The following is a 107,673-nucleotide window of genomic DNA, read 5'->3' as shown; positions in this document are numbered from 1 at the left end:
TCACATTCTTTCTCCTGAATTTCACATCCAAGTTGTGTATTAATTTTCTTATACATTCAGTTGTTTTATTTGTATCCTCACTGTAATAATGGATGTTTCATTTCTAATTATTTTAAATTTTATTTATATAATAGTAGTTATTCTTCCCACAGCTCCAGAGAAGCTAGGAAACAAGGAGGATCCTAAGAGGGACACATGGATCACCTTGAGAAGGGGAAATAAATGAGTTCTCCATGTGTAAACTGGTGATGGTGGGCAATATGGGGAGGGGATGGGAGATGAAAACATGTGGGAACAGGATAGTCAAGGGGGGGATGGATGGAGTGGGAGAGCAATGAAAGAGATATTTTGATAGAGAGAGAAATAATGGGGTGAAGGAGAAACCTGGTGCTAGGGAAATTCCCAGGAATCCACAAAGACAACCCCAGATTAGACTACCAGAAATAGTCGAGAGGATGCCTGAACTACCCTACCTGGGTAATCAGATTAGTGAATAGCATAACTGTCATCATTATGATGGAAGCAGATGCAGAGATCCATAGCCAAGCACCAGGCCAATCTCAGGGAGTCCAATCCAAGAGAGGGAGGAGGGATTCTATGAGCAAGAGGGTCAAGATCATGATGGGGAAATATACAGAGACTACTGAACCAAGCTCATAGGAACTCACAAACTTTAGACAGCTTTGGAACCCCACATGGGACTGGACTAGGCCCTCTGCACACCGGAGACAGTTGTGTAGCTGGGTCTACTTGAAGGGACCCTAGCAATGGGACCAGGATCTATCCCTGGTACATGAGCTGGCTTTAGGAGCCTATTACCAATGGTGGGACACCTTGCTCAGCCATGATGCAAGGGGGAGGGCCTTGGTCCTGCCTCAACTGAATGTAGCAGGCTCTGCTGACTCCCCATGGGAGGCCTTACTCTTTGAGAGGAGGGGATGGGGGTTGGGTCAGGGGGAGGAAGGCTGTGGGGGAGTGGAAGGAGGGGTGAGAGGAGGTCACTGTCACTGGTGTGTAAAATGAATAAAAAATTCTTAAATTAAAAAAATTAAATTTCTCAAATTGCTCAACATCCTTAGCCATCGGGTAAATGCAAATCAAACTGATTCTGAGATATCATCTTATACCTGTTAGAATGGCTAAGATCAAAAACACTGAAGACAGCGTATGTTTGAGAGAATGTAGAGCAAGGTGAACACTCCTCCACTGCTGGTAGGAGTGCAAACTTATACAGCCACTTTGGAAATCAATATGGTGGTGTTTCAGAAAATTAGGAGTCAATTTTCCTCAAGACCCAGCTCTACCACTCTATGGCATATACTCACGGAATGTTCAATCACACCACAAGACACATGCTCAACTATGTTCATAGCATCATTATTCGTAATAGGCAGAACCTGGAAACAACCTAGATGCCCCTCAACAGAAAAATGGATTAAGAAAATGTGGTACATATACACAATGGAGTACTACTCAGCAGTGAAAAACAATGACATCATGAAATTTTCAGACAAATGGATAGAACTAGAAAATATCATCCTGAGTGTGGTAACCCAGACTCAGAAGGACAAACATGGTATATACTCACTCAAACATGGTATGTACTTGCGCAGACTACAACCCACAGCTCCAGAGAAGCTAGCTAACAAGGAGTACCCAAAGAGGGACACATGGATTGCCCTGGGAAGGGGAAAGAGATGATCTCCATGAGTAAACTGGGGATGAGGGGTAGGCAATGGAGGTTAGGGGGTAGGGGATGGATGAGAACATAAGGGAACTGGAATGGATGGAGTGGGAAAGCAGTGAAAGAGATACCATGATAAAGGGAGATATCATGGGTATAGAGAGAAAACTAGTGCTAGAGAAGTTGCCAGGAGTCCCCAAGGATGACCCCAGCTTAGACTAGTAGCAATAGTGGAGAGGGTGCCTGAACTGGCTTACCCTGGTAATCAGATCGGTGAATACCCTAACTGTCATCATAGAGCCTTTCTCCAGTAATTGATGGAAGCAGATGCAAAGATCCACAACCATGCATCAGGCCAAGCTCCAGGAGTCCAGTCAAAGAGAGAGAAGAGGGATTGTATGAGCAAGGGGCATCAAGATCATGATTGGGAAACCTGCAGAGATGACCAAACCAAACTAGTGGGAACTCATGCAATTTGGATCAATAGCTGTGGAGCCTGCATGGGACTGGACTAGGCCCTCTTCATCGTGAGACAGTTGTGTAGCTTGATCTGCTTAAGTGGCCCCCTGGCAGTAGGATCAGAATTCATCCCTGGTGCATGAGAAGGCTTTTTGGAGAGCACTACCTATGATGGGACACCTTGCATAGCCTTGGTTCAGGGGGTGGGGCTTGGACCTGCCTGTACTAAATGTACCTCCCCATGGGAGCCCTTACCTTCTTGTAGGAGGGAATGAAGGGTGGGTTGGGAAGGGGAAGCTGGAGGGGCAGAGGGAGGGAAGAAGGGATCTTTGATTGGTATGTAAAATGAATAAAAAACTCTAAAGAAAAAAATAAAAGAAAATACAAATATATGAAAAAATAAATTTCTCTGTCTCTGTCTCTCTGTGTAATTCTATATGTTATGTGTGTGAAGGTGCTTGAGGTGGCTAGAATAAAGTGTTGTATTCCCTGTAGTTGAAGTAACAGGCAGTTGTGCCCACTTGAACTGCATTCTAAGAACTAAACTTGAGTTCTAATGCAGAGTAAGAAACACTTTAAGCACTACAGAATATCTCCAATTCTGGTTTTTTAATTCCATATTATATTTTGATTAACATATAAATATATCACTTTACCTTTTTCTTTCCCTCCTTGATCTCTTCCAATGTTTTCACCTTCCAAATTATTCTGTTTTTCCATTACCTCTTAAACTGATAGCCTCTTTTTAAAATTATTACTGTTTTATATACAGAGAGAGAGAGAGAGAGAGAGAGAGAGAGAGAGAGAGAGAGAGAAAGAATATAACGTGCTGAGTCCACTTCATGTTGCTTTTGTGTATATGTACCACATTTTCATTATCCATCTATCAGTTGAACTACATTAAGATTTTTTTCATTTCCTAGCTATTGTTAAAAGAGCAAGAATGGACATGATTGAAAAGGCATGGATGAGCAGAGGGTATGTACATGAAGGTCATGGGAAACTCACTGAGCAAGAGCCTTAGGTTCCTTCCTAAGTTGGAGGTCTGGCTATTTAGAGTGTGTGATTAAATACTGTTGCATGACCACTAGGGGACTTATCCCTGGAAAAGACTAATTTTCCCTCTTTCAGTAGTGGTTAGCTGTCTATTGTTCCTTTTAAAAATTACTTTTTTAATGTTTAAAATGTTTATTTTTTAGATCCATATTTTTTAACAATTACAAGATTACTGGTTTTCAAAATTTCATGCAAGATATTTTGATCAAGCTTTCCATTCCCCCAACTCATGCAAGATCCTCCCTTCCACATTATGAACCGAAGCTTTTGTCTCCTCTTTTCTTTTTCTTTTGCAATAATACCACAAAACAAATATAAAAACAAAAATGAGAAAACACAAATTCCCCCTGACACATACACAAAAAAACCTGGAATTCATTTTTGTTGGCCAACTACTCTTGGCCATGGGATTTTGTACACACAGAGTCACTCCATTATAGAAAACAGGTTTTCCCTTTCTGGTAGGTATACATTTCAGATACCTTCTTTGTTAGGGATAGGAACCCTATTTCATTTTTCACCCTCCTCAATGCTGGAACTCCATGTAGTTGAACCTGTGCAAGTTTTTTGTGTTCTGCCACAGTCTTTATGAATTCACTTGTGCATCAGATCCATTGTGTCTAGAAGACATCATGTCCATGGTGTTTTTTTTTTCATTTCATGACAGAAACTTATGTTAAAATTTTCTCATGAATGAATATATTCTTTTTATGTACCAAGATTCTGTATTCTCATTTTAGGATATATAACACATGAGCATGATCTAGGTAAATTTTCACCCTGGAGAAATAGTTACCACATTGGATAATGCAGTTACATGATAGAGAAGAAAACAAAACACTGTTGTTTTCCAAAACAAAAGTTTATGAATGGTGCATTCTTTACAATTAATGAAGAAGCTGTGTGAAAAGTATACACTATCACATTTTTAAATCTTATAGCACTATGGACAAGAAGAATGTTAGAATTTTTTGAAATTGGTTACATAAAAGGTTGGAAGACACCACGTTCATCCAATATTTGATAATTGAAATGTAGTCTATGAGGCATGATTAACACAGAATGAGTAGATTCTATTTTGTGAGCACATCTTTACAACTGTACAATATTGAGTTACTTGCAAACTTATGCAAAACAAGTAGGAGAACATTTAAATTATGTAGCTGGATAAGAATGTGGCTAATTTCTCCAATCCACAATGAAAGTTTTGTCGATTGCTGTGGAATGGTCTTTCCGAACCCTGCGAATAGGTGTTGCTCTTATGGGATGATGAATGAAGCTCTTTTGCCTATATGGCAAGGCAGCTTAGAGCCAGGTGAAAAATCCAAGGAGAGATACGGGGAGAAGAAAGATTGAGTTAGGGATGACAATGCATGCCTCTAGAGGAGCAAGATGTAATAGAACACAGGTAAAGCCACGAAACACATGGCAATACATAAATTAATAGAAATGGGCTAATCTAAGAGGTAAGAGCTAGCTAGCAATAAGCCTGAGCCATACACGAAACAGTTTGTAATTGATAATAAACCTCCAACTCATTATTTGGGAATAGGCAGGTGGGAGAGATTCATGTGTCTATAGTCAATATTTCTTCTATATAACACAGGTCCCATTTTATAAGCCCACATTTCCTCCAGCTCATTATAGGAATGTAAGTGTTATGGAAAATATCTTTGGCATTACTCCTATTACAATATACAGAAGGAAGAAAATAAGAACTGTCCATTTAATTTGAAAAATTATATTTGAGGATATTTCATCTGGAATAAAGAAATCTATCTTTCAAGAACATACTCTCCTTACATGATTATCAATCAAATGCATTGCTCTGGAAGAATAGAGATGATTACTAAACAGAAGGTGTAAAGATGTGGCATTCTTTCAGGCCATGAGAGAACTCCTATGATGAATACCTTATAAGGATTCTATTTCAGAGGAAGACATTTTCTCTGGTCATTATAGGTCTATATCATTTTATTATAAATACCTTATTAGAGAACTTGTGAAATACAGTTCTAACCAGGGTGCATGAGAATGTACATTCTGTCCCATTCCTTTAGACAAGCATTTATATAATGCATCACTAACCTATGAGAAATGGCTTCCTCTTATGAGTGCATGGACCCTGTAGCTTTTTAGACTATTTGGATTAGTGGGAAGAAGAATATGTTTCTCAAATCCAGTAACAGAGAGTAAAGGAATTAGAGTAGAACTTTTTATATCGTACAAGAAATTTTATGATTTGCCCTGAGGAAGATGGGAATGGGGGGTGGGTTGGGGGGAAGGTGGGGTTTGGGGGGGCGGGAGGGGAAAGGACAAGGAAATCCGTGGCTGATGTGTAAAATTAAATTATTAAATAAAAGAAAACAAAAAAAACATAAAAAAAGAAATTTTATGATTAATCTTTCACCTAGAAAAATAAAAATCCATCTTAAATGCACATATAATGGATAGCTCTTTATAGGTCTGTACACACTGGTATAAGGTTCTAGTTAGAGTATTCATAAATTACATCTGTATTTACATATTTACAAAACTCAGGCTGAAATATCTACACCACAACTCTTACATCTCCAGGTCAAGGAACATCACTGAAAAAGAGGTGGAAAGATAAGAGTTGGAGTATTAATATATCTGTTAAAAGATTGTGTCTTCCAGCTATGGCAGGGAAGCTATACCTATGAAATCTCAATAATATGGCTGCTTAAATGAGATCTGAAAAATGAAACCATCAGTTGAAATGCTAATTTGGATAAGGAAAATCTCATGAGAGCTCATCACTAGATGGTCTGTAAGAAATATTTAATGACCTCTGACAGAGAAAGAATTATTCTTTTCCAGAGATGTGTACCAGGACAGATTATCCAGTCCCATGTATTTAGACCTAAAACATATACATATAAGAAATACTGAATGTACAGAACAAGTATATATTTTCAAGTCTAAGTTGATCTCTTCAAAACTTGAGACTTGTTCTGCTGTAAATGTATGCTCCTGAGACCTCAGCCTCCAGGTAGCCTGGATTGTAGATATGGCACAGCACTGAGTTTGAGATTTGATTTTTCTTACATTTTAATTAAGCTAAAGATAAATGTCATTTATAATTCATAATGTACAACAATGATTGTCAACACTTAAAACCAATTCTTCATACATATCATTGTGCCATGCATGATATACCTACTAAGTGAAATGTGGTATGTAATGTGCTATACACACATCATTATTAGTCTTTATACTGTTTTTAACATAGTTATGAAGTATACTATTGATAAAAACTGAAATGTGTCAAGAGCAAAATCTAAATGCACAGCAAAATTGGCTTTGATTTTTAAGGAACTTTAATTCAAAGGAAGTCAGTATGGAACTTCAATTCAAATACATAAGAATGGCCATTTTTGACAATAGTTATATTCACAGCATACATATGAATTAGATGCATGCTATGCCTAACATCAGTATCTAATATCAATTTCATGAGGGGGATTTAGGACATTTTGGGTCACCTCAATTAAACCCAAAATTGGGAAAGCAAGTTAGTTTGTTGATTTGTAAATTATGAAATTCACAGCAAGCTTCAATCACCTCTATCAAGAGTAAGTTAAGATGTCAGAAGTAACTTTCAGAGAACTTGGAGTTTGTCAGCACATTGTGTTATTAAAATTGTGGCTGATCAAGGCCGCACTGAATAAACTTTCAGAAATATACGAAGTAATGAGTAAAGAAACCCAAGAGAAATTTACGGAGATGGGAGAGTGATATCCCCAGGAAACTAGTGAGAAACAACAAGAAAATGAAAGAGCACAGGAAGAGGAACACACAACCATCTATCAAACTTTGATTATTTCTATTATTTTCAGTGAGGAATATAAATGTTAGTGCACACAAATAAAAGATTCATATTGAATGTTTTTGAGTGATTTTTGGTGGGAGGAAATCATTATGAGGAACACTACTTGACCTCTGTAGTTTCTACAGTTTATACAACTATGGTGATGTTTTTATTTGTACTGAAATATGATTTTAATTGTATGTTAATAAATAAAGTTGCCCTGGGGTCAGAGCTATTAGAGCCATAGCAAGAGCATGGTGGTTAGAAGAGCTAGGTAGATTACTGTGTGTTCAGGGATACAGTCAGTATTGGAGACATATGCCTTAAGACTCGGAGGGCAGTACTTACAGGCAGTGATGAGGCAGTCATGTGGTTGGGTTTACATCCAATGAGAAGGCAGAACAGAAAGACAATTTATAGACAGACAAACAGGAAGAAGCTCTCTCTCGGGGAAGCTAGGAGTACTGCATGCAGGAGTTAAGATTTTAGGTCTGAGCTCTGACCTCTCGGCTTTCTCTTTTACATTGGCTCTGTGTTTCTTATTTTAATAAGACGATTGGTTACATCTACATCTGGCGCCCAACGTGACAAGAATCCATTAAAAACTGCTTGGGGTCGGCTCCCTAGTCCAAGCAGCCAGCTCCCTAGCCCCCGCCCAGGTCTGCTTGGCCTCAGGCCGGACTAACTGGGAACTGCTTGCTTATAGCCAGTGCTACAAACAACTCAGGCCTGCCCTGCTAAACAGGGCCCCTGCCTGTAAAGCCAAGCATTGACTCTGCTCAAGAGGGAACAAGTGGCTGGATTTAAGCTTTAGCCGGCTACGCCTTTGCTTTCACTTTCACTTTTGCTCTCTCTCTCTCTCTCTCTCTCTCTCTCTCTCTCTCTCTCTCTCTCTCTGGATTCACACCTAGGACACTTGGTGGCTGTTTTGAAATTCGCTCGGATTTCTACTGTTCTACACAGATTTGGTAAGTCATAAAGGAAACTATTTAAAAAACAAAGTTTTTCCACATTTAAAAAATGGGTTTTATGTGTACATTGGAAGAAAATTGGGTTTTGTTTGAAATTTTAGGCAGTCTGACAATGGAACAACTATATGAGAAGATTAGTATTATTGGAATTATGCAGTTTATCACTATGCTTATCCTCATTTTACTATTTAAAAAGATAGTCGATTTAAGTGACAGGATGACAGCTTTAGAAAAACTTGTTAAACCTGTAAAAATTCAGACAGAAGAAATTAACAGTGAAGTTCTTTCAAGTTTGGATCATAAGGTTGATCCAAAGAAAGCCTGTTTTCACACAATCACCGTTAATTTATCCTGTAACCGTACAGCAGTTGCCTGATCAAATGATTACACAAAATATTTGGGCTCCAATTGAACTGTTGGATTTTAAAAGGTTTAATAGTATCTTATGGCATGCATTCCCAATATGTAAAGCAAATGTTAATCTCTTGGTCAACATATAATAGGATTGTACCACAGGACTGGCAGGAGCTGGCACAAGCTGTTCTGGAACCCAGTCAGAGACTTCAATTTCTAACATGGTTTAAGGATGAAGCTAAAAACATAGAAAAACAATGGAGGGATAAAGGAATACAAGTTTGTCAGGATCAGCTTATTGGAAAAGGCCAATATGCTTCAGTACAAACACAATGTTTATATGATGTCCAAACCCTAATTTTATGTCGAACGGCAGCCTTGAATGCATGGGACAGAGTTGAAGAACCAGGAAAAAAAACCTGAATCATTTACAAAGGATATGCAAGGCCCAAAAGAATCTTTCACAGATTTTTTACAAAGACTGCTTCAGCAGTAGAGAGAATGGTCTCAGAATCAGAAGCTAGTAAGGCAATAATTGAAGCTTTGGCATTTGAGAATGTAAATGCAGCATGCAAAAGAATATTCAGGCTGTTAAAGGCAAGATCTGCACCTTTGGAAGATTGGATTAGAGACACAGTTAATGTTGAGGCTCATGAGCATGATGATATGTGGGTAGGAGAAGCAATTTCAAAAGGTTTGAGGAGTTTTAAATGTTTTGGATGTGGAAAGCAAGGTCATTTGAAAAGGGACTGTAAACAGGTCATTCCTAGAAACATTGATTCTTCAAGGAACAATGGCAACAGAATGCCTCTTCCTTCTAGAGTATGCAGAAGGTATGGTAAGGGAAAACACTGGACCAACAAATGTAGATCAACACAGGACAGACAGGGTAATCCTTTGCCTCAGTTTTCGGGAAACTCCCGGAGGGGCCTCATGCAGGCCCCCATAGCAAATCCAATTCAAATCTTTCCTGCAGCCATAGAGGAAACCCCTGCTCATAGCGATTAAACAACCAAATGCCTATTGGAATAAATCATGCTGGTCAGGATGATGAAACAGAGAGAATAGAAAATTCAGGAGAAAACATAAACAAAATGTTTGGGTAAACATCTATTAATGAACAGACACCAAAATTAACGATAAAAATAAATGGTGTTTTGTTGTCTGGTCTGGTAGACACAAGTGCGGACGTTACCATAATTACACCAGAATTTTGGCATCCAGCTTGGCCTCTTCAGGAGGTAAACGTTCAACTGTTAGGAATTGGGACATTATCTCAGGTGAAACAGAGTGCAAGATGGCTGGAATGTATAGGTCCAGAAGGACAGAGAGGAAAATTAAAACCATATATGGCTAACATAGCTATGAACCTGTGGGGTCAAGACTTGTTGCAACAATGGAATACTCAGATTAACATCCCTCCAATCTCAGAAACAAATAATAAACTAGCACATGTTTCTGAGAGAAATGTTAGAAGGCATTATTTTGAGTGGTCACAGCCATCCATATTATACAAGAACAGGGCACAACAATTGATAATCTTCCAAAGATACCAACAGCTCTATCTTTAAAATGGTTAACAGACAAGCCTGTATGGGTTCAGCAATGGCCTTTAACAGCAGCGAAACTCCAGGCTTTAGAAGAGCTGGTAGGAGAACAGTTAAATGCTCAGCATATTGAAGAATCAACCAGCCCTTGGAATTCTCCTGTATTTGTTATTAAAAAGAAATCTGGTAAATGGAGAATGGTAACAGACCTTAGAGCAATTAACAAAGTAATTCATTCAGCCAAAGGGCTCCCTACAATCTGGAATTCCTTTACCTACCAAATTCCTATCTTACCAAAAGGATGGCCTCTCATAGTTATTGATTTAAAAGACTATTTCTTTTCAATACGCTTTCAATAAAAAGACAGAGAAAGATTTGCTTTCACAGTGCCTACTTATAATAATTCTCAACCGGTTAAAAGATTTGAATGGAGGGTCCTCCCACAGGGAATGTTGAATAGCCCAAATCTGTGCCAATATTTTGTACAACAGCCATTGGAAGTGACACATAAAAAATTTCCTAAATCTATAATTTATCATTATATGGATGATATTTTACTAGCTGACTCAAATGCAGATACTTTAGAAAGAATGTTTGAAGAAGTAAAGAAAATTTTGCCTTGCTGGGCATTACAAATTGCTCCTGAAAAGATACAAAGAAGAGATTCTATTAATTATTTAGGATATAAAATAGAGCTACAAAAATTAGACCCCAAAAGTTGCAAATTAGGAGAGATAGACTACAGACTCTTAATGACTTTCAAAGATTATTTGTAGATATTTCTCATCTATGAACTATTGTTGAGGTGAAAAATGATGAACTGACTAATTTGTTCAAAACCTTAGAAGGTGACAAGGACTTAAATAGTCCAAGAAAATTATCACCTGAAGCTGAGAAAGAATTGGCCTTGGTAGAAAAGAAAGTACATGAAGTGTACGTAGATCATATTGATCCAAAGCTGCATTGCATTTTGGTTATTTTACCTTCTAGGCATTCTCCTACTGGAATATTAATGCAGAGGGAAGATATTATATTGGAATGGATATTTTTACCAAATAAACCAAATAAAAAATTAAAAACTTATGGGGAAAAACCTCTGTCTTGATTTGGAAAGGAAAATTAAGACTTCGTCAATTAGCAGGAATAGACCCAGCAGAAATTGTCGTACCTTTAACTGAGGAGGACATTGAAAAATTATGGACAGAAAGTGAACCTTGGCAAAGAGCTTGCAGTAATTTTTTTGGAGAAATTAACATCAAATATCCCAAAAGTGATAGAATTGATCTTATAAAGAGAGCGATTGGATCTTGCCTCAAATTGTACGGCAAAATCCCATATCTGGAGTTCATACATTTTATACAGATGCCAACAAACAAGGAAAGACAGGTTACAAATCAGAAAATTTAAGTAAAGTGGTTCAAAGTCCTTATAATTCAGTTCAAAAATCAGAATTGTATGCTATTCTGTTGGTATTAATGGATTTTTCAGAACCTCTCAACATAGTAACTGACTCTCAGTATGCTGAAAGAGTGGTATTAAATATTGAGACTGCAGAATTTATTCCTGATGCTTCAGAATTAACTGAATTATTTATTCAATTACAAGATACAATCAGGAAAAGGAATCATCCTTTATATATAACTCACATCCAATCTCATACTGGTCTGCCAGGCCCTTTAGCACAAAGCAATGATGACATTGATAAATTATTGATAGGAAATGTGCTGGAGGCCTTAGAATTTCATAAAAAACATCATGTCAATAGTAAAGGTTTAAAAAAGGATTTTTCCATAATCTGGCAACAAGCCAAAGAAATAGTAAAGAAATGTTCTACTTGTTCCTTCTACAATCAAACGCCATTACCAGCAGGATGTAACCCAAAGGGTACTCAGAGGAATGAAATCATGCAGATGGATGTGTTTCACTTTGCAGAATTTGGAAAATTGAAATATGTACATCACACCATCAATACTTATTCAGGATTTCAATGGGCAACTGCTTTGAGTTCTGAAAAAGCTGATTCTGTAATCACTCATTTGCTAGAAGTTATGGCCATCATGGGTATACCTGCACAAATCAAAACTGACAATGCTCCATCATATGTTGCTGTTAAAACGAAACAGTTTTTTGCTTATTACAAAATAAAGCATATTACAGGTATACCACATAATCCTACAGGTCAAGCAGTTATAGAAAGATCAAACAAAACTCTAAAGGATATGCTAAATAAACAGAAAGGAGTAACAATAACCCCCAGAAATAGACTGCTTAATGCTCTATTAACTTTGAATTTTCTCAATGCCAATGAGAAAGGAACAACGGCTGCAGAGAGACATTGCATAATAGAAAAAACTATAGAATTAAATCAGCCTATATACTTTAAGGTTGTGCTGACCTCAGAATGGAAACCAGGGTATGTATTACGTTGGGGACAGGGTTTTGCTTTTGTTTCTACAGGAGAAGATAAGCTGTGGGTACTATCAAAATTGATAAAGGTTCGATTTGAACAAGAGAAACCTCTTAATTAGAGGAGGTGATAGTTCATCAACCAGCATGAACATCCAATTTAAACTAACTTGTACCAGTAACACATGCCTTTTCATTTATTCAGATAATAACTTGCCAAAAAGGAACATCCCCAAAATTAGTCTTGGAGAAAGGTTTTTGTTTTTGTCTTTTAGGAGAATGAAGGTTAAGGAATCTGAAGAACACAAGACAAATGAGACAACTGAAGAAAGGGGACAAATCATCTATCCCAGGAAACAGAGTGAAACGGTGTATAGGTATATATTATCTAAAAAATTTTATGTCTTCCTAAATGTTTGTTTCTGCTTTTCTCTAAAGATTTAACACTATTGGTCTTCTAATAGTCTCAGTTCAATTAAAATTTAAAGCCGACTTTGGAGATGGAGAATGGCTCTCTCCTTCTTTAAACACAAGCATGTTGTTAAAAGGAAAATGCAAACTTCCTGTATCATGCCAGAATAAAAGAGTCATTTTCTGCTATGGGACAGGAAAAAAGCCAAATTAATTAAGGGGCTATTCTATTACTAATCTCAACTCTTTGATTCTATTCTGATTCTTTGAACTTTTCTTAAAGTATAAATTTTATATCAAAATTTACAAGGTTATTATGTATATATATATACATTTTAAACTTTGTTAAGATATGAATGGTCATATAGAGTACTAATTCTAGAAAAAAGGTTTCAATTAGCTGCATATATATGTCTTTGTGCTCAAGTCTCTTATCAGGTTTCAGCAGGAAATCACGGCCAGGCCTAACATCAACTGAAGTCTCCAGGAAGAAGATGGGGCCCCACAACAACAACAATTCCACGTGGACAATAATAATATCACTAAGCTGACAAACATCATCTACAGATCAGCTTTGAACTACAAGGTACTCAGAGCAATTTTGAGATGACTAGCTGAGATGAACCAGTCTGAAGGACTACTTGAATAAGGACTTGAGGTAAACCTTGAACTTTGGCATTATACACAGACGGGATAATAATGAAGGATATAGTTACCTTTCCTAGAATTTGACAATTAACCTAAAATTTTTCTTTCAGGATAAAGATAACTTCGCCCATACCCAGAAGGAAGCAGTTTTAAGAATACGACACCCACATTCCCAAAGAGGTGGTGTGGGGCAGGTGGTTTTTTGGTTTTTTTAATGGGTTTGGCGTCTGGGATAATTTTCATTATTTAGGGGGTTTGGTTACAAGTTGTTGTCAAGGGTTAGGAAAAAGGCTACGCAAAGGAGATTAGATTTAAGGTTCTTGTTTAAAAAAAAAGAAAGAAAAGAAAAGAAAAAGACAATTACTAGTTTTAAATACTTTACATTATTACCAACTATTAGGATATAAAGAAATGAAAGTTAATAGTTAGACATTACAATAGAACTTGTAGTCATATTAGATATGTTTTAAAAATTGAGCAGATATATTTTAGACAGGTCATCGTCAAACCCTTCAGAGATCTACCAAATATGGCATTTAAAATGTTTTAATAACTTAGAAATTTTTCTTTTTTGAGACATGTTGGCTCCTGGCAGTACCAATCTACTTCAGAGAAAATATGGGCATTGAAGAAACTGCATATGGAGTTAATTTTCATTGTGGCAAAAGTTAGCCACTGGACAACAAAGTATGCTCGAATCAACAGGACAAAATGGACAGACAAGACACGAAACAAAGGACTACCGATTCCTGCCAAAACAAGTGTGATTATGGCTTTATCAAAAGGCATCTTCTGAGGCCAGGACAATGTGGCACCATCCCTGAAGTGGCCTTCGCAATCCAGAAAAGGTACAGTGTCATTTTCTATGAAGGCAGCTGAACAGACAGTGGGCCAATGGCTTCTGTTGTGCAATGGAACAGCAACTGAAAGCTCACGCCTCTCAATAGTAGACTGGCATTTAATAGAGGGATGTGGAGAAGAAGGCGATGCTGAGATGAAGCCATATATACACAGCCAAGAAGAATGGACAGCTGAATTCAAAAACCATCAACAATTTCCAGAATTTAAAAACCTGAATTATGACATGACACTAGTGGAATTCAGGTGTTTCTGGTACATGGATTTCTCTCACCCAATGTGAGGTTGAACTGTTGACCTTGTGTACAACCTACTTCACAAATGAGTCTGTCAGATACACTAAGCCTATAGGCTGAAGATGATGCCCCAACACTGTGGAGAAACCTCAGGTGACTGTCCAGGCAGCTGGCTGTTTCTGTCAACTCACAAAATTTTTGGAAGTTGCTTGCGTGCACTTCCTGTTTTTATTTTTGTTAGCTAATATTATTTCCTTCTTGGGTCTCTGAGGGAGTTGAAGTTTAGTTAGTTATAGTTGAAGATTAATTAGGATAGAAAGTGAATTAGATACATTTTGGACTTACTAAAATAGGATAGATAAGGGAATTATTTTCTCTGATTTGTCAAATACAAATGGACTAGACATCGTTTAGGTATTTGTTACTTGTATATATTGTATATAGTTATTGTACTTTTGTATATAGTTTTTCTTTTGTTAGTTATAACATTTTGCCTTTTTTCTTTTTATTAAAATAGAAAAGGGGAAATATGGTGGTATTTTATTTGTACTGTAATATGATTTTAATTGTATGTTAATAAATAAAGTTGCCCTGGGGTCAGAGCTATTAGAGCCATAGCAAGAGAGTGGTGGTTAGAAGAGCTAGGTATATTTCTGTGTGTTCAGTGATACAGCCAGTGTTGGAGACATACGTCTTTAAGACCTGGAGGGCGGTACTTACAGGCAGTGATGAGGCAGTCATGTGGTTGGGTTTACAACCAATGAGAAGGCAGAACAGAAAGACTAAAGACAGGCAAACAGGAAGAAGCTCTCTCTCCGGGAAGCTAGGAGCACTGCAGGAAGTAAGATTTTAGCTCTGAGCTCTGACCTCTTGGTTTTCTCTTTTACATTGGCCCTGTGTTTCTTATTTTAATAAGACGATTGGTTACATCTACACACAACATTGTGTTTATTAGGTACATTGAAATTAAATCCCATTTCCTTATAGTTTGTTAGATGATTCCATTGTGTATTCAATGCTCCATAAGAAAATGCTCCATAGGGGGATTGCGGGGTGACAGTAAACCTGCTGGAGCTTTTGGTCTATGGTTCTCCTGCTCCAGAAGAAGATCTGGACACTGGACCTCTGTGTGATCACGGGTACCAAGGAGACTGTAGTCCAGAAAGCATAGTTGGTCTCTCCTCACCCCTGGTGCCCTCAACAGAGCTAGTCAAGGTAGGCTTCTCCCATCACCCGATTTCCTCAAGGCCCCTCATCATTAGCTTCCAAGTGTTCTTACCGTTTCCCTTCATCCTCATCATTCACATGAAAATTCTTCTTCATGAGGAGACGCAGCACCACTTTGAGCTTTCCCATGCATACTGCTTCATGAAATTCATTTTCAGGGTCATAAGGCTGGCAGTACCTGTCTTCAGTTCCACAGTAAAAGCAGGACAAGTATCCCGTTGCCCTGCTTGGGCCATCACAAAACCCCAAGGGAGTTTTCGGCTCCTTCTTAAAGCATAAGAGCTTCCTCGGGGTGGACAACATAGCTGCGACCACCTTTCTATCAACTCAACACTAAGTAATTTTAGGAAATGATGGACTTTTAACCACTGACCGTCTAACAACCAGAGCCTAACCCTGTGACTCCCACAAGTTTGAGGCTATGGTTTGACCAGTCAAACCGAAGCATCCAGTTATAGAACAGTCGTTGCTAAGCAACACTGGTAAACAAAAGCATGCTCGTTCTTCCTCAGGCATAAGTGACAGTTCATGGAGCAAATAGTGCTCACTGCGCATGTGCAATGTAAATGTGGCGGTCTCCTGGGCTTTAGTTTGTGTATATCCTGCAAGGTCTCAATCTCTTCCTCAGGTTTGGTGGATCCCTTTCTTCCCCACTGTAATCTTGCTTGGTGCTTCTTTTCTTTGGGGACTGCAATTATTCATTATAAAATTTCTTCTTGGTTTGTGGCTTTTTTTATTTTCGTTTTTTACTAAGAGGTCATGGATGGATTCCCTTCGTAGGGACATGGAATTTCCTGAATCTTCTCTCTGGTGTTTTTGGTTCTGTGTTTTTGGAATTTTCAGTGAGGTGAAAAGCTGTAAAATAACGATTTTTGTTTGCTTGGGAGTGATGGTACACACCCTAATCCCAGTCCTTGGCAGGAGGCAAAGACAAATCGATTTCTGTGAGTTCGAGTTCAGCCTGGTCTAGTGAGCCAGGGCGGCATAGTGAGAACCTCCTCAAAAATGGCCTTTTCTTTCTTTCTTTCTTTCTTTCTTCCTTCCTTCCTTCCTTCCTTCCTTCCTTCCTTCCTTCCTTCCTTCCTTTCTTTCTTTCTTTCTTTCTTTCTTTCTTTCTTTCTTTCTGTCTCTCTCTCTCTCCCTTCCTTCCTTCCTTTCTTCTTTCTTTCTTTTCTCTCTCTCTCCTTCCTTCCTTCCTTCCTTCCTTCCTTCCTTCCTTCCTTCCTTCCTCCCTCCCTCCCTCCCTCCCTCGCTCCCTCCCTCCCTCCCTCCCTCCCTCTTTCTTTCTTTCTCTCTTTCTTTCTTTCTTTCTTTCTTTCTTTCTTTCTTTCTTTCTTTCATTAAGAGATTTTTCTATTCATTTTACATAATCACCAAGGAATCCCCTGCCCTCCCTCCTCCCTCTCCCACAGTCTTCCCTCACAACCCACTCTCCCATTCCCACATCCTCCAAAGCAAAGTCTCCCCTGGGGAGTCAGTAGAGCCTGGTATGTCCAGATGAGGCAGGTCCAAGCCCCTCCTCCCTGCTTAACGTCTTAACAATACAATGTGGAGAAGTTATTATCCAGCCATGGCTGTTGTGGTTCTAAATGTCTTCTGTAGAGTTGGTTCATAAATTTCCTTAGATATGAGGAAATTTATGCTATTGTTTCATAGAACATGATTTTTATGCTATGATTATTTCCACTCTATCTGCAATACCAGATATTTATATTTAGTCTCTGAGGTGTTTTTGAATGAGAATGTCCCCCACAGGTTTAGATAATTGAACACTTGGTCCCAGAGGGTGGTACTAATTGGGGAGGATGTAGAACATCTGGGAGATGGAGCCTTGATAAATGACATCTGTCGCTGGAGACAGGCTTTGAATGGTCAAAGTCTCTGCCCATTGTATTTGGTCTCTGCTTCCTGAGTGTGGTTGAGATGGAACCTCTAAGCTTCTTTTTCCTGCTCCCAGGTTGGCCATTTGTGCTAAGTCTCCCCACCATGATAGACTCCTATGCTTCTGGATCTGCAAGCCCAAATACACTCTTCCTTCTGTAAGATGCTTCTGGTCATGATGTTTTATCACAGAAACAGAAAATTAACAAGTACAATATCTGAACAGCAGTATCCTAGAGATCTTGAATGATGTGGCCATTACATTTAATTTATTAATGCCTTAATATAATAATATGCCCACCTTTATTCACAGCCCTGATGTTCTTCTGCTTGATTCTCTCTATTACTGATGCATTCTAAAGTTTCTATACTTATTGTATAGAGACATCCATGTAGAGAGTGAAGTCATTTTCACATTCTTTTGCCTGAGTTTCACATACACAATCTGTGTTCTTTTTCTTATATATTCAGCTGTTTATGATCTTGTTGTGTTCTGTAAGCACATCTTCACTACTGTACAATATTGACATACTTGTAAAGTTATGTAAAATACATATCAGAGCATTTAAATTATGTAGCTGGGTAGAAAAGTGGCTAATTCCTCCAATCCACAATGAAAGTTTATATCATTAACATTTCTTCTACAACAAGCAAATTCTATTTTACAAGTTCATATGGCCTCTGACTCAGTATAGTTATGTAAATGTTATGGACAAGATATTAGGTTCTCTTCTGTTTTTCCATTATATAAAAGAAAGTAAGGAAGAACTGTACATTCAATTTGAGAAAATTATATTTGAATATTGCTTATCCAGAACAAAGAGATCTTTTTTCAAGCACATATTACCCATACATGATTATCAACCAAGTTCCTTTCTGCAAGAAGACTTAGAGATAATTACTTAACAGAAGTTGTAAGGATTTGTCAATCTTTCAGTACATGAGAGAAAGTCTATAATGAATAATTCAGCAGTATTCTATTTTATAAGTAGTTATTTCTATTGCTCATTATAGCTCTATGTGTATTTTATTAAAAAATACTTTAGTTTAGAATTTATAAAATGCAGTTATTATACAGGTCGGTAAGAATGTGCATGGTGCCCCATTCCATTAGACAACAATTCGTATTATGCATTACTAACCTAGGAGAAACAGATTCCCCTTATGTGCATACATTCTCTATATCTACTTGTGAAGACTTGATTTGGTGGAAAGGAGAATATGTTTTTCAAGTCCAATAACATAGATGAAACAAATTAGAAACTTTCTATTTTGTGGGAGAAACTTTATGATGAATATTTCACCCAGAGAAAGAAAGTTGTACTTAATGTATAATAAATAGCTCCTTATAGGTCGGTACACACTGATGTATAAGGAGATAGAATATTCATAAATTGCTGCCTCATTTACATGTTTACTAAACCCCACTTGAAACATCTACAACACAACTCCTACACTTGCATTTCAGTGAACATAGCTGGAAAAGAGGTGGAAAGATAAGGGTTGCAGTATCCAGAAATCTGCTAAAAGATTATGTCTTCCAGCTATGACAGGGAAGCTATGTCCATGAAGTCTTAGCACTATGGCTTCTTAAACAAGACCTGAGCAATGAAACATCATTGATGTGCTATTTTTGTTGAGGAAAATCTCATGCAGAATCATCGCTACATGATGTATAAGAAATGTTTCATGACTAATGAGAAAAAATTAGTTTTTCCAGAGATGTGCACCCTGATAGTTTATCCAATACCATGTATTTAGACCTAAAACATGTACATATAAGCAATATATAACGGACACAGTGTTGGTTAAGTGACGACGCTCATGCGAGACTGACGAAGAAGAGTGCTGGATGTATCAGTGGTAGAAGAGTACGAGCCATATTACATTTCTAGAGCTTTATTGGGGGAGACAGGGTGTGTGTGTGTATGTGAGAGAGAGAGAGAGAGAGAGAGAGAGAGAGAGAGAGAGAGAGAGAGACCACACGGAGGGGGAATATGGAAGGAGAGAGTGCAGAAAGAGAGGGCACAGAGGGAATGCCCACTTTTTAGGCTGAGATGTCGTTGTCACAGGTTGGTGATGAAATTAAGTATATAATCCTTACACACAGCAAGTTGCATCTATATATTTTCCATATATATGTAAGAATAGTTAAATCAAATGTAATCAAAACATTTAAAATATAGTATAATGAAAAAATATTAAAAGCTGCAAGGGAAAAAACAAGTATCATATAAAGGAAGACCCATTAGAATATAAACCTGGCTTCTTAATGGAAACTCTTAAGTCAGAAGAGCTGAGTACAAGTGCTACAGAGTATAAGAGACCACAGATGCCAGCCCAGACTACTATATCCACAAAAGCTTTAGTCATTAGCTTCTGCTCTGAGTTCATGCCCTGATTTCCAAGAAAACGGACTACACTACATAGGATGAAATAAACACTTTGTCCTCTGCGGAGTAAAGTGCTCTACCAACTGGGAAGGCATCCGACGTACTCCTTGGTAGACTTGACATGGTGAGGATTGTCTGAGAAAATAAATACTTCTAAACCACAGTAGAACCAGATGTGATTATCAGGAAAGGGAACAGAATATTCAAGAACTGTGGGCAACTGAACAGTGTGCAGTTTTCATGTAATCCGAATATCAGAAGAGAAAAAAGAACCCAAAAGAAAGGAAGTATTTAAAGCTGGTTTGCTTCAGGCAACAAACCATCAATCCCAGAAGTTGGGAGAGTGGGTGACAACTGGAGACTTATAAGGAAATCCTGGGCATATAGTAAGGAAAAAAATCATATTCTAGAAATTAAAATATAAAAGAGGAAACATCCAGCAATAACCCTGAGGAAACAAGAATGCCTCACATACGAAAGAACAAGGAAAAGAATTTTCTCCAAAATCTCCTTATAAACACAGAAGAAAGACAGGAAGGAGGGTATACAACGTGAGCCAATTCGCCAGCCAGACTGTCCCTCCTAATGAGGTAGGGCTTTCTCAGACCCCAAACAAGCAAATGAAAACAACAACAACGAAAACAAACCCTGAAAGTTTGTTTCCAGTAGCCTGCCACGTAAGAAGCGTTCATCAAATTGTTTAGAGAGCCATCCCTAGTTGTGGAGTTCTCAGCAGGTGATGGCTGCCCAGGGAGGGAGAGTCATTTCTCCACCAGTTCTCTTGCCCAGTGGATAGCCCGATGACCATGCCCATATGTCAGCACTGAGTGGTCCTTGCAGGCTGTCTTAGTTAAGGTTTCTATTGCCATGGAGAGACACCGTGACCACAGAAGGCAACTCTTTAATTGAGGCTGGCTTACAGTTCAGAGGTTCAGTCCATTGCCATCATGGCCAGAAGCATGGTGGTGTGCAGGCAGACATGGTGCTGGAGAAGGAGCCAAGAGTTCTATATCTGGATTGGCAAGCAGCAGGAAGAGAGAGTGAGCCACTTGACATGGATTGAGCTTCTGAAACCTCAAAGTCCATCCTCAGTGACACACTTCCTCCAACAAGGCCACATCTACTCCAAGATCATACCTCCTAATAGTGCTACTCACTATGGACCTATGGGGGTCATTTTATGTAAGCCACCACAGAGGCTGCTACTAAAATAAATATAAAAAGTGGTCAGGCAGTTTAGAAGGAGACAGGTTGGTGGGTCCAAGAGAGGGCTAGGAATTAGGGAAGAAATGAAGGGAGTAACATTAAGATATATTATGTATGTGTATGAAGTGTTCCAAGATTAAATTGAAAACTTTATTTAAAAATTTGTTAGGAAAAAACAAAAAGGATGTAGGTCAGAAATGCAGATTGTCATGCTGCAAAGATGGCTTTGTGGTTAGGGGCACCAGCTGTCCTTGGTGAGGACTAGAGTTTAAATCCAAACACCCACATGGTGGCTCACAACCACTTTGACCCCAGCTCCAGTGGATCTGATGTTCTCTTCTGGCCTCCTCAACGCTGTACACATGTGCACCTACACAGGACAGAAATGTAGATTGCATGAAGGTAAAATAAGTACTTGTTTTTATTCTTAGCTATGATATATGTTTATGCACAATAATAAAAGGAATGACATTTTTATCTATGTAAGTATGCATGCACATATGCTTAGGTCTATACTTAAAATTGATCAAGGAAATGGCTGCATCATAATACAAAAGGACTAGGAAGATTTTTATATGAAAAAATTATGCTCTCAAGAAAACATCCTGGTGCTATTTGAAAGTAGATTTGCATTATTTATAGTAAATACTGTAAACTCTAGAATAAAACATGGAACACATGCAAGGAGAGAAGATGGAAACATGTACGTACTCAGTTGAAATGCTAAGAGACACAGAAAATTTAAGACTAAGTAGGAACAGCAAACAGGGACAGCCAGACAACAGCACAAAAACACAGCGGGTCCTGTTTGTCAAACTTTGTTACCATTGTTGTTTGGTTTCTTTTCTTGATATGTTAAAGGTTCATTTTTATATTGTGTATGTTTGCGCATTTGCCTGCATGTCTGTATGTGCACCATGTGCATGCCCAGTGCCCAAAGAAGCCAGGAGTGGGCATTGATTCTCAAGGAACTAGAGTTAGAGAAGGTTGTAAGACTCCATGTGGCTGCTGGGAACTGAAGCCTGGTCCCCTGCAAGAGCAACCGGTGCTCTTAACCATGGAGCCATGTCTCCAACCCTCTTGGTTTTGTTTTTGTTGTTGTTGTTGTTGTTTTGTTTTGTAGACAGGCTTTCTCTAGGTAGCCCTGCCTGGCCTGGAACTCTCCTTGTAGACCAGGCTGGCTTTGAACTCTGAGAGCTCTGCCTGTCTCTGCTTCCTGAGTGCTGGGGTTAAAGGTGTAGCCAGCAGGTGTAGATGTAACCAACTGTCTTATTAAATAAGAAACACAGAACCAATGTAAAAGAGAAAGCCGAGAGGTCAGAGCTCAGAGATAAAATCTTACCCTTCCTCCTGCGGTGCACCTAGCTCCCCGAAAGAGAGCCACTTCCTGTGTGTATGTCTTTAAATAGTCTTTCTGTTCTGCCTTCTCATTGGTTGTAAACCCAAATGCATGACTGCCTCATCACTGTAAGTACTGTCCTCCAGGTCTTAAAGGCGTATGTCTCCAACACCGGCTGTATCCCTGAACACACAGAGATCTACCTAGCTCTTCTTCCAAGTGATGGGATTAAAGCCGTGTGCTGCCACCGCAGCTGTCACCACCATGCTCTTGCTATGGCTCTAATAGCTCTGACCTCCGGGCAACTTTATTTATTAACATACAATGAAAATCACATTCCACTACAAATAAAATACTACCATATTTCCCCTTTTCTAATTTAATAAAAAGAAAAAAGGAAAAGGTTATAACAGACAAAAGAAAAACTATATACAAAAGTACAATAACTATATACAATATATACAAGTAACAAATACCTAAACGATGTCTAGTTCATTTGTATTTGACAAATCAGAGAAAATAATTCCCTTATCTATCCTATTTTGGTAATTTAAAAATGTATCTAATTCACTTTCTATCCTAATTAATCTTCAAATATAACTAATTAATCTTCACCTATAACTAACTAATCAACTTCCTCAGAGACCCAAGAAGGAAATAATATTAGCTAACAAAAATAAAAACAGGAAGTGCATGCAAGCAACTTCTAAAAAATTTGTAAGTTGACAGAAACAGCCAGCTGCCTGGACAGTCACCTGAGGTTTCTCCACAGTGTTGGGGCATCATCTTCAGCCTATAGGCTTAGCATCTCTGACAGACTCATTTGTGAAGTAGGATGTACACAAGGTCAACAGTTCAACCTCACATTGAGTGAGAGCAGTCCATGTACCAGAAATACCTGAATTCCACTAGTGTCATGTCATGATTCAGGATTTTAAATTCTGGAAATTGTTGATGGTTTTTGAATTCAGCTGTCCATTCTTCTTGGCTGTGTATATATGGCTTCATCTCAGCATCACCTTCTTCTCCACATCCCTCTATTAAATGCCAGTCTACTATTGAGAGGCATGAGCTTTCAGCTGCTGTTCCATTGCACAACAGAAGCCATCGGCCCACTGCCTGTTCAGCTGCCTTTGAAGAAAAAGGCACTGTACCTTTTCCGGATTGTGAAGGCTACTTCAGGGATAGTGCCATATTGTCCTGGCCTCAGAAGATTCCTTTTGATAAAGCCATAAGCACACTTGTTTTGGAAACAATCAGTAGTCATTTCTTTCATGTCCTGTCTGTCAATATTGTCCTGTTGATTCGAGGATATTTTGTTATCCAGTAGCTAACTTTTGCCACAATGAATGTTAACTCCATATGCAGTTTCTTCAATGCCCATATTTTCTCTGAAGTAGATTGGTATTGCCAGGAGCCAACATGTCTCAAAAAAGAAAAATTTCTAAGTTATTAAAACATTTTAAATGCCATATTCGGTAGATCTCTGAAGGGTTTGAAGATGACCTGTCTAAAATATATCTGCTCAATTTTTAAAACATATCTAATATGACTACAAGTCTATTGTAATGTCTAATTGCTAACTTTCTTTATATCCTAATAGTTGGTAATAATAACATTCAAAGATCAGAAAATTGCATTACATTGTTAAATGAACGGTATAAATACAATTAGAAATATAAATATAGCATTTTATAAAAATATCAGAATCAAATATGTATATAATATAAAACAATCCAATCCAATGTAAAGTATTTAAAACTAGTAATTGTCTTTTTCTTTTCTTTTCTTTTTTTTGTTAAACAAGAACCTTAAATCTAATCTCCTTTGCTTAGCCTTTTTCCTAACCCTTGACAACAACTTATAACCAACCCCCCTAAACAATGAAATTATCCCAGACCCAAAACCCATTAAAAGGACCAAGAAACCACCCGCCCCATAACACCTCTTTGGGAATGTGGGCATTGTATTCTCAAAATTGCTTCCTGCTGCGTATGGGTGAAGTTATCTTTATCCTGAAAGAAAAATTTTAGGTTAATTGTCAAATTCTAGGAAAGGTAACTATATCCTTCATCAGCCAGTCCTTGTATAATGCCAAAGTTCAGGGTTTATCTCAAGTCCTTATTCAAGTAGTCTTTGAGACTGGATCATCTAAGCTAGTCATCTCAAAATTGCTCTGAGCACCTTGTACTTCAAAGCTGATCTGTGGATGATGTTTGTCAGCTTAATGATATTATTATTGTCCATGTGGAATTGTTGTTGTTGTGGGGCCCCATCTTCCTCCTGGAGACTTCATTTGATGTTAGGCCTGGCCATGATTTCCTGCAGAAAACTGATAAGAGACTCGAACACAAAGACATATATATGCAGCTTATTGAAGCCTTTTTTCTAGAATTAGTTAGTATTCTATATGACCATATCGTAACAAAGTTATATATATATATATATATATATATATACATATATATATATAAATTATATATAATATAAATTAATATATATTATATATATAATATATAAATTAATCTTGTAAATTTTGATATAAAATTAATACTTTAAGAAAAGTTTAAAGAATCAGAATAGATTCAAAGAGTTGAGATTAGTAATAGAATAGTCCCTTAATTAATTTGGCTTTTGTCCTGTCCCATGGCAGAAGATGGCTCTTTTATTCTGGCATGATACAGGGAGTTTACATTTTCCTTTTAACAACATGCTTGAGTTTAAAGAAGGAGAGAGCCATTCTCCAAATCCAAAGTCAGCTTTAAATTTTATTTGAACTGGGACTATTAGAAGACCAATAGTGTTAAATCTTTAGAGAAAAGCAGAAACAAACATGTAGGAAGACATAAAATTTTTTAGATAATATGCCGTTTCACTCTGTTTCCTGGGATAGATGATTTGTCCCTTTTCTTCAGTTGTCTCATTTGTCCTGTGTTCTTCAGATTCCTTAACCTTCATTCTCCTAAAAGACAAAAACAAAAACCTTTCCCCAAGACTAATTTTGGGGATGTTCCTTTTTGGCAAGTTATTATCTGATTAAATGAAAAGGCACGTGTTACTGGTACAAGTTAGTTTAAATTGAATGTTCATGCTGGTTGATGAACTATCACCTCCTCTAATTAAGAGGTTTCTCTTGTTCAAATCGAACCTTTATCAATTTTGATGGTACCCACAGCTTATCTTCTCCTGTAGAAACAAAAGCAAAACCTCGTCCCAATGTAATACATACCCTGGTTTCCATTCAGTGGTCAGCACGTCCTTAAAGTATATAGGCTGATTTAATTCTGTAGTTTTTTCTATTATCCAATGTCTCTCTGCAGCCGTTGTTCCTTTCTCATTGGCATTGAGAAAATTCAAAGTTAATAGAGCATTATGCAGTCTATTTCTGGGGGTTTTGTTACCCCTTTCTGTTTATTTAACATATCCTTTAGAGTATTGTTTGATCTTTCTATAACTGCTTGACCTGTAGGATTATGTGGTATACCTGTAATATGCTTTAAATTATAATAAGCAAAAAAAAACTGTTTCATTTTAACAGTGACATATGATGGAGCATTGTCAGTTTTGATTTGTGCAGGTATACACATGATGGCCATAACTTCTAGCAAATGAGTGATTACAGAATCAGCTTTTTCAGAACTCAAAGCAATTGCCCATTGAAATCCTGAATAAGTATGGATGGTGTGGTGTACATATTTCAATTTTCCAAGTTCTGCAAAGTGAAACATGTCCATCTGCAAGATTTCACTCCTCTGAGTACCTTTTGGGTTACATACTGCTCGTAATAATGTTTGATTGTAGAAGGAACAAGTAGGACATTTGTTTACTATTTCTTTGGCTTGTTGCCAGGTTATAGAAAAATCCTTTTTTAAACCTTTACTATTGACATGATGTTTTTTTTATGAAATTCTGAGGCCTCCAGCACATTTCCTATCAATAATTTATCAATCTCATCATTGCCTTGTGCTAGAGGGCCTGGCAGACCAGTATGGGATCGGATGTGAGTTATATATAAAGGATGATTCCTTTTCCTGATTGTACCTTGTAATTGAATAAATAGTGAAGTTAAGTCTGAAGCATCAGGAATAAATTCTGCAGTCTCAATATGTAATACTACTCTTTCAGCATACTGAGAGTCAGTTACTATGTTGAGAGGTTCTGAAAAATCCATTAATACCAACAGAATAGCATACAATTCTGATTTTTGCACCGAATTATAAGGACTTTGAACCACTTTACTTAAATTTTCTGATTTGTAACCTGTCTTTCCTTGTTTGTTGGCATCTGTATAAAATGTACGAACTCCAGATATGGGATTTTGCCGTACAATTCGAGGCAAGATCCAATCAGCTCTCTTTATAAGATCAATTCTATGACTTTGGGGATATTGGCTGTTAATTTCCCCCAAAAAATTACTGCAAACTCTTTGCCAATGTTCACTTTCTGTCCACAATTTTTCAATGTCCTCCCTAGTTAAAGGTATTACAATTTCTGCTGGGTCTATTCCTGCTAATTGACGAAGGCTCAATTTTCCTTTCCAAATCAAGTCAGAGATTTTTTCCCCATAAGTTTTAATTTTTTACTTGGTTTATTTGGTAAAAATATCCATTCCAATATAATATATTCCCTCTGCATTAATATTCCAGTAGGAGAATGCCTAGAAGGTAAAATAACCAAAATGCAATCCAGCTTTGGATCAATGCGATCCACGTACACTTCATGTACTTTCTTTTCTACCAAGGCCAATTCTTTCTCAGCTTCAGGTGATAATTCTCTTGGACTATTTAAGTCCTTGTCACCTTCTAAGGTTTTGAACAAATTAGTCAGTTCATCATTTTTTACCCCAACAATAGTTCATAGATGAGAAATATCTCCAAATAATCTTTGAAAGTCATTAAGAGTCTGTAGTCTATCTCTCCTAATTTGCACCTTTTGGGGTCTAATTTTTTGTAGCTCTATTTTATATTCTAAATAATTAATAGAATCTCCTCTTTGTATCTTTTCAGGAGCAATTTGTAATCCCCAGCAAGGCAAAATTTTCTTTACTTCTTCAAACATTCTTTCTAAAGTATCTGCATTTGAGTCAGCTAGTAAAATATCATCCATATAATGATAAATTATAGATTTAGAAATTTTTTTACGTATCACTTCCAATGGCTGTTGTACAAAATATTGGCACAGATTTGGGCTATTCAACATTCCCTGTGGGAGGACCCTCCATTCAAATCTTTTAACTGGTTGAGAATTATTATAAGTAGGTACTGTGAAAGCAAATCTTTCTCTGTCTTTTTATTGAAAGGGTATTAAAAAGAAACAGTCTTTTAAATCAATAACTATGAGAGGCCATCCTATTGGTAACAGAGTAGGCAAAGGCATGCCAGATTGTAGAGAGCCCATTGGCTGAATTACTTTGTTAATTGCTCTAAGGTCTGTTACCATTCTCCATTTACCAGATTTCTTTTTAATAACAAATACAGGAGAATTCCAAGGGCTGGTTGATTCTTCAATATGCTGAGCATTTAACTATTCTTCTACCAGCTCTTCTAAAGCCTGGAGTTTCTCTGCTGTTAAAGGCCATTGCTGGACCCATACAGGCTTGTCTGTTAACCATTTCAAAGGTAGAGCTGTTTGTGTCTTTGGAAGATCATCAGTTGTTGTGCCCTGTTCTTATATAATATGGATGGCTGGTGACCACTCAAAATAATGCCTTCTAATATTTCTCTCAGAAACATGTGCTAGTTTATGATTTGTTTCTGAAATTGGAGGGATATTAATCTGAGTATTCCATTGTTGCAACAAGTCTCGACCCCACAGGTTCATAACTATATTAGCCACATATGGTTTTAATTTTCCTCTCTGTCCTTCTGGACCTATACATTCCAGCTATCTTGCACTCTGTTTCACCTGAGATAATGTCCCAATTCCTAATAGTTGAATGTTTATCTCCTGAAGAGGCCAAGTTGGAAGCAAAAATTCTGGTGGTGTAATTATGGTAACATCCGCACCTGTGTCTACCAGACCAGACTACACAATACCATTTATTTTTATCGTTAATTTTGGTCTCTGTTTCTTAATAGATGTTTGTCAAAAAATTTTCTTTATGTTTTCTCCTGAATTTTCTATTCTCTCTGTTTCATCATCCTGACCAGCATGATTTATTCCAATAGGCATTTGGTTATTTAATCGCTCAGGGCAGAGGTTTCCTCTATGGCTGCAGGAAAGATTTGAATTGGATTTGCTATGGGGTCCTGCATGATGCCCCTCTGGGAGTTTCCCGAAGACTGAGGCAAAGGATTACCCTGTCTGTCCTTTGTTGATCTACATTCGTTGGTCCAGTGTTTTCCCTTACCACACCTTCTGCACACTCCAGAAGGAAGGGGCATTCTGTTGCCATTGTTCCTTGAAGAAACATTGTTTCTAGGAATGACCTGTTTACAGTCCCTTTTCAAATGTCCTTGCTTTCCACATCCAAAACATCTAACATTCCTCAAACCTTTTGAAATTGCTTCTCCTACCCACATATCATCATGGTCATGAGCCTCAACATTAACCGTGTCTCTAATCCAATCTTCCAAAGGAGCAGATCTTGCCTTTAATGGCCTGATTATTCTTTTGCATGCTGCATTCGCATTCTCAAAGGCCAAAGATTCAATTATTATCTTACTAGCTTCTGAATCCTAGACCATTCTCTTTACTGCTGAAGTCAGTCACTGTAAAAAATCTGTGAAAGATTCTTTTGGGCCTTGCATAACCTTTGTAAATGACTAAGTTTTTTTTTCCTGGTTCCTAAACTCTGTCCTATGCATTCAAGGCTGCCGTTCGACATAAAATTAGGGTTTGGACGTCATACAAACATTGTGTTTTTACTGAAGCATATTGGCCTTCTCCAATAAGCTGATCCTGGCAAACTTGTATTCCTTTATCCCTCCATTGTTTTTCTATGTTTTTAGCTTCATCCTTGAACCAAGTTAAAAATTGAAGCCTCTGGCTGGGATCAAGAACAGTTTGTGCCAGCTCCTGCCAGTCTTGTGGTACAATCCTACTATATGTTGACCAAGAGATTAACATTTGCTTTACATATTGGGAATGCATGCCATAAGATACTATTGCCTCCTTCAACCTTTTTAAATCCAACATTTCAATTGGAGCCCAAATATTTTGTATAGTCATTTGATCAGGCACCTGCTGTATGCTTACAGGATAAATTAAGTGTGACTGTGTGAAAACAGGCTTTCTTTCTGATCCAAACTTGAAAGAACTTCACTGTTAATTTCTTCTGTCTGAATTTTTACAGGTTTAACAAGTTTTTCTAAAGCTGTCATCCTGGCACTTAAATTGACTATCTTTTTAAATTGTGAAATGAGGATAAGCATAGTGATAAACTGCATAATTCCAACAATACTAATCTTCTCATATAGTTGTTTCATTGTCAGACTGCCTAAAATTTCAAACAAAGCCCATTCTTCCAATGTACACATAAACCCATATTTTTAATGTGGAAAAAATTTTCTCTTTTAAATAGTTTCCTTTAAAATATCTGATATGTTATGACTTACCAAATCTGCGTAGAACAGTAGAAATATGAGGAAATTTCAAAACAGCCACCTAGTGTCCTAGGTGTGAATCAAGAGAGAGAGAGAGAGAGAGAGAGAGAGAGAGAGAGAGAGAGAGAGAGAGAGAAGCTGGCTAAAGCTTAAATCTAGCCATGTGTTCACTCTTGAGCTGAGTCAAGGCTTGGCTCTGGCTTCTTTAAGCTCTGACCATGTGTGTTGGCTTTACAGGCAAGGGCCCTGTTCAGCAGGGCAGGCCTGAGTTGTTTTTATCACCGGCTTTAAGCAAGCAGCTCACGCTTAGTCCGGCCTGAGGCCAAGCAGTCCTGGGCCCAGGCTAGAGAGCCAGCCACTCGGACTAGGAAGCCAGCCACCCAGGTTAGCAACCAGCCACCCTTGCGGGAAACCAGACCTGCTGCCAAGCCAAGCCATTTTTAATGGATTCTTGTCACTTTGGGCACCAGATGTAGATGTAACCAACCGTCTTATTAAATAAGAAACACAGAACCAATGTAAAAGAGAAAGCCGAGAGGTCAGAGCTCAGAGATAAAATCTTACCCTTCCTCCTGCGGTGCTCCTAGCTTCCCCGAGAGAGAGCTACTTCCTATGTGTATGTCTTTAAATAGTCTTTCTGTTCTGCTTTCTCATTGGTTGTAAACCCAAACACATGACTGCCTCGTCACTGCCTGTAAGTACAGCCCTCCAGGTCTTAAAGGCATATGTCTCTAATGCTGGCTGTATTCCTGAACACACAGAGATCTACCTAGCTCTTCTACCAAGTGCTGGGATTAAAGGCGTGTACCACCACCACCATGCTCTTGCTATGGCTCTAATAGCTCTGACCACTGGGCAACTTTATTTATTAACATACAATGAAAATCACATTTCAGTACAAATATAATACCTCCATAACCAGGCTTACTGTTTGCTGGTCTTTCACTGATAACATTTGCATCTGAATCCATTGGGGACATGACCCTGTAGTTTTCATACTTTGTGTCCTTGTTTGGACTTGGCCGGGGTAATATGGGTTTCATAGAACGTTTTTCATAAATTTTCTTCACTCTTAGTTCTGTGGTGCAGCCTTAGAAAAACTGTCATTAGCTCTTTAAGAGTTTGATATCAACACCTGTGAAGTCGTCTGGACTGCACCTTTTCTAGGGAGACTCTTCACTATTTCTTCAATCTGTTTATCCATTACTGATCTATTTATGTCCTGATAATTCAATTTTGGTAGGCCAAACACATTCTAAAATTCTTTCCTTTTTATTTCAGACTTTCTAATTTGTGTGTGTGTGTGCACATATGCAGATGTGTGTGGGCGAACATTTGCAGTGTTCATGTGTGGTGTGTATGTGCAGAGGAAGTCAGAGACCAGGCTTGGTGTCATTCCTTAGGTAATATCCACCTTTGAAATAATTAGTTTTGAACACAATGTTCACTGGCCTGGGCCTCACCAAGGGGCTGGGCTGTACGGTCAATGAGCCCCAGGAATCTGTTTGATTCCACATCCCTACAGCTAGACTGTGAATGAACACCACCATGGCCTGTCTAAGGATTGAACTCAGATCAGTGTGGCAAGTACTTCACACACCGATCTGTCTTCCTAAGCCGGTTCTCCTCATTTGTTATCATATAATTGCTGTAATGACAACCATAACATTTGTGGTTCTGTGACAGTGTCTCCATTCCCGTCTTTAGTTGTATTGGTTTGCATTTGTCCTTTCAGTCTTTATTGGTCTACTAAAAGTGTGTCCCTTTTCTTTATCTTTTTGAAAAGCCGACTTTATTTTCTTATTCTTTTCACACACATCGAAGGCTCTGCTCACTCTGTCCCCTGTTTGATCTGTCCTATCTCTTCCCGCCTGCTGATTTTGGATTCGGTTCTTGCTTTTCCGAATTCCTTGAAATGCACCAGCAAACCACTCACTGGGTCCGTTTTTGTTTCTACTTCCTCACTGTAGACACAGGCGCTGGTCCCTCGGCACCGCTGCTTCTGCACCTACACCTTTGGTATGCTTTGCTTCCCTTTTCCTCTTGGTGTTCTGAGAACATTCGAAATCTCCCCTGACTTCACAGTGTGTAGTCTCAGTCCCAATGTTGTGTGATTCATAAAATACCTTTCATTGTTGACTTCCCATTCTATTTTATTACGATCAGAAAAGATACAGGGCATGATTTCAAGTTTCAAAGTTTATTAAGATTTGTGGGCGGGGCTGGAGAAATGGCTCAGAGGTTAAGAGCATGGCTGCTCTTCCACAGGTCCTGAGTTCAATTCCCAGCAACCACATGGTGGCTCACAGCCATCTACAATGAGATCTGGTGCCCCCTTCTGGCCTGCAGGCATACATGCAGTCAGAACACTGTATACATAATAAATAAATAAATCTTTAAAAAAAAAAGATTTGTGGGCTTACATTTGACTCTCTCTAGAGATGTCTCTCAGCTGGCACACAGATTGTCCTGTAGATGTCTGACAAGCCTGTGGTAATTTGAGGTTGATATTTCCTTATTACTCTTCACTTGGATGACCTGTCTATTGGTGAAAATAGGTAATGAACAGCACACCATGATGATGTCCAAGTCCACTCCTCCCTTTAGCCTAATGGTGTTGGTCCTGTAAAACTCCTATAGCAGTGTGAGACACAGATACTCTCATTCATATCTTCGTGGTTAACTGATGCCTTGGCCTCTAGAGGAAAGCTCTCTTTTTCTTGCAGTTTTTGTCTTCCATTTGTCCTTGTGACCATAGCAGTTCCTGGTTACCTTGGGGTTCCTGTCAATCAGAACCTGATATCCACTCTTTGTTTCCAGCCTGTGTGCATTTTTATTGGTGAGGCAGGCAGTGTATTATTAGGCCATGCTTAGTAACTCATCAACATAATCTATATTGTTTAATTGGAGAATTTATTCCATTTATTGCTGTGGGAGGGACTCTAGGCCTATAGGCCGAAAATGGATGCCCCAACATTGCAGAGGAACTTTGGGTGACTGTCCAGGCAACCAGATACCTCTTGTTATTTCCAGAATTTTGGAAGTTGCTTATAATGTACTTCCTGTTTACTCAGGTAATCTTATATCCTTCTGGGGTCTTGGATGGAGCTGAAGACTAGATAGTTATAACTATACTTTTTCTTAGTTATGGTAAAAGGTAAATTAGATATGAAATTTCAGACTCACAAATATAGAATAGATGATAAAATATTTTATTTAATTTTGCCAAATAAAAATAGACTAGATATTGTAACTGTATTTCTTGCTTGATAACTATTTTGTTACATATTATTTTACTATATTAAAATGGAAACCTTCCTTTTTGATCAGACAGAAAAGGTAAAGCACTGTGGGATGTCTTTCTGTTTACTGTGAATATGTGTTGCTCCCATTGGCTAATAAATAAAGCTATATTGGCCTTTGCTATCTTTTGTATTCCTTTACATTTAATGGCTTACTGTATTTTAGTTACTGTTGTATTGATGTAAAAAGACACCACTACCAAGGCAACTCTTATAAAAGAAAGTAATTAAGTGGAGGCTTGCTTACAGTTTTAGAGGGTTAGTCCATTATCATCATGGCAGGAAGTAGACAGGCATGGTGCTAAATCAGTAGCTGAGAGCTTTACCATCCTGATCCACAGGCAGCAGGCAGAGAATGGGCAGAGGCAGAGAGAGATAAAGAGAGGCAGAGAGACAGGAAGAGATAAGAGACAGAGACATTGGGCCTGATGTGGGCTTTTGAAACCTCAGAACCCACCCCCTGGTGACATAGTTCCTCTAACAAAGCCACACCTCTTTATCCTTCCCAAACAATTTTCCTCTCTGATGGCTAAGCATTCAAATCTACCAGCCTACAGGGCTGCCTCAACACTCTACTATCTTAATTTTCACAGTGTGTTCTCTGTGTAGCTGCCTTCATCTTAGAATCCATGCTTTCATGACACTGGTTCCCTGTCTCTCACTTCTGGATACAGACTCCCACAAGTGTTAATTTTCAAGCTTGTTTGGTGGCCCATATTTCCTTCTGTTCTTGTTTCTCTTGAGAAGTTCCATTTTTTTTAATGGAGCTTCGTAATTCATAAAGCTCTGAAGATTCATTCTTTTTTGCATATTCATGGTTTGACTGCAGCATCTTTTCCTGGCTTAGAAAAAAAATTGCTATTATGACATCTAACATATATACCTGGCCTTTCCTTCCAACATTTTCCCCCTTCTCCTTTGGGCATTCCATGACTTCGTATGATTGTTGTTGACTATATCCTTAAGCCCTTAGATATTCTCTCTCTCTCTCTCTCTCTCTCTCTCTCTCTCTCTCTCTCTCTCTCTCTCTTTTTAAAGATATATTTATTTATTATTTATACAGTGTTCTGCCTGCATGTATGTCTGCAGGCCAGAAGAGGGCACCCGATCTCTTTATAGATGGTTGGGAGTCACCATGTGGGTGCTGGGAATCAATCTCAGCATCTTTGGAAGAGCAGCCAGTGCTCTTAATCCCTGAGCCATATTTCCAGCTCCCCCACCCTCCACACACATTCTCTTGAAGGTAAGTTTTCTTTTTTTTATTATATTTCTTTTCTCTTTTATTTTTCTTTTTTCTTTCTTTTAAATGGGCTGAAGCCAATTGCCAAACAGTTTTTGTTTTAGTTTGATTTGTTGAAATCTTTATTTCCAGGATTTCTACTTGATTCATTATCAAAATCCCCCCCCCTGTCTCTCTCTGTCTCTTTGTCTCTTTCTCTCTCCCTGGTGCCATGAGTATGAAGGGCAATGTCCTTGGGTCCCTATAGTGTGGGATACACAGCAGGCTTGGATTAGGTTTTCTTATGAGTTTATGAACAGGGCAGAAGAAGGGGTTAATATGCTCTGCTATTGAGAAATTACTGCTTCCAACCAAAATCACAGCTCATTTTCTTCTCAAAATGCATGTTTGCTGCTTTTAATCACAGACTTGGTGATGAAGGATGCAGTGAAAAGAAGGGGGGCCAAGAAGCACTTCCAATAAACAAAGAATTAAGACACGTTAGGTTCAGTAAGACAAGAGCTCTCTGGACTGTTCTGGAGAAGTCCTTCAGCTAATACACTCTTTCCTGTACAAAGGCTGAACACCATGAGCTCTTAGAAATGGTTCAGCCCTGGGAATGACCTCTCCCAACACACCAAGCTCTGAGCTTTTTTATTTTTATTTTTTATTTCAATGCGTTGTGCTAAATACTTGGATGCATATGAACTATTATTATTCTTTACTAAAGAGAATCATGTCTTGATCAAGCACTATCATTTAGGATTGATTTTTATGAATTATGCTTGTCACACAGCACCCTCGGACCTCTTTCAGTGGAAGGAGGATACAGTGTTATGGAAGGACATAGAAGGTTCTGCTATGGGACAGACGATTCTCCTCCCCAAAGAAATAAAAATGGAATCATTCTTAAATGCCTGGTTGTATAAACCTCTCCTTTATCTGGTTCTGTGAGCCCAAATCATCCAGGTGAGGAACTGAAGTCCCGCTGGGCTTAGGAAAGTAACGTGACTCATGAACACAAGGCACCAGGGTCGCTGACAGCAGACGCAAGCTGGGCCCTAAGCAGGGTGGTCCAGCATCCACAGCTCTGCCAAGTGGCAGAGGGAGATGGCTTATGGCTTCTCATGCAATTTTCCTGACAAATCCATGTGAGTGGCTGTAAGTAGAACTATTCACAAAGAGGCACGGGGGTGAGAGTGTCGGAAAACAATGTCTAGAAATGCAAGACGTGAACCGATGGCAAATGTCAAGCCACAGTAACCCACCACAGTGCTTTGAACTTACAAACAGACTTTCTGAAGCCCTCCTCCTAGCCATCTGGAAGCATCCCTGAACAGTGGTGACTTTGAAAGACACTGCTTTAAATTGGAGGGTGGAAGTCTTGGTTTCACTTATCTTTTCTAGCCAGGCTTTGTAAAACTTTAGCTCTCCTGGAAGGAAGGGAGACTTTTACTCAATACTATCTGAATTCCAAGCATCGTGTTAGATATGGAGAAAACAGAATTGTCTCTTTCCTGTGGTGTGGTACCAACTAGTGCCGCTCATTTAAGACAAGCAGGGAAAAAGAAACCAACCAAACAAAAACAACCCAACAACCTATAATTATAGTTTTCTGTGTCCTCCTTCAGCCTCTGGGTAGCAGCAAACTGAATTACAAATTTAGAAGAATTGTATATTTAACACATATATTTAACAGCAGTAGCAAAATAACCAAGAATGTATCTTTGAGACCCCAATTGCTTCCATTGGTGAACACCACAAATAATTCATGAGAGAATAAAATATAAATAATATAACCATGAAGCCACCTCTTTTGTCTCTTTAGATAGCTCAGGAGTTAAGAAAGCTACCCGCTAATGCATTTGGTTCTCTTTCTGAGAAAGCTGTGATACACGTCAGTTTCTATTGTACATAGATATATATTATTTTACAAAACCTCTAAGCAAGCAGTAATAAATTGGAATTTATTTCAATCATTGAGTGATTTCGTTTTTTAATAATTGAGTGATTTTGATATATGCATTCTTTAAAAGAAACTTCTTTATTTTGGCTAAACAAACCGAGAAGTGGTCTGTTTTTTGTTCTCTGCTGTGTCTCCATGTCTTTTTCAAACACCCAAATACACAGTGACTTTGAAGCACCAGTCTTAGGAGCATGAATGAGGATGCCTCAGCATCATCTGCAACAACAAGGGAGCCTAGACATTTCTTTAATGAGCATAAAAGTAACAAGTTATGATTTCTGGCCCTTTCATGTAATGAGACGCTGCTCAGTGGGGAACCATTTATGCTGAATTATTGTTACAACCAGGAACACTTACTTCAGTGAAAACCCAAAACAGGTTATCTTGCAGTAGCTCCCATCCTACCTTAATTTAAAATGGGACGCCAGCTGTGGGCGGTGGGCAAGGACTCTGCATCCTCTCAGATGAACCCTCGGTGGTGGACAGGGTTTCTCCGCCCTCTCAGATGGACTCTCGGTAGTGGACAGGGGCTCTCCACTCTCTCGGATGGACTCTCCTACTGGGTTCTCCCAGTTGCCCATTCTCATGTTGATAAAGTCTCAGTAATATTTTTCTACATTTCTGACATGCCCACATGTTCAGCTGATCACATCACTTACCTGTTATCACAAACACTCACAGTGAATTAATTACACGTAAATATTCTCTAGCCCAGTAACATATCCACTGTGCTGTGCATCCTAATGTTCGTGCTAGAAGACACAGGCTTGTTAACCATCACATGCATTAATTATTTGAGATTGAAGATAGGTAGGAGGCGTCTAGATAATAAAGACAAAAACATGACCAGCTTTTGACATATGTTTCAACAAAATGGTGGAATTTTCCAAACAATTGTTGAACTGAGAAGTTTCTCCACATCCTGGGCAGTAATGACTAGCTTGTGGTGACCGCCACAACACTCAGAGAAGGAGGCTCACATTCAGTGTAAGGAATTTCCACTGCAGTGGGTTTGCTCACGCCGTCGCTCATATGGTATTAGGAAGAATTTTGAAGCAAACCCTTCATTTGGTTTTTCCCATAAGTGTGACATTAAAAAATAAGATTCTAGTTTCCATCATGTAGTTTTATATTTATTTACAGAAAATGAAAGCTCCATGTAGTCTTTTTAAATTAAATGCTAGCTTGACTAAGAGGGGTACACATACATAACATTGCTTATTGTTTATATAGGCAAAGGCACAAATAAGTGTGTGTGTGTGTGTGTGTGTGTGTGTGTGTGTGTGTTACAAACATGATTATGTATATATACATGAAGATGATAATAGATAATACAAGTGAAAAACTAAAAACAAGAGGTTTGTATAAAAGATGAGAAAGGATGGATATCTTAGGGGAGTGAAAACAGCTTAAAATTAAGCTTTCAGGGGCTGAACAGATGGCTCAGTGGTCAAGGCTCATGCTGAGACCTACATTAGGTTCCCAGCAAAACTGTGGAGCACAACAGTGTGCAACTCCAGTTCCAGGGGATCGGATGCCCTCTTCTGGCCTTCCTGGGCACTACATTCACATGGTACACATAATACACATACATACATGTAGGCAAACATTTCATAAAAATTACAAAAAAATCTTTATTTTAAATTAAGCTTACAAAAGACATGCAGCTGCACTTCTGGGTAGGATTCTCTGCAAGGAACTTTTTGTGTCCTGAAGCAAGAGCTAGCAAGGGATAATGTATGGCCAGATTGGCTCCTTCTTCTTGTCTTTATAAATAAAGTTTTATCAAAGCATGATCATAATCAATTGGTCACATTTTTTTTGTTGCACTATGAAAGCAACAATAATCAGTATAATCAAATTTTAAATTCCAAAATATTAATATCTTGTTGCTTATATAAAAATATTATGTTTAATCTTAGACTATAGCCTGACCATGGGCCTCTGCTCAACACAAATTAAAGAAGCAGCTTAACTCTGACTCATCTGACAAACTTACTAGAATCTTAAGAAAAATAACACTTTATAAAAAGCAAGATTAATAACATGGGCCACAGAAAGAATGAATCTCAACTTGGCAAACAAGAATGTATGTGTGCTGAGATGGGTACCAGTGGGCAGGTTGATTTGATATATAGACATCAGAAAAGACAAAAACAAAATTCATGTACAAAGTTATATAGTTGAAACCTTTGTTACTGTCTTAGGTAGAGTTACTGTTGCTGTGACGAAACACCATGCCTAAAGCAACTAAGGGAGGAAATGATGCATTTGCTTTATACTTCCACATCCCTGTTCATCACTGAAGGAAGTCAGGGCAGGAACTCAAACAGGGCTGGATCCCGGAGGCAGGAGCTAATGCAGAGGCCATGGATGGGTGCTGCTTACTGGCTTGCTCCTCATGGCTTGCTCAACCTGTTTTCTTATAGAACCCACAGCCACCAGTCCAGGTATGGCCCCACCAACAATGTGCTTGACTCTCCCCTGTCACTCACTGATTAAGAAAATGCTCAAAAGCTTACGGAAGTGTTTTCTCACTTGAGGTCCCCTCCTCTCAGATGACTTTAGCTTGTGTCAAGTTGATGTAAAAGTAGCCAGGACAGTTATGAAAAAAATGAGTTAAAATGAAACATTAGTCAGTGTTTAGCTGGATATTCCTCAGGAATGAGCTAGCTGCCTGAGCAAAGGAATTAAGGGATTTTCCCTAAGACAGAGGAAATTTTCCCAAAGACAGAGGGAATGCTAGACAGCTGTGGATGACAGATCAATACCAAAGGGTACAGTCATCCCTGAACAAAAGAAAGTCAGAAAAAGGAAAGGATTTGAAGAAACAATAGTGATAGCCCTTCCTGGCCAGGAACACATCGAGCTGTTATTTTGTCACTTAACTAAAATTACAGTTTTATAATATTTCTTAAAAGATCGAAGAGCTGGCTCCATACCGGGATTTACTGTATGAAGTCTGGAAAAGAATGAGGCCTCAGAAAGGTAAGCTGAGTTCCAAAGTAGCCCTGCAGGGATGCTTTCTGTTCAACTGGCAAACCTGGTCCTCCCTTCAAGGTGCCTTTGGTTGTGAGAGCGAAGAGCTCCACATAGGAATGGACCCTGGTAGGAAAGGAAAGGTGTCTTTCTACCACAGCCCAGCCCTAAGTCCTTAGATAACTAGACACACCAACTTACTCACCCTGCCTTTTCCACTGGGAGTAACAGACGGTCATGCCAGGATTAGCCTGGGAGAGGTGTGTGTGTGTGTGTGTGTGTGTGTGTGTGTGTGTGTGTGTGTGTGTGTGTGGCTGGGGGGGGACAGCAGTGAACAGTTGAAGCCACAAATGGTTCTGAAGACCACATTACTAGGATGGTGAGGTAGAAATAAAAGCAGATTCAAGTCACAAATTACCATGTTTTTGGCTTTTTTTATTAAATAAAAATCACTTTTTGGTAAAGACTCATTTACTTTTGACTCAACTTGCTAATAATGTTTATAGTCTGGATATATATTATATTTGCTGAACATCACATGTCCCTTATGACTCAGTAATAACAGAAAAATGATTATCAGATAAACAGTGTCAGTGTGTTAGAGAAAAGCAGGAAACCTGGTGGGATGTTTTGTGATAAGAAAATCGAACTAACCTGGTTTACAGTTTTCTTTCTGTAAATAAATAAGAATAACACTAATTTAAATGACAGTTTAAAAGGTTTTAAAATAAAATTTAAATGGAAGAAAATTAGATTTTGCTCTGTTCTGCTCCCACCCACCTACCTCCCAGTGTCTCATGTAGCCCAGGCTGGCTACAAACTCTCCATCTTCCTGCCTGCCCATTTTTTTTTTTTACAGATCCTCTTGTGTCTGAGGTTGGCCTTGTACTCTTGATTGTCCTGTCTCAACTTACCAAGTGCTGGGGTTAGAGGCATGAACTACGAGGTCAGCATGAGAATAAGTATGTCTGTAGTTTTTTGTAATTATATAGCATTTCATAAGTCCTGTTTTATCATGGTGAATATTTCAGTTTCAAGGAAAAAATTGGTTTCAGATAAAATGATAACCCAACAGGATGGTTGTATTTAATTTTCAACTTGATACAGCCTAGAATAACCTGGAAAGAGAGTCTCAGTGAGGGATTGTCTAGACCAGGTATCCTGTGGGCCTGTTTATGAAGGGTTATCTTGATTAGGTTCACTGAGGTCGGAAAACGCACCTACTGTGGGTGCCACAATTCCCTAGGCAGGAGATCCTGAACTGTGTAAGTGGAGAGAGCAAGCTGGACAAGCCAAGCAGGCATTCATTCTCTCTGTTCCTGGCTATGGTTGTGGTGTGGTCAGCTGCTACCCTTACTTCTCTATAGTGATGAGCTGTGACTTGGAACTGTAAGCAAAAACAAATCCTTTGCTTTTGTCAGGGTATTTTTTTTAAACAAAAAAACAGAAAACAAAGCTAAGACAACCAGTGACACCTAATCAAAGAATTATGAGATTTTCTTCACAAAAGCAAGAAAATTCCAGTACTCAAAAATCAACCACTAAAGGTTTTAAATGAAAGTGAGCATCTCTGTCCCAGCAAGACTGGCTATATGAATGACCAAATAACCTATGATAAAATAGTATTGGGAAAGCAGAAAAAGCTAAATATTTCCATGTTGACATTGTCAGGCACAATGTCAAAACTATGTTTAGTTTGTTCAAAAAAGTAGCAAACAATCCTGCCAGTGTTGTTAGAGTCCAGGCATCTGTGAAACAGCAGAGCAGAGTATTCACGTGGAAACAGTAACCAATTTAACCAAAAACTAAGTGGACATATTTAGAAGTACATTAGACACAGCCGAAGAGAGGGTTTTTAATCTGGAAGATGAGTCAAAAATATTCAGAATTAAACAGAGAAAAAATAAAATTAAAATTATTAAGATGATACCATGAGACATAGTAAAATGAGCATCAGGATACATACCACTTTTTAAAATAAAAAATTGTACATTTGTGTGCCTATGGTGTGTGTGTTGGGGGAGCACACATGTGCCACGTGGAGGTAAGACGGAAACCTGTGGAAGCTGCGTGTCTCCTCCCACCATGCTCCTCTCAGGAATCAAACTCAGATCCTTGGGTTAGGTGGCAAGTTCACTTATTCACTGAGCCATCCCACCAGGTCTCAAATATGTTATTACATTTTTATTTACTCTGTGGTGTGTGTGTGTGTGTGTGTGTGTGTGTGTGTGTGTGTGTGTATTCTCACATGCCCTTATGTGCATGTCAGAGAACTGTTTTCAGAAGTTGGTGTGATCCTTCCAACTTGTGGGTCCTTCGTGGATCAAATTCAGATCCTCAGGTTTGGCAGCAAATGCCCTACTACTGAGCAATCTTGTCAGATGCAATGCAAAACTTCTGAAAAAATAAAGTAAATAAACTAAAACAGAAGAACTAGAACCGTGAAGGACACATGGCGGTATGAATGAAAACTACTCAAAGGTTCATGTATTTGAACACTTGAGCCCCAGCTTATGGTGCAGTTTGGGGAGGGTGTGGAGCCTTTAGGAGGTGTTGCTGTGCTGACAGAAGTATGTCACAGAAGGTGGGCTTTGTGAGTTTATAACTGGCTCCACTTCTTGTTGTCAGCTTCCCACGTGTAGTTAAAGAAGTGATCAGCTGGCTGCCTGCTTCTGACGTCATGCCTCCTTGCCATTATAGACTCTCTCAGAAGCTACAAGTCAAAATAGACTACTTTCTAAGTTTCCTTGATCATGGTATTTATCCCAGAGGCAGAAAAGCATCATACATAGTATACAAATACAAACGTAATTGACCATACTACATAGGAACAGACTGAAAGTTCTAGGTAAATATAATTATTTTTTTAAACAGTTGAAAAATCGAACAAACAAAAGCAAATGATAACATCATGACAAACAGAATCTTAAATTGTCAGGATGCAGAAAATAAGATGGGGGAAAAAGACAGGAGAAAACTCCACTCCACCACAGTGGATTCAAGAAGACTGGCTTTGTGTGTCAGAGCAGATTTCTAGGACAAACACACTGTTTGGGAACAAGAGAGTCTTAAAAAGGCTTTGTATATCCTTATAAACCAGATATGGAAGTGAATGGGGACTGCAGAATAAGGTGTCATAGGAAGGGACTCCTCAACAATGCAGGAAGCTCACAGCTAACTAAGAGGCTTGCTAGGTAAGAGCTGTGTTGGTGGGAAATGAGATTTTTGGGGGAGACCCTTTCAGAAGTAGGAGTAGCTTTGCTAACTTCTGCCTAGGGAATTTAAGTTTCACAGAATTGAATTTAGTAGAACTTGAACTAGACTTTGATCTAGAAGATATTTAAACTCCTCTAATAATTAGTTCTTAGTCGTATCTATGCAGGTGGACAAGATTTTTGTCTTCAGCTGTGTTTCTTTGTTCTCATTTGCATAAAGTACTTGTCTAATTATGGGTAGGCCAATGCAGCACCTTGAGGAAAATGAATAGCTTTCAATGTGCATATGAGAAAATGTAAAAAAAAAATCAGGAAAAACTGAACTAAACATTGAGAACATAACAAAAAGGAAACAAACAGAAAAAAAAAATGCAGAGTTCTTTGTGATGCTAGGGACCTGGAGGTGAGCTGTTGTCTGACTGTACAATGGGGTGGCGTGGCCACTGTAGGTACAGACAGAGCAAAGTGCCAAAGTCAGAGCAGCAGTGAAGGGATGAATAGAAAGGTGGGGGTGTGGTACAACAGGCAGCAGGGGGAACTGCATGCAGAGCACAATGTCACGTGCCTCAGCTAAAACTGCAGCACAGCTAAAGTGGACTTTCACAAGACCACTCAGGAACAGTCTTCGACTGAGGCGGCTGCCTCTGGGGAGTGAGGTGTGGTGAGCATGAGCGATAAGGAGGAGTGCAGAGTGAATGGGCAGAGTAAGGAATGCAGTGGCCAGTGTGGAGGGAAGGGGAGAGAGGGCACGGTGGGCCTGGAGGTTGGGAGCGGACGGGCAGTCCGTGTGTTGGTTACTTTTCATGTTGCTGTGACCAAATGCTTTTCAAGGAGTAACTTGAGGTGATTTTCAATGAAGGTGGGAAGGTATGATGGTAGGAGCCAGAGACTGGCTGCATCCATGCTCAGGAAGCTGAGAGGGAATATGTGCAGGAGGTTACAAAGCCCCATGGACCGCCTCTAGTGACCCACTTCATCCATCAAGACTCCACTTCCTACATTTCCACATCCTTCTCAAACAGAGGGAGCACCACATGCTCGAACACTTGGGCACATTGGACATTTAAACCAGAATAGAAAAGAACAAAAATCAGAAGAGAGAAAAAGAAGAAATGATGGGGGGGGGGCTTCATCTTAGTCACTTATCTTGTTGCTGTGGGAAACTGGCTTGTTGCTGTGGGATGATGCTGTTTAAGGGAGAGTTTAATTTGGCTCCCAGTCTGAGGACCAGACTCATCACAGCCACAGGAGTAGGAGGCAGCAGGTCACGCCACATCTGCAGCCAGACAGCAGAGCAGCGAGGGATGATGTTCAGCTGAGTTCTTCACTCTATTTGGTCCAGAAGCCCAGCTCATGAGATGGTGCCCCCCACACTCAGGGTGAGTTTTCCCACCTCAGTTAAACCAGAAATTCCTCCCAGACATGCTCAGAGGTTTCTCTCACCAATAATTCTAGATCCAGCCTTGTTGACGGTCTTCACTAGAGGAAGACTGGATTCAGAGAGGAAATCTAAAAGAAGGGATGAGAAGAGGAGAAAGATAATTGGAGGAAGGTAGGAAGAGATTTAGCCCCAGCTGCAGATGCATTAGAAACTGAGGAGTGTGGTCCAACTAATTGTTGTCACTTCTGTCCAAAAACCATAGAAAATCATTTTGGATACCAAATTAAATGGTTGCAAGAGTGTGTTCAGAGCATAACAGAGCACCACAAGATCACTTGTCTCAATATAGCTATGAAGTTCAATGACTTGTATTCTCTGATGCCTCGCATGCTTGGGCACAAATGTGTGTCCTTATTACCCACTGACATTGGCGAATGACCTCTCCCCGAGAACCACATGTTCTAGTCACTTATTCCGATGAAGCACAGACCAAAACTGAATCTGGGAGAAAAGTGTTTATTTGGTTTACACATCCCCATCACAGTCCATCACCGGTGCAGGTTGGGGCAGAAACCTAAACAGGACCATGGATGGGAATCAGTGGGGAATATTGCTGACCTGCTTGTTCCCACAGCTTGCTCAGCCTGCTTTCTTACATAGCCCAGGACCACCTGCCCAGGGGTGGCTCAACTTATGCATCAAATATTTATCGAGAAACTGACCCACAGACAGGACACAGACCCACTCGAAGGAGGCAACTCCCTCCTTCCTCAGCAACTCAAGCTTGTGTCCAGTTGACAAGAGCTAACCAGCATGCTTCCTAGTTGGCTTCTAATTTCATTTTTGTTAAAAACTCTGACTTTAACACCATTTTCATAAATAATTAAGATAGGAAAAATAATTTAGATGGGTATACAAAATAAACTGTATTTTGTTTAGGTTTGCTGGAAGACAAGAGAAAATGTACAGCTAGAAATGTCCCTTATATCTTCCTTCTCTGGCTGCATTACATTTGACAGCTACTTATGAGTGTGTTTCATGGTTTTAAAATATATTTCCTGTATACAATGACCTTGTGTCTTTCACTTTTACAAGAAGAATAATGTTTCTTTTGTCTGTATGTTAGAGCGATGTGCTTGTGTGCGCTTGTGTATGGATGCAGGAGGTCATAGGACATGTGGGTGCCTGCCCACTCTTCCCACCTTGGGAGGTCAGAGGACGTCTTGGGGTGCCTGCCCACTCTTCCCACCTTGGGAGGTCAGAGGACGTCCTGGGGTGCCTGCCCACTCTTCCCACCTTGGGAGGTCAGAGGACGTCCTGGGGTGGCTGCCTACTCTTCCCACCTTGGGAGGTCTGGGAATATAATCCTGGGGTGCCTGTCCACTCTTCCCACCTTGCTCCTGCCTGCTTCTTTTAAACACTGCATCCTTCAAGGTGCTTGGCCTGATTTCCACGGATTCTCCTGTGTATGCCTCCTATCTCCCGCTAGGGGTCGCCAGGGTTACAGACAATTGTGCTGCTCTGCCTGGCTTTTAAATGGGTTCTGGGGGTAGAACCAAGGTGGTCAAGTATCCCTGGCAATGCCTTTACCCAGTGAGCGAGCCATCTTCCTACCAGGAGGAATAAAAATTGTACACATATATTTATGATAGTGTACTATGTTAACACAGCTCTAGAAATCTAAGGGAGACAATGAAAATAAAACGTAACAAAAGCTTCATTTCATGTTTTATACTAGACATTCTCTATATTTCTTTTTAAATTACATACTAAGCATACAAAATTGTAGTTTTGTATAGAATTATCTACAAATGAGTAGATTATATCATTATGCAAAGTTAGTTTAACTAACCATATCGTTGCTTAAATAATTTGTGGAAATCTTCTCTCGGAATTTTCCAAACAAATATTTGGGGTCTGAATATGACCCATTTTTTGTATTGCTTTATTTCGTAAAATGAAGACTATATACTTATTTCACAGAGTAAACAGTTCATTTCACAGAATGAATTAAATTACCTGTTTTCCCAAACTAAATTCACCGGCAAAAGATGTTAATTCCATCCTGTCCAGCTGTGAAGGCATCTCACATGTTCTCCAAACAGACGCCAGGCAAACCAGCAAAACCCTACCATCTCCCGTAAATATATCCGAGTGATTTCTTCCTGTTCTTATGTGTCCGAGTATTGAACCGCGCAGGATTAGGAAAAAAAAGACTTCTACAATCTTCGCACTAACAGCCACGACTTATATTAACTTGTAGATCCAACTTTAATCTACAAATATTTCTTGGCTGAATTACAACAAAATAATGGCATTTAAGGGGTAAGTAGTTGGCAGTGATAAAATAATGTTGACGGGCGTTTTTTTTTTTTTTTTTTTTTTTTTTTTTTTTTTTTTTTTTTTTTTTTTTTTTTTTTTTTAGCGGGATGGGGAGGTTAATGATAGGCGTTCAATAGTTATGTAGTCTGAAAAATGCAGCAATAGAGATAACTAACTGTCTGGTCTGCGTCCAATTCACCCATCACGCTGTAGGTGTGGAAGAGACAGGAGCGAATGTTCTAACTAAACAAAGGAATTCGCGATGGTTTTAGAATCAGGCTCCATCCTTCCTCCGTTTAGGTTACAGGCGGTTTGCATTCAAGACTTGAGTGTGCTGTCTTCTCTATCGCTTTTGATTGTTTTCTGACCTCACACAAGGAAAGGCAGTAAGTAGGAGATCCTTGCAGATCCTTTTCTTTGCCCCCATCCCTTGGCAAGAAGGAGGAATTAGCTCTGTAACCAGATCCTCCCGGTCTGCATTTAATTTCAAGCACGAAACCAGCCACCGTCTCTGCAAGACTAGCTGTAACCAGCAGGGGGCAGTGTTGGCCCGCGCTTAAACAATCTTTGGGCGCAGAAAGTTTGAGGTTTGGAGGGATTCCTGTGGCAAAATTGTATGACATATGCCCTATATTTGCATTGTTTGGCTTCAATTCATATTTTGCAAGTTGGTTCCCTTAAAGGGGAAAATTATTGACCCGATTCCTAGTCACGTTTTATTTTTCTTTTAAAGAAACCTCGCACGCACCACACAAATAAGATGAGGCAGGGGAATCCTCTGAGCACAGTCGGTGATGTGTGACACTTAAAAAAAATTAAATTTAAACTTCATTTCATTTATTTCTATTTCCTTACAGCTATTCTCCCCGCTCCTCCCGCCCCCCAGACCAAAACCGAAACCAAACGTTATTAGATTTCCTTTGGCTAGAAAATGTTGGGCAGGGGGAGCCCACCGGGGGTCAAAATTCCAAACTTGGTTTGTAAGAGGAAACTGTCCCCGCAGAAGCTGCCATTGTTTCAGCCTAAGCCTCTGGACTGATCTGTAGACCGGATTCCAGCTGTGAGACTAACCAAGCTGCGGGTACAGGCGTGCCCCTCTCTTCCTTTGAGAAGTTGGAGGTCTGCAGGCACCGAGGCCTCGATGTCCCCTAGTCCCGAGAGAGAGCAGCTTTGGGACCCAGGTTCACGAGTAGGGAAGAGCTGGGGTTCTGCGGGGTCCAGTGGGCAGAAGCTCGCTGGGGCACTGCCCCTGTAAGGCACAAAATGGTTAAAGCTCAGCAGCGGCGCGCATTCCCAGACAGGCTTTGCCTAATCCTTCCTCCCGCATTAACAGACCCTCGCCCCCAGCCTTTCTTTCATTTCCCTCGACCCCCTCCACGGAGTTATTACCAGCCTAACAGCCTAATGGCACCCCCAGCTCCGGCCACTAAACTTATTTATTTCCAAACCTGACCCCACCCCCATCTATTCCGCCGCTGCCTCTTGCTGTGATTGCGCCGACACCGGCCAAGGTTTGACCAAAAGGGAAAATAAATAAATAGAAAGGAGTTGGGGGTGGTCGCCCCTTCTTTGCGCCTCTGCCGCGGGGCTCGCCCACCGCCCGCCCACAGCCTCGGAGGCCCCTGGTGACGAGCGTCGCCCCAGCCAGTGGCGGCTGGAGGCGAGGGCGGCGGGGACGCCGGGCGGGGCTGTGGCCAATGGGCTGTAGCGGGGCAGGGCCCGCGGGTGACAGGACCAGAACAGGGGAGTGGCGGCCACTGGAGTCCGGGAGCATCGAGGGGCGAGCAAAGTTTCTCAGTCCTGCTCGCGATCGCGGACAGCCCTCCCCCCTCCGTGTGTGCGCGCGTGTGTGTGAGTGCGTGTGTGCGCGCAGCGGGGAAGGGGCGGGGAGAGTGCGAGGGACCCGGAGAGGCAGCGGGGGACTCGCCGGGCTCCAGATCCGCCTTGGTGCCACCTCTGAGCCCTGGCTGTGGAGGAGCGCGCCCACCCGGCGCCCCGTGCAGCTGCACCGCACCTCCGAGTCCCCATCGTCCGCGGGGACCGCGAAGGAGGGACCCACCCCTCCCCAAACACAAAGCCTAGCGGATTACAAAGTGAAACTGACCCGGGACAATAAAAGCACAGATCCCAGGACAAGGGCGAGGCGATCCCGGCGGCGCTGGTGCCCGCTAACGCCCGGGGAAGAGCCCCTGGCATGGTGAGGGGAGGAGACTCGGGGAACCAGCGCTGCTGCTGCCGCCGCTGCTGCTGCCCGACCCCCGCGACGCGGAGGAGGAAGCGGAACCCGCGCTCTGTGGATGTACAATCGATGTCGGCGCGGAGGTGAAGGATGCAGAGCAGCGCCTGTGGCAGCTTGGGCTGGACTTCAGGCTCCAAGCAGCAGCTGGCGCAAAGGCAGCCTGGGTTAACCGCGAGGGGACGGAGCTGAGCGCTGTTGGAGACGCGGTGCCCCTGCTGCCTCTGCGAGGGTGCCCGATCCAGAGACGACCTCCCCAGCTCCCCCGGAGCGAAATCTGAGAAGAGTCTGCACCACCAGTTTCGGGTTCTCCCGGCGTCCCCGCTCTGTCTCCGGGGTGCAGGGGCTTTGCGGCCCTTGGCTCTGTCCTGTTTGGCGTCGCGCTCTGGGTAAGTTCTAAAGTTTTTGGAGAGACGTGCTTGCAGTGAGTGACTCCTCAGGTCCCTGAAATCCAGGCCGCCTCTCGCAACTCCTATTCGTGGTCAGGACGCTCAGACTCGGGATTCCAATCCAAGTGTCTGGAGGCCTGGAAACTTTCTCCGGAGAGCCCAGGGATGCCCCGCCCCTTGTCGCCTCATCCTCCCCTGCGCTGCGTTTCTCCCCAGCCACCAGGAGCCTTCTCCTGGGCAACTGCCCCTCGCTCCCTCTTCTAAACTGCAGAGATCTCCGGCCAAACTGGCTTTTTACTGGCGCCACTCAGAAGCTCTCCAGATCAGCCCGTTTCCTTCACCTTGTTTCTCTTCCTCTCGCGGTTCCTGGAAACCAGGACCATGAACTTGGCCGCAGACCCGGCTCCCGGCCGCAGGCGGCTCCTGCTACTCTCTCCATCCCTGTGCCAGCTGCTGCGAGTCTGGGGGTTGTTGTCTCTGCTCCCGGGCCCGGCCCGGGTCCAAGCGGCCGAACAGCGTCAGGCGTTCCAGGTGATGGAAGAGCAACCCCCAGGGACTCTGGTGGGCAACATCCCAACGCGCCCGGGCTTCACCTACCAGCTCAGCGAAAGCCACGCCCTGTTCGCTATTAACAGCAGCACTGGAGCACAGTACACCATAGCCACCATCGACCGCGAGAGCCTGCCCAGCGACGTGGTCAACCTGGTGGTCCTTTCCAGCGCGCCCACCTACCCTACCGAAGTGCGGGTGTTGGTGCGTGACCTCAACGACAATGCCCCAGTCTTCCCAGATCCCTCGATCGTGGTCACCTTCAAGGAGGACAGTGGCAGCGGGTGTCAGGTCATTCTGGACACCGCCACGGACTCTGACATCGGCTCCAACGGCGTGGACCACCGCTCCTACCGCATCGTCCGCGGCAACGAGGCGGGTCGCTTTCGCCTGGACATTACCTTGAACCCCAGTGGCGAGGGAGCGTTCCTGCACCTGGTCTCCAAGGGCGGGCTGGACCGCGAGGTCACGCCTCAGTACCAGCTCCTGGTGGAGGTGGAGGACAAGGGTGAGCCAAAGCGGCGGGGTTACCTTCAGGTCAGTGTGACTGTACAGGACATTAACGACAATCCCCCGGTGTTTGGCAGTTCCCATTACCAGGCGGGGGTGCCTGAGGACGCGGCTGTGGGCTCGAGTGTCCTGCAGGTGGCGGTGGCTGACGCAGACGAGGGCACCAATGCGGACATCCCTTACCGGCTGCAGGATGAGGGAACCCCCTTCCAGATGGACCCGGAGACGGGGCTCATCACCGTGCTAGAGCCGCTAGACTTTGAGGCCTGGCGACAGTATTCGCTGACAGTGCAGGCCACGGACCAGGGCGTGCCCTTGCTCACTGGGCGCGCAGAAGCGATCATCCAGCTGTTGGATGTCAATGACAACGACCCTGTAGTGAAGTTTCCTTACTTCCCCGCCACCTCGCGCTACGCTTCGGTGGATGAGAACGCTCAGGTGGGTACCGTGGTGGCTCTGCTCACCGTGACCGACGCGGACTCCCCGGCAGCCAATGGAAACATCTCAGTGCAGATTCTCGGGGGCAATGAGCAATGCCACTTTGAGGTACAGAGGAGCAAGGTGCCCAACTTGAGTCTCATCAAGGTGGCCAGCGCCCTGGACCGGGAGCGAATTCCTTCCTACAACCTCACGGTCTCCGTCTCGGATAACTCCGGGGCGCCCCCTACCGCCGAGGTTCAGGCGCGCTCCTCCGTGGCCAGCTTGGTGATTTTTGTCAATGACATCAATGATCACCCTCCGGTCTTTGCGCAGCAAGTGTACAGAGTGAACCTGAGCGAGGAGGCGCCTCCGGGGAGCTATGTGAGTGGGGTGTCTGCCACCGACATTGACTCTGGTCTCAATGCTAACCTGCGCTACAGCATCGTCTCTGGAAATGGGTTGGGCTGGTTCCACATTAGTGAGCACAGTGGTCTAGTGACCACCAGTGCTGCGGGGGGCCTTGACCGTGAACTTGCCTCCCAGATTGTACTGAATATCAGTGCCCGAGACCAGGGGGTCCACCCCAAGGTGTCCTATGCCCAGCTTGTGGTAACTGTCTTGGATGTCAATGATGAAAAGCCCGTGTTTAGCCAGCCTGAAGGCTATGAGGTGTCTGTAGTTGAGAACGCTCCAGCTGGGACTGAGCTGTTGATTCTAGGGGCAACCGATGGGGATCTGAGTGACAACGGGACAGTGTGCTTCTCCCTGCAAGAGGCTGAGAGTGACCAAAGGCTCTTCCGCCTGGATCCTGTATCTGGGAGGCTGAGTACTATCTCCTCCCTAGACAGAGAGGAACAAGCCTTCTACTGTCTATTGGTTCTAGCGACAGACTTGGGCTCCCCTCCCCAGTCATCCACGGCTCAGGTGAATGTCAGTCTTCTGGACATCAATGACAACAGTCCTGTGTTCTACCCAGTCCAATACTTTGCTCATATTCAGGAGAATGAGCCTGGAGGTAGCTATGTTACCACAGTGTCTGCTACTGACCCAGACATGGGTCCCAATGGAATTGTTCAGTACAGTATCTCAACTGGAGACAGGTCGAGGTTTCAGATTAATGCTAAGAGCGGGGTTATTTCTACAAGAATGGCCCTAGACAGAGAAGAGAAAACAGCCTACCAGCTGCAAATAGTGGCCACCGACGGGGGCAATTTACAGTCTCCTAACCAGGCCATAGTAACAGTCACGGTGTTAGATACACAAGACAACCCACCTGTATTCAGCCAGGCTGCTTACAGCTTCGTGGTCTTTGAGAACGTGGCCCTGGGGTACCACGTGGGCAGTGTTTCTGCCACCACCATGGACCTCAATGCCAACATTAGCTATCTCATCACTACCGGGGACCAGAGAGGTATGTTTGCTATGAATCCCGTCACAGGGCAGCTGACCACAGCAAGTGTGATTGATAGGGAAGAGCAGTCTTTTTATCAGCTGAGAGTTGTGGCCAGTGGGGGAGGAGTAACAGGAGACACCGTGGTTAACATCACAGTGAAAGACTTGAATGATAACGCTCCCCACTTCCTCCAGGCAGTAGAAAGCATAAACGCAGTGGAGAACTGGCAGGCAGGACATAGCATCTTCCAGGCCAAAGCCGTGGACCCTGATGAGGGTGTCAATGGCAGGGTGCTCTACAGCCTGAAGCAGAACCCCAAGAACCTGTTTGCTATCAATGAGCAGAATGGTAACATCAGTCTGCTGGCTCCACTGGATGTCCACGCTGGCTCATACCAGGTAGAGATCTTGGCCTCTGATATGGGTGTCCCCCAGCTCTCCTCCAGCATCATTCTGACAGTTTATGTCCATGACGTAAATGACAACCCACCAGTGTTTGACCAGATTTCCTATGAGGTCACACTTTCTGAGTCGGAGGCTGTGAATTCTCGATTCTTTAAAGTGCAAGCTTCTGATAAAGATTCTGGGGCAAATGGGGAAATAGCGTACACTATCACAGATGGGAATACTGGGGATGCCTTTGGCATATTCCCAGATGGCCAGTTGTACATCAAAAGTGAATTGGACCGTGAACTTCAGGAGAGATATGTGTTATTGGTTGTTGCCTCTGACCGGGCAGTGGAACCCCTAAGTGCTACTGTGAATGTCACTGTGATTTTAGAAGATGTGAATGACATTACACATTCTACTTCGAAGAGGAGCAGAGGGCTGGGTCATTCGTAGGCAAGGTCAGTGCGGTGGACAAAGACTTCGGGCCTAATGGGGAAGTAAGGTATGCTTTTGAGGTGGCACAGCCTGATTTTGAGTTGCATGCTGTCACTGGGGAACTCACCAACACTCACAAGTTTGACAGGGAGTCACTCATGAGGAGGCGGGGGACAGCAGTCTTCAGCTTCACAGTGATAGCCACAGATCAGGGCCTCTCTCAGCCTCTCAAGGACCAGGCCACCGTGCATGTCTACATGAAGGACATCAATGACAATGCCCCCAAGTTTCTAAAAGACTTTTACCAAGCTACCGTGTCAGAGACGGCGACCAATCTGACCCAGGTCTTACGGGTGTCTGCCTCCGACGTGGATGAAGGAAATAACGGCCTCATTCACTACTCTATCCTCAAAGGAAACGAAGAAAGACAGTTCACCGTAGACAAGTTCTCTGGTCAGGTGACTCTTGTAGGTAAGTTAGACTATGAGGCGACCCCGGCCTATTCCCTCCTCATCCAGGCAGTGGATTCAGGGGCCATCTCCCTCAACTCAACCTGTACTCTAAGTATTGACATTTTGGATGAAAATGACAACACACCCTCGTTCCCGAAGTCAACACTATTTGTGGATGTCTTGGAAAACATGAGGACTGGTGAACTGGTGTCCTCTGTTACTGCCACTGATTCTGACTCGGGTGTCAATGCAGACTTACACTACACCATCACAGGATCAAACAACCATGGGACCTTTAGTATTAGCCCAAACACTGGGAGTATCTTTCTTGCCAAGAAGTTGGACTTTGAGACACAGTCTCTATATAAATTAAACATCACAGCAAAAGACCAAGGGCGACCTCCTCGGTCATCCACAATGTCAGTGGTGATTCATGTGAGGGACTTCAATGACAACCCCCCAAGCTTTCCTCCGGGAGACATTTTTAAGTCTATAGTGGAGAACATCCCTCTTGGTACATCTGTCATTTCTGTGACAGCGCATGACCCAGATGCGGATATCAATGGGCAGCTGTCTTACGCCATCATTCAACAGATGCCCCGAGGCAACCACTTCAGCATAGATGAAGTCAAAGGAACCATCTACACCAGTGCTGAGATCGACCGGGAATTTGCCAATCTCTTTGAGTTAACAGTGAAAGCCAACGACCAAGCTGTGCCGATAGAAACTAGGAGGTATGCTTTGAAAAATGTGACCATTTTGGTGACAGACCTCAATGACAATGTCCCGATGTTTATATCACAAAACGCCCTGGCTGCAGACCCGTCAGCCATGATCGGTTCTGTCTTGACTACCATCATGGCTGCAGACCCTGATGAAGGCGCTAATGGTGAGGTGGAGTATGAAATAGTCAATGGAGACACAGAAACCTTCACTGTGGATCGCTACAGTGGAGACCTTCGTGTGGCTTCTGCATTAGTGCCTTCACAGCTCATCTACAACCTCATAGTATCAGCCACAGACCTGGGCCCAGAGAGGAGGAAGTCAACCACGGAATTGACCGTCATCCTCCAGGGCCTCGATGGGCCGGTTTTCACACAGAACAAATACATAACCATCTTGAAGGAAGGGGAGCCCATTGGTACCAATGTCATATCCATAGAAGCAGCTAGCCCCAGAGGGTCAGAAGCTCCAGTGGAATATTACATCGTTTCCGTTCACTGTGAAGAAAAGACTGTTGGACGTCTCTTTACCATTGGACGGCAGACTGGTGTCATTCAAACTGCAGCCATTTTGGACCGGGAGCAGGGAGCATGTCTCTACCTGGTGGATGTTTATGCCATAGAGAAGTCATCTGCCTTTCCCAGAACACAGAGAGCAGAGGTGAGAGCTTGGATTCCTTTATTATCTGCTCTGGGTGGGCTTTTTCTAAATGTCTTTGTCGTTGTGATTACTCTCTATGATTTAACTGTGTTTTCATGGCTGTGTTTATAAACAGGGACAACTTAGAAATCATTGTCACACACTGACAGTTTCAGAAAATTGCAGCTATAATCCAGGTTACAATAAATAATGAACTTTTTTAAAATAATGAATGTTCCTTAATTGCAACCATGAGTGTAAGGTTACTGACAGAGCACTTGCCATTTGCAGAAGTAATTAAAGCCCATTTGTGTGAGCAGAGGCACTGTACTCACATAGATCTCTCTCAGTAAGGAAATCCTGTTCTAAGGTGAAGAGTTTTGCTAGATCTCTGAGTGGGTTAGATTTCTGAGCTGGGTTGTGCTGGAGCCTGCGTGGCACTTTACATCAGGACGGCATTGACCTCCCCATCCTCAGCAAGCTTGGCAGATTCTTTATAGACAGTGAGTAATCTCAACGTGGTGAGCCAAGTTTGTGGAGATTCCTGATTTCTTCTGCCTGAGAAGCTTACAAACTACCTCCTGGCAAGGAGCAAATGCTTCTCTTTCTTCCTACACTGACTCAGGTAGCTGTGAACAGTTAGATCTGAAGTTCCACTCCGACTCTTGGGATGAAAGTGTGCTGTTATGCGATGATGCAGGCGCTTGTCCTGTCTCCGGGTGGGAAAGGCTACTCTGGGCACAAATCAGTCCCACGCCCATCCCCCAGAAGGCGCAGGCTGGATTGTGGCCTCCACCCATTTTACTATCCCTGATTGACATCTTCTCCGTTAGGCTCCTCCCTTTCTGGGCTGTGTGAAAGTCGCCAAGAACTGATTCGGCTATCTTCTAGAATGCTTGATGCATGTTTTCTGAGTCCTCCCTCCTGCTTCCCACTCCCCTCAGAGATGTCCTAGCTTCTGCCCCTCAGCCAAAAACTCAAAAGATCAAGTGTGGTTTCTGATGCCTGGCAGAGGTCCAAACACAACGCGGTGGTGAAATGGGGTCTGCTATGTTTATTTGCTTGCTTTCTCCTCGGGGAGACCAAGGATGCTTTCATTTTGAGGGCTTGTTTTTATTGTTATCTTTTGAAATTCTTTGTGATTATTTATTTTTTCTGATCGCTAGCTGTTGCATCCTATGGACGGGATCAGAGGGCATTAGTGCTCATTAGAAATATAATTCCCAATGGTGATGTCATTGTAAATGGATTTCAATTTTTCCTTGCACGCCTTTGCCCGAGAGGCTTCAGAGTTAAATTGTCTCCTTATGTCTGCTTACTTCTTCAGCGATCTCAACATCAGAGGTCTTTGGCTTAGATCTGGTCATGATTTATGACTAAATCATTATTTGATTTGAGCTTATTCCATCTTCCACTTTCTTCTCTGCAGTTATTTCTGAGATGAACAGCTTTGATTAGTTTGAACACCAAAATATTTACTGAAGGCTGGCAATTAAGTCTCTCTGGATAATGGCTGAATTTGTTAAGCAGATGACCTGATTAGGTGTTTATTTCACTCAACTGCTTTTATTAGAGGAGTGCAGAGCATTGGAAGGAATGCTCATGGGTGCCATTAGAAGATCTATTACGCCTGTGATTTATCCATTCAGTAGGGGAAGATTGGCTTGCCATAAATGTGCCGGACAGTGATGTCTCTGAAACAGGCATGAAGACTAAAAATAATTATTATTACAAATAACTTTTGTTAGGAAGGGGAGCAATATGCCCACTATGTCTTTACTCTAACCTCAGTTAATATCAGTATGAAACATATTCTTTCAGACCTCCAGGGTCCTCTGTATTGACAAACCAAGGGAGAATTGATCTGAAGACTTGTGTGTGTGTGTGTACCTGTATGACTGTACATGTTTCTCTCTCTCTTGTACACACACACACACACACACACACACACAGAGAGAGAGAGAGAGAGAGAGAGACAGAGACAGAGACAGAGACAGAGAGACAGAGAGAGACAGAGACAGAGATGGAGAGACAGAGACAGAGAGAGACACAGAGACAGAGAGAGAGAGAGAGAGAGAGCACACTCGCCCATGGATCAGGATACCCTCAGTATACTAAAGTGCAGAAATTGTAAACCAACTTTGAGTTCCCAAGTTACAGCCACTCCTGAAATTTAAAGCAAATATTTTATTTGTTATGCTCAAAGAATACTGAAAGTAGTAGTTTGGAGGTAAAATTTTATGTTATTCTTTGTTGTGTTTTTCCAATATGTAAAGTAAGCTAGTTTTTTTTTTTTTTTTAATTTTGCTCAGTTGGTTTACTATTATTCTGCTATGAGAAGACATAAAGCATCGACAGCAAAGGTGACTTGTACATTGTTCCATTCCAGGTTCAGACTTTTGAGTGTATTTGAAAGCATGCATTTGTCTGACCTGATAGGTGTCTGGGCTGCTTGCTCGGCACCCAGGCCAGTGTCACAACGTCAGGCATTCTGTTTGATGAGAGGGTTGGACGATTGGCCTGCATTCTTTTGGGATGCGCATGAGAGATGTACCTTTGGTATTGCTCACTCTGGACACTTGCCCAAAGGACACAGTCTCTCAATCTGCCTTCCAAAGCTAAAGCTTGACAGGGCAGGAATGACTCCAAAGGCTGTCTTCTGTAATATGGCAATTAATTAATGAATTCTAATTAAAATTTAGAAATCTGTTTTATTTGCACACTTGCAGTGTAGAGCCTCAGTTAGAACTCATGATGACCAGGGACTTGGTTATATTGATCCTTTTTACTTCAGAGTCTCATTTATTACCCAGCATGCAGTAGGTGCTGCAAACTTGTTACGCTGAGTAACATGGTAGACGAACCAAGATCAGAACACAGCTCCCCCTTCGAGGAGTGAGTCCAAGAAAACCCATCAGTTGAATAAGGACAGAGAGTACTAATTACTTCTGCTCTACAAATAAAATGAGGATTGTCAGAAACTGGAAAGAACAGAGGGAATAAAGGGTGGTCTGACACAGGGTGACTGTGTGAGTGGACCGGGGACTGCACCCGACCAGGGTCACATCTGCTGCTTTCCAGGACACTGGCCTCTGGATCCCCCTATGTTCCTCTGGAACTCCCCAAGGGCCTCCTGGGGTGTGCCTTAACTAGTTTTCTTTTTTAGTTGTGGTGACTTGCATGAGAAATGGCCCCCACAGGCTTCTGTACTTTGGAAATTTTAGGAGGTAGAGCTTTGGTAGAAGAGTCTTTGGGGAAGGCTTACAGAGTTTGTAGCCCTGACCCACTTCTAGTTTCCATCTCCACTTCCTGTTTGCAGTAGAGATGTAATCTCTCAGCTTGCTGCTCCTGTGGCTTGCTGCCATGCCTGTCCATCACAGTGCACTTTGATCCCTCTACTCCATAAGCCAAGGCAGATGCTTTTGTCTGTAAGTTGCTTTCAGTCTTGGTATTATATCTCAGGCACAGAGAAGTAACTGAGGTGCTAGTTTTACCAAAGCAACAGAAAAATAGAGGATACTGGCTTGTTAACATCACATGGGACATGATGTTCTTTTTTGTCTAAAGATGCTACATGTTCAAACTTGAAAATCTGAAGTAATGATATCTTGAATTTAAAAACTCTCTTTGGCTCATGACTTACAGAATACACTAGGCATCTCAAACCTTTTTTTTCCTGGTAGACTTCACAGTGGTGTTTTGTTTTGTTTTATTTTTCAGTTAAAATATCTGAGATTACTACATTCTCAAATGGGTAGGTTGAGTAGAGTACTGGAAAAGCATTTTGGTTTGGTCCTGACAGGTAATTATTGATTTTACCAACCCAGGAAGGACATTGCCTTGGGACTTACTCGCAACACATCAGGATATTGATCAGCAGATGTACCTGTGTAGTTATGTGAAAATCTATGGTCTGTGCTGCCTTCCAAGTGGGTCTTTGCCTATTTAAGATGTATCTGTCAGCTGTTTGTAATTCAGAAAATACTGGTATAAATGATGGAGATTCTCTCAGACAGGATTTTTTTTGGTAGTTGAAATTTCATAAATTTCAAATATGCTTGTTTTAAATGATGGATAAATGAAGGTTCTGAAGAATATGTTTGTATGTGTATGAGTGTGTTTATGTGTGTGTATGCATGTATGTGTATGTGCATAAGTGTGTTTATATGTGTGATAGTGTGTGATTTATGTATGTATGTATGTGTATGCATGTATGTATGCTTATGCATGTATGTATGTGTGTGCATGTATGTATATGTCTTTATATGTATGCATGCATTTATGTGTGTATGTATGTTTATTATGATGTAGTCAAACCTTGCTGCTCTGTCACTTTGTTAAGTAACACAATTATTTTGTTATGAGAGTCCATAGCTCACACCTCCTTTACATGTCTCACAAATACTCTGTATCATCAGCAGTTGTGGTTGCCTTGCAGTGTATTAAGTCTCTTGAAATATGTTCCTCTTAACGGCAGTGGTGTAGTTGTGACCCAAATCTGACCATCTCCCCTCCAAGTACACCAGATTGTGAATCCCACTGTACTCTTGTCTTACGCCATCAACTCTCAGGTCTGAGTGAGGCACACAGATCATTTGGCATCACCATGTGCTTGGTGAGTTCACTCAGCCGCACACCCTCAAGGCTCATCCTTGGACTGCAGATTTCAGGTCTCACTGTTCTGACAACCATGTAGTATCACTGTACATGTGTCATGTGCACCTTACCCACTTATCTCCTGATGCTCTTCTCTCTTTAATGTTAGTGCCATGGGTTACAGTAACCCATCACTAGATGTGTCCAGACAGAGGAAATGCAGACCTGGGAGAGACAAGTCCATGTCCTTGTTGACTGAGCACTGTATAGCAGCCAGGATACAAAGCCAATCAGACCCTGTGAGCATCCATTCTAATTGGAATGGAGTGTCATTGGAGTGGAGTATCATAGCCTGGGGTCATGATTGCCTGGAGCTCTTCGATGTTAAACTTTCTTTACAGACTCAGCCATCTATCTGTGCATCTTCTTCTGTAACTGTCAGGTCTTCTGCCCACAATTTAACTCTGTTGCTCAACTTGATGCTATTGATATGTTTCAATTCCTCTTATATTTTCATCACTAACCCCTGTCAGATCCATCCTTTGTGGCTGTTTTCTAACTGACATCTTTCTCTCACTGTGTTGGTTGTTTCTGTGATTCTGAAGCTTTCTTAGTCTGATTTGTATTTGCCTATTTTTTATTTTATTCCATTATCTGTATTGTTAAGCTTTTAATAAAAAAATGCGCAATCACTGGTTTGGAAAGAAGTGCACAAGTGCACCGGGGGAAGTGATTTATCCTAATGTTCATCTTGAGGTCTGGCCTTTCGTCTTCAGTCCATTTTAACAAGGAATGAAGGTCTCGTGTGATTCATACTGCATATGAACAAGGCTTCCCCCGGCACCATCCAGTGACGACTTGTCCTTCCCCATGGTGTGTTCTCGCAGATATTTGTTACTGCACGTCAGTCCACCAGCAGCCTGTGACTTTGTCTCTGCACTTGCTGTTCTCTTTCAGCGATATATGTGCATCTGTTTTTATGGTGACACATGACATTTGGCTTTCAGAAAACTCTTTCCATGTATTGACTCTCAACTCCCCGGGGATTATTAAAAATTATTCACAATTCAAAGTTTCACTTATTAGTTCAAATCTTACCACTAACATCGTCAGTTCTTTTGCCTGAAGTGCCAGGCTCCCTTCGTTCATTATACAAGTGAGCAGCTTCTTTCAGTGGCTCTTTGTGGTGGAAATGCGCTTCCCCAGACAGCGGCTTCTGAGGCTCATGGCACAGTCAGACAGTCCTTATCTGGGTGCAGAGCACCGAGTCTCTGTGCATGTGTAATCCCATGTAACACAGAACACTGATAAGACACTGAGACACAATTGATAATTGTACTGTATTCTAAAGAACATTTTTCAATTTTTAGTGAGACTAGCATTCAGGTTTACTGTGGGTACTGGTGTGAACCTGATGTTTACCTCTGACCCCACACAGGTGAGAATATCCAGATAAACATCTATGTACATGGTTGGACTGTGTTTAATTAAGACTAGAAGGAGCTTTAGCAATTGGATAATTTATTAATTTTCACAAGAAAGCCATACTGATTACCAAGAGAAGATGGAAATGCTGGGTGCTAGACAGTAAGTTAAAAAATGATTTTATTTCAGGCAGTTTAGAATTAGAGCTGGTTCGTGTTAGACGAGATGGCTGAATTTGCTGGGCATGGACCTGCCGAAGAACTAAGGCAGCTAGACAGTGTATTAATGGGGGAGGTGTAACAGTCCGGCTTTTCTGAATTTTAGTGACTGACAGATGTAGAATCCTAATTCAGGACAGGATAATTGGCAAATGACTGAGGCCAATGTAGATTTGAATGTTCCTTAAAGTTCCATAAAATAGAATATGATATTTCCATATTTGCAGAGTCATTTCAAGACAAAGGTTCTCTGTGTAGTTCTGGCTGTTCTGGAACTCACTCTGAATACCAGGTTGGCCTAGAACTTTTCAAGATCTGCCTGCCTCTGCCTCCTGGGTGCTGGGATTAAAGGTGTGCGCCATGACCACCCATGATGGTATTTCCTAATGCCAGACTTTCAGTAGTCTGTATAAGAGCATCCCACAGAAGGAGAGTGGGATACAGAAGACAAGGGGAAATTAATTATTACATCAATATCCATTATAAGATAGACACACATGAGACAGAAGGTTGATTTAGTAGGTTAAAGTCCTTGCTCCTTACCCCATAACCTGAATTAGATCCCATGGATGGTAAAGAGAACCAGCTCCAAGCTTATCTTCTGACTCCTACACACACTGTGGCTCCCCCAACTAATAATAATAATTCAATAATAACAATGATAATACATATGTAATGATCTATTAGCAATATGCTCCTACTGTACTAAGGGTGGACTCCCCCCCTCCACACATGACAGATTAGACAATGAAGTCAATGTGGAAAAATAGGGATCTGATTGGCAGATAATTTGCATAAGGCCAAAACCTGGCTCTAGATCTTCTTTACAAATTTAAGAAACACTGAGTGAAAATCAAAGAAGTTTCTGGTTTAAGGAGATGTCGGGAGCCACTTAGGAACATGCTGGTGTGACTGCAGCATAGGCATTAGTTCCCAGCAGCTCTCACCCCTGCTACTTGTTTTAAGAATGACATATTCTTTCTCACTTTTGTAGACAGAGGATTCTAACTGTGTAAAGCATTTCCGTTGTTCTAAAGGTTTCCACACCAATGAAGGAGAAAAGTGACAGGGTTGCACCTGGGTGCTGCTCCAGGGCCAGGGATGCAGGGATCTGACAGTCTTGCTAAGGGCAATTGTTCATCATAACCTCTTCCGGTCTTATTAAACTCGAGCAGGAGTGACTTCTGTGCTTCTGGTTTACACACTCAGTTTTCAAAAGGAATTACTTGTTTTTATTTTACATCTGTAAGTATCTTGCCTCCGCATATGTGTTTGCAAAAAGTGCATGTGGTACATATGGAGGCCAGAGAGGGTAAAAGATCCCCTAGATCAGGAGTTATAGGTGATTGTGAACCTCCATGAGGAACCTGGGGGCTGACCAAAGGTTCTCTGTGAGAGTAGCAAGTAACAGCTAAGCCACCTCTGCAGGCCTAGGACTCCGTACACGTTTTTATTAGATTATATTTACTCGTGTGTGTGTGTGTGTGTGTGTGTATGTGTGTGTGTGTGTGTATCTGTCTCTGTCTCTTTCTCTTTCTGTCTCTCTCTCTCCATCCATATGTATCTCTGTCTGTATATCAGTGGGCAATTTTCAGGTGTCACTCACTCCTTTTTCTTTACATCATGTGGGTTCCAAGTATTGAATTCAGGTCACTAGTCTTGGCAACAAATACCTTTACCCACTGAGACATCTCAATGTCTGCTGACTCATTTCTTAAATGTCCTTTTCAGAACACACTTTGAACAAGTTGTTTATACTGCCCGCTTGTGTTCTGTCTACCTCCAATGTCATTCCTACCAGACCTGAACAATGAAAGAGCTCTGATGAAATTGTTCTCACCTAGGCGGCCATGATGGCCACACCATTCATCACGTTGGCATTGCAGATGCTTGTCGTATTTAAGCTCCTCAAAGTCTATAGCCCTAGTCATTCACGTCTGTCAAATGTCTCGTCACTCAGCTTCCATGTCACTGAAACCTGTGACTCTTTATTTTTTAGACTAGCTCCCCACTCCCAGCTTCTCTCCCTCTTCCCACACCATGAACATGGTAAATTATGGAAGTGAAATTCTGGTAGCCAGTTTGTGGGAAGAGATTCCCAGGGGCTTTCCTGGGGGAATTCTCTCTCTGTACCTTGAGAAGCTCCTGTCAGTGTTTTTCAGTGGCTCTCCAGACTGTCGCAGGGAACCTGACTAAGGGGCATTTCAGGAAAACTGTAGCTTAACCTACAGGGGATCGTTTCTTCTTTGGAAAGCATTAGGCAGTGGTTAAAATACTTGATATTGTCTCTAGTCATCTGTGGCCGAGATTGTCTCTACTCATTAAGAAATCGGAACCGCTAGAGCTGTAAGCGATCAGAACCACTGAAGAGAGGATACTGCTTTAGAGATGGGACATGGTTTCAAACGTTACAAGTGAGTTAGAATGACTGTAGCATCCACTCATCCCCTGGAGAACGTCTGACTACAGGGGCAGTCACAGGATAGAGAAGGGGGCTGAGGACGGGAGCGAGGCCCAGGCTTTGAGTGCTACAAGGACTTTGCAGCCTCAGTTGGAGAAGATAGCAAGATGAGCAGTGATTGGCAGTCTGCTGACATGACAGATGTCAGTGGCAGAGATGTCACGGAGTGGAAATTACCCACTTCCCAGCCTCCGCCAAGGGCTGACCCCAAGCTTCAGCCTGAGACTCCAGCAGGGCCTATGAGCCTCACAAAGACGTCTCAAATGAACACTGAGTTGAACTTGAAGATGGAAGTTTGGCCGTGGAAATTCGCCTCACAGACAATACTTCTCATCCCCTCTCCCCACTCCATGAAACTGTCACGGTTCCAAACAGATCGCTGCTCCCAATACATCATTTACACTAAAAAAATGGTTGTAACCGCTTTGTACATGATAACACCTCTGAATTTTCCAGAGAATCCTCAGAAATTTACTTCATTTCATGTTCTGGAGAAGCTGTATGTCTTTAAATTTAAAAGTATATTAAATATTGTCCTGATTATTTTAAATTTATAGCAATTTTCAGATTGTGACATTTTTACTAGAGGTAGTATATAAAATGAGGCCCGTACTTTATCCGTTGCTTTAATGATAGTTTTAAGTGTGATTATGTCAAACTGTGTAATAGTGGAGCTTTGAACCATACTTGCCACTAAATGTTACTGAACTGCTTCTGTTTCTCTGTCAGAGTGATTGTTTTTCCTCAGTAGGAGCCACTCAGAGTCCTGCTATTGCTACAAAAAGTTGAGTCATTGTCTATTTTTTAAGATAGTGTATTAAATCACCCACTAAAACCATTAAAATAGCTGCTCATGTTTGTGTCTATGTGGGCCAGGGCTGCCAGTGTTGCAAAGCCAGCTTACTGTTTTATTACTCTGCATAATAAAAGACAGAAGTTATCTTTCCATTCGGGTCAGAATTAGTTGGAAGTAAGTAATGAATCGTTAGTGTCCTGAGCCCAGGGCCGGGCAAACTGAGAGCACCACTTGACCTCTGACTTACTGAGAAATGAAGGATGTGGGAGAGGAGTTTTTCTTTGTGGGCTAAGATAGCTTTGGACAGGAGGGTCAATCTGGCTTTCCAAGAACTTGGGTCAAACCAGCACAGATGGCTGATGCAATAGAGATGGCCATCCCTGTGTCCTCTGCTCTGTGTATAAGCACAGACAGCTGATGCGTTAGAGGTGGCCATCCCTGTGTCCTCTGCTCTGCGTATCTGTGGGAGTCCATCGATGCCTTTATACCCATGAAGAATATTTGTCACCGAGCATCCAAGATACACATTAGACACACTAAATAGATCCTCTTTGTCTAAGAACGGTGGTGAACGCTGGATTGGGGGGTGGTGCTGGGGGTGAGCTGTAGCAACACAGGGAAGAGTGATTGTGTGGGACCGGACTTTGGCACACTTGCTTGGGGTTAACTTCATCGCGTTACACACTTACTTCTTAGGGCATTTGATCCTCCTATCTTAGAGATTGTCTGAAGGAGACACCCCAAGCAGACCCCTGGAGGTCACCAGCCAGGCTTCCTAGCCTCCTAACTCCAGTCTAAATATGAAAGTCTATCTCAAAAACTCAAAAGTGGATAGCAACTGAGAAACAAAGCTGAAATTGACCTCTGATCTCCACACCTCTTAAATATGAATGGGCACCCATAAACACACACACACACACACACACACACACACACACACAAATGAAAAGTATTTTTAAAAAGTGCTCTAAACACATTCTTATTGGTTGATATAACATGAGACAAAGACAAAATGTAAATAACTGGAGAAATAAAACCCAATTTAAATTTTATCTTTTTAAATTTGGGATTTCCTAAAGTCAATTTTTTCATTCTCCATTAATGAACTTGATATACATTTCAATTTTTTTGTGGGGGGGCTCTCTATTGTTTTTGATATTAGGTACGGAGGCACACTGCATGGTAAAGTTTTATAGTCAGCAGAATTTGAGGTTTATTTCTTTATGTATTTTATATATACATGAGTACTCTGTTTTCACATACATCTACGTGCCCCAAGAGGGCTTTGGATCCCATTATAGATAGTCCTAAGCCACCATATGGTTGCTGGGATTTGAACTCATGAACTTCTAGGGGAGCAATCAGTGCTCTTAACCTTTGAGCCATCTCTCCAGTTTCCTGGTGAACATATTTAAAAATGAGAGTAGCTTGTTCAAAGCCCTACCTGCCGCGGGAACTTCAGGCTGAAGCCCAGGCTCTTTGAGCCTTGTGCCTTTGTCTGATTAAGGGAGGACAGTGCAGCCTTTCGTGAGGCTTGGGAGGGGAAGGTGCTGCGCACAGCAGTATAGACTGGGCTTGAAGGTTGCTGGGCCCACAGTTGAGGCTCCTGCATTCGACTATTTACTCTTTGTGTGGTCCAGAAGGCAGTGATTTCACAAAAATGTAGACAACTACTGGTCAAGGAAATAGCTACTGTTCACAAGGGGATGGTGGTGACACGTCTAAAGACACTGTGTGGACGGGAATAAACCGAGCATTTAAATGTAAGGGAATTAGTAAGGATGCACATCAGAGCACCTCCGTGGTGATTTTCTTCATTACTTGAAATCTAGCACACACACACACACACACACACACACACACACACACACACACACACACAAAAATACAATTTAAATAACAGCAAATGTCCAGTGAGCTAGAAGGAAAAGCTCAGAACAGAAAGGATTTTAACTAAGAGAGGGAAATGACTCCTGGTTTTGAAATATTATTTTTTGCAGACATTTACTTTAGGTAATTAACAAAATTTGTCTTGTATTTTTTGTAATGCAAACCCAGATGGGCATTCTTTAGTTCATAGTGTGTTTGGATACCTGTTTGACACTGAAGCCATTTTTCAGTTATATTCCACCTAGGGGTTGCTATGAACTACTGAAAGGGACATTGAGTTTTCAGCAACTATGTCATAAAGGAGACTTCAGGCCATGTTCAGGCTGTAAGGACCTTTGCTTTAATTTAATCACTTATAGGGAACATTTCCTAATGGTAACCTTCAAACACCCTCGCCTGTTGGCTGCACACTGCAGTTTCTGAGTTGTATTTCTATGAAGAATTCTGGTGGAAAGTGCCCATTCTGTTTACTGTTGTCTCACTCCCATGCTCTTTTTTGGTGCTGTAGTGGAAGAAATGAAGCAAGAGTCTTCTTTTTTATTTGTTTATTTTGTTGTCAGAACAACATCTCTCGAAATAAAAATGTTACGTTTGCAGTGACCCTGAAGGCAGAGCTGGACGCCTACTGTCCTGAACAGTCTTTATGGCTGACTTGACACAACCTGGAGTGACCAGGGTAAAGGGAACCTTTCCTAAAGAACTTATGAGATTGGCCTATGGGCCTGTCTGGAGGGCACTGTCTTGGTTGATGATTGATGTGGGGGGGGGGCGGGGGGCAGCCCACTGTGGGTGGCACCATCCCTAGGCAGAAGGTCTTGGGGTATGTAAGAAAGTCAGCTAGCTGAGGATGAGCCAGGAAGCAAGGGAGTAGGTACTTTTTCTCCATAGCTTCTGTTTGAATTCCTGCTATGATTCACTCAGGATCCTTCACTCAATAATGGACTGGGATCTGGAAGTGTAAGATGAATAAACCTTTCCCTCTCAATGCTGCTTTTGCTTATGGTGTTTTATCACGCCAATAAAAAAGGAACTGATGTACCCCATTCACCCAGAGGTTATGAGCAACCATGACCACGGGAGCACATCGTTTTGGATAGACTTGGATTCAAGTTCATTTGTTTCCAAAGCTTTTGCTTTCTAATACATCCCTCTGCTCTTAATTACTATACATCATCTTAAGTCATCACATGACAATGAGATGAAAAGATGAAGCTTCAAGGAATATGATTGACAGCACTCAGGCTGGCCCGTGTTGTAAATCCAACTTCCCATTTCCTTTGTAGTTGAGTGAAGATTCGCCCTTTTTTTAAGTCAGAAAATATATTCAAGCAACATTTCTGTGAAAGAGTTAATAGTGCTCACTTTCAGAGAACGTGAATATATCACATTCAATGAAGCATTAATTAGTTGCAAAGGGAAGTATAAAGTATAAATCAACATGATGAGGGAGGCTGGCCAGCTCAAGGCTTGCCTGGGCTTCAAAGGGAGACAAAGAAAAACAAAGCGAGAAGAGGAAGGACATGCTTAGGGAACAGAAAACGTGTCTTTTCTCTGGGTCGCATTTATAGTTAGCTAAATTAAATTTGGATGTGAAGCTGACTTTGAAGGGGCCGTCTCTAATCAAATCTCAGACATGAATGAGTTGGTTTTTGCTTTCTAGTAGTGGCTGTGGGGAAGGAAAATTCACCTTCTGTAGGCTAACTGTTAATGAATACAGACCTGTTAGCGGTGGAAGAGATGATAAGGAGCCTAAATGTAAATGGGATTTGTATCATGCAGACACGTTGCAGAGGCACATGCCCATCACACCACCAAAGGCCTGTGGCAACAAACCCAGACACTGTGAAGACACAAACATGTAGCTGTAGAGAGGCCTGCCTGTGGATGATTGGTCAGTAGCTTTTGGGTGTGCTTGGTAGGCATGGCAGCAGGAAGCACAGAGTGTAATGGAATGCTCGCCTCACTGCGACCAAGAAATGGACAGAAGGAAGAGGGGACCACTTCTGCTCACAGTGACCAGGGAACAAAACAAGGGATGAGGAGACCACTTCCCCTCACAGTGACCACTGAACAAAGACGGGGATGAGGGGACCACTTCCCCTCACAGTGACCAGGGAACAAAGACAGGGATGAGGAGACCACTTCCCCTCACAGTGACCAGGGAACAAAGACAGGGATGAGGAGACCACTTCCCCTCACAGTGACCAGGGAACAAAGACAGGGATGAGGGGACCACTTCTGCTCACAGTGACCAGGGAACAAAACAAGGGATGAGGAGACCACTTCCCCTCACAGTGACCACTGAACAAAGACGGGGATGAGGGGACCACTTCCCCTCACAGTGACCACTGAACAAAGACGGGGATGAGGGGACCACTTCCCCTCACAGTGACCAGGGAACAAAGACAGGGATGAGGAGACCACTTCCCCTCACAGTGACCAGGGAACAAAGCAAGGGATGAGGGGACCACTTCTGCTCACAGTGACCAGGGAACAAAACAAGGGATGAGGAGACCACTTCCCCTCACAGTGACCAGGGAACAAAGCAAGGGATGAGGAGACCACTTCCCCTCATAGTGATAAGGAAATAAAGACAGGGATAAGGGACCACTTCCCCTATAGTGATAAAGAAATAAAGACAGGGTAGAGGGGGCCACTTACCCTCATAGTGATCAGGGAACAAACAGAGAGAAGAGGTGGGCCTATTTCCCCACATTCCCTTAGGACACTCAGTCAATACCTGAGACCCCCTACTGGGCTTATTTCTTACACTTTCCTCTATTTTCTCATATTCTCGAGCTGAGAACCAAGAATTAGATAGTTGGCTTCAGACCTGGGAAATCTCGACGAGAAATAAAGACTGTCTGAGGCTATGCAGAGTAATGAGGAAAGGAAGTGTTGGTATCTTTTTGGATCTGGGCAGGGATGCCTTTGTGCAGTCCATAACTTATCACTTGGTTCCTTTTGGAAGTTTGTTCCATATTGCTGCTTTGAGATAAAAGGTTAGCACAGCCATGGGAGTCAACTGAAACAGATTTCATCCTCTCAGCCTTTAGACAAAGCCAACGTCGAAGAGCTCCCTTTGGTTTTTTCAGCAGAGGGTGGAAACCACTTAGCATTTCCAGTTTCATAGTGAGATGGAAGACAGAGACAGGAAGATACTGGCTGTACTCCCAACCCTGGCCTTTGGTTAGAGTCTGCTTGTCTGTAAGCAATAGCCAGAGACTTCAAAACCAGAGGGGTTGCATTAGAGTCTTATTCTCATTTTTATTGTGAACAGTTTGCTGTGACCTCCTGGTCCTCAATCTCACCCCATTGTTCACTCCCTGGAATACTGTTGAGTACTGTGGCATCAATCAGCCCTACTTCAAATCCATACCTGCAGCATATGGACCTTAGTCTGTTGTCAGAAAACCTAGAAGACTGCACATTGAGCGGTGTTTCCAGTTGATTTCACTGACTCATTATTTATCCCACAGAAGCTTTTACTGTTTATGGTAGAACTTGACCCAAGTGGGAAGAGGGACCTTTCCTGAGGAACTATCTGTAGCATGAATCTTAAAAGTTCTTATCAATAAAATCAAACCTGAGGCCAGTTATTGGGGTGAATGCTGGAAGATCAGAGAAGCAGAACAAGCCACAGCTACCTCACCTTGCCGATTATGCACTGATCCTGTTTCCTCAGACTGGATGCCTCTGAGTCCTCATCCAGAATGAATCTCAGCTGAACTGTTGCTCGAAAGCCTGAAAGCTTAACCAGCCAAATCTTTGTAGTTTCTGGTCCTCATGCCTTATGTATCTTTTTGCTTTCTGCCATAGCTCCCTGGGATTAAAGGCTCACTTTCTGGGATTAAGGGCATGAGTCATCATGCCTGGCTGTTTCCAATGTGGCCTTGAACTTACAGAAATCCAGAGGCATTTCTGCCTCTGGAATGCTAGGATTAAAGGCATGTGCTACCACTGCCTATCCTCTATGTTTAATATTGTGGCTGTTCTCTTCTCTGACCCCAGATAAGTTTATTAGCATGCACAATATTTTGGGGAACACAATACCACCACAACTACCTTCATCAGATTGGCCCTTGGGTATATCTGTGGGTCATTTTCTTAATTGCTAACCTATATAGTAGGGCCCAGCCCACTGTGGGAGGTGCTAACCCCTAGCCAGGCCATCCTGGCTTGTATAAAAAAGGCAGCTGAGCAAGCAGGAGGGAGCAAGCCAGTCAGCATTTTTCCTACATGGCCTCTGCTTCAGGTACTGCTGACCTGCCTCAGTGATGACCTGTTCCTGCAAGTGTAAACCAAATAAACCCTTTCTCCCCAAGTTGCTTTTATTTGATATCACAGAAGCAGAAAGCAACCTAAGGCAGTGTTAGATTTAGAGAGGGATTTCTTGGATTATTTGACCTGTGTGAAATGAAATTGATTTCTTGGTCTCCATAATGTGACATCTGCTAGAAGATGCCTATCTTTGTTCTTTCTTGTTTTTCAATAATTTAATATGGAGCATCATTATGTAATTAAGCGGACACCAGCTTCATTAAGAGGTTCTCTTCTGCACCCAGGTCTAGGCTGCAGTCACTTCAAATGCCTGTCTTTCCTTCTTGCTTGGGTGCAGGCTCACTCTGTGTTACTGTGATCACTGCCTTTTTCCTTTCCTTCCTGTTTTAAACCAGATCCACCCCGTGCGACTATAATCTCTTCTCTCCAGAAACTCTTCTCCCCCATAGGCCCTGGCCATTTGACTACTTAGATATCATATTTGTAGAGCTCACTCAGGAAATGCAATTACTCACTGTTTTTTAACATCATTTCTAGTTATACTATTAGTTAGTAAGCAGTTACTATGCACTTATTGAACAAGATCATTGAGCAATAATATGTTACTCTTCTTGAGACAATAAAAACTAGCATTCAGTAACAACAGATGGCTACTTATGCTCTTTCATTCAAACTTAAAATGATGCTTAGAAATAAGTTCTGTTGCTGGCACCATCTTGCAGATGGTGAAATGGAGACACAGAGAGAAAAAAGTAACTGCTTTGAGCATACTCTAGAAAGGGGAGGGGCTAGGCTTGAGCCGTCACTCTAGACAACTGCACATTCCGACTGCAGTTTTTTGTTTTTTGTTTTTAATAACTATGTCAGGAAAATGCTTAGCTGCTATTTTCTTTGTATTTGTCACATATTGCTATTGCTTTTTATTTGTATGTGTTTGTAGCATAGATTACAAATATCACTTGAAGTTCTTTTAGAATGAGCTACAAACAAAAATGATTTAAACATGGAAGTATGATTTTAGTCAAGTGAATGAGGAACGCAATTGCTAAAATCCTGACTTCTGAAACTTAACAAAATACTTTTCTCCAATTTTTTAAATCAAGGCCTCTTATTCTTTAATCTATATGTTTTTAGTAGATATATTCAATTTAAACAAAGCAAAATTTAAAGTTTAGAAAAATATTTGTCTTTTGTGTGCAAATGTTTTAATTTGATTCATTCTCAAATGTTACTATACATGAGAATCCCTTACGTGGACATCCATTTATAGTGTAAATAATTCTCAAAAGTTTAAGGAAAATCCTTGGGGGGAAAACATGTGAATCAGAACTTAAGCAGTGATGATGAAATAGCACCCAGGGCATCTTAGCAAAGATCCTCTTAGGAAAGGACTCCTGCTTCTTAAACAGGAGGGAAGCACACATTTGCATATTCGGAAGAGCGGCTCAGAGAGCAGCCAGCCTGGCTCTGAAACAGCATTTGGGGTAGAAATGGAAGCGGTTGGTGTGCCAATAACACCTGCACCAGTGGTGTGGGGCAGCAGCAACAACAGCTGCACCAGTGGTGTGGGACAACAGCAACAGCTGCACAGCTGTGTGGCAGAGGAATTCCAGTGGTGCCGGAGCAGTAATGACTCTCAGAGCTACTGCAGAAGGGGCAGCTCCAGTCCCATTGGGGATGTGGCAGCAGCAATTGCAGCAGGTGCTCCAGCACATGAAGAACAGCCAAAGCAGAAGCCCTGCGGCCTGGAGCAGCGCCTGCAGAAGCTTCCACAGGGAGGCAGGCAGGAAGCTTAACCATGGCAGGAGCATAGGGAGCCTGAGCATGAAGATATCAATGGGAAGTTGCTTTTTCTGATGTAAATGCTGTTCACAACTCCCGCATTATTTCAGTGTTAGCTGATGAGCTATTACAAGTGTCTGTTGTCACAATTGTTTTTGATGTCTAAGACGAGCTTAGCTGATGAAAGGAGAGAAGAAGAGGTGAGGAGATTGCTTTGTTTCAAATACCAGGCCCTGTAAGCCGCCCAAGGTAAGCATGTAAGATGGACTGAAATCAGAGCTTTTCTTAGCACTCATTAAAAATGCCACTTTAACTCCTTTCGGAACGAGTTAATGTATGCAAATGGTTTCACTGTGTGGGATGTACGAATTGTTTTAAAAAGCACATGAGGTGCCCTGAGAAAGTCACTATCTGGATTTTTTCTATGATTACAATTGGAAATGGACGTGGTAGATGGAGGACTGAACTAGCAAAACCATGAGAAGACAGTAAGGTCTTTTCAAAAGGAAGTTGGTTGATGATAGACGAGAACTTAATAAGATCTTATCAGAATCGATCACATCCTCAGATGTGTTTTAAAATCTGTACCAATGTGTTGTTAAGGCTTTGGATTCCCTTATGTTCTTCCCTATCTAAAGAATACCCACATTTACATACAAGAATATAGTAGCCTGCAACCGTCGATGCACAAGCAGTAGTTTTTTAATGTAAAGTCTGTGTGCGCAGGGGGAAAGAACTCTTGAGGAGAAGCAGAATTCAGCATAATTGAAACGCGGTTAGCCATCTGGAGCACTCGGTGCAATACAAAGACATTTGGTGTTTTAAGTAGAGGATTTAGAATTAAAGCTGAGTTCTTTTGTGTGTAATTGAAGCCGACATCCTCAGCACTTGGTGCGAGCATCCAGTTGAGGCCTGTGAAAGTACCAACCACCCTCTCTAAAACTGGAAGTCCGAACTAATACCACACCTAGAGCTGGTGGAGGGTTCTGGTGTCACCCTTGAAGGTCTAAGATGCAGGGGTGATGGATGCTGATGCACCGTTGTTTAATTTACACCAGTGACCCCTGAATGCCAAGAGGATGCCTGGAGAAGGCTGTCAGTTGCTGCGGGCTAAACTGGGTGATGACCTCAAAGACAACTCTCAGGCCCAATAAATATCTCTGCAGGGAGAAGGTGGACGCACCCCAGAGATGTGGTGGAGAGTCTCTGACCATGGATTTTCTCTCTCTCTCTCTCTCTCTCTCTCTCTCTCTCTCTCTCTCTCTCTCTCTCTCTTTTGGTTTTTCAAGACAGGGTTTCTCCGTGTAGCTTTGCACCTTCCCTGGATCTCGCTCTGTAGACCAGGCTGGCCTCAAACTCACAAAGATCCACCTGCCTCTGCCTCCTGAGTGCTGGGATTAAAGGCGTATGCCACCACTGCTCAGCTGGATTCTTTCTTTTCTATGTTATTCAGTGTACAATAGCAGAAACAATTTACCACCACTCCTGCCTCAAAAGAGAGAAAGGTAGAAATTTTCTTCTGCATCGGGCCACCTCCTGACAAAATGCACCTAGAGGGAAAGAGATCTCCAGGCTTCCCAAGGGAATCACAAAGGTCAACATTAGAGGTGTTACTGGGTATGTAGGGCCTGATGAAGAAGCAGCTGGAACAGGGCCACCAATGGTAAGTCACACGCCCTGCAGAGGGCAGAGCCTTCTGTAGATGCTGGGGCCCATTAAGGGCCTGGAGCTCATCAGGTTTCCTTCCTTCCTTCCTTCCTTCCTTCCTTCCTTCCTTCCTTCCTTCCTTCCTTTCTTTCTTTCTCTTTTTTAATTACACTTATTTATGGTGTGTGTGTGTGTGTGTGTGTGTGTGTGTGTGTGTGTGTGTGTGTTGTTTGCTCACACATGTTCATACCACATCACTCTTCTTCCACTGTGTTGAACTCAAGGATGGAACTCAGGGAGTCAGACTTCATGGCCATTGCTTCTCCTGGCTGAGGCATCTTCCTGGCCTTACACTAGTCCTTCCAAAGCAAAAGGAAATTGTTATCCTGTAGTCCCCACCAGGTAGAGGCAGGTGTTCTGGTTGATTTTTCAGGATAACAGTAGTAGGCTCTGATAGAGCCGTGGGTGTGGGCTGCCTTCCTGAGGTGTGAAGTGTTGTGTTGGTCCTGTGGTCTGACTCTGTGATGTTGAGGACATCATCACCTGGAAAAGATTCACATACAGAGTTTGTGACCACCCCCATCAGAATCAGAGCAGCCACTATTACTGTAGGAGGCTGAGATGACGTGTGTGGAGGCTCGGGCTTTGTTTTTTGCTATCTGCTCTTTCCTTGAGATGATCGCACTATGTAGCCCAGGCTTGAACTTGCAGCGGTGGCTCATCTTCATTTTAAGAGGTCGGGGACTACAGGACAGAGTTACCACACACAGCTTAGAAACCTCTCCAAAGCTCCTGGCCGCTCCCGGGCCTTGGAGTAAATGGGCTGATTGCGAATCTGAAGCTGGGTTTGGTGTGTTGAGAAAGTTCGCCTAGCGGATTGCTCCAAACCGCGCTGTTCCGTGGAAGGCAAAGTAGAAGCTCCGGCATTGAGCAAGTCCAGGGCAGCTGCCTGAGTGGGGTCTAGCTCACTCCACCAGTGCCCGACCCGCTACATGCTTGTGGCCCTATAAAGGGCCCCCCACCATGAGCAGAAACACAATCTTCTGTCGTGGAGAAGCTATGGATATGACCCAAAGCAGATGCCGCAGCACCGAGGGGGTATCTGAAAAGACTGTGGTGACAGGAATCTGAGATTCAGGAGGCAATTTGGGCAGAGAAGACGGAATCAGCAGGAGGCTCCTCGGAGATGGCCAAGGTGAATAGCTATTGCTTATGTTATAGATCAGCTAAAGATGGTATCCAAAAGTACATGCATCTGGGTCTTGTTGACAAAGAAATAAATTCAGAATGCACGTTGAGAAATAAATGTGTGAGTGTGGAGTGAGTTCACACAATTTTAAAATAAAATTGATGGGGCTGGAAAGATGACTCACTGGTTAAGAGAACTTGCTGCTCCTCCAGAGGACCTGGGTTCAGTTCCCGGCACCCATTTCAGGCAGCTCACAACTGCCTGTAACTCCAGCCACAGGGAATTGAATGTCCTCTTCTGGCCTCTGACACACTGCACACTAGTGCATGAACCCTCACACATACTCACATAATCTTTGAAGTTAAAAAAAAATGAAATTGGTGCTTACCAATGTGGAGTTTATGAGCTGTGTCTGCATTAAGTGCTAAGTGTGGCTGATGTGTCAGAGCACGTAATACAGCAAAGGCCACCCTTCGCTGGTTCTTCTGAGTGCATGGAGACTGTCTTTGTTTCCTCTTATGTTTATTCAAGCATATTCTCTTTTTCAGTTTTGAATACTGGTGAGTGAAAATGATTCAGAAGTAAAGCACACTTCCAAATCTCCTGGCCACAAGGATCAAAATGATAATATCTCTGAAAATCAAAACAAGGAACTCTGGGATGGAAAAAAATCTCAGAAGGGTTTTCAACCGCTGTTTTCTATCAAACTCTACTTTGGCTTGGAATTTTAGAAAAAGCTCAGTTTCACATAGATGACAAAAATAATAAACATGTCCTCTCACTTATTACAAGTTCCCCTGGAATATAGACGTGTTTTCTATGCAACAGCACACACTGAATTTTCGGTAGGATCTTTCTAGTCCACTGACACATGGTTATTTGGATTTTGATGTAAAATAAATCCAGCCTCCTGAAACAGTTATATAGAGAAAGAGTAAAACCAATTACACTGTGTTATTGTTAATGTAGCATCAACAAGCAATATCGACTTACAGGGACCTTTTCTGTTGATATTAAGGCGCCTGGGGGATGCTGTGTACCTTTCTGTTACTTAGAAGTAACTTGTCTGCCAAAGTTGTCTGTGATTTCTTTAGAAACAGAGGCCAGGATTTTTTCTAGTTCCTGTGTCTTTCTGTTATAACCATATTTGTTTGTACTTTGCAATTATTATCTCATTTGATCCTTACTATTACCCTTCTTGTGAACAATTATCATCACTGTTTATAAATGAACAACCCAGGGTTCTACTAAGGACTGGACAGAGACGTGGACTCAGATATTTTCTTTCTTTCTTTCTTTTTTTTTTTTTTTTTTTTTGGTTTTTCGAGACAGGGTTTCTCTGTGTAGCTTTGTGCCTTTCCTGGGACTCACTTGGTAGCCCAGGCTGGCCTCAAACTCACAGAGATCCGCCTGCCTCTGCCTCCCAAGTGCTGGGATTAAAGGCGTGTGCCACCACTGCCCGGATCAGATATTTTCTTATAGCCAGTATTATTCTCCATCTACTATACTATAATATGTCAGCATCCACCTCAAAATCAACAAGGGACCACAGAGCACTGAACCTAGTCTCTCTTCTAACATAGGGGACTTCCCTTCTTCCTTTCTCACTTTCACTTTCTTCCCCCTCCCTCCTTCCCCCCTTCCCTCCCTCCCTCCCCGCTCCTTCCTGCTTTTCTCTCTTTCCTTCAATAGTTTTAACAAAACTAAACGAGTCCATGACAAAAACTCAGCCTGTGTGGGTTGCTCATGGCTGGGGATTCTTTCTAAGGTTATGGTACCAGTTCTCCAGACGCAGTTGACCATGGTGGCTAGTGTGTGTGACACATGACAGGGCACTAGAGGGTAAAGTTCATTCAAGAGGAGACAGGGTGCTGGCCAGAGTCTGGGCTTGGCAGCCCCCCACAGCAGACAAGTCTCCCAGCCACCCCTTAGACATCAGCACAGTATAAAAAAAGAGATGTATTCAAGGTGGTCACACTGGGGAGGAAAACCAAGTCTAGAGACTCTCCAGTCTATCCATAGGGTCCTGATGTGGAGCTTAGGCTTAAAGAGGTCAGGAGGTAACAGCCAACCCATCAAGGCATGGTCCTATCTGTCCTCACTGTCTGTACCTCAGTCTCTCCTGCGCTAACATGTTGTCATTCTGTGTGGACACCCTGCTGTGGAGACAAGCACTCTCTCTGGCGGACTCCAGCCTTCCTTCAGTCTCGACCTGCTCACGAGGAAAACTCTAGTTTATTGAAGTCCATTGTCTCACTACTTTTATATCGGGTGGGAAGGACATGGTGTTTTTTTAGAATATTCTCGACAAGATGCAGAGATTAGTGTCTTTCCAGAACCTACACCCAGAGCTCTCCTGTGCCAGTGGAGGGTTTAGAAGGAAGGACCATTCAAGTGTGGCTTTCCGAATAATAACGAGTGTTACCATCAGAGACCTAATTATCAAAACAAATCCCCCTAAACTGTAGTGTTAAAAGAGATGCTCAAACTCGGTGGGTGATGGGATTGCCCTGACATGAACAATATCTGACTACCTCAAGTGACCTTAGGTAGGTTCTGCTGTTCTCTGCCTACTGTCCAACACTGAAGACCTTCTCTGGGACATGCTGGTTGTTTTGGGGAATTGTGATAAACCATTTCATATTTATCCCCCGGGTTGTCATATATTTGTTTCAGGAGACAATGAAATTTTTCTTTGTAAGGAACCAAAAAATACTGTGATTAATTCCCCCCCCCGCCCTGCCCCCGGTAAAAAGCCCCAAGTTGGAGTAGTTACTGTAACAGAAAGTGGGAGAAAATCGTATTGCTACTTGTCAGTGCTGATTTGCACTAGATGCTGAGAGGATCATGGTTTCCTCGAAAACAATAATGGTATAAAAACCACGGGATGGGGAACCCCTGATACTCTCTTAGAACTCAAGTGGTTTCACAGCCATCTTCAGAACCATCCTTGAACTTCAGTTTCTAGGTGAGATGATTTTTCTGAAGTTGGTGCATTCCAGATGTGTACAACAGCATCAAAATCGTAAGCAGAGTGCATGTGTACACTCCAACTCAGAAGGCAGCAAGGGCCCCCAATTCCGTGATGGTATCCAACATTCAGGTCAGAGGTCCTCATCTCTTTGGCAGACTCTGGGACTTTAACACTATTGTGAAAACATTTCTTTGCATATGTGTGTGTGCGCGCGTGCCAAGGTCGGAGGTCACAGAGGTCAACTGGGAGTGTTATTCCTTAGGAGCCATCTACACTGATTTTTGAGACCTGGGGATCCCTGACTGAACTAGCCTGGCTGGTTAATGTGCTTCAGGGATGTGTCACCCCCCCACACCCACCCCCAGGTCTAGGGTTGCAGCTTCTGGAATGTTTTTATGTATAACTGGGAATCTGACTTGGGCCTTGGGTCTTTGTGCTTGCACAGCAGTTTTCTCCTTAACTCTAGAATCCTTCTAAAGCAAGACCCTGTTGGTTAACACCTCCTGTGACTAGAAGGGCTCCTAATAGGAGCTACAAAAGGCTGGGCTGGGTGGTGGCTCTTTAGGTGCCTTCCCTGAGCTTGAAAGAGTAATTTGTGTGAGGCTGACCCAAGCAGCACAGGTTCTGAGGGAACCATGAAGATTGTAATGATGATGTCCACACAGCGGGTGAGCGGAGTTGAATGGACTGAACAGGCTTCCTGTCATGCTAACCATCCAGAAACCCTGGCTTTGTTTGGCTGCTCACATCACATCACAAGATTGCAGGGGGCCCCGGATATAGAGTCAAGGCGATCTGAGGACTACGGATAGGAGACAGCTCAGACGGTGAAGTCCTGCCTCTGCAAGCATTAGGGCCCGAGTTTGTCCTTTATTTTCAAGGTGGTGTAAAACTTGGGGAGGCAGAGGCAGGCAGGTCCCTGGGGCTCACTGGCCAGTTAGCCTCCTTGGTAAGCTCCAGGTTGGTGAGAGACTGTGGTGGCTTGAATGAGCATGGTCCTCATGGGCTCACATATCTGAACCCTTCCTTCCCAGTTGGTGGAACTGTTTGGGAAGGATTAGGAGGTGGTGCCTTGTTGGAGGAGGTGTGATTCTGGGGGTGGCTTTGAGGTTGCAAACGCCCCCACCAATCCCAGTTTGTTCTCTCTGCCTCACGATTGTTGCCTTAATGTGTAAGCTCTCAGGTAACTGCTCCAGCAGCATGCCTGCCTGCCTGCCTGTCTGCTGCCATGCTCTCTGCCATAATGGTCATGGACTCTGTCTGAAACTGTAAGCAAGCCTCCAGTTAAATTCTTTCTTTCATAAGTTGCCTTGGTCATGCTGTCTCTTCACAGCAGTAGAAAAGAAACTAAGCCAGAGACCCTGTCAAAACCAAACCAAACCAAAACTGGACAGTGCTGATGTCTCAGGAATGGTACTGGAAGTTGTTCTCTGACCTGTACATGCATTCAAATACACATGCATGGAGTCAACTCCACCCCCACCCTACGGCACACACATAACAGAGCATCTGATGGTGGGTGAGGATACCCATTATCTTGTCTGTTTCTGTTACAAGAGTAGCTTTCACTGGAATTGAGACTGCAAAAAGACGGATCCCTGCAAGAATCACTGTAGACACAAAGCCTTCCTAATAGCCCATGGGGGAAACCCAAGCCAGGCGCTGTGGGAAGGGGCATTTTTAGGATGACTGAGTAAGAATAAAGCAGAGCCAAGGACACTATTAATGGCTTCTGATTCCACGCCCCGTGGCTTTAACAGAAGAGCTGTTTCTTCCCTGATAACCCCAGGGTGGATTCTGAAAGTGCGGCCCCTTCACTTCTCTACTTATTACTACAACAAAGAGCTCTTGGAGCATGGGGTCGGTCTGTTGAGCTAGGCAGGAAGAAGCAGTTTGCTGCCATCAGCCCTAGGATTTGCAGCTGGAACTGGTTGTGTGTGTGTGTGTGTGTGTGTGTGTGCGCGCGTGCGCGCGCGCACGTGCACACACATGTTATTTATTTATTGATTTATTTGTCTGTTTTCATTCAGGTTAATGTTTGGGCATGTATGGGTATCTGAGCTATTTTAGAAGCAGCAGAGCCTGGACTGTCCCTAGTTCTGAATCACTAGTTGCAACAACAGAGCATTGTTTCCTAACAGGCTTCTCTCATTCTGAGGTTAATTCCAACCAGACTCTAGGAAGAAATCCTGTCTGCTGTTCTGGGGCATCACTTAGGGTATTGAGGCTGCAGATCCAGGAACGACCCCTAAATATCAACCTGCACGTGTTCACCTCTGAAAAGCTCATCTGCTCTTGAGTGGGAAGCAGGAAGATTAACAGGGTTTCAAAAAGTGCTGAAAAAAAAAAGTTCCTGTTCTAGTCTCATTACCGTTGCTGTGATTAAACACCCTGACAAAAGACAATGGAGGGGGAAGAGGGTTTATTTTCGGGGCTTATTTAATAATTCCAGGCTGCAGCCTGTCACTGCAGGGAGGTTACAATGGCAGGGACACGAGACAGCTGGTCACGTCATATCCACCGTCAGGAGCTTGCTTGTGCTCAGTTCAATTTCTCCACTTCAGAGAGTTCAGAACCTCCTGCATAGGGAATTGCACTACTCCCAGTGGGTTGAGTTTCCCACGTGAATTAATTTAGTTGAGCATATCTCTGGTAGACATTCCTACAGATAATCCTTAGTCAAGACCCTCTTCCCAGGTGATACACACACACACACACACACACCATGCAGTACACAAAGAATGTGGTCTCAAATTAAAGAAGCAAAGGAATGCATGACATAAAAGCATATTGAGAGTCCGGGGTGGTAACTATAATCCCAGAGCTAGGGAAGTTGAGACTGGAAGATTAAGAGATCAGAGTTAGCTTGGGCTACACACCACGCCCATCTCAAAAAACAAAACAAATCAACAACAAGAACACCAGAAAACAAATTAAATTTTAGTTCTTTCCCATTTCAGAATGCAGTTTAAAAAAATGATAATTGAAGGCAGATCATAGGTTGTCTGGGAAACATGCTGCAGTATAGAATAATTCCTGCAAGATAACAAAAGAGATAGGAAGAGCAAGTGAAACAATGGACAACACATGTTAATGGCGTCAGGAGAACTCCTGAGTGCTCTCTGTGGCAGCCTGCCCATCAGAACTTGACAGGAGGTGCAGGCCACCTGGTGAGATCTCCCAGCAGCCTTTGCTTTCCTCCCTAACCCTAACCCTGACCCTAACCCTAACACTGACTTTATCCCAGGTGACATTCTAATCTCATGCTTCTCTCCTCAGATCTAGTCTCCAAATCTAGATCTAACACTCAAATGTACTGGTTGGGAACCCTCCCGGATTTCTGCTGCTCTCTCTCATGTTTCCCATGTTTAGGGAAGGATAAGAAGGTGGGCCAGGCATGTAGAGAGCAAAAGGATTGTGAGTATAGAACATTCAGGAAAGCAGCAGGTTTTTTCACCAACTGCCCAAATAGCAGTGCCTATAACACAAGTCAGCTATAAGCTTTTATTACATCTTTGGGTCTTATAATGGCTTTCAATTTAATGACTCCTGCCCAGCTTGGCATATACCAGAACAGCATGGTATTTGTTGACATCACTGATGAAACCTCAAATTTACATCTAAGAAAGATAAAACTGGAGATTTTGAATTTGCTAAGATAACTATTATATTTTACAATATGTGCATAGGATTTTAATATAGAATGTGTAATATTATTAAGTTTCTGGTTGGAAGAAATGTCTACACAGGAACTACACACATGTGTAAACTGATACCACAATGACTTCACAAGTCACACAGCTTGTGTAACAAATAACAACTAATGCAGATAATCTCTAACACATGGTCAGGTGGCTAAGTGAAAATTACCCTGAAGCCTAGAAGAGTCACTTCTTGCTCTTCTCAAGCAGCTCTGAAAGGTTAAGGGTCAAGGAAGAACCTGAAGAGACACGAGTCAGCAAAACTCTCTTCTTCCTTCATCGTGGGGTGTGGGCACATGTGCAGTTCAATGCCTGCTGTGTCGTCTGCAGGGCAGTTCAACTGGAGATGCAGTGAAAATGACCACAAAAAGAAGACATGGAGCACTGGGCGGTGGTGGCACACGCCTTTAATCCCAGCACTTGGGAGGCAGAGGCAGGCAGATCCCTGTGAGTTCAAGGCCAGCCTGGTCTACAGAGTGAGTTAAAAAAAAAAAAAAAGATGTGGAGCCTTGTGATGGTTAATCTACACTGCCGGCTTGACTGGATTAGGAATCTATTGGGGTGGGAAGCATCATCCCATGGACTGAGCACCACCCCAGCACTTGCCTCTCCCTGTTTCCCGACTGTGATGGAGATGTGACCAGCTGCCTCCAGCTCCTGCTTCTGTGTCTTCCCTGCTGTGATGGATGACACTCTCAAATTCTGAGGTGAAATAAACCCTTCCTCCTTTAAGTTGCTTGCATCAGGTGTTCTGTTCCAGCTGTGAGAGCAGTACCTCACAGAATACCTGGAGGTTTCTGCCCCCCTTAAAATGATTTTGCATTGTTTGAATTCCGTTTGAACAATAGAAATCCTTTGCTTCATCCATCCCTTCTGTGACTCCGGTTCACAGCACACCAGTTCCCTTCTTCTATTGTTTAAAATCAGTTCAACAGAGACCTAGTTCAAATTGTGTTTTGAGGAATCAGACTGACCTTTTAAAAATTAGATTTTACTTTTTAGCTACACAAGGGAAAATTTGAGCTTAGGATTTCAAAGGAAATGGCAGGCAGTCTGATTGCCTAACACACTCCCAAGGACTTTGTACCGAGACTGGTGGTCCTCTGTGAGAAGGGGCAGTGTCCCCCAGGCTGGCTGTGAGGAGGAGGAGGAGGAGGCTCAAAGTCTCCAGCCACTCTTTCTTTGAGAGTCTTTGCAGCCACGTGGCAGGTTTCCATTTCAGCTGTGAACTGTGAACTTGGAGCTTCACTTTCTGCCTCTAAAAGGAACACTGGGTTTTATGCCAGGGTGAGAAGAGGAGGGATGAGGAAAGACGCTGGGGAGAGGCAGGTCAGGTGCTGAGCAAGCAGTAGGGGTGGGTCAAGGCTCCATCTAGGAGTCACAGTGGCAGGACCAAGAGCAATGCAGTGGTGAGAGACCCGAGGGAACTGTAGTCTGATATACAGTTCCCTGATTAGCCTCAGGAGGGGCATTGGGCCAACATTCAGTATCCAGGACCCTTCTCCAGCTACAGTATTTCTTTGTTACTTGGCAAAGGAAGAAAAGTCTTCAACACCAAAGAAGCATCTCCATTCAGTCGGGTTGACGGGAGCATTTTGACGCACTTATAATTACAACGAGCATCCAGCATCTTCGTTCTCTATTTCTGTAGTATCCCCGGGTCTCACATCACATCACCGCCCAGGTGACAGCTGCACCATTGTGAATCCGGTCCTTTTAAGAGTGGAATGTTAGTCACTGCCAGTTCGGCAAACAGACCTTATAGCTGTGACCTAAAAGAGCTGTGAGTGTGGTGGGGACGCCCACTGGCTGACAACAGGGTTCTAACAGCCTGGCTACAATGGCTTCTTTTGTCTTCAGAAGCTTACAGAGAATCTGATATTCACAGTTTCTGTGCATTGATTTTGTTGAGAGGCAATCTCCATATGCAACCCAGAAGTTACTGAATGGATCTCAGTGGCACGAAGATTCAAGTCCATGAGCTCCAGGGCCCAGGGGAGCTCTAAGGTTTCCTGGAGCCCTCCAGACTGCTGTCTGTACATGCTGCTTGATAGCATCTGGTGGAGTCAGGATGAAGATGCAGCAGAGCTTAGGGGCTTTTTGTTGTTATTGTTTCCCTTTTATCGTTAAGAGACTCATTTGAAGCAGGAAACAGAGACACGGCAACATCGAAACTAATACACACTCTTTTGATGAGAAAACTGACCTGTCACCCATCTGACACAAACCCAATCAAAACTGGGCTGGACTAAGTTCACTAGCCATGGACATGGACATGGAGGGCTCAGAGTCACCATCCTGTGTAGAGATCTTCTGAAGGAATTTCCCTAGGACTCCTACTGTGAGAGAAAGAAAGGGCAAAGTGAGTTGGTCACTGGAAAGACATTTCACAGTCAGGCCAGTGATGATGGTCACCTTGATCAGGATGGGTCACCTTAGCTATGCACCTCTCCCCTGTTTACACTCAGACCTCACTGAACCTCTTTGTTCCTTCCCCCAATGTGACTTCAAGGAACAAATCCCCTTTTTCTGCTTTTCGTGATCAACTGTGTTTTTAATGGACTCATTGAGGACAGGTGACTTGTTGGGGCCAACTCCGATGGCCTGAACACAAAGCAGGAACGTGATTCAGAAAATGTTTTTAAATTTTACATTCTAATTGCATGTTTTTAAACATCTCTCTGAGAATTTGTTAAAAATAATAAAAGAATAAAATTTCTATGGGAGAATCATACTAGTCACACAAATTGGAAAATCCAGAATGTCAGCAACTTTTGAGGCACTGGGCAGTTTGGGGAATCCACTCATCTTTGCCCAACATTAGGTCCCATTTGTCGTACAAAAGACGCATTAATGTGAATCTGGAAATGTACTTAAAGCAATTATTGTAATTCAAAACACTGAATTTTTTCAACATTAGAAACACAAGGAATACTCCAGCCCTGCTTCGTGGGGTGTTCTGTACACACACTGCTTTTCTTTTGTTCCGTTCATGGCCTCCACTCCTGGGGAAGGAGGCTGGCTTTACTCACTGTTTTCTGTCCTTGTCCTTTTGCGTTTAAGTCAGACATTCGAGCATCATGGACACCTCTGCTACAGACTTCTCAACACCTGTTTCTTAGGTTTCACTCTTGTCCCACTAGGGGCTTGTGGGGTGATAGCCTGTCAGTAACGGCTTGTAGGCATGTGACAGGAAACTAGAGACCAGAGTGAACTACATCAAGGCTAACACATGAAAGAAGTCAGTTGGCCAAGAAAGCCCATTTCTGCTAGGTTTCATGTAAAAAGGGAGGGTGCCAGATATGACCATGTAAATGGCCTAACATGGGCTCTGCCTAGTAATTTACCTGGAGCTGAAATATCCCCTCCAGGAGAAGGGAGGCTCCTGAGATGCCACACATCTGGGAAATATGAAAACTAGAAGATTCATGAGGTCCTTCCCCTAGGTTACAGAAACGGTCAGCTGCGGCTGGACTTTGAGCATCTGAGCTTCTGGGAGCCACATCCCAACCTGTTGCTCTGCCTTCTGCTCTCCTTACAGCAGGGAAAGCCTCCATCTCTGAGCCAGGTGTTTGGCGCTGGATATGAAAAAGGAAATTTTCTAGCTTCCCAAGAGGGTGAACTGAGATTTTACAAAATTCTGAACAGGAAGTCATTGCTAAAAGTCAGATAATGTTGTATGTGCATGCATGTAATTCTGTGTGTGTCGTTCGTATGCACACATACATGTACATTTCACCTGTCTCGTAACAGTATACTAAACATGTGCTGTTCACCTAATTTCCCCTGGACAGCCTCTCCTTGCTTAGACTCTGATGATATCATTTCTGGAGGATGCAGATGTCTTACAAAAACTAATTGGCTGAATGACTGCAAAATGCTCAAAATAATATTTGCCACTAACTTTGATAATATGTTCCACTTCTTACTGATTTCTGTTACCTTTTAGGGTCTGTCCTCTTTTGCAAAGATATTCCATGCAAAGAAATTTTACTGTTGACCTATAAATATTGAGGGACACAGGCTTTGATAATAAAAATTCCACTTTATAGATGAATATTTGCATGTAAATATTAATATGAATTTCATAATAATCCATTTTAAGGAAAAATCTCCTCAAATTACCATACTCAAATTTTTGAGTAAATTTACTCAAAAATAACTATTATTTTCAAGTAATCACAATGTATAGATTGTAATGTCCTAAGTAAATCCTAACTGATTACTTTTGTCGAGGAATTATGAAATATATTTATAATGTAGCAGTGACCCCCAGTGGTCAGAAAAGGATGGGCAACTGTTCATAGTTTAAAAGGCTGACAGCCCCTTCCTTCCAAACTGAATTTTTACAAAGAGTTAAACCAACATTCACGTTGTTTGATCCAGGCAGGAACTAGTATTTGTAACTCTGTAGTTTATAAAGAACTGTGAATGCATTGTAGCCAAGTCGTAATGACAAGAATATTAAATCATTGCTCAAAGGCATTTAACTGTGCACAAATCAAGACTTTCTTATAAATTTTCATAGTGTCCTGAAATTCAGAAGTTCCTCTAAACATCCACCCATCATGGAGGGGAAAGTGAGAAATAGACAAGCCACCTGGCCTCATCATATTTTTACTTAAAGGTCTGAAGGACTCATATCAGATATTTCATTCAAAAATAAATATCTGAAAGGAATCACCCTCACATCCCATGCCTGGAGCATGCTTCATTCCTGATTCGCTTCCTTGTCCTTTTCTTTGAGACAGGGTCTCACTATGTAGCCCTGGCTGGCCTGGAAGTTGATATGTAGCCCAGGCTGGCCTTGAACTCAGAGAGATCTGCTCGCCTCTTCCTCAGGCGTGCTGGAATCAAAGGCGTGTGCCACCTCACATCAGCTCTGATTTTTGCTTCTTGAGCTGATTTCTGCTTGTCTCAGTTATCCTCTCTTCTGGTCTAGCAGTGTGGCTGACAGCCTCAATGACTTCCTGTGTCGAGCTGAAGTTGAGACAACACGTTGACCTTACTGAGGACAACAACTCAGAGTTAAACCTATCTCTTGGAATGTTTATATGCCATTGTTCTTGTCTGCAGGCCATTTGTTAACAGTTTTCTTCCTGTGTCTATTCTAAGTTTAAGCACTTCTGCAAGGCAGCACCATGTACTGTGTATCTGAGCTCTTGATGCTTCTGTTAAAACTGTGATTCCCTCTTTCCCTGACGGTCTTCAAAACACAGAGGCAGGGAAGGTCAAACTGATTACTTCCTAGGAGAACTACTGGAAAATCAAGAACAGCTCCAGAGCAAGTGGACGTCAGAGGGATGATGGACACTCTGGGATTCAAGGGTGAGGGCTGAAGATTAAGGCTACCTAGAATATAAAGCACCACTGGTGTAGACTCACTAGCATACTACGACAGGCAGTATGAGAACCTGAAGATGGGTTCATAGACATGTCCCCAGAGAAAGGATAAGTGATGTGGCATCATATTGCTACTGAAGATTTACAGGGGTGTAGGAGAAATGGCAGAGGAGGAGGAAAGAGAAGAGGTATTTGTGGTAACAATGCCTGCAGCTTTCCAGTTTCTGACAGAAACCTAACCCTAGTCTCAGGCTGCTGGTGGCCATGCTATGCTGTCTCCTCCTGCTGTGTGCGCTAGATCAGTTAAGAACAGAAACAGTAAACACACTGACTTCCCTCTCACCGATTCCTTCTGCCATGCTCGTCCTTTCCGAGAATTTCCACACTGTTTTGACAGTCGCACCCCACTTTCCTCCTCTGCTGGGCTTCTTCACGGTGCTCTGTCTCTTGTTGCTTCTAGACACCTAAGGTGTTTCTCCTCCCTGCATTTGTTTGCAAGATTTCTTCCAGCATCTTCTAGTAGCTGAAGATGGTATTCAGTCTTGAGTGTGTTTAACTGGCCTGGTGTCCCTGAGCGTCCTCAGCCTGCCTTGATGTTCACATGGCCCATGTCTAGTCTAAGGGATCTTCTGCAGTCTATTCTAAGTCCTCGCTAACCTCACCCTTTCTTAATACAGCGAGTTCTAAATCTATCAGTGATGCATGAACATCTCAAGATTCCCCCCAAAGCGTGTGTGTGTTCCTCAGCATCTCCACAGAGGCAGCTAATAGCATTCTCAAATGTCACATCTGGTCTTTCCTATGTCACGTAACGTCAACTCACTCCTTTGTGCTCCTCAGTACTGCTAGGTTTCAAACCTGGGACAAACGGCTGAGGTGCCTATACAACATATCAAAATAGACCTGGCCACCAGGTTCTCCCGGCATCCCTCAGTCCCTACCTGTTAAAGGGTCCTCCTGGCTGGCATACCCAGCCCGCTATCCTGACCTTCTCCAGCCCTGGGGTTGGGCTGCCCTTCTCCTAGCTACCCTTCCTTAATCCAATCATTTTTGTTGAGTGCTATCTGTGTACCTTTTGGCCTCCTGTCTGCTGCACCTGGTTCCCCTCTCTCCTCTCTCCCTTCCCTTCCTCCATCTCCTCACATGGCCCACCTCAGTCTGGTCATGTCCATTCTGGGCTCTCCCAGATGTTTTAGCCTCTGGCTATGCTCTCCCACATATCTACAATAAACCTTCTCCTTCATAATACCTAGGAGCAGTCTCATGTATCCCTTTCCTTTTTTTTTTCCATTCAAGTACATACTTTATTCAACTTAGATGCTACTCTTTGTCTGTCTCTCATTCAACAAACATTCATGCTGGGGCATCCCTCCTACATGCATGCATTCAAGTCTGTACTGAAACTACAGCAGTGAGCAACAACTTGGCCAAAAAAAAAAAAAGGCTTCACAGGGCTTACATACAAGAAGTTAGGCTCAGGCAATACACAACATCAAAATTTATATTGGGGGATCAAGAGTGCTGCGGGTGTCATTTAACATTTTTAGTGGCATGATGAAAGCTTCACCAGGAAGGTGGCGGCTGAACCTCTTCTTGGAGGGCATGAGAACCCAGGTGTGTGAATATGTAGAGGGGTTTTCCAGGCAGAAGATATGGTAAATGCAAACACTCTGAGTCACCTGGCCTAGAACGATGAGACCTGTGTGACTGGAGCCCCATGGGAGCTTCAAGACAGGAGGGAGGGGAAACAGAGGCAAGCCAGATCTGGTGGAGACTTGACAACCAGTGAAAGATTGTGCTTTCAAGATGAGAAGGGAAGCTCCGGTTCTGGACAGAAGAGTCATGACTTGGCTTCTTTTTTTTAAACCAGGGTTCCCTTGCCTTTTCTCTGAGAAACCACAGTTTGAAGGTGAAGGTGTGATCAGTAAAGGAGGTTGGAAATGATATTGACTTCACAGATTCACAGCTACAGGGCCGTGAAATGATATTGACTTCACAGATTCACAGCTACAGGGCCGTCCTATACGCCCTATGAACTCGCAAGCTTAACACTTGGGAAGACTCAGAAACGTTTGAGGAATGCTTTAATGTTCTAGAAATCACTGTCCAAACAATGTTACAGCAACTCTGAGAAAAGCAGGAGACTGTCCCAGAAATGGATCAATTTTAAGATGAGCGTAAGATTCAGGTGTGGGAAAACCTGGAGTATTTCAGCTTCTGGTTTCAAATGAGTATCTCTATTTCATCCTATATGGATTTTAGAGTAATCTTGTCATTTACTCATTTTTATTAAGTAGCTTGGGTTTTGTTGTTGTTGTTGTTGAATAGACTATAAAAATGTAAGAGCATACCAATGCAATAAAATAACTAGTCTATTGATGTGGTTTTTATAGGGGTTGTCTACTTGACAGGATATAGACTCACCTGTGAGGCAAGTCTCTGGCAGGCCTGTAAGGGATTGTCTAGGTTATGTTAATTGAGAGGGAAGACTCACCCTAGGTGTGGAGGACTAATCCTTGGACTAAGCTCCTGGACTGTGTGGAAACAAAGCTCTCTGAGCATGAACACTCATCTGTCTTCATGCTCTGACTGAGGCTGCACCATGACGAACTGCTTCAAGCTCTGGCCTCCCGATTTCTCCACTGTGATAAACTGCACCCTCCAACTACGAGCACAGACACCCTTTCTTCTTTCATTGGTACACTGTATCACAGGAACAGCAAAAGTCACCGAGTGAAGAGTGCCCCAAACCTCCAGAATGTTCCTTTGAAGTCTCTTCGTGTACTGGATGCATAGGTATGTATACATCTGAGACATTCGAGGCTCCACTGTCCAACAACCACGTACATGGGGAATTAAAGGCCATGCCCCTGTCCTGGGACACAGTCCATGGTATTCTTTACCCACCTGATATTCAATGAGAGTAAAGAGATGGAATTGCTTTTAAAAGAATGTCTTGTCTCAGCCACTGAGATGGCTTAGCAAAGAGGCTTGCCAGCCAAACCTGATGACCTGAGTTTGATTCTTTGAGACCCAGATGGTGGAAGGAGAGAACCGACTCCTGTAAATTGTCCTCTGGCCTCCACGAGCATGAACACATATGCACATACACATAGAAAATAAATTAATATATAATATTTAAAAAATAAAATGTGTTTCATTGCATTCAGCATGAGATTGCAAAGAAACCCTACATTCTCATGACCACAATGTATGAATCACAAAAGGTTTTCCAAAGTCTTTCAGAGAATGGGAATCTATCCAGAGGCAGAACTTTCTTGTTCCATCAGATCCCTGAAAGGCGCATGTGCAGGCTGTATCACCGGGCTTGTTTCTACAGGCTGGGACGCCACAGCATACCCTGCTTCATGTTCCCTCTGCTTCTCCTCTGGCCTGGCAGAGAATTCCCACGCTGGCCTTCTTCCGCAGACTCAGTAAATCTTTCAGCATCTCAGGAAAGTTCTCCCAGGAGTACAGGATGGCTGCATGTGATGTGCTGCCTCCACGCAGGGTTTGGTCACAAAGCCGAATGCAGCTCTGGGCCTGGTTTGTATCTCAGTCATCAGAGGATACAGAAAACCACCATCCCACAGACCTCCACCTGCCCTGAGAGCTGTGCCTTCTGACACCATCAGGATGCCAGATTCTATGACTTTTCCTTTGGCTTCATCCAGCCCAGCGCTTTGCACCAAAGGAAGGCAAAGAGTTACAATGATACACACCCCACCTGAGACTCAGCCACAGATTTGCCTGGGGATAAAGCCGGCTTCCCAGACATGGTCACTCATAATCTTCTATTTTCTGTTTAGTGTGTATTTCTGCAGGTCCCTAGACCAATGTTAAAGAATTTGATTAGCATGTGTTCCCCAAGACTCAGTCAGAAATGCTATAATAATATCCACCTTGGCTCTTTGGGCACCACACTACCCCCAGTCTGGACTTTTAAAGTACATGTGGTCCCAAGGGCTTTTAGCAAGAAAGTGGATTTAGGTAGGGTTCTATAATACAATGGCTAATCTTGGTGTCAATTTGACACACCTGGGAAGAGGAACTAACAATGGAGGAATTACCTCCAGATTAGCCTATGGCCTTGTCTATAGGGCACTTCTTAATTGCTAATTGGTGTAAGAAAGCCCAACCTGACAGGGCTATACCACACCCCTAGGCCGTGGGTCCTGGGATATATAAAGAAGCCAGCTGACCTAGAGCCTGAGGGTAAGCCCGCCAGCAGCATTCCTTCATAGCTTCTGCTTCAGTTTTTGCCTCCAACTTCCTGTCCTGGCTTCCCTTGAGGATGGACGCACTGTAACCTGCAAGCAGCCAAATAAACTCTTTTCTCCCAAAATTGTGTTTGGTCAGTGTTTCATCACAGCAACAGGAAACCAAATTAGGTCATAGGCTAATCTGGAAAAATGACCATGACATCTTAAACTTAAAAACTTTTAAAGGAGCATGGGATACAAGTCCTTGAAAAAACAAATGTATACATACACACACGTGTTCATGTGCTTCGATATAGGCACAGAGATAGAGATCTCTGGAAACATATGCTGTCACTGCATTGTTTTTTAATCTTTTATAAGTCTGCACCTTCAGCTCTGCGCACAGAGGATTTTGGAAAAGTTGTAGTGAGAGGTAGGGCACACAAGCACACAATATCCTTTCATTATAAACCTAATTAATTTTAATCTTCATGAAAATCTAATAAAGAACAGCTCAGAAGACAGATGGAATAAGTTTACATCAGATTTTTAATTTAATATCTAGTATTAATTCACTGAATTAATGTATATTTTACTCAGAATTTTATAATGTTATCCAAATTATACAAGATTCAGTATGACAGGCATTTCCATCTGAACTGAACATTCTTAGAACACTGATGAATGGTTTTTAAGCTACATTAAACAGAGACTCATTTTTTGAATGTAATAAACTTTTGTCACCAGGAAGCTTGCCTCAGTGGGAGTTAGTAATGACATAACAAACATTATCAGGCTGTGTCCCCCCCTGGTTATGGTGTAAAGACTGTCTCAACTGGCTTTTAAGCACCTAGCCTGACCCATGACCACAGAATTACATTGACCTCTGCCCGGACCTAGGAGTCAGTACAAACCCTTCTTTGTAGGAAACTCAATGACCTCAAATATAGTAAATTAATTTTAAAGAAATTAAATATTTAATTAAAACTTTGTATGTGTTCACCAAATAGAGGAGAAAGTGAGTCAGGACACATTCAGCCAAGCAGATCCTAGATTTATGTTTTCTAATATGCAAATATAATTCTAGAATTTTGATACAAAATTATTCTACACTTGGGGGACATTATTGAATTTGTATTAAATTAGCTCTTGTACAGTCACAATAGTTCTGGTTGATGTGATAAATACGTTACAAAATGCAAATTAAGGGGGTGCTGTGATGGTATTGTGTTCCCCAAAATATTGTGTACCCTAATAAAGTTATCTGGGGTCGGAGAACAGAAAAGCCACTAGATACTTAGAATAGGCAGTGGTAGCACACGCCTTTAATCCTAGCATTCCAGAGGCAGAAATCCATCTGTTCAAGGATACGTGACTTACGCCTTTAATCCCAGAAAGCAAGTCTTTAATTCCAGGGAGTGATGGTAGAAAGCAGAAAGGTATATAAGGCGTGAGGACCAGAAACTAGAAGCATTTGGTTGGTTAAGCATTTGGCCTGGGTAAGCATTTGGCTGGTTAAGTTTTCAGGCTTCTAGCAGCAGTTCAGCTGAGAGCCATTCGGATATGAGGACACAGAGGCTTCCAGTCCGAGGAAACAAGATCAGCTGAGAAGTTGCCCAGGTGAGTTTAGCTGTGGCTTGTTCTGTCTCTCTGATCATCCAGTGTTCACCCCAATACCTGGCTCCAGGTTTGATTTTATTAATAAGAACTTTTAAGATTCTTGCTACAGGGTGCAGATTAATTCCAGCTTACACTGCAAGCAGTGTGGTCTGTCATGGCAGAGAAGTCAGAGCAGCTAGCTGGGCACATGACACCTGCAGACTGGAAGCAGAGAGACAGGAATGCAGGCACTCAGTTGCTTCTCTTTTAGGTCACCCTGGGACCCTAGTTCGTGGGTAGGTGCTGCCTACATTTAGGATGGGTCTCTCCACTTTAATTAACCTAATTTAAAATATTTCCCACAGACAGTTCAGAGGTTTGTTTTCATGGTGACTCTGAATAGTATCAAAGAGAAGAAAGCGACCACCAGGTGGCAAATGGGTACTTGGCTGCAGTGATTATGAGCACTGGGAATGGGACCTTTCTCTACTGTCCTGTGAAAAAGTGGACCTGGGGGTAGGGATGTAGATAAATGTTGATCTCTTATCTGGGAAGTAAAGGGCTGGGAATTTAAGGATTATTAGTATAAATAAACATGGGAACATGAAGAGAGAAGACAGGTGTCAGCCTGATCTCTGTGGTTTGAGCATCCATAGAGATGTCATTCGAAAGAGGCCATGCATTCACAGGGTCACAGGGCAGGAGCCACATGCCCCAGCTGGCCCTGAGGATGATCTGTCCTACCAGGAAAGAGAGGCAAGGAAAATTTCTCCTGTCTCCTGGAGGTCCAGATTCAGCACACAGGAAGTCATCACCCCCTCACCTGAAGGCCTGCTGCTCAGAAAGAAACCAGAGAAAACTGTCACCAGGGGACCCAACCAAAGAGAGGAAAAGGAAGACGCCATTCCCAGTGACTTCTAGCTTCTATTAATCATGGAAAGGAAAAAAAAAATTAGCAAATGGTTGTATGGAAGCTCCATTTTTAAGGACAAACCTGCCACCCTGTGGCAAGAAGAAAAATACACTTAAAAAAAAAAAAAAAAAAAAAAAGCCTGCTTGGCATTTCAGCCTAACCTAGTGGAGGACCCACAGCATGAGATTTCAGGGATATTATGTCATGTATGCTAAATATTACTTTGTATTTCTGTTGGTTCATTTTGAAGCCTTAAATCATCTTAGGGGAGAACCAAATAGCCTGGTTCAAGGAAAGACGTTTGTCTTTGTCTTAAAGAATATTTACATATATGTTTATGAATGTCAAGAATGTATGATAATTTAGACTCAAAAAATCAGAGAAAAATATATCCTTCTCAGTTGTTAACATGGTGTTTACACAGATAGTCAAGAAAATGCTCTCACTTCTCTTTCATATCTGCTGTCCATCTTCGCAGAAAGCAGCCTTCTACCTAGAGAATTGCATCCCGCAGAGAATTCTCACCACAGTGGTGTATGTTGACTGTCTTGTTAATTAATAGTGTACATGGTGGTCCCTGACTTCATTATCAGGACAGAAGTCATCAGGGCACCGTGGAGAGTCACCAAGGGTACCGACTGCAGAAGGAGGCAGAACCTGGAGGTATGGGGAGCGCACAGGACTTGGGGTCTCTTTCTGAGTGGGAATAGCCTTGCCAAGAAAATGAGGTGGACATCTGGGTTCCATAAATTTTAAAGGATTAAATAAGATGATTTAGCTTAATGACTGTCACAGATTATGAAAAGAGTGGTGGCCAGTGGATACCGGATATCCAAAGACACTAGAGAATAATTTTTAAATTTTGTAGAGTGGAGTAATAGCATACTAGATATGTAGAACAAGCTATCTTTGCAAGTGGTGATGTGTTGAATTCCTGTGAATGGACTAACATGATATTGTGGGGCACTCTGGCTGTCATGTGTAGGCTGCCAGAACTATGATCCCTCAAAATTCATGTGTCTCCAGGAATGATTGCACACCTCAGTCCCAGTCTGTGGAAGACAGAGGGAGGAAGACTGTGAGTTCCAGTATAGCCTGGACTCCACAGAGGATAAAAATGAAGAGTGCCAGGGATGTGGCTCAGTGGTAAAGGCCTATTCTAGCATGTGCAAAGGTTTAGATCCCATCCCCCAGACCAAAATTAATCAGTTATTTAATTTAAAGATCACATGTTGAATCCCTAACTTTGGAAACACAACATTCAGGAGACAAATCGGGTCATATGAAGTCATAGCAATGGACTGAATCAAATATTTCTCCTTCTCTCAACCTCTCTTTCTCCTTCTGTCTCCCCCTCTCTGTCTCTGTCTTTCCCTTCCCAGGGTGGCATTATCAGAAGCTAGCTTCTGCCTTAGGCTCCCAGCATCAGTGTAGTTCAGGGGCTGCTGCATGTCAGGGTGTGTGAAAGGGAGGTGTGATGGGTCTTGGTTTACTTTTGTGCCCTCATAGGTGTCCAGAGGCGTTGATTGCTCAGCAGTCATCTCTTCCACATTTTTATTCTCTGTTTGTTCCAGGCTTGGAGCTGGAGAGAAGTCCAGGAATTCTGAAGGACTGTGAATGAGGCCAGTCAATGACCTGTCCCTGTCAACAAGTGGTGTCTTCATCTGGACATCCAGGGAGCAGGCTTGCAGAGGTTTGGACTCTGCAGCAGACAGTGTCTGGCCTGAAGGTGTCAATCTGGCCTGGTGATACAGCCTGCGCATGCGCCTTTCAGGGATCTGATGGAACAAGAAAGTTCTGCCTCTGGATAGATTCCCATTCTCTGAAAGACTTTGGAAAACCTTTTGTGATTCATACATTGTGGTCATGAGAAGGTAGGGTTTCTTTGCAATCTCATGCTGAATGCAATGAAACACATTTTATTTTTTAAATATTATATATTAATTTATTTTCTATGTGTATGTGCATATGTGTTCATGCTCGTGGAGGCCAGAGGACAATTTACAGGAGTCGGTTCTCTCCTTCCACCATCTGGGTCTCAAAGAATCAAACTCAGGTCATCAGGTTTGGCTGGCAAGCCTCTTTGCTAAGCCATCTCAGTGGCTGAGACAAGACATTCTTTTAAAAGCAATTCCATCTCTTTACTCTCATTGAATATCAGGTGGGTAAAGAATACCATGGACTGTGTCCCAGGACAGGGGCATGGCCTTTAATTCCCCATGTACGTGGTTGTTGGACAGTGGAGCCTCGAATGTCTCAGATGTATACATACCTATGCATCCAGTACACGAAGAGACTTCAAAGGAACATTCTGGAGGTTTGGGGCACTCTTCACTCGGTGACTTTTGCTGTTCCTGTGATACAGTGTACCAATGAAAGAAGAAAGGGTGTCTGTGCTCGTAGTTGGAGGGTGCAGTTTATCACAGTGGAGAAATCGGGAGGCCAGAGCTTGAAGCAGTTCGTCATGGTGCAGCCTCAGTCAGAGCATGAAGACAGATGAGTGTTCATGCTCAGAGAGCTTTGTTTCCACACAGTCCAGGAGCTTAGTCCAAGGATTAGTCCTCCACACCTAGGGTGAGTCTTCCCTCTCAATTAACATAACCTAGACAATCCCTTACAGGCCTGCCAGAGACTTGCCTCACAGGTGAGTCTATATCCTGTCAAGTAGACAACCCCTATAAAAACCACATCAATAGACTAGTTATTTTATTGCATTGGTATGCTCTTACATTTTTATAGTCTATTCAACAACAACAACAACAAAACCCAAGCTACTTAATAAAAATGAGTAAATGACAAGATTACTCTAAAATCCATATAGGATGAAATAGAGATACTCATTTGAAACCAGAAGCTGAAATACTCCAGGTTTTCCCACACCTGAATCTTACGCTCATCTTAAAATTGATCCATTTCTGGGACAGTCTCCTGCTTTTCTCAGAGTTGCTGTAACATTGTTTGGACAGTGATTTCTAGAACATTAAAGCATTCCTCAAACGTTTCTGAGTCTTCCCAAGTGTTAAGCTTGCGAGTTCATAGGGCGTATAGGACGGCCCTGTAGCTGTGAATCTGTGAAGTCAATATCATTTCACGGCCCTGTAGCTGTGAATCTGTGAAGTCAATATCATTTCCAACCTCCTTTACTGATCACACCTTCACCTTCAAACTGTGGTTTCTCAGAGAAAAGGCAAGGGAACCCTGGTTTAAAAAAAAGAAGCCAAGTCATGACTCTTCTGTCCAGAACCGGAGCTTCCCTTCTCATCTTGAAAGCACAATCTTTCACTGGTTGTCAAGTCTCCACCAGATCTGGCTTGCCTCTGTTTCCCCTCCCTCCTGTCTTGAAGCTCCCATGGGGCTCCAGTCACACAGGTCTCATCGTTCTAGGCCAGGTGACTCAGAGTGTTTGCATTTACCATATCTTCTGCCTGGAAAACCCCTCTACATATTCACACACCTGGGTTCTCATGCCCTCCAAGAAGAGGTTCAGCCGCCACCTTCCTGGTGAAGCTTTCATCATGCCACTAAAAATGTTAAATGACACCCGCAGCACTCTTGATCCCCCAATATAAATTTTGATGTTGTGTATTACCTGAGCCTACTTTCTTGTATGTAAGCCCTGTGAAGCCTTTTTTTTTTTTTTTTGGCCAAGTTGTTGCTCACTGCTGTAGTTTCAGTACAGACTTGAATGCATGCATGTAGGAGGGACGCCCCAGCATGAATGTTTGTTGAATGAGAGACAGACAAAGAGTAGCATCTAAGTTGAATAAAGTATGTACTTGAATGGAAAAAAAAAAGGAAAGGGATACATGAGACTGCTCCTAGGTATTATGAAGGAGAAGGTTTATTGTAGATATGTGTGAGAGCATAGCCAGAGGCTAAAACATCTGGGAGAGCCCAGAATGGACATGACCAGACTGAGGTGGGCCATGTGAGGAGATGGAGGAAGGGAAGGGAGAGAGGAGAGAGGGGAACCAGGTGCAGCAGACAGGAGGCCCAAAGGTACACAGATAGCACTCAACCAAAATGATTGGATTAAGGAAGGGTAGCTAGGAGAAGGGCAGCCCAACCCCAGGGCTGGAGAAGGTCAGGGTAGCGGGCTGGGTATGCCAGCCAGGAGGACCCTTTAACAGGTAGGGACTGAGGGATGCCGGGAGAACCTGGTGGCCAGGTCTATTTTGATATGTTGTATAGGCACCTCAGCCGTTTGTCCCAGGTTTGAAACCTAGCAGTACTGAGGAGCACAAAGGAGTGAGTTGACATTACGTGACATAGGAAAGACCAGATGTGACATTTGAGAATGCTATTAGCTGCCTCTGTGGAGATGCTGAGGAACACACACACGCTTTGGGGGGAATCTTGAGATGTTCATGCATCACTGATAGATTTAGAACTCGCTGTATTAAGAAAGGGTGAGGTTAGCGAGGACTTAGAATAGACTGCAGAAGATCCCTTAGACTAGACATGGGCCATGTGAACATCAAGGCAGGCTGAGGATGCTCAGGGACACCAGGCCAGTTAAACACACTCAAGACTGAATACCATCTTCAGCTACTAGAAGATGCTGGAAGAAATCTTGCAAACAAATGCAGGGAGGAGAAACACCTTAGGTGTCTAGAAGCAACAAGAGACAGAGCACCGTGAAGAAGCCCAGCAGAGGAGGAAAGTGGGGTGCGACTGTCAAAACAGTGTGGAAATTCTCGGAAAGGACGAGCATGGCATAAGGAATTGGTGAGAAGGAAGTCAGCATGTTTACTGTTTCTGTTCTTAACTGACCTAGCGCACACAGCAGGAGGAGACAGCATAGCATGGCCACCAGCAGCCTGAGACTAGGGTTAGGTTTCTGTCAGAAACTGGAAAGCTGCAGGCATTGTTACCACAAATACCTCTTCTCCTTCCTCCTCCTCTGCCATTTCTCCTACGCCCGTGTAAATCTTCAGTAGCAATATGATGCCACATCACTTATCCTTTCTCTGGGGACATGTCTATGAACCCATCTTCAGGTTCTCATACTGCCTGTCGTAGTATGCTAGTGAGTCTACACCAGTGGTGTTTTATATTCTAGGTAGCCTTAATCTTCAGCCCTCACCCTTGAATCCCAGAGTGTCCATCATCCCTCTGACGTCCACTTGCTCTGGAGCTGTTCTTGATTTTCCAGTAGTTCTCCTAGGAAGTAATCAGTTTGACCTTCCCTGCCTCTGTGTTTTGAAGACCGTCAGGGAAAGAGGGAATCACAGTTTTAACAGAAGCATCAAGAGCTCAGATACACAGTACATGGTGCTGCCTTGCAGAAGTGCTTAAACTTAGAATAGACACAGGAAGAAAACTGTTAACAAACGGCCTGCAGACAAGAACAATGGCATATAAACATTCCAAGAGATAGGTTTAACTCTGAGTTGTTGTCCTCAGTAAGGTCAACGTGTTGTCTCAACTTCAGCTTGACACAGGAAGTCATTGAGGCTGTCAGCCACACTGCTGGACCAGAAGAGAGGATAACTGAGACAAGCAGAAATCAGCTCAAGAAGCAAAAATCAGAGCTGATGTGAGGTGGCACATGCCTTTGATTCCAGCACGCCTGAGGAAGAAGCGAGCAGATATCTGTGAGTTCAAGGCCAGCCTGGGCTACATATCAAGTTCCAGGCCAGCCAGGGCTACATAGTGAGACCCTGTCTCAAAGAAAAGGACAAGGAAGCGAATCAGGAATGAAGCATGCTCCAGGCATGGGATGTGAGGGTGATTCCTTTCAGATATTTATTTTTGAATGAAATATCTGATATGAGTCCTTCAGACCTTTAAGTAAAAATATGATGAGGCCAGGTGGCTTGTCTATTTCTCACTTTCCCCTCCATGATGGGTGGATGTTTAGAGGAACTTCTGAATTTCAGGACACTATGAAAATTTATAAGAAAGTCTTGATTTGTGCACAGTTAAATGCCTTTGAGCAATGATTTAATATTCTTGTCATTACGACTTGGCTACAATGCATTCACAGTTCTTTATAAACTACAGAGTTACAAATACTAGTTCCTGCCTGGATCAAACAACGTGAATGTTGGTTTAACTCTTTGTAAAAATTCAGTTTGGAAGGAAGGGGCTGTCAGCCTTTTAAACTATGAACAGTTGCCCATCCTTTTCTGACCACTGGGGGTCACTGCTACATTATAAATATATTTCATAATTCCTCGACAAAAGTAATCAGTTAGGATTTACTTAGGACATTACAATCTATACATTGTGATTACTTGAAAATAATAGTTATTTTTGAGTAAATTTACTCAAAAATTTGAGTATGGTAATTTGAGGAGATTTTTCCTTAAAATGGATTATTATGAAATTCATATTAATATTTACATGCAAATATTCATCTATAAAGTGGAATTTTTATTATCAAAGCCTGTGTCCCTCAATATTTATAGGTCAACAGTAAAATTTCTTTGCATGGAATATCTTTGCAAAAGAGGACAGACCCTAAAAGGTAACAGAAATCAGTAAGAAGTGGAACATATTATCAAAGTTAGTGGCAAATATTATTTTGAGCATTTTGCAGTCATTCAGCCAATTAGTTTTTGTAAGACATCTGCATCCTCCAGAAATGATATCATCAGAGTCTAAGCAAGGAGAGGCTGTCCAGGGGAAATTAGGTGAACAGCACATGTTTAGTATACTGTTACGAGACAGGTGAAATGTACATGTATGTGTGCATACGAACGACACACACAGAATTACATGCATGCACATACAACATTATCTGACTTTTAGCAATGACTTCCTGTTCAGAATTTTGTAAAATCTCAGTTCACCCTCTTGGGAAGCTAGAAAATTTCCTTTTTCATATCCAGCGCCAAACACCTGGCTCAGAGATGGAGGCTTTCCCTGCTGTAAGGAGAGCAGAAGGCAGAGCAACAGGTTGGGATGTGGCTCCCAGAAGCTCAGATGCTCAAAGTCCAGCCGCAGCTGACCGTTTCTGTAACCTAGGGGAAGGACCTCATGAATCTTCTAGATTTCATATTTTCCAGATGTGTGGTATCTCAGGAGCCTCCCCTCTCCTTCTGGAGGGGATATTTCAGCTCCAGGTAAATTACTAGGCAGAGCCCATGTTAGGCCATTTACATGGTCATATCTGGCACCCTCCCTTTTTACATGAAACCTAGCAGAAATGGGCTTTCTTGGCCAACTGACTTCTTTCATGTGTTAGCCTTGATGTAGTTCACTTTGGTCTCTAGTTTCCTGTCACATGCCCATAAGCCGTTACTGACAGGCTATCACCCCACAAGCCCCTAGTGGGACAAGAGTGAAGCCTAAGAAACAGGTGTTGAGAAGTCTGTAGCAGAGGTGTCCATGATGCTCGAATGTCTGACTTAAACGCAAAAGGACAAGGACAGAAAACAGTGAGTAAAGCCAGCCTCCTTCCCCAGGAGTGGAGGCTATGAACGGAACAAAAGAAAAGCAGCGTGTGTACAGAACACCCCACGAAGCAGGGCTGGAGTATTCCTTGCATTTCTAATGTTGAAAAAATTCAGTGTTTTGAATTACAATAATTGCTTTAAGTACATTTCCAGATTCACATTAATGCGTCTTTTGTATGACAAATGGAACGTAATGTTGTCCAAAGATGAGTGGATTCCCCAAACTGCCCAGTGCCTCAAAAGTTGCTGACATTCTGGATTTTCCAATTTGTGTGACTAGTATGATTCTCCCATAGAAATTTTATTCTTTTATTATTTTTAACAAATTCTCAGAGAGATGTTTAAAAACATGCAATTAGAATATAAAATTTAAAAACCTTTTCTGAATCTTGTTCCTGCTTTGTGTTCAGGCCATCGGAGTTGGCCCCAACAAGTCACCTGTCCTCAATGAGTTCATTAAAAACACAGTTGATCACGAAAAGCAGAAAAAGGGGATTTGTTCCTTGAGTCACATTGGGGGAAGGAACAAAGAGGTTCAGTGAGGTCTGAGTGTAAACAGGGGAGAGGTGCATAGCTAAGGTGACCCATCCTGATCAAGGTGACCATCATCACTGGCCTGACTGTGAAATGTCTTTCCAGTGACCAACTCCCTTTGCCCTTTCTTTCTCTCACAGTAGGAGTCCTAGGGAAATTCCTTCAGAAGATCTCTACACAGGATGGTGACTCTGAGCCCTCCATGTCCATGTCCATGGCTAGTGAACCTAGTCCAGCCCAGTTTTGATTGGGTTTGTGTCAGATGGGTGACAGGTCAGTTTTCTCATCAAAAGAGTATGTATTAGTTTCAATGTTGCCTTGTCTCTGTTTCCTGCTTCAAATGAATCTCTTCACGATAAAAGGGAAACAATAACAACAAAAAGCCCCTAAGCTCTGCTGCATCTTCATCCTGACTCCACCAGATGCTATCAAGCAGCATGTACAGACGACAGCAGTCTGGCGGGCTCCAGGAAACCTTAGAGCTCCCCTGGGCCCTGGAGCTCATGGACTTGAATCTTCGTGCCACTGAGATCCATTCAGTAACTTCTGGGTTTCATACGGAGATTGCCTCTCAACAAAATCGATGCACAGAAACTGTGAATATCAGATTCTCTGTAAGCTTCTGAAGACAAAAGAAGCCATTGTAGCCAGGCTGTTAGAACCCTGTTGTCAGCCAGTGGGCGTCCCCACCACACTCACAGCTCTTTTAGGTCACAGCTATAAGGTCTGTTTGCCGAACTGGCAGTGACTAACATTCCACTCTTAAAAGGACCGGATTCACAATGGTGCAGCTGTCACCTGGGCGGTGATGTGATGTGAGACCCGGGGATACTACAGAAATCGAGAACGAAGATGCTGGATGCTTGTGGTAATTATAAGTGCGTCAAAATGCTCCCATCAACCCGACTGAATGGAGATGCTTCTTCGGTGTTGAAGACTTTTCTTCCTTTGCCAAGTAACAAAGAAATACTGTAGCTGGAGAAGGGTCCTGGATACTGAATGTTGGCCCAATGCCCCTCCTGAGGCTAATCAGGGAACTGTATATCAGACTACAGTTCCCTCGGGTCTCTCACCACTGCATTGCTCTTGGTCCTGCCACTGTGACTCCGAGATGGAGCCTTGACCCACCCCTACTGCTTGCTCAGCACCTGACCCGCCTCTCCCCAGCGTCTTTCCTCATCCCTCCTCTTCTCACCCTGGCATAAAACCCAGTGTTCCTTTTAGAGGCAGAAAGTGAAGCTCCAAGTTCACAGTTCACAGCTGAAATGGAAACCTGCCACGTGGCTGCAAAGACTCTCAAAGAAAGAGTGGCTGGAGACTTTGAGCCTCCTCCTCCTCCTCCTCACAGCCAGCCTGGGGGACACTGCCCCTTCTCACAGAGGACCACCAGTCTCAGTACAAAGTCCTTGGGAGTGTGGTAGGCAATCAGACTGCCTGCCATTTCCTTTGAAATCCTAAGCTCAAATTTTCCCTTGTGTAGCTAAAAAGTAGAATCTAATTTTTAAAAGGTCAGTCTGATTCCTCAAAACACAATTTGAACTATGTCTCTGTTGAACTGATTTTAAACAATAGAAGAAGGGAACTGGTGTGCTGTGAACCGGAGTCACAGAAGGGATGGATGAAGCAAAGGATTTCTATTGTTCAAACGGAATTCAAACAATGCAAAATCATTTTAAGGGGGACAGAAACCTCCAGGTATTCTGTGAGGTACTGCTCTCACAGCTGGAACAGAACACCCGATGCAAGCAACTTAAAGGAGGAAGGGTTTATTTCACCTCAGAATTTGAGGGTGTCATCCATCACAGCAGGGAAGACACAGAAGCAGGAGCTGCAGGCAGCTGGTCACATCTCCATCACAGTCAGGAGACAGGGACAGGCGAGTGCTGGGGTGGTGCTCAGTCCATGGGATGATGCTTCCCACCCCAATAGATTCCTAATCCAGTCAAGCCAGCAGTGTAGATTAACCATCACAAGGCTCCACATCTTTTTTTTTTTTTTTTTAACTCACTCTGTAGACCAGGCTGGCCTTGAACTCACAGGGATCTGCCTGCCTCTGCCTCCCAAGTGCTGGGATTAAAGGCGTGTGCCACCACCGCACGGTGCTCCACGTCTTCTTTTTATGGTCATTTTCACTGTATCTCCAGTTGAACTGCCCGGCAGACGACACAGCAGGCATTGAACTGCACATGTGCCCACACCCCACGATGAAGGGAGAAGATAGTTTTGCTGACTCGCGTCTCTTCAGGTTCTTCCTTGACCCTTAACCTTTCAGAGCTGCTTGAGAAGAGCAAGAAGTGACTCTTCTAGGCTTCAGGGTAATTTTCACTTAGCCACCTGACCATGTGTTAGAGATTATCTGCATCAGTTGTTATTTGTTACACAAGCTGTGTGACTTGTGAAGTCATTGTGGTATCAGATTACACGTGTGTAGTTCCTGTGTAGACATTTCTTCCAACCAGAAACTTAATAATATTACACATTCTATATTAAAATCCTATGCACATATTGTAAAATACAATAGTTATCTTAGCAAATTCAAAATCTCCAGTTTTAACTTTCTTAGATATAAATTTGAAGTTTCATCAGTGATGTCAACAAATACCATGCTATTCTGGTATATGCCAAAGCTGGGCAGGAGTCATTAAATTGAAAGCCATTATAAGACCCAAAGATGTAATAAAAGCTTATAGCTGACTTGTGTTATAGGCACTGCTATTTGGGCAGTTGGTGAAAAAACCTGCTGCTTTCCTGAATGTTCTATACTCACAATCCTTTTGCTCTCTACATGCCTGGCCCACCTTCTTATCCTTCCCTAAACATGGGAAACATGAGAGAGAGAGCAGCAGAAATCCGGGAGGGTTCCCAACCAGTACATTTGAGTGTTAGATCTAGATTTGGAGACTAGATCTGAGGAGAGAAGCATGAGATTAGAATGTCACCTGGGATAAAGTCAGTGTTAGGGTTAGGGCCAGGGTTAGGGTTAGGGAGGAAAGCAAAGGCTGCTGGGAGATCTCACCAGGTGGCCTGCACCTCCTGTCAAGTTCTGATGGGCAGGCTGCCACAGAGAGCACTCAGGAGTTCTCCTGACGCCATTAACATGTGTTGTCCATTGTTTCACTTGCTCTTCCTATCTCTTTTGTTATCTTGCAGGAATTATTCTACACTGCAGCATGTTTCCCAGACAACCTATGATCTGCCTTCAATTATCATTTTTTTAAACTGCATTCTGAAATGGGAAAGAACTAAAATTTAATTTGTTTTCTGGTGTTCTTGTTGTTGATTTGTTTTGTTTTTTGAGATGGGCGTGGTGTGCAGCCCAAGCTAACTCTGATCTCTTAATCTTCCAGTCTCAACTTCCCTAGCTCTGGGATTATAGTTACCACCCCGGACTCTCAATATGCTTTTATGTCATGCATTCCTTTGCTTCTTTAATTTGAGACCACATTCTTTATGTACTGCATGGTGTGTGTGTGTGTGTGTGTGTGTGTGTGTGTGTGTGTGTGTGTGTATCACCTGGGAAGAGGGTCTTGACTAAGGATTATCTGTAGGAATGTCTACCAGAGATATGCTCAACTAAATTAATTCACGTGGGAAACTCAACCCACTGGGAGTGGTGCAATTCCCTATGCAGGAGGTTCTGAACTCTCTGAAGTGGAGCAATTGAACTGAGCACAAGCAAGCTCTTGATGGTGGATATGACGTGACCAGCTGTCTCATGTCCCTGCCATTGTAACCTCCCTGCAGTGACAGGCTGCAGCCTGGAATTATTAAATAAGCCCCGAAAATAAAGCCTCTTCCCCCTCCATTGTCTTTTGTCAGGGTGTTTTATCACAGCAACGGTAATGAGACTAGAACAGGAACTTTTTTTCTTCAGCACTTTTTGAAACCCCGTTGATCTTCCTGCTTCCCACTCAAGAGCAGATGGGCTTTTCAGAGGTGAACACGCACAGGTTGATATTTAGGGGTCGTTCCTGGATCTGCAGCCTCAATACCCTAAGTGATGCCCCAGAGCAGCAGACAGGATTTCTTCCTAGAGTCTGGTTGGAATTAACCTCAGAATGAGAGAAGCCTGTTAGGAAACAATGCTCTGTTGTTGCAACTAGTGATTCAGAACTAGGGACAGTCCAGGCTCTGCTGCTTCTAAAATAGCTCAGATACCCAAACATGCCCAAACATTAACCTGAATGAAAACAGACAAATAAATCAATAAATAAATAACATGTGTGTGCACGCACGTGTGCACACACACACACACACACACACACACACACACACACACACACACACACACCCAGTTCCAGCTGCAAATCCTAGGGCTGATGGCAGCAAACTGCTTCTTCCTGCCTAGCTCAGCAGACCGACCCCATGCTCCAAGAGCTCTTTGTTGTAGTAATAAGTAGAGAAGTGAAGGGGCCGCACTTTCAGAATCCACCCTGGGGTTATCAGGGAAGAAACAGCTCTTCTGTTAAAGCCATGGGGCGTGGAATCAGAAGCCATTAAGAGTGTCCTTGGCTCTGCTTTATTCTTACTCAGTCATCCTAAAAATGCCCCTTCCCACAGCGCCTGGCTTGGGTTTCCCCCATGGGCTATTAGGAAGGCTTTGTGTCTACAGTGATTCTTGCAGGGATCTGTCTTTTTGCAGTCTCAATTCCAGTGAAAGCTACTCTTGTAACAGAAACAGACAAGATAATGAGTATCCTCACCCACCATCAGATGCTCTGTTATGTGTGTGCCGTAGGGTGGGGGTGGAGTTGACTCCACTCATGTGTATTTGAATGCATGTACAGGTCAGAGAACAACTTCCAGTACCATTCCTGAGACATCAGCACTGTCCAGTTTTGGTTTGGTTTGGTTTTGACAGGGTCTCTGGCTTAGTTTCTTTTCTACTGCTGTGAAGAGACAGCATGACCAAGGCAACTTATGAAAGAAAGAATTTAACTGGAGGCTTGCTTACAGTTTCAGACAGAGTCCATGACCATTATGGCAGAGAGCATGGCAGCAGACAGGCAGGAAGGCAGGCATGCTGCTGGAGCAGTTACCTGAGAGCTCACACATTAAGGCAACAATCTTGAGGCAGAGAGAACAAACTGGGATTGGTGGGGGCGTTTGCAACCTCAAAGCCACTCCCAGTATCACACCTCCTCCAACAAGGCACCACCTCCTAATCCTTCCCAAACAGTTCCACCAACTGGAAAGGAAGGGTTCAGATATGTGAGCCCATGAGGACCATGCTCATTCAAGCCACCACAGTCTCTCACCAACCTCACCAACCTGGAGCTTACCAAGGAGGCTAACTGGCCAGTGAGCCCCAGGAACCTGCCTGCCTCTGCCTCCCCAAGTTTTGCACCACCTTGAAAATGAAGGACAAACTCGGGCCCTCATGCTTGCAGAGGCAGGACTTCACCTTCTGAGCTGTCTTCTATCTGTAGTCCTCAGATCGCCTTGACTCTATATCTGGGCCCCCCCTGCAATGTTGTGATGTGAGCAGCCAAACAAAGCCAGTGTCTCTGGATGGTTAGCATGACAGGAAGTCTGTTCAGTCCATTCAACTCCGCTCACCCGCTGTGTGGACACCATCATTACAATCTTCACGGTTCCCTCAGAACCTGTGCTGCTTGGGTCAGCCTCACACAAATTACTTTCAAGCTCAGGGAAGGCACCTAAAGAGCCACCACCCAGCCCAGCCTTTTGTAGCTCCTATTAGGAGCCCTTCTAGTCACAGTAGGTTTTAACCAGCAGGGTGTTGCGTTAGAAGGATTCTAGAGTTAAGGAGAAAACTGCTGTGCAAGCACAAAGACCCAAGGCCCAAGTCAGATTCCCAGTTGTACATAAAAGCATTCCAGAAGCTGCAACCCTAGACCTGGAGTGTGTGTGTGTGTGTGTGTGTGTGTGTGTGTGTGTGTGTGTGTGTGACACATCCCTGAAGCACATTAACCAGCCAGGCTAGTGCAGTCAGGGATCCCCAGGTCTCAAAGAAAACAGTGTAGATGGCTCCTAAGGAAAAACACTCCCATTTGACCTCTGTGACCTCTGACCTTGCGCGCACACGCACACACATATGCAAAGAGATGTTTTCACAATAGTGTTAAAGTCCCAGAGTCTGCCACAGAGATGAGGATCTCTGACCTGGATGTTGGATACCATCATG

General features: G+C 42.6%; 1 protein-coding gene and 1 pseudogene across 1 annotated transcript; both read left to right on the top strand.

The window, feature by feature from the left end:
• Nucleotides 1-49,442: 49,442 nt before the first annotated feature.
• Nucleotides 49,443-51,853, top strand: LOC143269434 (protocadherin Fat 4 pseudogene; annotated as a pseudogene).
• A 920-nt stretch (nt 51,854-52,773) lies between these two features.
• LOC143269236 (protocadherin Fat 4-like) lies at nt 52,774-95,253 on the top strand. The gene is made up of 4 exons (XM_076554299.1): nt 52,774-54,592; nt 88,745-89,062; nt 94,067-94,251; nt 95,163-95,253. Exons 1-2 carry the CDS (start codon nt 52,916-52,918, stop codon nt 88,793-88,795), a joined length of 1,728 nt encoding a protein of 575 aa, XP_076410414.1. The 5' UTR covers nt 52,774-52,915; the 3' UTR covers nt 88,796-89,062; nt 94,067-94,251; nt 95,163-95,253.
• Nucleotides 95,254-107,673: the final 12,420 nt, after the last annotated feature.

Source organism: Peromyscus maniculatus, chromosome 18, assembly GCF_049852395.1.
Source record: "Peromyscus maniculatus bairdii isolate BWxNUB_F1_BW_parent chromosome 18, HU_Pman_BW_mat_3.1, whole genome shotgun sequence".
In the NCBI taxonomy this organism is placed as follows: Eukaryota; Metazoa; Chordata; class Mammalia; order Rodentia; family Cricetidae; genus Peromyscus; species Peromyscus maniculatus.
The sequence above is the reverse complement of the archived record's forward strand: the minus strand, read 5'-3'. Positions and strand labels throughout refer to the sequence as shown.

Coding starts and splice junctions, on each gene's coding strand:
- LOC143269236 (XM_076554299.1), top strand. CDS start 52,916: ATGAGGAGGCGGGGGACAGCAGTCTTCAGCTTCACAGTGATAGCCACA. Junction 54,593..88,744: donor CCAGAACACAGAGAGCAGAG/GTGAGAGCTTGG, acceptor TTTTTAAACCAG/GGTTCCCTTGCCTTTTCTCT.